We start from the raw sequence: 130,208 nt of genomic DNA on the forward strand, positions 1-130,208 counted from the left end.
TCCGGACATCTACACACTCCTCACTCTCCTGCAAAGATATCTCTGCTCCAGAACAACCAGAGCCTATACTAGCTCCTAAGGACTGACTAGAACGGAGGTCAGAACAGCGTGTTTTGGTGGCAGTGGGTAGTTCCCCTAAGGAATTGCTGGGGACATCCACCTTCACTTCGCTTCGCTACACTTTCTACCTTCTATGGTGCTCTAACAATATTGAAAGTTAGGGAAAGGCAGAGACCTAGACATGTAGATAGGAGGCACAGCCCCCCAAACACAGAGCCCTCAAACTCAAAGATCCTTACACTGATAAACACAAATGAACACTATAAACCTCAGTCTCCTTCTTCACACACAAACTGTGCAAAAGAAGCGTGTAAATATGTATACTCTTCTTTTAAAACGTGCACTCTCAGATTTAGACCCAGTCCTGCATAGCACAGCAACCCACCCATCACAGAGATCACCATCTCCATAATTGTTCTCATTTACAGATGTAAACAGTGTCCCACAATCACACTTCCACTTGTACACACAGTCATATTCAGGAGAGTCCCGGCTCCCACCGAGCTCCAGATCCCATGTAACCTCTTGTCTGTTATCTGACATTTCCTACTATGCTCTGCATTTTTACAGGTGGCGACCCAGGGAAACCAGGCACCAGGCTTAAGGGAAAGCAATGTACACTTTTGTGAAGAACATCATTCCCAGCTGTCAGTCTCCATTTGCACAAGTAGGCATTGCCAGAAACACACATCGAGAACCTTTTCTATACCCCACCACACACTAAGAACCCATCTGAAGCCTCAGAGACGCCTATCAGTCCCTTCCGGCCGAAGCAGCCCTAGCTATTGGCATCATAGCTAATGGCATCAGCCCTAGCTATTGGCAACAGCCCTAGCTAATGGCATTAGCCCTTGCATTGCAGTGATTTCTTGCTCTCAGGCACAGGCATTTAGAGAGAAGGGTTATGAACCACTCTTTTATACTAAAGAAAACAGATTACACTTTGGAAGTAAGTAAGGTGTGTACATGCACACATATGTACACGTACACACTACTATTCTTGGATGCTTTAGTCTGGAATAGGCATTAAAATGCTCTTATTTTCTGTGTGAGGCAGCATTCCCTATGGCACACATTTTACCCATTTTAAACTGAGGTTTGAAGAACTCATGACCATCATAATGCCACATGGCTATTAACTGCCTGAGCCAAGAACTCGAAACCAGATTCACCTACAGAGCTTATAACCTTGATTTCTATGCTATACCCATGACTATGACCACTCATGGTGAGCATGTGCACACACACACACACACACACGCTTTCCATATTTTGTCAAAAATATGAATATGACTTCTGGCTCATCAACAAAGACAGAAAAACAGCAGTACTGTCTTTGTATCTCTCCTCTCCTCTCCTTTCTCTCCTTCTCTCCTCTCTCTTCTCTCCTTCTACTCCCCTCCCCTCCCCCCCCCTCCCCTCCCCTCCCCTCTCCTCTCCTCTCCTCTCCTCTCCTCTCTCTGTGGCAGAGTCCAGAGGGCAACACCCAGTAGGGGGCATGCATAGAAACCCAAAAAGACAAGGCTTGAAGGCTGTGTTGATCCTCCACAGCTTCTTAGGCAAGGCAAGATCAACTGAAACAAAATGGCAATTGAGATTGACATAGTTTGAGAAACATAAGACCACTCCTGGGTAGAGAAACAGCAGCAAAGGTCTAGCGACAGTAAACAGGTATTGCCCCTGCTATGAGGAGTGAGAAGTACGTGCTCCCAGAGTGACAGCAATGACTACAACAAAGGCGTAATCACCATTTGTGTGACTTAGCTCTGTTCTGTCTGCACCATCCTCTTCAATCCTCTGGTGACTCTATGAAAATAATACAGTGCCCATGTTAACTGGAATCTAGATTTGAGTCTTGGCACTCTGAGCAGAAACTGCTCTCTTCACACAGCTCCACACCTGGATTCTGACCAGATCCCCAGAAAAATCAAAACTAGAACAAGAGAGAAGAGGAAACTCAGTACCCAAGTCAGAAGGCTGAGGGCTGATACTTCATTGCCAGCCTCCACAATGCCCCTTACTATTTGGGTTAGCAAGTAACTTCATTCACTCCCTCAGCCTCAGTTTCCTCCCCTGCTCGGTGGGGCTGTTAACAGAGTCCATCGCCTAAGCACAGCCCCACCCCACTGTGAAACAGATGCCGGTGACTCAGAATGTCTGTCACACAGTAACCATCCCTTGAATCTTAGGGGCCACCGTGGCATGGACCCACCAGATTTGGTAGTGTTTCTTCTACTGGATCCTACTTCAGATTCTTTCTGGGCTAGGCAGGGCATAATTCAAACTCTTAAAAGCTCTCCTGAATAACTCATCCAAGGAGCAGCAGACCCATTATTCTAGCCCAGAGCGTATCCAACTTCAAAGACAAAAATGAAATCTCTTCAGACAAGAAATCTTCCTTCCCACAAGCCCAGACTCCTGCAGCAGAATGAAGCCAGACCGACAAACTTAGAGCAAGTCATTTAGTCTGCTCAGACACTCATTTTCCTCTTGCAGGAGACTGTGGGCAGGTCACTTTCCTCTCAGAACTCTAGTTTTCCAGCTTGCACCGGGGCTAACCATTCTCACTCCTCAGGGATGGAGTGAAAACTAACCGCATATTAAATACTAATTAATACTTTTACAAATGTGGGCTCCATTCTAGAGCTAAGTAAGTACCAGGCATCTTTAATGTCATCATTTCAGCTCCCATTGGTCTCTAACAGGATATGGTCATCTGGTCCTCTGAGGTGGATTTGCCATCCTCCCCCCACCTGAGACTCTGTTGTCCTTGAAGGTTTGGGCTTGAAAAGGGGTTTCATTAGTAACCGGATAATTCTGTGGGAGGCCCCCAGCAGTGGTTCCACCCCGCCGGGAGTAATTCTAGGAAGGTAATGTGAGCTGGAGAGACTGGAGACCCAGCCTCACATTTATTTACTCTGACAGCTAAATTGGTGAGCAAGGGGGAAATCAGATGAAAGCCATTTCAGAGTAAATACTAAATACAAAATTTAAACATTCAGGTTGTGACACACAGGGAGAGAGTAAATGGGAAGAGACAGAGGCAGCATACGCTGGTCCTGTCCAGGACCCTCTTCTCGCCTTGTCACCTTGCTGGCCGAGACCCGCGGAGGAAAGGAGCGCAAACAGAATGACCCTCAGCCAGCACCTTATCTCTGTTACAGCGCCCTTGGTAACATGTGTAAGTTGTTTGAATCAGATGTGATCTGGGAAGTGAGGGAGAGAACTTTGGACTCAGAGAGACATGAGGTCAAATCCGAGCCTGAACACTTCCTGGCTGCGCGAACGTGAGAAAACTGAACCTCAGTTTCCTCATCTGTGGGAACATTATCATCAGCTTCAGAAGATGACATGAAATGATCGGTGTAGGTTCCTTAGATCTCAAAGTATATTGCAATGTCTATAGGTATAGCTACCTCAGCCTCCCAGTTTGGACATACACTGAGCAAATTCAGGTTGACAGGTAGTTATGAAGCTTTTACTCCATCCTAGATTCCAGCTAGGACGAGAAGAGACAAAGCTGATCTGGTCTCTGCCACAAAGGACCCATAGTCTTACTGAGAGAGATAAGTTAGGCCGCAGTGTGATGTGATAAGTGTTACAAGGGATGCCTTGGGAGCAAGGAGCGGGGTGCTTAGCATGGCCCCCCCGGGAAGCACCAGTGGAGCACTATGGGAGGTACTGAAGGATACATTGGTGTGACGCAGGCAAGGGCTGAGGCAGGGGTGGAGCAGGGTAAAGACTGGGCCCAAACAGTGTGTACCAGGCTGTGTTTAGAAGAGGTGCATGATGGCAGCTAAAGGGTGGGGTGACAAAACAGGAAGTCTGGGTCTATGAATGGGCAGCTCCACTGTCTCTGCAGATGTGCATAGCATGGAGTGGAGGGTTCTGGAAGTTTGAGATAATGCATAGTTCTGTTACACACTAGTTGTGGGCTCTACAGCAATGACAAACTCCATAAACCCGAGTTTCTTCATGGTAAAACAGGACTAACAGAAAACCCACTTAGGAGTGTTGGAATATTCCAGGAATTTATGATGCATCTTCAAGTTAAGCACTTGATTCTGGGCTGCAGAGATGACTCAGTGGGTTAAGGGACTTGTTGCCAAGCCTGATGCCTGACATTCACATGGTGGAAGGAGAAAACGAAAACATTCATGCTGTCCACTGATTGCCACACATGTGCCACGTCTCACATGTACCACCACAAATACACGTATGCAACATATAAATACATAGAGTAAATAAATGCAATAGTAATAATAATAACAATAATAATAAACCTGGCACCGGTCCAGTGTCTGGTAAGTACTTCCGCACCCAGAGCCATTATTCTCACTCAGAATGCATAGGTACAAAGACACTAGGTCAGTGGAGTCCTCCAGGACTACCGGGCACCTCCTAGAGAATTCTTCTCCCACCATACTCTCTTAGTCAACCTGTTCTGCTCCCTCATTTCAAACGTAAACATCACTCGCCTGGGATTGAGACCTGCGTAACATGTTAAGGAATATCAGCTTCAAAATATAAACTGTGAGTAGCTACCGAGGACCTTTAAGCATGTGGACGACGGTCAAACTGGGGTTGTAGAGATGGCAGGCAGTTGATGTGGGGACAGATTTGAGGATGGAGTACTGAGCTACTGCAAGGGGAGGTGATGAGGCAGCTGTGGGAACAAAAAGGATTGGTTTATTGTGTCTAGTCACATACTATGTGTTTATTACTACATACAACATGTCCATTTGTAAACTGGCTTTACATATTAAAGTTATGTACAGCATTAGATGATAGAATTAAGTATGTTGAATAATTGTGCAGAATCATATGTTGTATACTTGTATATTATGATTCTTTAGATTCATATATTAAATATTTATACATATATTTTTATATTATAAGTCTAGTGGCATCATATATAATTTTACTATATAGTGGAAAATGGCAAAGCTAACTCTGAGGTTTCTAATTTCTAAGGATTTTCTCTACAGGCTGGAGGACAGGCAAGGATGTTTAATAAGCTCAGTTTGGTCAGGGTATGGGGGCAGGGGTGTGTTCAGGAAGTAGTTCAGGAGGCTAGAGTTGGGAAGCTACTTCTGAGATGTCAGTATAGAGACAGACATGGAAGTCTTGGGAATCGCTGAGATATAAGAAGTGGTCTCGTCTGCTTTCCGGGAGGAACGTTCATTTTCCTTTTAATGGTGATCATTCCTAAATGACAAAGCAGATTGCATAGTGCTAAATGTTGAGATAGGACTTGTGTTTCAAAGGCATAAAGGTAGTAACTGCTTTGGGTCACCATTTAAGAATATATAGAAAGATCTGTTAGACATGGGTGGGGTGAGCGAGCACTACTTAATCAGTCAGAAGCTCTTGTGCAGCAATGCAGTCAGAGTGGCAGGTGGAATTGGTTCTCTAGTTTTTAATATAGAGTCTCTTGTGGCTTTGGGGACAGCACTTTGGAGCAGACTACAAAAGTTTCTTCTAGACATGTAGGTGCTTGGACAGAACTTCCTTCCACAGCAATTAAACGCCAAGGGCTCTCAGGCGTTACTTGTTCCCTCCATCCCCTGCCAACCCTCTTCTTAAATCCTTGGGTTAGCACGGGTGTTGGCTAAGAAATCTTGCCTCTCTCCCTGTATTAGGTCTCTCTTCTGCTCTTGCCTTTGCCAAGTATGTGATGAGGCACTGGGATTAGACTTTATCATCCTTACTCTCTCATGCGGCAGTCCAGGACTGTGGAATGTGTTTCCTTGCCTGGGAGGAGTGCAGGAAGAGCATCTCAAATAGTGGAGGTTTTAGAGAGAAAAGGGCTACTACCACTTTAATGTCATTTCTGCCTTAGAAAAGTCACAGGACACAGAAAAACCATGTCATTGTGTTTAATCAACAGGCCTAGTAAAAGTTGGACTGAAGGGGGTAGGAAAGACTGTAACCTGGGATAGATTCTCATAGGTCTGACTTTTATTTTTAAATCCAAGATTCAAATCTCTCTCCTCTCCAGAGACCAGTAGGGAGAGTTTGCCTGAGAATGGATCCAACCAAGAGGAAACAGAGTCCAGAGACAGACTTCTAAATGTTATCAACACTTGGACTTTTCAATTACATGAGCCAATACAATTCATACCACAAGGTGGTTGGAACATTGATTTTGTCACATGAGCTGGAAGAGTTCTCAATGGGACTGGAAAATTAACTCAGGCACATCTGATGCCAGTGCTCATACAGCTTGGTTTCCTCACACGGACTATGAGGTTACAACCTTTTGCAGTATAGAGATACCAGGATGGACACAGACAATTCCCTATTCCAGAGGCAAATAAGAAACTAGTAATAGGAGACTGGAGAGATGGTTGCTCTCCCAGAAGACCAGCACCATGGTTCCCAGTACCCACATGGCCGCTTACAGCTGTCTCTAACTCCAGTTCCGGGGGACTGGAACCCTCTTCTGGCTTCTGAGGACATTGCATGCACATGGTACACACACATGCAGGCAAAACATCCATACAGATAATACAGGGGGGAAGAGAAAACAGTGATACCCATTGCACATTGTTATACCATCTGCTTTCTGTATTTTCTGTAGTACGTGGATTCATGAGGACATCTGTGTCCTAACTAAAACTTCATGGGACCTGAAATTTGATTTTCATGCGCCACAAGAGTCTTTTGACTTTTCCCCTCAAGCTGCACAAAAAGAGGGAGCACATGTCATTCTGTTGCTGAAGCAGTGCCTACCTGGGTAGATGTTTGTAGGCCTGACCTTTGTGGATTCTACCTAAAGCTCTTCTATTGTGCTATGCATGCCTTACTATAACAAAGGGCATGAGGTAGGGTACTTTATAGCTAACTATGTTAATTTCAACTCACAGTTCTGAAGGTCAACCAGAGGTCAAGGGATTGCATCTAGTGGTGGCCTTATTGACAGGGTTTACATGCTAGATATAGAAGATGAGGAATTAGGAGTAAGCAAGTGTACATGCATCTATTGGCCTCTTCCCCTTCTTCATCTTCCTCTTCTCATTGGGACAGAGTCTCACTATGTAGCTCTGGCTGGCCTGGAACTCATTATGTAGACCAGGCTGGTCTTGAAGTCACAGCCTAAGCGCTGGGATCAAAGGTGTGCACCACCATACCTGGCTCCACTGTCCAAACTCTTAATACTTTTCAGTGGGGGTTCAGCTTCACCACATGAACCATTGACCATATCTATTAAATGTGTGATCCTACCTAAGCTACATCATCTCTCTGGGGTTCCCTGCTTTCCACAAGGACAACAAAGGAATGAGGTGGGATGGTCTTACAAGTCTCTTCAGCTCTCAAACAGGATCCCGGTATCTCGATCAGCAAATTCATTGAGTGTGTTGCACAACAGGCACTGTCTTAAAAGTCTGGTGACATAGCAGTGACAAAGTTCTTTCTTGCAGTCAACATTATGTTTAAATAAAGAGACGTCAATGGGGCACATGCTATCAATGGCTTTCTGGACTTCTGACTTTCAAGTAGTTGAGACTACAGATACATGCTACTGCATATAGCGTGAGAATGAAATTTCAAAAGAAATTTTAACAGAAGCTTCTTGGGTCCAGTATCAAGATCAGTTAGCTCAGCTGCTTAAGGCCTGAGACATAAGTTCAAGGACTGCCTGGGTTACAGAGTGAGACCCTTTTTCAAAATGAAAAAAACACTAAAAGGGCTGGGTATGTAGCTCAAAAAGAGAACACTTATCTAGCACATGCAAATTCCTGTGTTTAATACCTTTAGTACAAATCCTCTCTATGGGAGTAACTTTAGAAGCAGGAGATGGTTAGCGAGGCATTGCAATAGCTGTGACTTGACCAAGAACAGGAGGGCTGGGTGAGTAGTAGTCAGGTTCAAGATGTTTGGAAGATGGACCAAATAGGAGCAAGAAGAAGAAGAAGAAGAAAAAGAAATCAAAGATAAATTTGCTGTGCTCAATTATTTCAGGAACACAATGATTGCACACAGGAATGTTTAAGTCTTAATTTACAAGGCAAGAATATCTTGCTCTTTCAGACATTAGTATAAAAACCAGAGGTGAATGTCCAGATTTGGAAGTTAGCTGCTCATCTTCACAGAGACAGGGTTGTAGACTTCTTGGTTTTATCTATTTACAAGCTGCTCTGAGAAGCCTCTCCTCAGAGGATCCTTCCCCTAAGAACAGAGAGCCAATAGGTCAGGGTGATCTGTGTATCTGAGACAGGAGCTGAGGGGCCACGCTTCACACCTCCCACCTTGGTATTTCCATCAAACACACCAAAAACTACAAATGAGATGGTTTTGACAAAACAGCAAACCAGAGAATAATTTCAGACAACCTCTCCCCTCCTCCCCAAGTCAGGGTTTCTCTAGCACCAGCTGTCTTGGAACTCACTCTGTAGACCAGGCTGGCATCAAACTCAAAGCTCTGGCTGCATCTACCTTCTGAGTGCTGGGATTAAAGGTGTGCGCCTCAACACCACCACCATCACCTGGCCCAGATAACCTCTTCATAGTACTCAGGTTAACACTTGTATTAGAAGCCTCTCATTAGACCCCTTTCAGCATATTTACAATGTATACATTCATTCTTTTAAAACTTCTACTTAGAGAGGAGCATACACGCAGGGACTTCAACCTTTTTCCTTCCAGACAATCACCTGTGTCCTGAGACCACCTAGTCCCCTTCTTCATCTCTAATGGCAGAGCTAGGCAGGCAAAGGATGAAGTGACTGGGCCCGTGGAACCTTCTGGAGAGAAGGCATTTGAAAGTAGCACATCACCTGGATCTGCTGGCCAATGTGAGTGGATCCAGTCTACCAGAGAGCTGTGACCCAGTACACAGACAAAGGATGATACAACCACATGGATACCGTCTTGCGTTTATTCACACAGAGGGGTAAGAATTGGTACAAATTATAGACATTGCTTAAATACAAATAAATAGTTCTAGTTTCTAAAGAAACAACTCTAGATAATCCTAAGTATGTTCTAGGTTCCTATTAAAAATAGAAGGCTACTAGCATCAAGTTCTACTCCACCACAACCCTTTGAGAACTTACAGATGCTATGGTGAATTCTACACTCTAACAAGCAGCCGGACAAATGGGAGCCAGAGTTCCCACTTCCCTGAATGAGCTCCTAAGTGGAAGGAGAGTTTCTTGCATCATAGATACACATAACTAATAAGTTCAGGAAATATTCGATATCTAAGATAGCTAAAAAGACTGGCCTTGGGAAAAGCGGTAAGAATTCCTCTGAAGCAGTTCTGTGGACTCTGAAACCTTCGAGGTCAAGTCAAGTGTCTTAACCTCAGGGAGACTTGAGTTTCTACAATCCAAGTCATCCTGGTGGCACCTGCGGTGAGTGACAGTGATTTGCCCAGTGAAGAATGGTGCAGATAATGAAACGGTCTGTCAGGTCTGGCACCAAAACACCACTACCGAGCTGAAGAAACACGCACCCAAGGCTGTCCATTTATGTTTCTATACTACCAGATTCAGGATGTCCAAAGAGACAAAGATATCTGAGGAGAAGCATGCTGTCAGAATAAGGCTCATTTTAAAGCCATGCAGTCATCCAAAATGACAGAACACATGTGGTTGTTATGGTCTTGGTGCCCGAGCACTGGCTGCTCTGCCTAATGCTCACTGACCTGCCCTCCTTAGCTGCACAAGGTCACTCAGCCGCTTTCCACAGCCCCACCGGACTATTAGATAGTAATGTTGGAGAGTGACCAATATAGTAAACTTTAGGTTTTCAAAGAAATGTTTCTTTTCTACTTAGATTGGTTATGACATGATTCTTACTGGACAACCTCATGAAATAAAACAGTCTCATGTAGTGAGTGTATTAAAATCCTGGCTAGTAATAACATTTGGTATTATAGAAGGCAAGGTGATTCAGATTTAAAACCATGATTGCCAAAGAATAAAAGCTGAATTTCCAAATACTGTTGTGGTATAAAATGCTAAATTTGACTCTATATTGTGTTGACATAAACAATTTTAAGACATACACCACATTTTCCTAATTGAGATTTGGAAATAATAAGCATAATTCTTAAATAGATTGCTGTAACATTCACTCAAGGGATCAACTGCCTTTTTTTGCCAAGAATTCTCTTTTTAGTCCAACTGAAGGATTTCCACAGTAAGTTCTCAAATAGTTCTGAAAATGACTGAAAATACCTCTCACTTCCCACCCTCACCCTCATTTTTTGTTTATGTTGAACAGACCTTTATACATAAAAATGCCAAAAGTTTTTGGTGGATATTAATCAATTAGTTTCCTGATTTAAGTAACAACTTTGTATGCTTATTTTTCTCTCTGGCACACTGTGTTTCTGGAATTACAAATCCAAACAAAGCAGCCAACTGGAGCATCTCAGTGTTCAAATCAGTTTGGACACATTCCTATTTATTCTGGATGATGCTCAGTTCCACACAGTTCAGGGAAGACACATCCATATGAATACCGAACACACTATGTGAGCAGCTCTAACATGTGACTGTGCTGTTGGCAGTACCATTCACACCTACAAGTACAATGGAGGAGGACTTCAAATGTGGAGCCCATTTGCTTTTGCTGCTCTGCAAAGTCGCCATCATCTCCGAGACTTCCAGGCTGTTCTGCAGTAAGGAGTAGTCCTTTTCTTGTCTGGTGGTTTAAAGTACGAATAAACAGGTGCAGCTGGGTACTCTGCATCAGGATTCTCTGCCATCATTTTCAGCTTCGCTTCAATGGCTTTTATCTTTGCAGTGACACTGGAAAAAGGAAGAGAGATCAGAATACACCTGAGTACATTCAGAAAATCCTCTCATCTTCTCCTTATACTGATGTGTATTAGGAAGCCATACAACATTAAACTATGAACATGAACCAAGAAAAAGTGCTGTGGAATGTCTTTCTGTACACTGTGAATATGTGTTGCTCTCATTGGCTGATAAATAATTGCTTTAGCCTAATGCAAGGCAGGATAGATACAAGCAGGAAATCCAAGCAGAAGGGTGGAGTCTGGGAGATACTAGCCAGCCACCGAGGAAGGAAGACATGTAAAAAATGAGGTTAACAAGCCATGAACCATGTGGCAAAGCACAGATTAAACGATATGAGTTAATTTAAAAGTAAGAGCTAATTAATAATAAATCTAAGTTACCAGCCAAGCAGTTATAAGTAATATTGTATTAAGTCTCTGAACTGGCAGGCAGGAGATAAATCTCCGATTACAAAAAACAATAAAGCCTGAAAACCAATTTTTTTAAATTTTTTTTTAAATTTATTTATTATGTATACAACATTCTGTCTGTATGTCTGTTGGCCAGAAGAGGGCACTAGACCTCATTACAGATGGTTGTGAGCCACCATGTGGTTGCTGGGAATTGAACTCAGGACCTTTGGAAGAGCAGCCAATGCTCTTAACCTCTGAGCCATCTCTCCAGCCCAAAAAACTAATTTTTTTAAAAATAATATAAGCCTAGGTATAGTTTTGCATACTTAACATGGACTTTTACACGTAGTCCTCAGACACAGACACCAGGTGGCATCTCAGTACTTATCAGAAAGTAGACAAAGATAGAATCAACAATGATGTAAGAAGGTAGGTTATAGTTCTTATTTTGCTGATGCTACATGGCTAATGAGTGAGAGTTGAGATTTGTATACAAACTGACTCAGAACCCCATGTCACTAACTAACACACTAATTAACCTTTCCACCACCGAGTAGTAGCAGAAAGAAAAATTCTAGGAATATTATCAAATCTTTTGTCTGTCTGTCTGTCTGTCCCCCCCTCTTCTCTCTCTCTCTCTCTCTCTCTCTCTCTCTCTCTCTCTCTCTCTCTCTCTCTGTTTTGTCTGGCACCCCCAAAGTCTAGAAAATTCCATAGAATTGGAGTTACAGATGGCTGTGAGCCACCATGTTGGTGCTGGGACTTGAACCCAGGTCTTCTGGAAAGTACAGTCAGTGCTCTTATCCTCTGAGCCACGTCTACAGCCCCGAGTTTCTTTATATTAACAAACATGTTACAGCGAGCCAGATACCCACCATGCTCTGGACTTTACTGCTTCTAATCTTTGTAGAAACCCAAGAAAGGTTACACTCAGGACTTTATGGGATGAATTCAGAGGGACATAAACGTGCCCAGGAGTAACAAGGCTAACAAACTGCGGGGTTAGGACTCCACCTATTAAGCCTTTGCTTTTTCCTCTCCACCAAAGAGGGAGCTGCACAACTCTACAGACAAGAAAAGATGAAGTGAGGGGCACTGACGAGCTGTGAGGTGTTCAGTTCTGACTGGGGTCAAGTGCAAAGCACTCAGTAACGTGCTGCCTCATAGGTTCCCCATTTTCATTCTTGATTCTGTCAACGGTCTACAGCTAGTGAGAAAAATTTGTAAAGCATGTCCACACAGTCTTCTAGAGACCCTCAAACGGCATACAGTGGTTGAACATTCTCACACATTTTCAGGGGCACAAATTAAAAAGCTAAGTCAACAAGAAGAGAACAAATGTGTGAGGTAAACTCTTCTCTGTATGCAGTTGTTCAAACATCACGTGAACCCACTAATAACGTGGTCTTTGCATCAGTAGAATCAGCCATATATTGCAATAAAATCCTAATATGTTACTACACCAGGCTGGTAAACAAGCTGCAAGTGCAGAGGCTGAGACGTTAAAGCCATGTTCACTGTAACATGGAGACCACCAAGCATAAATTCAAGGATCAGTACAGCAGAGCTATAAACATTTCCATGGAGACCATAACTTAGGGGTAGATGGCATATGAGTATGCATTCTCAATGACAGTAAAGAAATCATGTTTATTTTCTATGTAATTAATTTCAATTCAAGTCCATCTTCTCCTCTTACAGTTTAGTGAGATGCTTTTAAGACTATATGGCTCAGGGTATATCACATATAAGGAGGGCACGTTTCCTTCCAGTCCAGAGTTTTGTCCAAACAGGTATCACGGATTTTATACTCTTACAATAGACTGAGGGTAACTGTTGATTTCTGATCCCTGGGTATTGCTTCAGATACCTTCTTCCTTTCTCCTCAACAGGTTTTAGGACATAGCTTCACAGTGTTAACCTGGGACCATTTTAAAGTAGTAAAGATGATCTGTTAATTAATTCTGATTCTGTCACTACCAGCATGGTTTCAGTCATGATATTTTGCTTTTCTAAGCTTTAGTTTTCTCATATGTAAAGTGTTTTTTATGGCATTAAAGGATATAATAAAGTACTTATAAGCTCCTGCTTACAGAAGCTCAATAGATCCTGGGTATTGTTACTGTTATTGTTAAAATTTTCCCCTAAGCTACAGCGCAAAAGAAAAAAAAAAAAAAAAACAAAACCAACAAAACCCCCAACCACCATTACCACCACCACACACACACATACACACACTGCTTCTGCTCAACCACCCACTTAATTTCCCTTTTTCTACTCAACTCTTAGTGTCTCTGTTTTGAATTAACTCCAAAGAAGCAACTGACAATTCATACAAACGGGACAAAACTATTAAAGTTGCTGTAAGGATACATAGAATCAAATGCTGCAAGCACAAGGGAAACCACAGACAGGGAGGAATTAGTATATGATGGAAACGCAGAGACTGAGGTCTGGTAAGAATGAGTGTCTTCAGGGTAAGCGCTGTGTCTGAGGGATCTCTGTAACCCCAGCACCATGTTCAAGGCGTGGTACATGACAATTAAACCTGTTCTTTTATGAGGGAATGAATTCTAATCATGGGGAGGGGGCGGGAAAAGAGGAAATATGTACCGAACACATCTCCCAACACAACACACCGCAATTCTATTCTAGAATAAGAGCCATCAGGCTGTAAATGACAGTATGGAAGAAGGAAATGGTTGACCTGCTGAGTGACAGTCCTACAGATGTCACCTTACCTGAGGTTAGACTGAGTGGGTTCAGTGCTTGAGGATGGCTCAAGGCTGATGGGAAGGATCTTATCATTCTTGTTATGATCATATCTCTGAAAATGAGAAAAAGGGTAAATGATTTCACCTGGGCAGAAAGCATTCCAGACTCTAGTGCACGGTTATAACATGCCAACCCTACTCAGTTTATCTCAGCATAGTTCCAGACAATTTTAGGCTTGTTTTATATTTAATTTTAATGCAAAAATCTTCATAGTGTTGGCCTAAAAGCAGTTTAGGAAAAGAAGTTGAGAAAAAGCTTTTGTCCTCTTTACTGGGAGAGGAAGAAGTTCCCAGCTAGGACTTCACTGTTTAAATTCACAGACGGCACAAATGCAAAGCAGGCCTACCCTCCTACACTCTGAAACTGCAAATATGCTGCCTCTTACAATATTTGTTTTATTCAAAACACTTTAAAATTCTGGTAGATTTTGTAAAGTATTAAGCATAATATTCAACTCTTAACAGGCCTGAGTGGAGAAGTAGTAACAGTGTTCAGTGGCGGATACAGAAAACATTCCATAGTGGAGGAGTTGAATTTGATGTCAGATAATTACATACTTGTTGTGAAAAGTAAGCGTGGTATTAAGGCGCAATCAGGAGCCTCTGGCCAAAAAGGAACCATGAGGTAGAGCTCTCACGTGAGAGACAGGACGAAGAGTGATTTTTCCTGCTTGCCTTTTCAATGAGATGCAGGGTGAGAACACACCAGCCAGTTTGGCAGACAAGACTTGATTTTATTCTGAGTAAAAGCACTGGTCATTCTGTCTTAGATACCAAGTGTGCCCCATCATGACCTGAGATGCTCGCAGGCCTCACAGATTTAGGATCTGCTTTTCAGCAGAGAATCTCCATTCAAATGCTGGTTTACTGAGTCCTTACGGGAAGAGTGCTGGGAAGGGCAGCATGCCTCACGTGCATCTAGCTAAGAGCAGAGGCTGCAGCTCTGACAGCTGCGAATCTGTCTGCTGGCAGGTCTGTCCAGATCTACTGCAGTGGAGTTGTCTTGGGACTGCTCTAGTCCACATACTTCACCACAACCTCTGAGCCAGCTGGAAGAGAGTACCCGCCTTTTAAAAAAGAAAACAAAAAGTGGACACAGCTTTTCTAGAACTTTCCCCCCAAAAGACAAACTACAAGATGGTCAGGGAAGTGTGCCATTTCACAAGGCCTAGAGACACCCTGCAGAGTCCCACAAACCCACACTACAGTAACTCTCCAGATCTCTGCAGCAGGGAGACTGCCATGCTATAGGCACAGAGAGAAACTACCCATTTCTCAAGCATTTAGACCAATAAACATATTCAAACTCTCCTTAGAGAGGTGAAGCTGGGAAGAGGCTATTAATGTCCACAGCAACTAATTTAAAAAAATAAACAATTTTCTTCCTGTCCATAGAACAATCCCCATTAAAAAAAAAAACAAACAAACAGGTTTGAGTGTACATATCAGCCACATGCAAAAATCAATCAAAAATCGGGATCTGTGGCCATGTGCAGACAATGAAGGAATCAGGAAGAAACCCTTCCTGAGGTTTTCCAAAGAAAATCGTACAAGACACCATAGCAGGAGAGCAAAGCATAGCTGCTCCAGATGACGTTTCTGATGCAAATGGAGAGGCGGGAGCTGTTCTTCAGAGACTTGGTTAGGATGCGGGAATGCTGTCTCCCTCCCTTAGACCTACCTTGACTTGAGCGTGGGCCCATCGTACCACCAGCTTCTTCGACAGTGCCAGCTTGCCATTAAGACACTGGATGGCTTGTTCTGCTTCCTGTCCAAGGTTAGGAACAATAGTCAGAAACTCAAATGTCTATTATCTTTCGTTATCTCTATTCTCACCAGGCTTTGGTAAGTTGTAGTGGCTGGGTTTCTAACCAAAATGCTTTTGGTACTTAGCAAATGGCTTAAAATTTTTAGTGGCAAAACAACAGCAGCATACGAATTTTTAAAAATTGAAACAATGGTTCAAATCCTCTGTCACGTGTTGGCATTTGTCAGCTGTAAGAAACGGTCACTACTTGTTCCACAGGGGTGGTGTGAGGACTCAGCCAGCATGAGTAGGGCACACAGAGCAGGAACCTTCGAGTGTTAGCTGACAGCACTGCCCAGCAGGTCAATCTTTCTACACACGTGCTTTAACTGGCATACAACAGACTACATTGCTGTAGAAATTAATTTTAAAGTTATGTTACTTTTGTTTATGCACTGGAACATTTGTTTAATGATGCAAAGATGTGTTTGATTAAATAAAATTCACCTGTGATCCAGAGGCTGCATTAGCAACTAGATGACAGGAAGTAGTAGGGAGGAGCCGGGTGGAGAAAGAAGGGGCAGGAAAGGGGTGAGGACTCTTGGGAGACGCCAGGAGGAGAGCAGGCTGAGCTGCTTGCTCTTCAGCTCTCTGGGAAGCAGGATTCTACCTCAACCTTTGAATCTGGAGTTCCTTAGCAGGGCAGAGATTTAGATAGGTTCTCTTAGTAGCTTTGAAAGAGTCAGTGCCTGAGGGAACAGAATTTCTTTAGGCTGCGGCTCTTGTAGCCTCGCTATTGCTGCTGCTGGCAGCAGAACTGCAGTTGTGAACTAGGATCGCTATAGTGTAAAAGGCAGACAATTATAAAAGAGGACAACAATTGGCGCCCCATGTTGGACACCAAAAGGTTGTGACATTTTATTCTTTTGGCTTTTTGGGAGCCAACCATCCAGCTTCCAAATAAATCACACACAGAGGCTTATTCTTATTTATGAATGCCCAGTCTTAGCTTGGCTTGTTTCTTGCCAGATTTTAACCCAAATTAACCCAACTACCTTTTGCCTCTGAGCTTTTATTTTTCTCTATTTCTGTATACTTTTCTTGGCTACTTTCTCTATGGCTTACTGTGTAGCTGGGTGTTTGGCCCCTGGTGTCCTCCTCCCCTTGTTCTCTTGTTGCTCCTCTTCGCTCTTGTCTCTCCTTCTATTTATACCCTCTGCCTGCAAGCCCCAGCCTGTCCTTGCTCCTGCTTTGCGACTGGCAGTTCATCTCTTTATTAGGACCACTAGGCGTTTTAAACAGGCACAGTAACACAGCTTCACATTAAACAAACGCACTGTAAATTAAAGTCACATGCCTGAAAATAATATATTTTTTAAAATATTTATTTATTATGAATACAATATTCTGTTTGTGTGTATGCTAGCAGACCAGAAGAGGGCACCAGGCCCCATTACAGATGGTTGTGAGCCACCATGTGGTTGCTGGGAATTGAACTCAGGACCTTTGGAAGAGCAGGCAATGGTCTTAACCTCTGAGCCATCTCTCCAGCCCTGAAAATAATATTTTTCAACACTACATCAAGGACCCGTGCTCCTTTCGGGAGCTCTGGAGCCATATCCTGGACTACAGCCTCACAGATATGGGTATGAGAAAAATCAGTGTGGAGAAAGCAGGGCCAGTCCAGAGAAACTGAGCAAGGTCCCTGTGGGAGACAATCCATACACCTAGTTTCCAGAGCACAAACTCCCCTGACCCTTTCCTGATCAGATACAGCTGTAACAAAGTTAAAATGAATTCCCAAAGCTGCAGAAAGTCATAAAGTCACTCTACATCACTTCCAGCAAACCTGCCACTTCCCCATCCTGATCAAACTTCTCTGCCCCTTGGGTATCCATCAGGCGTTCAACCAAGTAGGGGTGAAGAGGCCCTTAAGGAAGACCCCAACAGCAGGATGCACATACGTGAGCATGCCAAGCTGGCATCTCCAGGAAGTCTCTAGCACTCAGCAGCACACTATGGTGTTACTCGCTCCCCACTGTGTAACAGGCACTGGCTATTCACTGGCCATAGCAATGCTCCACTATAGCAGAGAGTGCTAGACAAGAAACATGTTCTTTTGTTTCACTTGGTGGCTTACAGTATCCACAGTACTTTATCAGTTCTGAAGTAGCAGCAGCAGTAGAGGCTAATAAGAGTTAAGTATTCTAAAGAACAATTGCCATCTCTGTACTTTGTTTCGATGTTTACAAATTTAATACTAAATGCCAATCGTACTGTCCTACGTATACTTAGATATGCTCACAGCCTCCCAACTTTGTAAGAGAACCTTTTTGTTTACCCCATATTTTTAGATGAAAATTGAGGTCAAAAGAGACATGCTCAAAGTTAATAATAAAAACTACAGGAATATAAAGTGTGCTTTGTGACTACTAGTCCAGGGCTTTAACATGAACACGTGTCCCTAATATGACTTCTGATTTTAATAGTCTGCAAGAATCCTCATCACTCTATCATTAAGGAAAAGCATTTAACAATGGTTATCATATGAGCATCTGTTAATTGCTTATAAAAGGGAGTGGATAATTAGACTAACAATGTATCATTTGTTGCCTCCAATACCTTCAAAACTTAGAGGACATAAATACTCAGCACTGGAGAGGACAGATGAAGCTCTTGTGCAGTCTTAGATCTATCTCCCGTGCGTCACTCTGGTAGGCATTCTGGCAACTGTGTTTTTTTTTTTTTTTTTTTACTATGTAGCTGCCTGTCAGCTCTCAATCTTCTCATTTCAGTCTCCCAACTGCTAGAATTACAGGCATGTACAACTAGGCCCAGTTGTGGCAAGTACGTTAAGAAAAATTAAGTTTTTTTTTTTTTTTGAGACAGAACTTCTCTGCGTAGCCTTAGCTGTCCTGGAACTCACTCTATAGACCAAACTGGCCTCCAAATCAGAGATTCCCCTGCCTGTGCCTGCTCCTAAGTGCTGGGACTAAGGTGCGCATCACCATGCCTTCTGATGACGCCATTCGTCGCATTTCCCTAAATGCAGTGAATGTACATAGTTACAGCTGTAAAGACACCCACACCATAATATTTACCTAGCCAGTCACTGGTGGTGACTCATAAACTAATAACTGGGGATCATGTATAAATCCATATAATACTATGTAATACCAGAAATTATGACTTTGTTTGTTCTAAGACAGAGTCTCTGGATACAGCCACGACTGGGCTGGAACTTACTATATAGACCAGGCTGGCTTCAAACTTAAGAGACTTGTGCCTGCCTCTCAGGTGTGCACCATCACACCCAGCATCTGATGATTACTTTTTAATTGCACTCTTAGTTACGTGTAAAATGTACTAATTTCATAGCCAGGCAGTGGTGGCGCACGCCTTTAATTCTAGCACTCAGGAGGCAGAGGCAGGTGGATATTGATGAGTTCAAGGCCAGCATGGTCTACAAAGTGAGTTCCAGGACAGGCAGAACTATACAGAGAAACCCTGCCTTGAAAAAGCAAATCAGGGCTGGAATAAATGGCTACTCTTCCAGAGGTCCTGAGTTCAGTTACCAGCACCCACATGGCAGCTCCCAGCTGTCAGTAATGAGATGCCAGCACACACGCAGGCAAGAGAACTGTGTGACAAATAAATAGATGTTTTAGAAAAAACAGAAAAAGAAAAACCAAACCAAGCAAACAACCAAACGAGTACAAGGTTTAGATACAGATCACTGCAGATCAATGTGTGCTATTGGCCAGTCACCTTACAGCTTAAGCCCAGAGAGAGGAAGCTTGTGCAAGCCGTACTACTTGAATTCACTGTGAGGCACAGAGAATAACCAGACAAGACTCCTGCCCATGAGGTCTGGTGGTCAAGAGATATAAATATGATTATGACAGAATGCAGACTGAGAAAGGGAGAGAGCTCAATTACCTGCTTAGTTTCAAAGTTAACAAAACAGTACCCTCGGGGCTGGCCCTCCAAAGCCCCCGACTTGTGGAAGAGGAAGTCAAATTGCTTCACCTTGCCAAACTTCTGGAGGAGCTTGAGGAGGTGGTATCTGTGGAGACAGAAGAGTCCATGAGTCAACTCCTGGAATGCTGCTGGCTGCTCAGCCTCAAATGTAGATAAAAGAGGGAGACAGTTCATCTCAGGCAAAAAAAAATTCTCTGGCCACTGCCCTTGCTTTCCTGCAAACTGCTACATTATTTTATTTGGGAAACAAAATTGTTTGCATCCACTTGGGAACTAGAATTGTCATGCCTATGCGTCTGTCCAACACAAAATGCCAAACGAAGAAAACCAAACCTAACAAAACAGCTGTCTGTCCACAAGAACTGTTTGTTTTTCTTTTGGAGAAAAGCTCAAAAATAGCGTCGACTTATTTATTTTTTAAATTTCTTGGCAATGAAATAGCATTTGTGAGTATCTGTAACTTCATCAGAAACACACATACAAACACAACACACACATAACTTAAATCTAGCCTGTATTAAAAATAAACAAAGTTGCAAAACCATCCAAATTCGCACAAACAAAACCCAGCCCTAAAGCACCTCTCTTAATAGACACTGTAGTGATTCTGCTAGGACTCAAACACAGTTAGTGGCACTTCCACAAGGTTTTAGATGTGACTGGAAATGAGGACAATGTGGAAGCCAAATATGACTGAGGCTGGTCTCACCATGCAAGGGACACTGGCCAACTCTATGAATCAGCAAACCTCAGTTTCCGTAACATGGTATCTACCTACTCTGGGGTATGGTCAAATAAAAAACAGAGTAAAGGAAGGAATTTATTCCTGGCAGAGGTTTACCAAACCATCACTCGCCATCCTGCATACCCCTTTCTTGTATTCCCTGTTTTTACAACTCACTTGGTTCCTATAAGACTTTTGAGTTGTTCAAACAGATGTTCAAACCTTAGCAGGTTGCTGTGGCCGACCTCCATTCTGACTTCCTGTCATCCAATATAAGGGTGAGACAAACCAACACTCTCCCATTTCCTTTTCCTCTGGCCTTCCTCCTGGCACCTTCTAAGCTATTCAAATAGAGTCAAGGCTTTCTCTAAACAATGCTGTCCCCTTGATACTAAAAAGGTATCAGTCCACATGCTAAATCTGTTACTACTCGGAATTCTACCCCACAGGGAGTCAGTAAAGTCCTTTTGGGCACGTTTATATTTATGCTGTTTGCTAGGAGAAAGTCACCAAGATTTGATTCTTGAGCAAGATCTCCTTTGGGAAGCAAAGACAGAAAATACTGCACTAAATCGGACACTACTGTGTATCAATAAGCCAATCCATTACAGTTAATCAGGAGTCTGTTACCACTGTAGAAAGATTCAATGCAGGTCTAGTACTGGGATAGGATGAAAGGCTACCAAGCCCCACTGAGGACAGTAATCTGGTCCTTGGACTGGTTTTTGAAAAAGAAAACAACCACAACCCTGTACTTCATTATGATCTCCCACTAGGAGACCTTAATCACCCAGTGAGAATGCAGGACTCCCTGGGCGGAACTGGGAGACACCTCTAGTACAAACCTTTGTTCTTGATTATTTGAACAGGCTACAACAAGGCTGAGTCTTCTCCAAAGGCTTTAATTCATAGCCACATCTGCTCTTACTATACCCATTCAAACCTTCACACCATGCCAATGCCAATGGTGGGTCAAACCCATTTAAAACAAAACAAAACTTGAGGCTACTATGGCATAGCTATCTTTTCTAAATAGCAGGAAGGTAACGCAATTGGCATTTCCTAGGAAATGGGTTTTAATTTACTCAGAAGAAAATGCCAACAGATTATACATTGTAAAGCTAACAAACACGTGCTGCCTGAGAAGTGTGACCTTAAGATTCCAGGAACATCTGCTGAGGTCTGTGTCTTTCAACTTCGCTAGGATTTCTTTTCTTGTTTGATAATTTCTTGAAATTATCGGAACACTGAAACAAAAGGACTGAAATGTTTACTATTTTGCTTCCTGGAGATGGGGACTGCAGGCTCTGATAGTGAAAAAAGCCTGAAGTCTCTTGCTTTCACATCTGCAAGCACTTTTATCTGTGGCTGGAGTACGGAGTTAAGCCCTCATCAGCGGCTCGCTTCCCTTAATGAAATGTACACCCTGCTGCCTTCAGGAGAGAAATAAGTATAGGCATCCCACACATTCTTCTGTCACCCAATCAGCGCTTTCTTCTCCTAGTGAGGCATTAAAATAGCCATCCTGCCTTGTGGCACAGAAGCAATCACCTATGCAAATGTTAAACAAATACCTACTGTGTGCCAGGGACTAATTAGGCATCGGGATCTCTAGATGAATAAAAGTGCCTTCCAGGTCCTCAATGCTGGTTATAGGAGAACAACGCATACACAACTGTAAGCAGTGCACATCTGCATAAAGAGCATGCATGTGGGCCTGCACCTGTGCGCGCGCATGGGCACACACACACACACACACACACACACACACACACACACGGAAGAGTAGGAAAGCTTGATAAAGGAGATATCCAAATGCAACTTCAGTGTGAGTGAAGACCATGCAAAAAGAAAGGTGACGTTTGATATACTGAATGAGAGTAGAGAGTAGGGATAGGCCATAATGGATGTGTATTCAGGGAACTTAGGAAGCAGAGAGCCAATGAAATGACCCTTAGGATTTTTTTTTTTTTAGTATATAAAGTTTTTAGAGAAAATTTTCTCTATGTTTATAAACATTACTCTGAAGAGAATCTTCTTCTCCTGTGCCATATATCTTACTAAATGCTTTATTGTCTCAGATTTAAGTAAGCAAACAATAAATGCCATTCACTCACGTCACAGACCATGAAGGAAGAGTATGAAGCGGGCTGAGAGAGACAAGGCAGACTTCCTGCTGTCACAGGCTCATGCTTCTACTCCCAGTGAGTTCTGGTTTACCCAGTCAGAGAAAGTCAGCATCTGAAGGACACATCCACCTGGCTGGCTCTCCACCTCTTGGCTTTTAAGTTTACTCAAACTACCCCATGGCCAGTGGGGACTTGTTTACACTCATTCCAGGCCAAGACCTCTGGGGCACAGACCATGGGTTTGAGCCCCAGTGTTACAAAACAAAACTAGAACACCCTTCAGAATCATCTCTATTTTTCACTCTTCTTCAGTTCTTGTTTTTCACATCTCAGACTCACCCAGAAGCTCCAAGTTCACTATCCCTAGACACGTGGCAGCGTTAACAGTGAGTATCTCCTGATGGGCCCACATCCTTAGTCTTGCCCCTTCCAAGTCACCTTGCACATGTACAGATGAGGCCCCACTAAAACATTCCCATCTTGGTATCATGTTCTTGTTAACACCCACAATGACATTCTTTTACAGGAAATTCCACTTGTCTGAACACAATGTGAAGAGCCCATCTTTACTTGACAGTATTCCACCTTTCTAAAGGCCCTCTTCATTACCAATTAGAACTCATGCTGGCCTTAAACCAAAGGTCCTTTTGGATCTGCTTATATGGAGCCATTTTTCTTACCCTGACTTGGGTCCTTTCAGTCATGATTCCCCTCTGCTTAGAAGGCACTATTATAATTTCTACTGATGGTCCAGTTCACACTTTCATATGATGCAGAGGTTATGACATATTTTACAGAGCTCACTTAATATCTGAATAAGAAAGCCAGTACTAAGTACAGCACGGCAAACCAACATGTGAAGACACTAACTTTTTGGCTTCCATGCTGAAAGGACTGGTAATATTTAGAGGTACTGTTCTAAGCTTACAGTCCGGGTCTCACAGCAATTTATAAGTTTCCACATGTTTGAATTCAAAACAGGATGCTCTAGGTCATGTTTATTCAGTGACTCTGACTGTGAGACTATCTGAGCAAAGGTGCACTGAGTTATGGAGGAGAAACTAGAGCTATCATAAACTACTTTGTCAACTGAGCGAACACATGTAACTTTCCTTTTCCTATAGAGAAGGACAAATTTGTTCCCCTCACCCAAGCTGTTATGAGGTGAAATAAGAGGAATTCACACAGTATTAATTTGGAAGAAATGTTTCTGTTATTTAGTTGAACATTCTCACTTTATGGAAACAGGAGGTACAATGAAGCTGAGGAACTAGAACGCAGTAGAGTAACATGTATTCAGGTCTGACCACCTCTCTAAGAACAAGTGCCCATCACCCCCTCAAGTCTCCAAGATCTACTTAGTCACAGGAATGCTTCTGGCATGCAGCACAGTCCTAAAACAGTTACATTTGACAACACTCTATATTCACAAAATACAGCAATATTTGGGAGTGACTGTATTTTAATTATTCATGTAGGAAAAAAAAATTATTCATGTAGGTTCATCATATCTACCTCCAGGTAGAGCAGGATCCAAGAGTTTATGTATCTGCAAAGCGTGAGCACCAGACTGTCACATTCTTGAAAGAGACTGATGGATGTCCTAGTACGGCTTAGTAATAATTCAGATTAATAACAAAAAAACACAGATTAAAAACAGAACAACTAGAACTAATCACAAAATAAATGTGGGTAAAATGAATGACAAAATGCATTATGCAAACAGTTTTTAAAAAACTACCATTGGGGCGGGAAAGATGGCCCAGTGGTTAAAAACATGGGATGCTCTTCCAGAGGACCAGGATGCTATGCCCAGCAACCACATGGTGGCTCACAAACATCTGTAACTCCAGTTCCTCCAGGAGTATCATGCTCTTCTGGTCTCTGCAGGTACTAGGCATCAGACATAAGTGCAGCTAAACACTGTATGTATAAAATAGTAAGAACGAAAAAGTAACCCTACCACTGTATAAGATAACCTGTAACTATTCCTGACAGTAAATACATGCTTTGTTTCCTAAAAAGAAGTAAGAGACCATTTAAGGAGAGACATTCAAATCATCTTCTGGAAGGGATTAGGAAAGAAGTGTTAAGGAGCTGGGATGCAGGCACAGAGAAGAGCATTAAGGGTCTGGTGTAGAGGAAACAGCAGGAAGTGGCAGCAGCCTTTGGTTGGGAAAGCTTAATTAGGAAAACCGGAAGACATCCTGCAAACTCCCTTGTGAGTCGTTAGAAGGTTAGAATTCAACTGACAACACAAGTACCACGTGTTCATATTCCTTCAAAGCCAGGGAGTGAATATACATTAATTATTTAGCTAGGTTCACTGTTTTCTACCCTTTGAGAAGCAGAACCTAAAAGTCCATGCATTTGAGCAACTTGAAGGAAATGTTTCCATGAGATCCATGAAATTTAGCAAAGCAACTCTAAGCTTTTGTGTGAACCATAAGCTTTGATGGACAGCTATGTTTTTAAAAATAAATTATATAACAAATCAGTTTGTTTAAGACAAATCATCAAGGTAAGGAAGTCATAGAAGGAAACAGAGAAAATGGTTTGGCAATACAGAAATGTGGATACTACAGGTAGAACACAACACTTCTAGCCATCAAGTGATCTACACTTGGCTTCTAATGTTCGCCTTTGAAGTATCAGTGGGAAGATCTTAATCCAGTTTTCCTCTTAAAGATGTAACTCAGGACTATATTCACACACTTACTATGCCACTGACCCAGGGGCAGGTGCCCTTGTGAACCCTCTGATGGGACAGTAGGACACAATCAGCACCAGAACCTCATCACCTGGAACTACAGCCAACACAACCAGCCCTGTTTCCACACTTTAGATTTCCATTCAGACACGGAGAGGTAGGAATGGTAACCACTCTGGAGGGCACCCCTCAGAGCCTGGGTTTTAGATGACGGAAAGATTTAGATGAACATTAAACAATGAACATTTAATTAATTAAAGACATTAATTGAGAACTTGTGCTGACTCACACATCCGTCCCCAATGTCATAAGAGAGGATGTTAAATACAACCAACATTCCAGGGTTCCCATGAGCACAAGAACATGACGTATCTTTAATATCTCTGTAACTTATATGGACACAATGATATTTGCACCTATATGATCCGAGTTTTCATAGGTTAGGAGCTAGCCTTGGTGTTGTGATATAAAATCACATCTCTCCCTCTTTCCTACTCCCCTCCTTAAACACACCTCATCTCACCCCAGACTCAATCAGTGGGTTCCCTCTCTTCGTACTCTGTTTAGTCCCACTCCCGGAGTCATTCCAGGACTGCTGATTTACTTCATGCTTGCTTCAAGTCAGCCTACTTAACCAACCAGCAAAACAAATGATGGAAAGAAAAACCTATTAGTTCCTGCCAAGATATTCCTTTTTACTATAATGGCTCTAATGGAAAGACTGGGAGTCAGGACTATTGTATTCAATTAGTAAGTGATCTTGGGCAAGGTAATTCTGCCTCTTAGACCCTCATCACCTTTATTGTAGGGAGAGGGATGTTATCAGAGGTCCCCAAGTGATCTCAACCCAGGGGATTGCCAAAAGAAGAGTGGAGGTTGTCAAAAGGCTTTGAGTGCCTCTTTTCCCTTCTTGGTGAAAACAGCTCTGGAGTCTTATTTTAGATTTTGTTTAAGCCGCTCAGCCCAGTGCTGTGCACACAACAGGCACTCCGTTCATTAAATGAATGAGTGAACTCCAAAGGGGTGAGGGTGATCTCTAAGATCCCTTCCCACTCTTGCTTTCTGTGGTTGCTTACAGCAGTCAGTCAAAGGGGGCCCAGATGCCTATTTGCAAAGATCCCCAAACTACTTCTTGTTCCTCCATTCTGGGAGACAAAATATGCCGCAGGTTGATCTAGAACAATTCCTCTTAACCACTGGGTACATAGTCAAACAGTTGGAAAAGAATCCTATTCTTTGCAGAGTTAAAAGGAAGAGGCTTACACGTGAAGAAAACCAAAGTTATGTCCTTACAGTTGTGGAGTGCAAATGTATGAAAAATGGGAACAGTCTAAAGATAACATAATGTCCCTATAAAGAAATCTAAAAGCGAATGAAGGACTCAAGATGCACAGCACTGCTCCGAAAAGTCTCCCGAGCATCAGCAGCAGCACTGCACCTCTGCACATCACCAACTAAGTGATCTGGACTTACTCTGTGATTTTGGGGTCCAGGTTGCCGATCCATAATCGGTGTCCTTCCTGTAGAGAGCCCTCTGAAAGGATGGACGCGTTCTCCAGGGGAAGGGTTTTGGTTTCTGCTTCCATCAATCTCTACGAAATACTAAAGGCATTGTGAGCACTCAGGGAGAAAAGTGGAATCATCCTGTGTGAACATCAGACATCACATGCAATTTCTCCAAGGATGGCGAACTCTCTGGGCAGTTCTCAAAGGCCTGCTGTTCCCAACTGAGGACTTGGACCAGCTCCCTTGGGACAGCCTTTCTGGCAGCCAGAACTGCCATGCAGAATAAAAAGGTATGGTTGTGTGGAGAGTCTTGAGGTTTCCTGAGGCTCTATCACTAGATGATACTCCAGAAGAGAAAAGAGGCAAGTACCAAGTAGACAGTCTTAATGGTGTTGAAGGGAACGGAGAGGGAAGAACAGCTTATGTTCCTGTTCCTCTTGGAGCAGTTTTGCCAAAGGAGGAGGAGGCACAGGAAATGCGAGCACAAGTACTGGACTTAGGACTGAATATGAAAGCAGGTTGTGTGACTTACTTAATTCTCTGAATTTTATAGGCCTCAATTTCCTCAAAAGTAAAATTAGAGGCAATAGTTTTCACTTTATAGGGTTGTTGTAAAGATTACATCATTAAAAAAAATCACCAAACAATGCGCTTAGCAATTGTAAGTAGTCAATATGTATTAGCTATTGATCACAAAGTTTACTGCTTTGGTAGAAACAAGAGACAATCTCTTTAGTTATTACAGATGACAGACAGTTCACTGCACTTCCAGCAAGTCACTTAAATACTCTTTGCCTTAGTCCCTTTGTGAGGACAGTAACTCATAAAGGAATGTAGCTCTGCCAAGTGATACTCCCAAGGATTTTAGAACCACAATTCCAAGAAGAATTCAAGACCAACAATTATTACTGTCTTAATTCCTGAAGTGTCCCATCTCACAGAGCAGGAGAATGACAGCTGTGACAGAGGCAGTGATGGAAAGAACAGAGAGCCTGGTGCCAGAAGACTCGACCTTAAATTGTTCCATTTCCACTGGAGTTATTTTTCTGGGTGCCTCAGTTTTCTCATTCTAATCATTTACTCTATTATCCTGGGTGGGGGTGGGGGTGGGCATGCACGTATCATTTAGCACAGGTAGAGGTCAGAAGACAACTTTCAAAAGTTGGTTCTCTCCTTCCCTCCGCTTTTGCTTGGGTCCTAGGGAAGGAACTCAGGTTGTCACGCACCAGCTAGGCCATCTTGCTGGCCCAGTTTCTTCATGTTTTAATATAAACTTTAAGAGGCTGGAGAAATGGCTCAGCAGTTAAGAGCACATATTGCTCTTGCAGAAGACCGAGGACTTCAGTTCCCAGCACCCACTTGGTGGCTCACAGTCATTTCTAATGTCACTTCCAGAAGATGAGATGCCTTCGTCTGACTTCTGCAGTCACTGTATACATGTGGTGCGCATACATAGATGCAAGCAAAAGACTCATGCACATACAGTAGATAAATCTACCAGACTTCAGACCTCTCTGCTAGAAAAAAGCCATGTGTCTTCTATATCTAGAAGTGCCTCAGCTCAGCCCTGTAGGAAATTGTCCCTGTCCTCAGAATGCTTATATTTAAAAGGGGAGCAGAACTAAATTTTTAACAAAGCAAAAGATTGAAGTAATTAACGACTGATACTGTAAACAGTGAGAAGGGTCAAGAGACTTAGGGTTGCACTACTTTAGAGTGAGTGGAGTTAGATTTAAAAGCTAGAACTTCTGAGTTCTCAGGTCTAAAAGCAACAGTAACACTAAAAGATCCTTAATGCCAAAGATGCCATGTTTCAATTGGAAGAATAAAAGACTCAGAACTAGAGAGATCTGGATTCAAAATTGACCTTCCCAATTACTGTGCCTTTAGTATGCAATAGTATCTCCCTCACTTCCTCTGTCTCTGCCACATATAATGTGAATACAATGTATTATTTACATTTTGCTTGTGTCTCTAAAATAAAAGCTCGTACAGCGCAGGGCCTTGCCTGCCTTGGTCATGGTTCTAGGACCAGCAGGTCGTGAGTGCACTGCTTGGCTTAGAGTCGGTACTGTTTTCTTAGAGAATGAAGGAAACATCGTCAGTTATCTTCCAAAATGGGGAAAGTTATTCCTATATCACGTAGCTATTTTAAATAAGAATATGCATGTGACAGCTCAGTCGTGGGTTTTTGAAATCCAGTGACGTCTAATGAGGTTGTATGAAACTATCAGATCTTTGGGGGTTTGCAATGGCGACAACTCCTTAGAGTAACAGTTCATAAAAAGCCTCTCCAGATCTCTCCCAGTTCAGTTGTATCAACACTAGAAGCCAGGAGGGGAAATGGGTCGTTTATTCCTAAACGCTAACTGCAGGGTCAGGCCAGGAACCAGGGTTTCCCGACTCTAAGCTGCGAAAGGTCACTAATGGGATTGTTATTTCCGGGCGAGGAACAGGACAATCCGGGGCGGGGCCTAAAAGCCGGCAGGTGAGGGCAATCTCCACCAACGTCCCTGTCGCCAGCTTGGCGTTGAGCTTCGGGTACTCACCTGCTATGCCCTCAGCTCATGCCCCGAGAGCAGCTTCCGACGCCGGGGTCCGAGCGAGGGACGCGAGGACACGGCAGCTGAAACCCCGATTGCCTCTCGGCCGCCCGTGACGCGCTACGTCTGCGCCGCCGCGCCTCCCCGTGACGTCACGACGTCCGCGCCGCCTCTGTCGCGCAAGGTTCTGTATAATCCAGGCTGTAGCTGGTGAGTGGCCTCGAAGGGGTCTTGAGGCGCAGGAGGGGTCAGATGCCAGTGACACCTTTTCAAGAACCTCGGAGGGACCTCGTGGGGCCAGGCCACCGCCCGTGACCGGTTCAGCAGAGTTCGGCTCGACCTTAAGGCCAGGGGCGGGACTTCTGGTCCCTCTACCCTCTCAAGGGTGGGGGCGGGGCGCGTGTCACTCATCCCTTCTTTAGAGCCTTGCAGGGGAATGTGGTAAATACTTCCTGATATTTAGGACGTCACCCGACAGGAATATTGCCTCTTCCGAACAGCCCTACGCGCAGAGATAATAATTATTCCCAATGATGTAGAAACGAAAACTCAGCCCTATCTTTACTAGGGTTTCGCGGCTCCCAAGTTTAAATGCCACCCAGGCCTGAGTCGAACGCCTGGGATTTTAAAAATCGTCACTCTGCTGGCCTGTGGGCAAACAGTTGTCATTTCAATGGTGCTTCAACATTTCCACTGCTCTGGCAAATTTACAGATGAGATTGAGAACACTTACTTAGAAAGTGCTAGAAGCAGGACTCTTGCCTAGGCCATCTGAGAGTTGGGTACTCTTTCTTCCCTCCTTTTTCTTTTTCTTTTTCTTTTTTTTTTCTCAGTTTCTGACTTTTTATTAACTCATACACGAGTACTTGTCTTCTGGTTTGGTGAGGCGGTAAGTCAGACACTTGACACAGTATTGTCTGTCAAAGTGGCTAGCCTTGAAAACCCCAGCACCACGTTCACCAGAAGGACACTTGACGAAGTTGACTTATTTTGCCATTTCCATCCACCTTACAGTATTACGCCACAGCCAACTCGACCTTCTTTCTCTATGCTTATTATTCTTGGGAGTGGTGTAAGAAAGTCTCCTTTGGAATGTTCTAGTCAGACAAAGTATGGCCATCTTCCAGCTGTTTACCAGCATAATCAACCTCTGTGGATCAGGGGGAATTCCCTCCTTATCCTGAATCTTGGCCTTTACATTTTCTATAGTGTGTGAGGGTTCAGCCTGGAGCACACAGTCTTCCCTGTAAGGGAAGGAAGTGCACATTCTGTTGTAGTTCTCCGAATTTTGGGGAACTTGTAGTTGGAAAGGCTGGAAGCCTCTGGTTCATTGGGGAATGGCTGAGGAAAGAAATCCAAGCTAGGAGAAATGATTTGCTACAGTGCACTCCTTGGTAGAGCTGTGATATATGCCTTTTGAACATGGCTGGTTGTGAATCCAGAAGATGCATGTGATGGGGATCGAGTGGGGATATTGAAGTCTGGTCATCTAGTCTTTAGGTTAAGCCTTTTGTCCACTTGGGAAAATTTTGTCATTCCTCCTTGGCTTGTGCCAAGGGCAGTCAGATGCTGTTCTGAGTCAAATATTCCTAATACCCTTCTTTACATGATACTGAATTTGAAAAAGAGCAACCCTATTCCAAACAGAGACCTGGAAAAACCATGGCTAATGGGGGCAGTGTTGAGAAGTAGATCCCAGGACCTGCCATCACAAGTGTAGATTCCAACTCTGATGCCGGCATTTTGATGTTGGGCAAGGATTTAATCTTTCTGGAAGTCTGTTACCATACTTACCACGTTTGTATGATGTTTGTGTTCCTGTACAACCCTAAGTAAAGGGTGCAGTAGTGAATGTTAGATTAGTAGATAGATTAGTCTGCTAGAATAGGCCACGTAGTGCCAACAGCCATATAGAGATACTTAGGCAAGGATCAAATAATTACATAATTATTTACTTTTATTGTTAAAAACTACGTGCTGTGATGGAGTATGGGTATGAAAACTGGATTTCAGGAAATAGGACCTAGTTGGAAGAGGTGGCCACTGACCCTGTGCTCTGACAGACTAATGGTTAAGGTGAAATCTAAGGAAAAGCAGACGGTAAAGAGATAAGGGGAGACCATACCGAGCTTATTTAATGACTTTTAAAAATGTTTTATTGAGTGGGGTGGGGGGGATGGAGGGTGGTGTAGTGGTGCACACCTTTAATCTCAGCACTTGGGAGGCAGAGTCTGGTGGATCTCTATGAATTCAAGGCCAGCCTGGTCTACAGAGACAGTTCCAGGACAGTCAGTGCTACACAAAGAAATCCTGTCTTGGAAAACTAAAAAAAAAGGAAAAAGAAAAAGAAAAAGAAAGAAAGAAATTATGTCTATGGGTATTTTGCTTACGTGTATATATGTGCCTAGTGCTTGTGGAGGCCAGAAGAGGGTGTTGACTCTCCTAGAACTGAAGTTATATAGATGGTTGTGAGCTACCATGTGGGTGCTAAGAATCGGATTCAGATCCTGTGTTAGAATAGCCAGTGTTCTTAGCCTTCAAGCCATCTCTCCAGCATCCTTAATGGCATATTTGAAAACTTAGGAACAGAAAAAAACTCATGAGGAAATGAAAGATCAGTTTATTTTGTAAAATGTATGTGATAACCAAATACAATAAGATGGGAAAAGTATTTCATATACAAGATCTTCCAGCTGCTTACCAGCACGATCAACGTGTTGAAACATTAGAAATATGTGTTGCATATCAATGCACAGTACACAGCTAGTTGGAAAGGGTTGCTAGGACAGTGGGCAAGCCAGGATGTAGGTTTGTAAGTGTGTGAAACTCTTAAAGAGTAAACAAAACATAATATTAAAATATTAGTTTATTAGTTATTTGGGGGACTGGAGAGATGGCTCAGTGGTCAAGAGCACTGATTGCTCTACCAGGACCTGTGTTCAGTTCCCAGCACCCACATGGCAGCTCACAACTGTTTGTAACTCCAGTTCCAGGGGATCTGACATCCTCAACAGAGACATACATGAAGGCAAAACACAATGCACATAAAAAATAAATTATTATTAAAAAATACTAGGTCTTTTTTTTTTTCTTTAGATGCTGTTTTATTGTATAACAGTCCTAGCTGGGATTAAAGGCGTGTGCCACAACTACCCAGCTAAAAGTATTAGTTATTTAAAGTGAAAAAGATGTGGTAGAAGATGTTGCTGAGAAAGATGGACTTATTCAAAGTCACACAGGTAGTGGGGAAACAGATTCTCTTGTGAGTGCATTAATGTATCTGGAACATACTTGAACTCTCTCATAGGAAGTTTCTTGTTTATAGTTTTAATGCTTCATATACTGACCTGAGTGTTCATGTTCCTAAGGTTAGAGACCCACCTGATTGCTTTATTGAACTTCCACTGTGAAATTCCCTGACTTCTATGCAATTGAAACGAATGCTTCAAGCATAAAGCAATGTGGTTTATTTATAGAATTGTCTTCCGGTTCACATGTATTGGGCCTGCTTCTTGATGCTGAATTTTCTGTCAAAGGTTGTTTATTTCTAACCCATTTTAGTTTCCTGTTGCTTTGTGGCTTGGTATTATGACCCACAACAGGAACTCCAGGAAACCTGTCATACACACTGTAGCCAGATTGAGACCCTGTCAGTTACAAAAACCTAAAGTGCACATTATTTTACAGCCATATTTGGATATAAATTTGAGTTGGGCATTGCTATATTAGGTAGAAACTGAGCTTTAGAAATGTCACTCAGAGCCAAACTTTTGTGAATGGTTCTTAAGTGGTATTGGACTATTATTAGTCCTACAGTCGTGGGCAGGGCCTTCATCTCTCTGAGCCTCAGTTTCAGCGTCTCCAAAGTGGGGACTATAATGTTTATCTGTGGCACTATTGACAGGAGGAGATGAACTAATATGAGTAAAACAAGCAAGCCAGGCCAGCATTTATGTAGACCTGGTACGCTGATTGCTGCTGTCCAGCAGCACTTGTTAAAAATCCCATCTGAAGGAATTGTTTGCCTTTGCTTTATTCATTTCATTTCTTCTTTGCATGTTTTTAAAGACAGGCTCTCATCTAGCTTGAGCTAGCCTCCAGTTTGCTGTTCGACTGAGGATGGACCTTGAACTCCTAACTGCAAGAATTGTAGGCATGCCTCACCACATGTGGCATTATGTGTTGCTCATTTTCTTTTCATTAGAAAAAGTAATGCTGGTAAAATAGTTAATAATAGTTGCACACCTTGAGCAGTTAGCGTGTGCCAGGTTCCGTGCTGGATGTTTTATGTGTATTCGGTGTTTCATTTTCAAGTGAGGCCTATCGTTCTCACTGATAGGGAAAGGATGAGTTACCCCAGAGAGAAATTTACATCCACATCTGACTGAAAGTTCTCACATGTACAAGTGTCCTCATCATATCTGACCCTAGCACAGACATTTTTGAAATGAAAACTGATAACAATAAGTATTTTTTTTATGTCCCTATTACCCAGTAGATACCATGCCAAGTGTTTTACCTGCCTAGCCTCATTATTCCCAACTGGAAGACATGAGTACCAGTCCCATTTTACAGAAGAGCAAGTGAAGACTCAGCAGTTCTTATTTAGTAAACGGTGGAGCTGGGATTGGGTTTTATGTCTTTGTGCTGCAGAGTGCCTGCTCTTGTGTATTGCGTTATGCTGTGCCAACACTTTAGCGGTTTTTTTTTTTAATGAGATGTGATTTCCAAAGATAGTGCTTCCAGACACTTGGTACTAATTGTTCTTAATCTTTAGCTAAGTAATAACCAGATTCTTGGCAGAAGCTCTTAGTGTGATATTTGTTGGCTAGGACCGTGTTCTGTCTCAGAAGAAGCAATAGCTTCTTTGTATGGTCAGAGACCTCAGATGTGTATAACTTGTGTTAACTCAGTGGATGTTGGCATTTCCTAGTTCTATACCGTGGAAGACCTCAAACCTCAATCATACTTCAGACTCAAATTAAAGTGGATTCTAATTGGTAATCAGTGCATAAGGAACCAAAGAAAATTTTAATTAAATGCTGCCATGTAAATTTTCCAGTCATTTTATGCCTATTAAAATGTTTTTCTTTCTTATAGTCCCTTCTAGTGCTCTGCCTTTCCTCTTTAAACTTTATCAAGAGTTTGTGCTTTTGCTCATATAAGGGCTTAATTAACATCATCATAGATTTGGGCTGCTGCACATTTGCTTAACAGACATTTAGATGCACAGAAAGAACTCCACAGACTGGGTGGGTCGCTCAAGTCTCTGAACTCCAGTTTCTTCCTCCTGTAAGATGAGGATAATAGTTCTTTTTGAGGCTATTGGGAGGCGGCTTACAGACAATGTATGCGTTTATGGCTCAGTTAGAGGACTTGCTTGGTAGTTGGCATGAACTGGTTTTGGAAGTTGCTATGGGTTTTCTTTTATTGAGATCTTTTGTCTCATTCCTTTTAGTGGCTGTTTCTGTGGATTCTCTTTCATCATGGCCTTGGGAATAAAGTGCCTCCGCCTGCTGCACCCTGCCTTTTGCACTTACCTTACTACTTTGACCAGACCTGCTTCAGAAATTTCCATGAAGCCTGTGCATGGAAGACAACATGACCAAAGGCAATACTTAGCCTACCCAGCCATGCCAGTTCGCCAGTTTGCAACCAAGAAAGCTAAAGGTGGGTGACCTCCCTCCTCTCTCAGCCCTTTCTTGCATTTAAGAGATCTCAGAGATTTGTTGAGCCCAGGGCTTGTTTTGTTACCATTATACCTCATTTATTTCTTGTAGGCTCATAAAATGCCTACTTTATTTCATTTAGATACAAAACTAGAGGTAAAAGTATCAAGCCCACTGGAGTGCTTGTGGCAGGGATCAGCATACACTCATTCTTTAGGAAGATTTGAATTGAGGGTATAATTAAAGCCAGAAGGGTTTTGGGTGACAGGGCATTAAAGCCATGGGTTTAGATGGATGATCTTAATGGCTTATGTCATCCAAGAATGAGATTTTGATGTTCCGCAGGTCTTAGCTTAAATGCCACTTCCTCCGGGATGCCTTCCTTGGCCTCAGCCTGGGTCAGGTCCCCTGTTACATGCAGTAATGTACACTATTATTTTACTCTTGACACACTTAGAACTGCAGTAATTAATTAATCAGTTGTAAAATTGATTATTGTTCGTTAGCTGCCTGCCATGATGATCACCTCTCTCTTTGTTGTTTAGCATTCTCCAGGGCTATATCGATGTAATTAGATTTTCAGAAACTTGGTTGGGGGAAATGGATGACAGAGGACAATGAGGCAAACCTGCTGTTTGGGGTGGGTCAGGAGTCCTGCTGCCCCTGGTGGTGCTAGAATGTGCTGCTGAGTGTTTCCACTGGGACTTTTCTGCTTTCACACAGATCTGCTTTTATTGAAAGAAAGATTAACACACTGCTGAAAGAAAATTAACCCTTAGAAGACTTATCTTGTTAATGTTGGATTTGTATGTTATTTTAAAAGTTTTGTAATCCAATCCTTAGCATTATCTATTGAAAACAATTATAATTTTCCAGTGAAGAAATCCTTACAATTACCTAATAAATATACATGTTAACAAGTTGAAAATATAGAAGTCAGGATATAGTTGTTTGGAAAAAAAAATTGCCCATGGCTGCCTCCAGATAGAGGAAGAAGAGGAAACCTGGGGATTCTGATGCTGTGATGTCATAGTCTTCTAGATGCTCAATATGGCCTGCAAGTAGGAGCTTCTTCTTTTTGGTTGCTCCTCAAAGAGTTGACTGTTTTCATTCTCTTAGATTCCTTGGAGTCATTCTACAATAGGATACTGTAGTGATATTTCATGTGTATTTTAATAAATAAAACTTGCTTGAAGATCAAAACACAAAACAGCCACACTAGTTATCCATACAGGTCAGACAGTGGAGCACACACCTTTAATCCCAACAGCCATACTAGTTAGCCATAGAGACTGGGCAGTGGTGCAGGCCTTTAATTCCAGCACTGGAGAGGAATATAAGGCGGGATGACACAGGAATTTGTTCTCTTTTCTATAACATGAAGGGGCCTGCTTGTTGGGTTTTCTGTCCCGCCGGTACCCCACTTCCTGTCTGGTTGACCCGCCTATACTTCCTGCCTGGCCAATCAGCGTTTATTTAAAACATGATTGACAGAATACAGACAATTCTCCCGCACCACTTTTCAGTTTGAAGATTTCATAGAGGTAAGAGCTCTCTAGTAACTTGGCTGCTTTGCTTTTCTGATCTTTAGGATGAACAGCAATATCTGTCTCTGGGTTTTTATTATTCGTACTATATTTGGTGCCCAATGTTTGGGGTACAGATTCACGAAAAAGCCGTTTGCCTATAACTTTTTAGCTGCCTGTGGGGCTCTAGCTCCACCCAAATGGGCTTTCTTTTCTTTTTTCCCCAACCCATGAGTAAGTTTGGGATTTTCCTGTTGTAGCCTCTCTGAAACAGTTTCCAGCTGCCACCCAAACTCCAGGAGCTCCTGGGCTCCAAAGGCCACAGGACACACCCACCCTAAACTGCCTAGTTCAGCCTTCGGGTGGCCCCCCACCACACGTGCTTTTTCTGAACAATCCTGTGTGTTTTTCAGACAGCCCCCTCCCTCTCTCTGCTGTGGGTTGCTGACTCTCCTTGAACCCCTTCTTGAGCTACTGCCAAACTAGGTAGCTGCTTTGAAATCCAGTCAGGCTTTTACTGCTGTACGCAGGAGCAGTCAGTCTCACATCTTCCCCAATATCATAGGTAGATAGTGTAAGACAATCAGGAATCTTTTCTTTTCTTTTCTTTTCTTTTCTTTTCTTTTCTTTCTTGTTTGTTGAGACAGAGTTTCTCTGGAGGGATTTGAAAGCATATCTAATTTAGATGGGATTTATGTAATGCCAATTGTAAACATTGTCAGCTTTATCATTTTTGTCATATCACTAAGAAAGTTGGTTAATCTAATACAGGCCCCAGAAAAACCTAATAAAACAGATCACAGATTTAAAACCAGACAGAATTTAATGAAGAACCAATTTTAGCATTGCATTATAAGAATAGAGAGGAACAGCCTGGTTTTCAAACAACCAACTTAAATATATCCAGTAACCTTACATGAATTACCAAATGGCAGAGGCTCTGTTACAGTTAAGTGGACTCCTCTGTCAATGTTAGATTTAAGGAGATTCAGGGAAGCAATAGTCATATGGCATGCATTCACCTTTTGTAAAGCAAATGTTAAATTTGTGGCTAGTTTGTAATAGAATTAATTATCCCTAAAGACTTAGAGCCTGGTCCACAAGTACAATGGAGTACCTGGTTCAGAGAACAGGCTAAGATTATTGAACAACAGAGTAAAGAAATCTCCCAAGATCAAATTCTTGGAGAAGGAGATTATGCTATTACAGAAAGGCAAGCTGTATGTGATGACCACACCCTGGATTTATGCCACACAGCAGATTTGAATGCTTGAGACAGAATTGGAGAAATAGGAACAAAAATTGAGTCATTTACTAAAGTTATACAGGGCCCAAAGGAAGCCTTTATATATTTCTTACAAAGATTGACATCAGCAGTAAATAGAAAGATGCCAAATTAAGAAGCTAGACCAATAATAATTGAATTTCTGTCTTTTAGAAATGCCAGTTCTTTATGTGAAAGGATAATTAGGCTACTAAAGGCAAGGCCAGCACCTTTGGAGCAATGGATTCGAGATGCAATTAATATTGAATCTCATAAACATGATGGTGCATAGATAGGAGAGGTGATTTCCAGAGGTTTGTGGAAAAATTGAAATGCCAAATGTTTTAATTGTGAAAAACAAGGTCCCCTTAAGAGGGGTTGTAGACATGGTGTTCCTAGAAACAATGCTTTTTCTAAGCATAATCCCTTCAGAATGCCCCTCCCTTCTGGATTATGCAGAGGGTGCAGAAAATGCAGGGATTGGACTAATAAATGTAGATCCATGAGGAATATTCAGGGTAATCCTTTGCTGTAGGGAAACTCTGTGAGGAGCGTCTTGCAGGCCTGTATAGCAAATCCGGTCCAGTTGTTTTCTGCCATCATAGAGGAAACTTCTTTTCAGAGCAATTAAAGAACCTAATGCCTGTTGTAAGAAACCATACTGCTCTGTATAATAGAACAACTATAGAAGAGAGAACAAAAAATTTAGGAAGAATCATAAAGTGAGTATTTTGGCAAACTTCTATAAATGAACAAAACCAAATTTAAAAATAGGAATAAGTGATGTTACCATTGAAGGTCTGGTAGACACAGGTGTGGATGTAACAATAATTTCATCAAATCTTAGCACCCAAATTAGCCTCCTCAGGATGTAAATGTTCAGTTTTTAGGGATCAGAATTTCATCTCAGATAAAGCAGAGTGCGAGATGGATCAAATGTATAGGGCTAGAAGGACAGATAGGATTTTAAAACCCATATGTGGCTAATATAGCAATGAATCTATGGGAATGTGATTTGTTACAGCAATGGAATACTCAGATTAACATTCCTCTAGTCTTATAAACAAACAAAAAATTAATGTATGCTTTTTGGGGAAAATATTACAAAATATTATAGAGAACAGTCACCAACCATTCAGGTTGTACAAGAACAGGACACAGCAGCTGCTAATATTTCAAAGGCACCTGTATGGGTTAAGCAATGGCTTTTAACACTAGAGAAACTGCAGGCTCTAGAACAGCGGATACAGGAGCAACCAGATGCTCAGCATATTGAGGAATCAACCAGCCCTTGGGATTCTCCTGTATTTATTGTTAAAAAGAAATCTGGAAAATGGAGAATGGAAACATCTAAGAACTGTTAATAATTAAAGGTGATTTAGCTAATAGGCTCTCTATAGTCTGGCATTCCTCTGCCTTCTCTATTGCCTAAAGAATGGCCTCTTATAATTATTGATTTAAAAGGTTATTTCTTCATTATACCTTTACAAGAAAAGGACAGAGAAGAATTTGCCTTCACAGTACCTGCTTATAATAATTCTCAGCCTGCTAAGAGATAACAATGGAAGGTTCTCTTACAGGGAATGCTAAATAGCCCCATCCTGTGCCAATATTTTGTAGGGCAGCCATTGGAAATGATATGTATGCAATTTCACTAGTCTATACTTTACCATTATTATATCAATGTCATTTTACTATCTGATTCAAATGTAGATATGTTAGAAAGAATATTTAAAGAACTAAAGAAAATTTTGTCTTGTTAGGGATTACAAATTGCTCCTGAAAAATGCAAAGAGGAGATTCTATTAATTATTTAGGCTATAAAATAGGCTTACAAAAAGTTAAGACACCAAAAGGTACAAATTAGGAGAGATCAATTGCAAACTCTTAATGACTTCCAAAGATTGCTAGGAGATATTTCCTATTGGGATAGGTCCTGATGACCTGATTAACTTAAACAAAACCTTAGGTTGTGAAAAGGACTTTAATAGTTCAGAAAATTATCAGCTGAAGCTGAGAGAGAATTGACTTTGGTGGAAAAGAAATAAGTGTATTGTGTGGATCTGAGTCTTAACTGCATTCTGGTCATATTACTTTCCAAGAATTCCCCTACAGGAATTTTAATGCAAAAGGAAGTTATTACCTTAGAGTTTATTTTTTTACCACATACTTGGAGTAAAAAATTAAAAGTGTATGTGGAAAAAGTCTCTGAGTTAATTCTAAAAGGAAAATTGAGACTTTATCAATTAGGAATAGACCCAGCAAAATTATAATTTATACCTTTTAATAATGATGGTATTAACCATTAATGGAAAGAAAGTGAACATTGGCAAAGAGCTTGTAGTAATTTTTTGGGGGGAGAGATTAACAACAACTATCCCCAAAGTGAGAGAATTTGACTTATAAAGAGAGCTAATTGGATCCTTCTCATCATTTTATGGGACACACCAATAACTGAATCCATATATTCTTTACTGATACAAATCAGGAAAGGCAGGTTAAAATCAGAAAATTTAAGTAAAGTGGATCAAAACTCTTATGATTCTGTCCAAAAGTCAGAATTATATGCTATTCTCATGCTACTAAGGGATTTCAAAGAACCCCTCAACATAGCTATAGATTTGCAATATGTAGGAAGAGTTGCTTTGCATATTGAAACTGCTGAACTTATATCAGATGAGACAGAATTGACTTTATTATTTATTCAGTTACAAGATAACAATTAGGAATAGGAATCATCCAATATACATAACACACATCTGATGCCATATGGTCTGCCAGTTCTTCTAGCACAAGATAATGTAGAAATTGGTTAGTTATTGATTGGAAATGTTCTGGAGGCCTCAGAATTTCATAAAAACATTGTGCCAATAGCAAAGGTTAAAAAAGACTTTTGTATCACATGGCAACAAGTCAAGGAGATTATAAGGAAATGTCTTCTTTGCTCCTTATACAGCCACACACCACTACATGCAGGAAATAACCCAAAGGGTACTCAAAGGAATAAAATCTTGTAGATGGATGTGCTCCATTTTGTAGAATTTGGAAAACTGAAGTATGTTCACCACACAATTGATACCCATTATGGTTTTCAGAGGGCAGCTGCTTTGAGTTTGGAAAACATTGTTTTGGTAATCACACATTTGCTACAAGTTATGGCCATCATGTGGTACACCTGTACAAATAAAGACAGACAGTGTCCCAGCATATGTCTCTGTGAAAATGAAACTGTTTTCCTTATAATATAAAGCATATTGCAGGCACACAACACAGTCCTACAGGCCAGGCAGTTATAGAAAGATAACATATCTAAAGGATATGTTAAATAAACAGAAAGGGATGGTAAATACCGTCAGAAATAGATTGCTTTACTAACTTTGAAGTTTCAAAATGCTAATGAGAAAGGAATAACAGCTGCAGAGAGACATTGGATAATAGACAAAATCTACAGAGTTAAATCAACTGCTATACTTTAAAGATATACTGACCTCACATTGGAAATCAGGACATGTGTCACGTTGGTGAAGGGGTTTTGCTTTTGTTTCCACAGGAGAAGAAAAGCCATGGATACCATCAAAAGTGATAAAGATTTGAGTTGAACAAGAGACACCTTAGAAGAGATGATAGTTCATCAAACTGCATGATCATTTAATCTAAACTAACCTATAAAACTAACAGATGCTTTTCATTTGATCAGATGTAACTTCCCAAAAGAGAATATCCCCAAAATTAGGAACTGTTCAGAACCATTTCAAGGTGGCTAGTTGAGATGAACCAGCCTCACAGACTACTCTAGCCAGGACTTGAGACAAGCCCTGAACTTTCCCAGCATGCAGAGACTAGAGACAACAAATGATGTAGCTGCCTCACCCAGAACTTGACAATTAACCCAAATTTTTCCTTTCAGGATCCCCTAATGATGCCATGTGCCCCAACAACAAGAAGTAAATTTGAGAATAAAACAGCCATATTCCCAAGAGGTGGGGTGGGTGGTTTTTTGGTAATTCAGTGGGTTATAGCTATTTTTCATTGTTTAGAGGGATTGGGTACAAGTTGTTATTGGTTACAACCAGGAGGCACATTGGGCAACAGAGACTAGATTCAGAGTTCTTGTTTTGAAAAGAAAAAAGGGGTATATAGATATGAGAGAATTAAAGGGTAGATTATTGAATCTACTCTTAAAAGAAAAAAAAGAGCACATATAGATATGATAAGATAAAAGATAGATTATTGAGTCTACTTTTTAAAAGCCACTACTAGTTTTAGATGTTTTATATTGGATTGGCCTTTTGTATATTGTATAACAAATTTTGTATATTGATATAAATTTGAGGTTAATTTTGTTAGAACATACTGTACCTATATTTCTACTCCCGTTCAAGGTATTGTACCTGTACAACTTATTTAACAATATAATGCAAATTTCTAGTCCTTGTTGTTACCAATTGTTTAGGATAAGGTAATGTGATTAGTACTTAATCACTTATTTATAACTGAACTCGTAGTCACTTTAGAAATGTTTTCAAGGTCAAACAAAGGTATATTTTAGATAAGCAGGTCATCTTCAAAGACTTTAGAGGTCTACAGAATATGGCATTTAAGATGTTTTAATAAGGATCTGGAGAGATGGCTCAGAGGTTAAGAGCATTGCCTGCTCTTCCAGAGGTCCTGAGTTCAATTCCCAGCAACCACATGGTGGCTCACAACCATCTGTAATGAGGTCTGGTGCCCTCTTCTGGCCTGCAGTCATACACACAGACAGAATAATGTATACGTAATAAATAAATAAATATTTCTAAAAAAAGATGGTTTAATAACATAGGTACTTTTTTTTTTTTTATGACAATGAGATATTGTCTGCTCTTGGCTGCACCAGTCTACTTCAGGGAAGAAACTTTTCTTTGTGGCATATGTCTGCACATTCATCCCATTACCCCAGTACTCTCCTTCCCTGCACTCTAGTCTAATCTGAGTAAGTATGATTGGTGATAATGGGCATTCCTTTTTATTCTTGACTTTAGAGGGAATTATTTTTTTTAAAGATTTATTTATATATACAGTGTTCTGCCTGCTGTATGCTTGCAGGCCAGAAGAGGGCACCAGATCTCATTATAGATAGTTGTGAGCCACCATGTGGTTGCTGGGAATTGAACTCAGGACTTCTAGAAGAGCAGTCAGTGCTCTCTCTTAACCTCTGAGCCATCTCTCCAGCCCGTAGAGAACACTTCTTATATGTTGATGTAAAGAATGTTTCCTTTCTATTTTTCATCGTCCCTTTTAAATAAATATATCTAAGCCTTGAGTTTTTTAAAAAGGCATTAGCAACTTCTTTTTTGTTGTTGTTGTTACTAGGCAAAGAATTTTATTAACCTTTTCCCGAACCTTAGTCCTAGGCTTCTTCAGCTTAATTTACTGCAAAGAATGAATTGTGTTTAAGCAAAAACTGAAAAGAGCTGCAGTGTCCAAGGGACTTGGGCCTAAAAATATTAGCACTCTTGATTTGATCAGATCCATAAGTAAAAGACCTTTAAAAAGCAGCCATGATATAAAACAGTAGCGCACTTCTTCACAAGGTGCCTCCACTCAGTTTCCCCCATTCCTAGAATCAGATCTGGGACTTCATCATCATCCTCTCCAGTAGCAAGTGGTGTTCTTCTACCACAGATTGTCTGGGCAAAGCTTCAGCCTCCTTAAACTAGTCAGACTGTCTGCCCCAAGCTGGTTTAGAATGCTGGGAAGCATTTCTGTCATTTGTTTGGTCTCAGTGTGGCCTGTAACGGTGAAGGTGTTTGCTACCAGAGACGCCTGAACTTTGTGGTTGTTAAAATGGATCACTGTTCCTTGGTTTGTAAACATGTTCACCTCTTCAGTACCAGAGATATTGTTCACCCCTAACTTCTTTATGGAGAACTGCAGTTTTATCATCTGCTGTGGCCGTTCTGTGAACCCCTTCTTTCTGCGCACTTGTGCCTGCAGTTTACAGTTTTTCCTGGTTCGTGATCGTCTTCTTTTTTCTGCAAGCAGTTCCTTTCCCACCAGTGCACACTTGTGTCTGAGGTTTGCTGTTTTCCTGGTTCATGATTGTCTCTTTCATCTTGTCGGAGTGGGGGACTAGGGTTCGTGCTCAGGGGGTCTCGAGCCAACCAGCTGAGATAGGGCGCACACACTTGGGAACGTAAGATGGCCAAAAGGCACTAACTTCTAATCAGATGATAAACTGTGTTTATTGAGTTGATTCTACCTTCTCCTTTAATTTTTGCAGTACTGGGAATTGAACTCAGGGCCTGGTGTGTGCTGAGCATGTCCTACACTCTGCCAGATCTCCAGTACTCCCCTGCCTTTAGTCTGTTAATGGAGGAAATCAACAGCCATAGCTTTTCTGATGTTAAATCACTCTCTGCAGTTTTGATAAGAGCCCTGCTTGGTTTTGATAATTTAAATATATATTGTGGGATACATAATCTGTGCATTCATTATTGGATTTATCAAGTTTGTATATAGGATATATATTAGACTCTTTAGTCTGTGCTTGCATATGTAAATTTAGGCTGAATGTAACCCCACATAATGAAGGGCTTAACTCTTTCCCTGCCCTTGTTAGGTCTTGTTGCTTACATTAGCCTGCTTGTGTGAGATGAGTACATTATCTCTTGTAATTGGATGTAATAGGACAGTTAAAGTTCCTTACCTCCTTGGTAGAACCTGCCTGTGAGTTCATCTGGATCTGGAATACATAAATAAACTTGAAATCATAGATTTAGTCTCTTTAATAGTTACGAGACTGCTTATATTTTATATTTTTTTTTCTGTTTTCAAAGCTGTTGGTCTAAATTATCCTAATGGCCTCTTAAGATTAAAAATTTTTAGCACTCGGGAGTCAGAGGCAGGGGGACCAGGCCAGTCTGGTCTACAGAGCAGGTTCTAGTATACCCAGGGCTACACAGAGAAACCTTGTCTCAAAAAACAAAACAAAAGATTAAAACTTTTACTGTTTTGATAACTCTTTTATGTTCTCTTTTTTCTTAGCATCTTTTGTATCATCATCATTTTGCCAAAGTTTATCAGTATTACAAGCTTTTTAAAAAGAATCTCTTTTTTGTTTTTTGTTTGGTTTGTTTTTCGAGACAGGGTTTATCTGTGTAGTCCTGGCTGTCCTGGAACTCGCTCTGTAGACCAGGCTGATTTAGAACTCACAGAGATCTGCCTGCCTCTGTCTCCTGAGTGCTGGGATTAAAGGCGTGTACCACCACCACCTGATGCACAATTAATAAAAGCTCAGAGTCACATATTGAGGTTCAACCTGAAGATATGAAAAGCAAAGCAGCCGGCCACTGGTTCTTAACTCTACCTCAGTCTGAAATGGCGATCCTGCCTCCAGGAATCTCAGAATGACACTGTGACTGTCTCCTCCCATCTTACAATCCTCTCTAGTTTTGGGATTAAAGGTGTACACTGCCAGGTTTCTATGGCAACTAGTGTGGCTACTGGGATTAAAGGTGTGTCTGTAAGGCTGACCAGTGGGACTGTTTTATTCTCTGATCTTCAGGCGGGCTTTATTTACTAAAACACAAATGAAAAGCTACTACAAACGCCAGGCTAAAAGTCTTTTAATTTGCTTTTTATTTTGTTGACAATAATATTTATTGTGTTTTCTACTTATTCCTTCTTGAGACAAGGTCTGTTGTAACGTGTAGCTCTAGCTGGCCTGGAACTCACTGTGTAGGTCAAGCTGGCCTTGAATTTACAGATACCATAGCTTTAATCCTGGTGAGATTAAAGGCAACCTGTACTTAGAATCACATTTTCTATTTATTTAACTTTTTATTTGCTTTGCTTACCAGTTACTGAGAAAGGTGTGTTAAAATCTCGCGGTATAATTGTAGATTGAACAGTTTCCCCTTTTTAATTTTGAGATTGCCTTAAGGATATATATATATATATATATGCCCAGAATTGTTATAAATCTTCCGATATTATTTTGAAGTAGCCCTCATTTCTAATAATGCATTTTCTTAATGCATTGTTTTACTTACTATTATAAAACTCACTTTGTTTTCATTAATGTTTTTCAGGTTTATAAAATTTCCCTATCAATTAAACCCGTCTTTTCACATATTTATAAAGTTTCTTGAATATTCTATATGATTAAGTTAAAGTCTTACTGAGAACCTTGAACTTTTAGCTAGTCATTTTGATTCATCTCTGTTTATCTTATTTGTTGAGTATTTACATTTTAATTTTGTTTTGTCCTTTTTTGTGGCTTTCTAACTTTTTCTTCCTTTCTATTAAGTTCAGGGTTCTTTATTCCCTTTTCATCTCTGCGATTTGCAAGCTTTATGTGTATAATCTGTCTTTACTTGGATAGTTAGTTACCCTTTGGGTTTTTTTTTTTTAACCTTTTTACAGAAATAAACTACAACTTGCTAACCTTTCCAAACTGAAATCACCAGTGTAACCAAGACTCCCCTTACTCCTCAATCAAGAATTGTTGTTGGGGGGACCCATGCCTGTAATCTTAGCGCTCAGGAGGCTGAAGCAGACATACATACATGCATGCATACATACATACATACATACATACATAGCAAGACATTGTCTCAGAAACTAGAAACTGGGGATTATAGCACAGTGGTAGAACAATTAGGTCTTGGGGTTGACTATTCTCAGCACATGAGAAGTCCCTTTTCACCCACATCTAGTGAGTGCCACCCTCTCCTGGTGCCCTTTGCAGGTAATTACTATCCAGACGTCTGGTGGCGTGAGTTGGTTTTGTCTGTTTTACTGTTCTTATATGTGGCTCTTTAGCTGTAGTATATATCTTTGTGTCTTTCCTCTTTGTTCAATATGTAATTTTGATTCCTTGTAGATAAATCTGTCTTTTCTCTCCAGGTTTTAAAATTATCTGTATGTCTTAGATTTTCTTTATTTACAATCTGTCCAGATACAGATTTGCTTCTATTGTCCTTGCTCGTAATGCATTTTTCTGAATTGACATCTTTTATTAGTTCCAAAAATTCTAAGCCCTTAGCTTGTTTACTCAAAAGTGGTGGGGCTTCAAGGAGGATGGTGACTTGAACAAACCTCTGGAAAAGTTATCTTGCTTCTTGTTTGCTGGTTACTTTGGACAAAATATTTCAATGGCCTGTACCTCAAGTTCTCATTTTCCTACCTCAGATCTATCTTGAATACAAACAGAAGAGCATGTTTGAAATTGCATTGCAAATTAGGATGTCAAGCACAGACAACACAGAGTTAAGCTGGCCACAGACATTGAAAATTGCTGAGTGGATTTCAATAATGCTTTGTTAAATGTTTAGTGAGTGAGCATCACAGTCTTTGTTACTCAGATTCTGTCCATTTCCAGCTTTCCTCTCCTTCCCACACCCGTGTAGAAACACAAGAGTGAAAACCCCCGATGGTTTATGTGTGAAGTCAGAATCCATCTATCTCCAGCATTGTGCAAGCCAGTGTGCTCTGATGGGTAGGAGTTAATGTCTCTGCAGTCCATTTTGTCTAGATCAGCCTACAGTGCTGAGCATAACCTTGTCTTAGTATGCATTTGAAACTGAATTAATATGTTTCCTTTCTCTCCATTAGATTTGTGGAGATTGTCTTATGAAAAGTTCATGGGCTTAAAATTAGACAGCTCTGGGACCAAATCTTGACTTGACCATTTCCTGACCTGTGACATTAGGCAAGTCACTTTACCTTTCTGATGTTCCATTCTTCTGAAAAATAAGCTATTAATTTATTTCTGGATTCCATGGATATGTAGAGTACTCTTTTGGCTATGTAAGTGGCTTCATTTTATTCCTGTAACAGCCTTATAATACAGATTAGTCCTCTTAAAAGTGGAGAATCCAATACTCAAAAACAGAATAACTTGCCCAAGGTCATACAGCCCACACGCACTGCAGCATGTGTAGCCCCGAGTGGCCTTCGTAGTAGCTAAGGCTTTTAGCAGAGACCTGGAGCTAGCTGACACTCAGTAGATGTGAGCGTTTGTAGAGGGCAGAGATGCTCTTATAAACTTCTGGCACTTGATAGTGCCCTGTACACAAAGGCACTTAAGAAAAAGCCAATGCTTGTTGTTTCTGTGTATGCGTCTATTCTTCTGCTCACTGTGTGTTCGCTTTTTAGCTAAAGGGAAAGGACAGCCCCAGGCCAGGGTGAATATTAACACAGCCTTGGTGGAGGATATAATCAACTTGGAGGAGGTGGATGAAGAAATGAAATCTGTGACAGAAGCACTCCAGGATAATTTCAATAAGACTCTCAACATAAGGACTGCACCAGGTTAGTGGTTAAACCCGTGTTTCAGGGAGTGTTACAGTGGGAAAGAGCATGGAGTGTCACCGTGCCGCCCCAGCTTTGGCACCACTAACTGGTGTTTAGGAGCAGTTACTTTTCTGTAACTGAGGAGTTTCCTTGTCCAGTTCCTGTAGAACATAAGTGAGTTAACTGTATCATGGTTCTGGAATCGTTCTGCTTGTGTCCATTAAGTGACTGTCTCCCGTGGAGTAGCATTGTGCTTGGCCAGCGGAGAACCAGCATAACAGTAAGCAAAACCTGTCATGATCAGTGCTTGTGGAATTACACTCTCACAAAGTAGTTTTTTTGTGGATACTATAAGCATATGTGGGTATCTAGCCTCATAGTTCTGTCCTTAGTCTGCTTTTTCTAGTTTGCCCTATTTGGCAGTTCTTACCCAGCACTGAAAACCAAATTCTGCAGACTTGCCCACCTGAGGCCTTTCTCTGCCCATGAGCTTACCAGGAAGATTCCGTTTAGGTTAATAGCTTCCTAAAAGTGGCCTTTCTAAGTGGGAAACGTCAGAACTGTCTAGGAGAACTGTTTGCAGATGTGATAGAGAAGTGGGCTGTCAGCTAATGGTGCAAGTGGGCAGGAAAAATCCAATTGCTGTTAAATTGGCCTTTTGCGAGTTGTCATCATCCTATAGTTAAGTCTGAGACCCCCTCTGAAGGTGTCTTTGGGAACTTCAGCTTCTCCCACTCATGTTTTGATTGGGGAGGTTTGTAAGGAAAATAGAAGATATTTTATGAACTTGTTTCTGAAAAGTACTCAATTCATTATAAAAATGATCAGAACCACGTTGAGTTCAAAGATGCGATCTGGTGTGAGACTAGAAGGCAGTTCCTGGCATTTGTTAACCTTTGTGCTGGAGTGTTTCTGCCTTTGCTGACAGTAAAGCGTGCCATTCAATCTTTCCCAACTGTTTATTTTAAGCTTGCTTATTATTTTAGGTATGAAACTGATAAAGTGCTCCGTCTCCCCTGTGCTTTCTGCCTGTTAACATTCTGCAGCCGAAACCAGAGAGCAGCTTGAGAGAAGCCCAGGGAGAAATGTGATACTTAAAATGAGCCGGCCAGTTCCACTCTTGTTGAACTTATGAAGATGATGGGCTCGGAAAGAGGGTGGGAGTGTAATTTGTTAACTGTTAACCTCTGAGAAAATGAGGGACAGGAGTGAGCTAGAGGGAGATTCCCACTGGGGACAGATTGAGGGGAAGGGTTTGATGCATTATGTTGATAAAGATTGAGGGATAGGCACCATTACAACTGCACACTGCCCATGTGGGGCCTTTGTGGCAAAGGCTCTTAACAGCCAGTCAGGGAGGCGGAACTAAGATCTATCTTCAGCAGACCTCCCTTCTTTTCCTTGGGCTAAGATTGTGTAATGTTCTGTGTAGATTTTGAGGCTGTGAAGAAGCTGGGTAAAACAAGCTACACATAGCCCATGCTCTCTGCTAGACTGGCTCTTCTATATCATTTCTAGCTGTTACCTGGACCAGCAGCACTTTCTTCTTCACTGCCTTCCATCCTGTGTCTGTCTTAGAGACAGCAGATGTCTGTCAACACTTGTCTGAGATGCAGGTTTGATCTCTTCTTTCTTGCTGCTTCCCCTTTGTCCTTCATTCATCTGTGTGTTTGCCACAGTAGTACTGAGCATTACTGTAATAGATATGGACATGGAGAGGGAAGATCTGGTTCCTAATGTCCAGGAATTTAGAACTTCAGATCAAAGGGCAGACAAGTAAACCGATGCGTATAAAAATGACCTAACAGCAAAACAGTGGAGGCCTGGCTTTGGAGGTGGTCTTGCCTAGACTTGGATTTAAGTTCTGTAATTAAGAGCTGTTGTGATATTGGCAAGTCATTCTGTTTACCTCAGTTTCCTCATCTGTAAAATGGTGGCAGCAATAATCATCTTATAAGATGATGAAAGCAAGTAATATTAAAAAGCATTAATTAGCACTGGAGCTTTGCTTATAGGACATATTCAGTCACTTAAGCCTACGCTTAGAATACGTGGGGGCTTAGAAGAAGGGTCTGCAATACAACTGAGGACTCAGACAGGTTCTTTTTTTTAAAAAAGTATTTATTTATTATGTATACAATATTCTGTCTGTGTGTATGCTCGAAGGCCAGAAGAGGGCATGAGACCCCATTACAGATGATTGTGAGCCACCATATGGTTGCCGGGAATTGAACTCAGGACCTTTGGAAGAACAGGCAATGCTCTTAACCTCTGAGCCATCTCTTCAGCCCCCTCAGACAGGTTCTTGAGATTAGATACCACCACAGTGAGACTTTAGAGAAGGAGCAAGAATTACCGCAATAAAGTAGACTGGGATGTTTACTCTCCCACATAGTAGACTACATAGTGAGCTCCAGGCCAGCCAAAGCTACATAGTAAAACCTGTTTTTTAAAAAAAATATCAGAAATTGGGGTCTGAAAAAAAATAAAAGTATTGCGGAAAAAAATCACATTCTAGAATTTTATAGCAGCCATGCTCACTCAGCTTACCGAATACTAGGGTCACGAGAGTGAGTCAGCAGACCCAGCTTCAGATATGATTTGTTCAAAGGCTGCTGAGGAAATGATTAATGAATCTAAAATTCAATGAATTGAGCGATTCAGTGTTATTAAGATAACAGTTCTCTTCAGCTTGATTTATTGATATATGGAAACCTGGAACTAAAATTGCTAAGTGATTATAGTTACTTTGTTGTTGTTATTGTTTGTTCATGTTTTGTTTTCCGAGACAGGGTTTTGCTTTGTAGCCTTGGCTGTTCTGGAACTCGCTCTGTAGATCAGGCTGGCCTCAAACTCAGAGATCCGCCTGCTCTTCTGCCTCTCTGACTGCTGTGATTACAGGCATATGCCACCACTGCACAGTGATTATAGTTAATTTTAAAAGATGAGAAAACATTAAAAAAATTATAAAGTGATTTAGTCAACTAATTTATGTCAATCAATGGCTGATTCTGTAGATCACTTTTGGTGATGTGGTCAGTTAAAAATGTTAACTAGTCAATGAACGTGGTAGATATTTCCAATCTTGTGAGTCTTTCAATTCCTTTAACCATTGCTTTTTAATTTTTTTGTTTGTTTTTGTTTTTCAAGATAGGGTTTCTTTGTGTAATTCTGACTGTCCTAGAACTCCCTCTGTAGAACAGACTGGCCTCTAACTAACAGAGCTGCCCTACCTCTGCCTTCCAAGTGCTGGGATTAAAGGCGTGTACCACCACCACTAGGATGTCTTTTAATACTTAAAGTAGACATCTATACTTAGTTAAGTTTATTCTTGTTTTTAAGTTATGGTGAATTAAATAGCTTTTACAATTTCAAAAAAAAGGAGAAGTATATTCCTAATAGAAGGAAAATTACATGCAAGGATATTAGTTTGATTAAAATACAAAACTTCTCAAAAAATAATAGCAGCATTATTGGGTCTTAGTTATAATGTTTTTCAATATAGTTTTAAGTCTAATCCTCATTAAAGCCCTTGAAGTACAGTTTTTGTCTTATTTAAAGATCAGGAAATGGAGGCCCAAAAGGTGCTTAGAATCTGGAAGCAGTGAGCTGGTATTTGAATTTAGGTATTTGGATTTTAGAATCATGGTGACTTTTTATTTTTATACTCCGATACTTTTTCAGGTTAAAGCCAGTGGTGTCAACCCCTGTCTGTCATGATGACACCGAATCTGGTTGCTTACTCCTAATCAGGTCATTGGGTCATAGTGTGGTATTTACTGCATTAATTCTACACTGTGTTCGAGAATAGCTTTATTATAGTTTATTATAGTTTATTTGAAGGATACCCCACCCACCTCCACAACCCTACTCTCTTTGTGTCTCAGAAAGAGCCATCCACGAGTGGTTCTTACTGTGAGTGGTAAGGGTTTCATTTGCATAGGAAACAGGGACTTTGAAGACTTTCCTATCTAGAGCTGTGGGTTTATTTATCCTTTTTGACTTGAAAAAATTTGCCCAGGACTTTACAGAAATCAGGTGTGGAAAAAGATAAGCTTTTATATATATATATATAGTGTGTGTGTGTGTGTGTGTGTGCGCGCGCGCGCGCGCGCGCGCGTGTGTGCATGGTACTTGTTTCTGAAGGGGGTCTCAGGACCAAAGGCAAGGGTGGCAAGAGGAACTTGTTCTAAACTGGCTATGTGCTAGAATTGTGTGGTGAATTAAAACATTACAACAGAATCAGGATATCTGGGGGTGCAAGAATACGGGCAAAAGCCCTGATGATTCTGTGCTCAGAACTGTGTAGAGAAGGGAAGGACTTCCTGAAATCAGACTGGAGCACACTTGAGCTTGACTCTTGGCTCTTGATTGTTTTTCACTTGATAACTCTGATCTTGGTCCATTTATCTTCCTCAAGTTTCATTTTCTCATCTATAAAGTGGTGGTAATAATAATAGCATTATTATTAATAATACCGAGGGGCAGGAGGAGTTAACTTTCCAGTGCTTGTTCTTTGGTATGTCATGTAGTTGGCCATTTCTCCAGTGACTGCTGGAGTCGTCACTAATTCTGTAAGCAGCAGCTATTTTTATGCTGAGTTGGAAACCGAGAGAGAGGGTAAGTGATTTATTCCTTAGTGGTCTTGTAGCTGGTAAGTGGCAGAGTTACTGACAGGAGGATCAGTACTTTTCAGTTTCAGCTTTGTGCTAGATAGTTTACTATATCAACTCCACACAACTAAAATCATCCGAGAGGCGGGAACCTCATGTGAGAAAATGCCTCTCTAAGATGAGGATGTAGGCAAGCCTGTGGGCATTTTCTTAATTAGTAATTGATGGGGGAGGGCTCAGCCATTGTGGGCAGTAGTTTTCCTGTGCTGGTGGTCCTGGGTTCTCTAAGCCAGTAATCAGCACCCCTCCATGACCTCTGCATCAGCTCTTGCTTCCAAGTTCCTGCCCTGCTTGAGTTCCTGTCCTGGCTTAGTTCAGTGATGATCTGTCCCGTGTCACAGGAAAGGCTTCAAGTCCAGGCAAACCAGAATGGTTACTTACCTTCTAGTAAGGAATTCCAACGTGGTTCATTGCATACTCTATCCACTGCCTGAAAATGCTCCTGTGAACAGCCTTGTCACATTGGGAAGGGATTCCTGTGTGTTTGCTGAATTTTAGATAAAGATATCTAACTTAGATGAATTAGATAAAGAGATATGGGCTTCTAAAGTATTTTAGAATTCTAAAACCTTCTTGCTTTTTCCGTAGGATCCCTTGATCATATTACTGTGGTAACTGCTGATGGGAAGCTTGCTTTAAATCACATTGGCCAGATCTCCATGAAGTCACCACAGTTGATTCTGGTGAATATGGCCAGTTTCCCAGAGGTAAGATGCCTTATTGAAAGGTATCTGTCTTCAGTCTTTTGAATAGTGGAGGTTTGATCAGGTCAGAAGGAAATGTTCCCTTAGTTTGGGAAGGAATTTATTAAAGAAAATGTAGGACAAGATAAGTCTCTTATCTATAAAGTTTTAAAAAGTGATTATCTTTATTTCATGTACATTGGTGTTCTGCCTGCCTGTATGTCTGTATGATGGTGTCAGATCTCCTGGAACTTCTGAAAAAATTGTCCAGGATTTTATAGAATTCAGGTGTGGAAAAGAATTCAGATCCAGGAAAACAATGATATATTTGTATCACTGTATATAGTTGTGAGCTGCCATGTAGGTACTGGGAATTGAACCTGAGTCCCATGGAAGAGCAACCAGTGCTCTCAACCACTATTTCTCCAGCCCCATCTCTTAAGTTTTTACCTGTTAAATGCAAATGTTATAGCGACCAAGTAAGTAATTCGAAAAGCAATAATGGAGAGGTTGTGATTGGCTCTTTGGGGCAGTGTAAGTAAGGCTTTGGTAACCTGTTATCTTAGTTACTTTTCTATTGCCATGACAAAACACTATTAGCAGGGCAGTTTATAATAAAAAAAGCATTTAACTTGAGGCTCACAGTTCTAGAGCGTTAGTCTATGACCATGATGGAGGGGGACATGGCAGCAGGTAGGCGTGGAGCTAAAGCATAGGTAAGAACTTCTGAAACCTCAAAACTGACCCCCAGTGACTCACCTTCTAGAAGACCAAACAGTTCCAACAACTAGAGACCACACATTCAAATATGTGAGCCATAGAGGAGGATTCTCAGTCAAATCGGCATGCCTGGGAACCATGTGGCCTATCTGTGGGGCACCTCTGTCCAGGCAGGAATGTAGGCCTGGGAATTAGTATTAACCGATGCTCCAGTTTTTATTTCCAGGAGACATCAGTAACCCCAAATTTTGTACAAAGTCTTTTTGTTCTCTAAATGTTTTGGACTGGTTTACTTTTCTCTTTTTAAAATATGGACATCCAGGAGGGCTGGCACGTGTTTGTTATCTTAGGTCTTGGGAGGTGGAGGCGGGATAATCAGGAGTTCAAGGATAACTTAGGCTACACAAAACAAACAAAAAACGTTGAGCCGAATAAAACATTTTAATGGGCCAGATATGGCCCGAGAGCTGCCATTTTGTTACTTCTGTATTAGAATTTGGAGAAGACCCTCCAGGACTTCACCTTCTTTCAGACTAGACAGAATAATATAAGCAATGCCTGGCATTAGAGACTGGAAGATGAGTTGCGTTTAACCTTGGAGCTCTATGGTTTTAACTGTAGTTGAGAAACCTAGAAAACATGAAATCCAGTCCTTTCTCTGCCTTTCCCTTTGGCAAGTTACTTCCTCCCCTGCCACCATCGCCTGACCATCCTCTGGTCTCTGTGTCAGGAGTTGTGTTCATGTCAGGCTGTGCATTGGATTTGACAGACCAGTTTAACAGTAGGAGCAGAACAAAGCGTTTCCAGTCAGAAGGGTCCTGCGACTGATGCAGCAGGTGCACTTTTAGATTTGTTGAACCACTGCCCTTCTCCGTTCTCCATCCTGCAGCCACAGTGAACTTTAACGTTTCAAGGTATATGTTGGATTGTATCATTCTCACAATTCAAATGATCTTTAAGAAGTGAAAATTCAAAATGTTTACTGTGGACAAAAAGGCTTTGGTGATCTGGCCTCAGCCTGCATCCAGTCTGCAGTTCTGTTGCTTTGTCTTCCTGGTACTCCGTTGTACTCAGACTGGCCTTAAAATACATCATGACTATTACACCCTCAGGGTGTTTGTAGGTACTGTTCTTGTGACTTGGAACATTTTCTGCTGGCTGTTTGCCACTCATGTTTTGAATTTCAGTGTAGATGTCACTTTTTCACTAGATTGTAAGCTTGCAGTAGAAGAGTCATATATAACTTTTTCATTGTGTTCACATCAAACAGTGCTGGGCACATGGAGTTGCTCCATACGTTGTCTTTACATTGGTGGATATGTGTTATTAGGTATATGGAAAGGAAGCACTCATTCCTGGCGTTACTGAGGAGCATAGAAACAGATGAAAAGGAACTGTCAACTTGTTCCCTGTTGTCCCCCTCTGAACCCCTGAGGCGTCTCTGCCCTGTTCATCTAATCCCATAGGCACTGTAGGCCAATTTAGGGACTAGCCTCCTAATTACACAGCTTGAAGACCTCATCAGGCAGATTGCTTTTCAGAGCCAACCACTTCTGTTATTAAATGATTAAATGGCAAATGTTATTCACAGAAGTAGCACCTGATTGGCCACCAGAGCATCTCTTATGAGGCAGGAGGAGGTATTTTCTTAATTTTTTCTTAGGAAGTTGGAGTATATTTTCGTCTTTCAACTAAAGTATCTTTGCCATTTCTCTAGTGTGCCATCCCCTGAGTTCTGGAAAAAGCTTACCCAGCATCTCAGTAGAGGGCGCAGGCATAGGTACAGTGAGGAAGTGTGAGTTTCTTTATCTCATCTGGTGGGTGCATAAACCAACAGCTCTAACTAAACACTTCCTTCCCCCGGCTTTAGAATCTGCCCACAGAGTACTGAGGTTCATGGCTTCAAAATGCTCAGCTAATCCTCCTTGTGTCTATAGAATTTCTTTCTGTTTCATGTGCAGTTGACTTTCTTTCCAAGCCTGGACATTTCTGTGTCATGCTGTTGTGACACAGTGCAGATTTACATGTAAACCTGTGTTTCATTTGTTTAGCGTATATTCTGCTTGATAAATTATGCACACAGCTGTCCTCTTCCCTAAACATGCCTGAAGCTACAGTTAATGATGGGAAAGAAGAGAAGTGAATGAAAGCAGCGTCATCTGAGCAAAAGCAAATAACAGTGACAACGGTAACACCATCAGTAGGCTCCATTATTTGTAGATGAGGCAACAGGCTCAGAGAAGGGAAATGCCTCCCTAGCTTCACACCGTTAGGCACATAGTTCTGCTTGACTCTTTTCACCATCCTGCATCAACTCGCTGATGTCTTTGCATCCTCCAAGTGAGTAGGTTTTATGTGGAGGGCTGGAAACTATTGGTGGTTAGAGATACGAGAGGTCTGTTTTCAGTACCTTCTATTCTAGGGATTCACTGAGGTATAAAGAAATGGAAGGCCAGTAATTGATATGGCACTAACAGAGTTGACTCTGAATTCTCAAGACCTTGTTTACCTGTATACAGACATTTTGCTATTTTTGCTATTTTTTGTCCATTATTGTGAGTTGGCAAGGACAGGCATTGCTAATTGATAGTGGAACTCTTCTCTGCCAGTCCCCAGATTGGGTCAGTGATCTTCTCAATATACAGTATGCCAGTATCCACTGCCAGTTGGTTAGTATGGAGAACAAAGCAACCAGTCTGCCTTGTGATACCAGGGAGTGTTCCCCTCCAGTGACAGGAATTAAAAGCTAAAGATAAGGAATGGAAATGGTATATGCATATATGCCTTTTTTGTTTGACCTATGAATAGTTTAAACATACTGTTAGGGAAATGACTATAGTTTCCTAAGGCCTAAGTCCTACGGTGGCAAACCAAAATATACATACCTAGATAAACTTTCAGTAAGTTTCTTTATGAGAAATCTCAGTTAACATTTTTCCCTAAATATGAAGACATAAAAAACGAAAATGTAAAGTAAGGTTTTGAAGTAAAGCCAGGAGATGCATTTTCCAGTTGACTTAAATGGAATTACTAAGAGTATTCCTTCAGCAAGCTTTTGTGCTTCACTGGCACTGCAGCTTCCACTGTGCAGCTTCCATTGTGCAGGTGGCCAGCTTGATGTCTGAGTGAGTACTCGTTCATCTACAGGGGAAGGTTGCTTGGACTGAAAAGGATCTTGGTGGTAGTAGAGTATGGTGGTTTGAATGGGAATGGCCCCCATAGACTCATGTGTTTGGATGCTTGGTGTATAGGGAGTGGAACTATTAGGTGTGGCCTTGTTGGAGGAAGTGTGTCACTATGGAGGCTAGTCTCCTTCTGCTGCCTATGGATCAGGATGTAGAACTCTCAGCTCCTTCTCACGTCTGTCTGCATGCTCTCATGCTTCTTGCCATGACGATAATGGGCTAACCTCTGAAACTGTAAGCCAGCCCCAAATAATTGTTTTCCTTTAAAGAGTTACTGTGGTCGTGGTGTCTCTTCACAACAATGAAAACCCTACCTAAGATATAAGGGTGTGATAGCAGTGTTTTCTGGGTTATGTGGTGAGAAGCTATAGAAGGTTAGGAGGTGGGAGCTAGAGCTTCCTCTTCAAAGTGGGGACTCTTCCTTTACTCTTAACTGTGACTGTTCTCTGCAAGGAGATATTTCTTTATTTTTGCCCAGTTAACGTGTTTATTTTTACATATATGAGTGCTTATGTGTGTGCACTGTGGGCATGCATTATTCACAGGGGCCAGGAGATGGTGTTGGGTCTCCTGGAATTGGGGTTACAGATGGTTGTAAGCTGCTGTGAACCAAACCTGGGTGCCCTCTAAAAGCAGCAAGCATTCTTAACTGCTGAGCTGTCTCTTTTATATATATTGTTCATAGTTGTTTCCTTATGTAATAATTACTGAATACATTGAGCTTGAGGATCTGTAAAAAGAATAAAGACAAAGTAACAACATTAGACCAAATGCAGCTCAGCCTCTCCCTACCCCTGAAAATAACTGAAGTTTGATAGGTTGTCTCTTTTATTGCATCTTTCTTGGGCTGTCAAGGGATGCTGTCTATTCTAAAGGATGTGACTTTGTAGGCTCCTTGTTCATAATAAACAGGTGGTGCTTGGTTATAGCAGAGATCCTTTTCCAACACCGAAGGCCTATGATTTGAGGCAACATTAAAAAAAATTTACTGTAGATACTTATATTTTGCCCACTCTTAGGTTCTACACATATGTGTATGGATGATCTGGTTTGTTGTCGTGATGTCATGCAGATGTAGAATTAAAGTGATTTAAAGATGGAGTGGGTGAGTTTTTAGACACCTCCTCTAAAACAGGAACAGTGAAATGCTTGGAAAAGTAACATAGGTGTGTACCACCTTCCATGCCTTTCAAACGTAAAGCTGGAGGAGCTCAAGGACAGGACTGGCCTTTGAGTTCAAGTGGCATGAATCAGCTCTGGAACATGTCAGGAGCCTTGTTCTTGTGAGTTCATTGTCTTCCACCCACTTCCTGTTGTTTTTGGGATTGATAGAAGGTGCAGTGAGCATATTGTTCAAGTGTGAGGTTGGACGTTAGGCAGTCTGTGTATCAGTGAGTGAGTCTGCAAGAGAAGTTCCTAAAGGATGTTAGGAGGACTTTACACACTTTCAATACATGGATATGGTTTGTTCATATAATAACTGCTCTTGACTGGATATTAACTCTGTGCCAGGCACTGAGTTAGGTATGTTGCTTGCATCATCTCATTGCTTTTGTGATACGTAGGTACCATATCATCTCAGATTATGAATGGTCAAATTTATTGCTCAGGGTATGTGGTCCCAAAGCTGGATTTAAAGTGAAGTTTTTCTGATTCCAAGACCCATGCTTTTCTTCTGTCACTCTGCTTTTTCTGTGGTGCACAGCAGTGGAGGTTTACTGCTCATTGCAAAAGCGTGAGTTTGGTATGAGTGTAGATGTGAATGAGTTAAATTTATTTACTCATTCCAAACCGGCACTGGTATATTTTGAGTGTAAAATGTCAACTGGAATTTTTAACGTATGAAATCTTTCATCTGTCTTTACACCAATCTTTGCACAGACCAGCCCTCCTCCCTTGAGGATTTATTGTGGTTTTGATCTGTGTTGCCTCAAACCATTGAAATCTTTTCAAAGAAGCAGAGCTGTTTTCTTTTTCTTTTTTCTTCTTTCTTTTTTTCCTTCCGCAATACACTGGTACCAGGAGTGGACATGGCTTGCTATTCAGCTTGATCAAAGCACTCTACACCAGTGTAACTTCCTGATCTTACTGGTAACAGAACTAAATGTTTCCATGTTCTGCCAAGATGGGTTGCCAGTTATCGACAGAGGGCTTGCATCTGGTAATAATTATTTACTAATTCTGTTTACCTTTTGATCTGGTTTTCAGTGTACAGCTGCAGCTATCAAGGCTATAAGAGAAAGTGGAATGAATCTGAACCCAGAAGTGGAAGGGACACTAATTCGGGTACCTATCCCCAAGTAAGTTTGGCTGAAATCCACGTTTTTCAGTGACTCGGAGTAGTTGTCTTTGGATGGAAACTAGTACCTTGAGACATTTGGGCCAATGGCATGACCTATTATCCACATCCTTCATCCTGGCTAAGCTGTGAGGTCAGTTTGCTGGTGCAGGTTTGCTTATCGCATGTCTGTGTGCGCTACAGCAGTAAGCTTGCGAACACCTTCTCCCTACACTTTCTGACTGGGACGTTAGGACAAGTTAGCACACCAAGTCATTAAGATTAAATGAAATAAATTCCAGGGGGAAAGGAAAGCTTCTAGTATCCAGGAGGGAGTGATTGACAGGTGTGATAGTGGGAAGGGCAGTTTTAGCATGGGAGGGTCGTTTAAGGAGTTATCATTTCTGCTGAGAGCAGATGATGAGGGGGAGTCTTCAGCCCAGAGGAAGCACAAAGGCCTCAGCTCAGAAAGCAACTTGACACTTGTCAACTCTAACCCCGTGTTCCTTGTCGGATTATTTTTACATTACTCTTTGGTAATTGAAGAATTAAAGGCATAAGTCCAGAGTAGTGGGGTTTTTTGTTTGTTTGTTTTGCTTCTTCATGGATTTTTTAAGTGAATAAGAATAGATCTTCCTTCTTGAATTTGAAAAGAGAAGACAAGGCTGGTGAGATGGCTTAGTGGATAAAACCCTTGCCAGAGAAGCCTGGCAGTGAGTTCCATCCCTGAAGCCCTCATACAGGCAGAAAGAACTGACTCTATATAGTTTTTCTCTGGCCTCCACATGTGGGCTGTCACAACAACTCCCAATATGCAGCAGACTCACTTCCTGCTTCCACAGCAATAAATGAAAGCTTTAAAAAGAAAAGATAATACTTGGGAAGTGGGGTCAGGAGGATCACAAGTTCAGGGCCAGCCTGGTCTACACAACAAAATCCGTCCTTGAAAGAACAGACAAGATGGTGGCATGTTTGAGTAACAGAAAAGCTGGTGTGTCTGAAGCACAAGAAGAGGGTAGTGAGAACAAGGGTTGGGTTAGTACTGACGGTGGAGACTTCACAGGCCATGGGAGGAACTGGGATTTCTCCTAATGGTACTGAGAAGCCATTGATGGGTGCAAGCAAAGGATTGATCTGACAGGGACTTTGCAAGTCTCTCTCTCATTGCTTATTAACGTGGAATATTGGGGACAAAGTGGACATACAAAGAACAGTAAAATTACGGCAGCCTAGGTGAGACATGAGCCATGATTATACAGCAGAAGAACCCCCGTTCCTACACAGTGCCTCACACTGACCAGTTGTGCCAGGCCCTTTCCTGGTTATTGGGGTATAGCAGTAAGCCAAACCACAAAGCTCCTTGTTCCTTCGGAGCTCACCTGCTAGTTGAGCAGATATAATGAACTCCATACTGTCTGGTAAGATCTATGAAGAGTCAGCATGCAAAGAGATGGAAGAGGGCTGCTGAGATGGCTCCGTGAGTAAGAGCACTCGCTGCTCTTGCAGAGGGTCAGGCTTCAGTTCCTGGCAGCTTACAACTGTATCTCCAGTTCTAAAAGATTTCATATGCCCTTTGGCATTGTCTTAGTTACTGTTGGTGTGATAAAACGCCTTGACCAGGGCAGCCTATGCATGGGAGAGTTTATTTGGGGCTAGTAGTTCCAGAGAGATAGGACTCTATCACCATTGTGGCAGGAGCATGGTGGCAGGCAAGCAGGCATGACGCTGGAACAGCAGCTGAGACCTCACAAACAGAAGACAGAGTGTACAGTGGGAGTGACAAGATTCTTTTTTGAAACTTCAAAGCCAACCCCACACTTCCTCTAACAAGGCCATACCTCTAAATCCTTCCATGGTCCCAGCAACCAGGATTGAGTGTTATGCACTGAATGAGGGCCATTCCCATCCACACCACTCAGACTCTGAGGACTTGCACATGTGTGGTGCACATGAACTCATGTAGACATGCCCACACACACATAATTTTTTTAAAAATTATTTTTAAGAAAGAGAAATTTGGGGGCTCTAGAGAAGCAAGATTCAGGAAGAAAGGGATATTTAAATGATTAAAGTGGTGACATCGTCCAAACAGCAAAAGGGAAATAGAATGACTAGGGTTCCTTTTGTGTCACCTGTCATCCTGTATTTCTTTGTAGAAATTGCTTCATTTGTTATATGATCCTTTTAAAGTAATTTTTCCAATTAGGAAAGTTTAGTCTCCAAGAGGTAATCTAGTGCTGCCCAGGTTTCCTTGGCTACAAAGAGTCACAATGACGTCTTGCTAGGTGGCCAGGTGTGTGAGACCATCCTGCCTCCGCCTTGAGAGTGCTGTGAGTACAGATGTGTACCACCACGCTCAGCTGTGAGAACAGCCATAACCCTGGAGGAACTGACAGCTTCCTTGACTATACTTTTTCCTGCCGTATGGCCATATGTTCTTGATACTATATAAAACGGAATTAACACTCTGCTCTAAAATCTTGTGAACTGGCTAGTACAACTTGTGTTTAACAGCCGTAAAATCTTGGGTTCAGTGCCTGTTTGCTTGGGAAGTGTCTTCTCAGCATGTGTGTATTCCAGTCTCTGCTGAGGGCACAGAGACCTTATGCTTGCTCATAGACCATTTGTCAGGCTCTTTGTATTACCTCCACTGTGACCCACAACACAGTTTATATACAAAAAGCCCTAAAGCTTCGAGAAATAGAGATTGCTATGATCATATGACCTGTATTGGCAGACAAGATTTGAGAATCGTGAGATTTTCTGTTACTCTCTATTCCAATGAATAATTCTGGAAAGTACTGAAAGTAATTATGAATATCAGAAGCAAGATTTACAAGTGGAGGGGCTGGAGAGATAGCTCGACAGTTGGGAGTGCTCTGTTCTTAGCACCTTCTTAGCATCTTACAACTGCCGACACCTTCTTCTCGCCACATTGAATACCCACACATATTTGGCATATGACCACAGAGACATACACACACGTGTAGCTAAAAATAAAAGAAACCTTTAAAAATTACTTTTAAATATTACAAGAGAAATAGATTGTCGGCAGCATCTTCATCCTCTGGTTGTTAAACTTCTGTCTGTAGTCTTGTAGGCCACTTCACTTTTCTGAGCTTTGTCTTTCTCACGGACCAGATGAAAGGGCTATGCTCGGGTCTGTAGGTCCCTCGATGGTCCTCAAATTCTGCAATGATACCAACTTGTGTTGCTAATGTATACTCTTGGCTTGGGTTCTTTTCAAAGCAGCCCAAACACTTTTCACATTTTTATTTGAAAGGTCAGATTGACATAACACGCATCTCTGCAACCACACTGGAGTTAACAGTTGCCCTTGGTGTGTTGAACATAAGTTTGAAGTATCAGTGTGTTTAACTTGTATTTTCAAAGATGTAGGATTTGTTACATCGGTTTTTTACATTATTTTATCTTGGCTAATGGATGTAATCCAAGAGAAAGTTGACAGACCAAAACCCTCTGCTCCTGCAAACCTCATTTTTTATAGACTTTCTTCTCCTTGACAAGGTGGTAGGGTCATAAGGCCCCTTACTGAATTATGTGTTTGGTAGTTTTCCAGATAAAAAATGAACGGTCTGTTTTTTATTATGGAAGCTGTGTCATGTGAGGGGATAAAAGTTGATTTTAAAGTAAAAGTCCCAAAGTTTTCATTAGTTTTTGGCAGTAACTTCCATATGACTCTAGCAGATTGCTGTGTTTACAGTTGATTATTTGTAAAGTAGGTGAAAAAATACACAATGATAGGCAGAGATTTCATGTGATTAAGAGAGATAATAACGAATATGATTTCTTTAAAGAAATAATGTACACTTCTGTAAGCAGTGAATGGTAAGGAGTGAGGAAGGGGTATTGCACTGGACACCACTCTGCCGGGAGCTTTCGAGTGCCTGTTACTCTGGGGAAGCAGGGGAGCACAGTGCTTAGATTAAACCTGCCCCCATGTGTACTGAATTAGGATCCAGCTCTTCTTTTTGGCTGTATGACAATAGGGGCTCCCAATTTACTCAGGAGATCTTGTCTTTTTCTATTTTCTACTTCCCATGTATGTAACTCTCTCTTAGTGTCCATATTGTTGTCTAAGTTCTCTGGGATTGTGGTTTGTAGGCTGGCCTTCTTTGCTTTATGTTTAAAAACCACCTATGAGTGAGTACATGTGATAATTGTCTTTCTGTGGCTGGGTTACCTCACTCAAAATAATGTTTTCTAGCTCCATCCATTTTCCTGCAAAAATCAAGCTGTCATTATTTTTTTTTCTGCTGTGTAGTACTCCATTGTGTAAATGTACCACATTTTTCATATCCATTCTTCAGGCATTTAGGTTGTTTCCAGGTTTTGGCTATGACAAACAAGGCTGCTATGAACATAGTTGAGCACATGTCCTTGTGGCACAATTGAGCATCCTTTGGATATATACCCAAAAGTGGTATTACTGGGACTTGAGTAAGGTTGTTTCCTAATTTTCTGAGAAATGGCAACACTGACATCCAATGGGGCGGTACCAGCTTGCATTCCCACCAGCAATGCAGAAGTGTTCCCTTTTCCCTACAGCCTCTCCAGCATAAGTTGTCATCAGTGTTTTTGATCTTGGCCATTCTTTCATATGTAAGGTGGAATCTCAGAGTTGTTTTGATTTGCATTTCCCTGATGACTAAGGATGTTGAACATTTCCTTAAGTGTCTTTCAGCCATTTTAGATTCCTCTGTTAAGAGTTCTCTGTTTAGGTCTGGACTTCATTTTTTTTTTTTATTGGGTTATGTGTTCTTTTGGTGTCCAATTTCTTGAGTTCATTATATATTTTAGAGATCAGCCCTCTGTCTGATGTGGGGTTAGTGAAGATCTTTTCCCATTCTGTAGGCTGTCGTTTTGTCTTGTTGACCATGTCCTTTGATTTACAGAAGCTTTTCAGTTTCAGGAGGTCCCATTTATTAATTGTTTCTCTCAGTGTCTGTGCTGCTGGGGTTATATTTAGGAAGTGGTTCCCTGTGCCAATGTGTTCAAGTGTACTTCCCACTTTTTCTTCTATAAGGTTCTGTGTGGCTGGCTTTATGTTGAGGTCTTTGATCCATTTGGACTTGAGTTTTGTGCATGTTGATAGATATGGGTCTATTTTCACTCTTCTACATATTGATATCCAGCTATGCCAGCACCACTTGTTAAATATACTTTCTTTTTTGCATTTGACATTTTTTGCTTCTTTATCAAAGATCAGGTGTTCGAAGATGTGTGAATTGATATCCGGGTCTTCTATTCAGTTCCCTTGGTCCTCCTGTCTATTCTTAGGCCAGTACCCGGCTGTTTTCAGTACTGTAGCTCTGGAGTAGAGTTTGAAGTCAGGGATTGTGATGACTCCAGAAGTTCCTTTATTGTACAGGATTGTTTTGGCTATCCTGGTTTTTTTGTTGTTCTTTTGAGGTCTGTAAAGAATTGTTGGGATTTTGATGGGCATTGCATTGAATCTGTAGATTGCTCTTGGTAGGATTGCCATAATTACTATGTTGATCTAAGAGCACGGGAGATCCTTCTATTTTCTGATATCTTCTTCACTTTCTTTTTTTTTTTAAAAAAAATACTGAAGTTCTTTTCGTACAGGTCTTTCACTTGTTTGGTTAGTGTTACCCCAAAATATTTTATGTAATTTGTGGCTATTGTGAATGGTGATGGTTCTCTGATTTCTTTCTCAGCTTCTTTATCATCTGTATATAGGAGGGCTACTGATTTTTTTGAGTTGATCTTGTATCCTGCCACATTATTGAAGGTGTTTATCAGCTGTAGAAGTTCCTTGTTAGAATTTTTGGGGTTACTTATGTATAGTGTCATATCATCTGAGAATAGTGAAAGTTTAACTTCTTCCTACCCAATTTGTATCCCATTGATCCTCTTTTGTTGTCTTACTGCTCTTGCTAGAACTTCAAGCACTATGTTGAATAGGTATGGAGAGAGTGGGCAGTCCTGCCTTGTTCCTGAGTTTAGTGCAATCGCTTTGAGCTTCTCTCCATTTAATTTGAAGTTGACTGTCAACTTGCTGTATATTGCTTTTATTATGTTTAGATATGAGCCTTGTATCCCTAATCTTTCCAAGATCTTTATCATGAAGGAATGTCAGATTTTTGTTGAATGCCTTTTCAGCATCTAATGAGATGATCATATGGTTTTTTTCTTTCAGTTTACTTATGTAGTGAATTACATCAATAGATTAATAGATTTTCTTTCTTTCTTTTCTTTTTTTTCTTTTTTTGGTTTTTCAAGACAGGGTTTCTCTGTGGCTTTGGAGCCTGTCCTGGAGCTAGCTCTTTTTTTTTTTTTTTTTTTTTTTAGTTGAAAACATCTTAGAGTGTATTATACAGATGATAAGCATTGTCTTTGTAGGTTGCAATGTAAAATTTCTTTCTTTCTTTCTTTCTTTCTTTCTTTCTTTCTTTCTTTCTTTCTTTCCTTCTTTCTATTTATTTATTTATTTAAGATTTCTGTCTCTTCCCCCGCCACCGCCTCCCATATCCCTCCCCCTCTCCCAATCAACTTCCCCTCTCTCATCAGCCCTAAAAGCATGAGATAAAACCGGACTCACTGAACATAGCCGACAATGAGGACTGCTGAGAAGTCAAAAACAATGGCACTGGGTTTTGATCCTACTGCACGTACTGGCTTTGTGGGAGCCTAGGCTGTTTGTTCACCTTACTAGACCTGGAAGGAGGTGGGAGGTCCTTGGACTCCCCACAGGGCAGGGAACTCAGTCTGGAACTAGCTCTTGTAGACCAGGCTGGTCTCGAACTCACAGAGATCCACCTCCTCTGCCTCCCGAGTGCTGGGATTAAAGGCATGCGCCACCACTGCCTGGCAATCAATAGATTTTCATATGTTGAACCATCCCTGCATGTCTGGGATGAAGCTGACTTGCTCGTGATAAATGTTTTTTTTAATGTGTTCTTAGATTCGATTTGTCAATATTTTATTGAGTATTTTTGCATCAATGTTCATGAGGGAGATTGGTCTGTAGTTCTCTTTCTTGGTTGAGTCTTTATGTGGTTTTGGTATCAGGGTAACTATAGCCTCACAGAAAGAGTTTGGCAATGTTCCTTCTATTTCTATTAGGTGGAACAATTTGAGGAGTATAGATATTAGCTCTTCTTTGAAGTTCTGGTAGAATTCTGTGCTAAAACTATCTGGCACTGGGCTTTTTTTGGTTTGGAGGCTTTTGATGACAGCTTCTATTTCTTTGTAGGTTATAGGTCTATTTAAATTGTTTACCTGGTCTTGATTTAATTCTGGCTTGTGGTACCTATCAAGAAAATTATCAATTTCTTTTACATTTACCAATATTGTGGAGTACAAGTTTTTGTAGTATGATCTAATGAGTCTCTGGATTTCCTCAGTGTCTGTTGTTATATCCCCCTTACACTTTCTGATTTTGTTAATTTGGATGTTTTCTCGCTGCCTTTTGATTAGTTTGTATAAGGGTTTGTCTGTCTTGTTGATATTTCTCAAAGAACCAACTCTTTGTTTCATTGATTCTTTGTATTGTTTTTTTTTGTTTCTATTTTATTGATTTCGGCCCTCAATTTGATTATTTCCTGTCCTCTATTCCTCCTGGGTGAGTTTACTTCTTTTTCTTCTAGAGCTTTCAGGTGTGCTGTTAAGTCACTGATGTGAGCGTTCTCCATTTTCTTTATGTGGGCACTTAGTGCTATGAACTTTCCTCTTAGCACTGCTTTCATAGTGTCCCATAGGTTTGGGTACGTTGGGCTTTCATTTCCATTTAATTCTAGGAAGTCTTCAATATCTTTCTTTATTTCTTCCTTGACTCAGGAGTGATTCAATTCCCATGAGTTTATAGGCTTTCTGCAATTAATCTTGTTGTTGAATTCTAAGTTTAAACATGGTGATCCAATAAGATACAGGGTGTTATTCCATTTTTTAAAAATCTGTTGATGTTTGCTTTGTTACCAAGAATGTGGTCAATTTTAGATAAGATTCCATGAGGTGCTGAGAAGAAGGTATATTCTTTTGTGTATGGATGGTATGTTCTGTAGATGTCTGAAAAGTCCATTTGAATCATAACATCTCTTAGTTCTCTTATTTCTCTGTTAAGTTTCTGTCTGGTTGACCTGTCCATTGGTGAGAGTGGGGTGTTGAAGTCTCCTAATATTAATGTGTGGGGTTTAGTAATGTTTCTTTTACATATGTGGATGCTCTTGTATTTAGGGCATAAATGTTCATAATTGAGACTTCATCTTGATGATTTTTTCCTGTGATGAGTATGAAGTGTCCATTTCTTCTGATTGATTTTAGTTTGAGGTTTGTTTTGTTAGATATTAGAATAGCTATACCTGCTTGTTTCTTGGGTTCATTTTGGGATTGGAAAATCTTTAACCAACCCTTTACTCTGAGAAGATGTCTGTTTTTGAGGTTGAGGTGGTTTCTTGTATACAGCAGAAGGATGGATCCTGCTTTCACATCTGTTCTGTTAGCCTGTGGGTTTTTTTTTATAGGGGAATTGAATCCATTGATATTAAGAGATATCAATGACTAGTGGTTGTTAATTCCTGTTATTTTTTGGTGGTAGTGTTTGTGTGTTTTTCCTTCTTGGGAGTTTGCTGGTGCAAAGTTATCTATTGCCTGCAGTTATTTTGGGGGGGGTGTAGTTAGGTTTCTTGGGTTGGAGTTTTCCTTCTAGTACTTTCTGCAATGCTGGATTTGTGGATAGGTATTATTTGAATCTCATTTTGTCATGGAATATCTTGTTTTCTCCACCGATGGTGATTGAAAGCTTTGCTGGGTATAGTAGTCTGGGCTTGTATCCATGGTCTCTTAGTGTCTACAGCATGTCTGTCCAGGACCTTCTGCTTTCTTGGTTTTCATTGAGAAGTCAGGTATAATTCTGATAGGTCTGCCTTTATATGTTACTTGGCCTTTTTTCTTCACAGCTCTTAGTAGTCTTTCTTTCTTTATATTTTGTGTTTTGATTATTACATAGCAAGGGGATTTTTTTTTTTTTGTTCAATCTATTTGGTGTTCTATAAGCTTCTTGTACCTTCATGGCTATATCCTTCTTTAGGTTGGGAAAGTTTTCTTCTATGATTTTGTTGAATATATTTTCTGTGCCTTTCAGCTGGAATTCTTCTGACCCCCTTCTACCCCTATTATTCTTAGGTTTGGTCTTTTCATGGTGTCCCAGATTTCCTGAATATTTTGTGTTAAAAATTTGTTGGATTTAACGTTTTCTTTGACTGACAAATCTGTTTCCTCTATAGTATCTTCAATGTCTGAAATTCTCTCTTCCATCTCTTGTATTCTGTTGGTTATGCATACATCGTAGTTCCTGTTATTTTACCCAGACTTCCTGAATTCCCTGTTTTTGTTTTCTTTATTGCCTCTATTTCAGTTTTCAAATCTTGATCTGTTTCCTTTACCCATTTGCTTTTTCTTGGTTTTCTTGAGTTTCTTTAAGAGATTTATTGATTTCTTCAAATTTTTTGTCTTTTCATCCATTTCTTTTTTCTTTTTTTAAAGAACAATTCAGCAAAATAAAATTCTGGTTTATTGTTGGACATTGTTTTACACATATATCAAAGAGGCCGAAAGATAAACAAACAGCAACTTCATAGACAAAACAAGGAAGAAAAAGAAGAAACCTCTTATCTTTGGCCTTTTTAACCATCTCATACAAAGCAACTACTTACAGTAGAGCCAGGTACATACACAAAAGAAGTTATTGGAATAAGGTTGGGTTTTTCTGTTGTTGTTTTTCTCCTTTGAGATGATAATGAACATGGTACCACCACAAGTAAGGTCAGAAGTAGGACAGAGAACGCTCTGAAGGCTGGTCTGGTCACCCGTTATCATTAGAAATGGCTGACCCCTAACAATATGTACAAAAATATAAAATGTAAATAAAAAATAAAATTTCTTTTAAAGTATTTTTAAGGAAAAAAAGCAGGGCCTTGGAAGTTTTGGGGGTTTTCCTCCCCTCTTGCAAATTCATGGTGTGGTTTTGGTGGGTTGATGAAGAGCTCATGTCATCTGGGGGTGGCACCGCCCACTGTGGGTGAGCGAAGCCTGCTCCTCTACTCGAAGTGGAGGGGAACGGTTCAGCTTTTCCTTTGCTGTCCAGTCATCTTCAGCAGTTGTCTGCTTCTTGCTGTCAGTATCATCTTCCTCATCCTCTTCAGCTACCCGCTGCCCGTAGGAGCCTCAGCGTCCTCCTCTTTATCTCCATCCTCTTCCTCTTCTTCATCTACCTCATTGTTGGCCTCCTGCTCCCCACTTTCTCTTTGGCAGGTGTGTCTCTTTCATTGTCTACCTTCTCCACAACCTCCTTCTCTCCTTCACGTCCTTGGTGGTGATCTCAGAGCTGGTGTCCATGGCGGCATCTGACATGGGGTTGGGGGTGCACGCTGGTGATCCAGTGTGCGAGTGAGAAAGGAATCGAATTCGATGACTCTGGCGAGAAAGCTGCTGGAGTCGGAAGAGGAGGATGAGGATGGGTAGGGGTGGGGGTGGCGAATGTGGAGCAGGACCCAGAAGCAATGCAAAGATGACTTTACAGAGCAGCCAGTCTCCTCCATTTGTTTAAGGGTTTTTTTTATTTCCTCTTTAAGAGTCTCTATCATCTTCATAAAGTTATATTTAAGATCATCTTTCTCTGCTTTTTCTGGATTAGGATGATCAGGTCTTCCTGTTGTATGATCACTTGGTTCTGACATTACCATGTTGCTTTTTAGGTTGTTGAACGAATTTTTTCATTGGTGCCTGTCCATCTCTTCCTCCAATTGGTGCTGGCACTGTCTTTGCCTCTTGGTCCAATCCTTGCAGTCGCTGTCTGTGTCTCAGGGAGCTGCTGATCTCTTGGTCCACTGTGTGCAGTTGCAGCTTCTTAGCCCTCTGTGTGCAGTTGCAGCCTATGGTTCAGAGTTCCTCTAAGGTAGCAGGGGATGGGTGGGTTTGGGGACAGAGTGGTCCTTATAGCTTATAGAGTCAGATTGATTGGGGGGGGGTGTTGAAGCAGCCTACCTGCACTCTGGCTGGGTAGAGAACATGTTGCAGGTGGGGGAGGGGCCCAGGGTTTTGCCTAGAGAGTGGGTTGTTCAGCTGGCTAGCTGATCACTTACTCTTGGTCTGCTAGGTACTGTTGCAGCCTGTGGTTCGGAGTTCCTTGAGGTCGCAGGAGATGGGTGGTGGAATGGGCCTTGTAATTTATAAAGGTCAGATCGATGAGGGGGGCCATGTGTTGGAATAGCCTACCTGCAAGGAAGCTTGCCTGATGGCTGGCTAGTGCCTTATTATTCTTAACCAGGAATGAATCCACAGCCTCTCATTTCCTGTGGAAACAAAAGCAAAACCTCTTCTCCAAAGTAACATACCTTTTTACTTAAATTTTGAAGTCATTTGACTTAAATTTTGAAGTCAAGGCATTTTCAAAATTTTAATTCAGTAGGTTGGATTAATCCAGCAGCAACTGTTGCTCCTTCCTCAGCAGTCAAACAATTCAGACAGCACAGTAATATAAGGTATCCAGACTCTTTGTATATTTTCCATCTTTATGTGTTTTTTCCCTTATTCTATTTCTTTTATTTTTATTTTTCACTTTTGGTTTTTTGAGATAGGGTTTCTCTGTAGCTTTGGAACCTGGAACCTGTAGACCAGGCCTTGAACTCACAGGGATCGCTTGCCTCTGCCTCTCGAGTGCTGGGATTAAAGGTGTGCGTCACCACTATCTGGCCCTCTTTTTCTTTTTCTTTTTTTTAATATAATTTTTTATTGAAAAAAAAATTTCCGCCTCCTCCCCGCCTCCCATTTCCCTCCCCGCCTCCCTTTCCCCTCCCCCTCCTCCCCCCCCTCTCTCCCTCCCCCCACTCCTCTCCCCCTCCCTCTCCAGTCTGAAGGGCAGTCAGGGTTCCCTGCCCTGTTGAAAGTCCAAAGTCCTCCCCTCTCCATCTTAGTCTAAGAAGGTGAACATCCAAACTGGCTAGGCTCCCACAAAGCCAGAACATGAAGTAGGATCAAAACCCAGTGCCATTGTCCTTGGCTTCTCAGCAGCCCTCATTGTCCGCCATATTCAGAGAGTCCGGTTTTATCCCATGCTTTTTCAGTCACAGTCCAGCTGGCCTTGGTGAGCTCACAATAGATCAGCCCCACTGTCTCCGTGGGTGGGTGCACCCCTCATGGTCCTGACTTCTTTGCTCATATTTTCCCTCCTTCTGCTCCTCCTTGGGACATTGGGAGCTCAGTCCGGTGCTCCAGTGTGGGTCTCTGTCTGTATCTCCATCCATCTCCAGATGAAGGTTCTATGGTGATATGCAAGATATTCATCAGTATGGCTATAGGATAGGGTCATTTCAGGTTCTCTGTCCTCAGCTGCCCCAGGAACTAACTGGGGACATCGCCCTGGGCACCTGGGAGCCCCTCTAGCACCAAGTCTCTTGCCAACCCTAAGATGACTCCCTTAATTAAGATATGTGCTTCCCTGCTCCCCTATCCAATCTTCCTTTATCCCAAACATCCTGCTTCCCAAGTTCCCCCCAACCTCCCCTTCTCACTTTTCTCTCTCCATCTCCCCTTACCCGCCTCCCACCCCACCCCCAAGATCCCATTTTTTGCCCGGCAATCTTGTCTACTTCCCATAATCAGGAGGATAGCTATATGTTTTTCTTTGGGATCACCTTCTTATTTAGCTTCTTTAGGAGATCAAATTATAGACTCACTGACCTTTATTTATCTCTAGAAACCAATTATGAGTGAGTACATCCCATGTTCATCTTTTTGGGTCTGGGTTACCTCACTCAGGATAGTGTTTTCTATTTCCATCCATTTGCATGCAAAATTCGAGAAGTCATTGTTTTTTACCGCTGAGTAGTATTCTAATGTATATATATTCCACACTTTCTTTATCCATTCTTCCATTGAAGGACATCTAGGTTGTTTCCAGGTTCTGGCTATTACAAACAATGCTGCTATGAACATAGTTGAACAAATGCTTTTGTCATATGATAGGGCATCTCTTGGGTATATTCCCAAGAGTGGCATTGCTGGGTCCAGGGGTAGGTTGATCCCGAATTTCCTGAGAAACCACCATACTGCTTTCCAAAGTGGTTGCACAAGATTGCATTCCCACCAGCAATGGATGAGGGTACCCCTTTCTCCACAACCTCTCCAGCAAAGGCTATCATTGGTGTTTTTGATTTTAGCCATTCTGACAGGTGTAAGATGATATCTCAAAGTTGTTTTGATTTGCATTTCCCTGATCGCTAAGGAGGTTGAGCATAACCTTAAGTGCCTTTTGGCCATTTGAACTTCTTCTGTTGAGAATTCTCTGTTCAGATCAGTGCCCCATTTTTTAATTGGGTTAATTAGCATTTTAAAGTCTAGTTTCTTTAGTTCTTTATATATTTTGGAGATCAGACCTTTGTCTGTTGTGGGGTGGTGAAGATCTTCTCCCAGTCAGTAGGTTGCATTTTTGTCTTAGTGACAGTGTCCTTTGCTTTGCAGAAGCTTCTCAGTTTCAGGAGGTCCCATTTATTCAATGTTGCCCTTAATGTCTGTGCTGCTGGGGTTATACATAGGAAGCGATCGCCTGTGCCCATCTGTTGTAGGGTACTTCCCACTTTCTCTTCTATCAGATTCAGTGTGTTCAGATTGATATTGAAGTCTTTGATCCATTTGGACTTGAGTTTTGTGCATGGTGATAGATATGGGTCTATTTTCATTCTTCTACAGGTTGACATCCAGTTGTGCCAGCACCATTTGTTGAAGATGCTTTCTTTCTTCCATTGTATACTTTTAGCTCCTTTATCGAAAATGAGGTGTTCATAGGTTTGTGGGTTAAAATCTGGGTCTTCTATACGATTCCATTGGTCGACTTCTCTGTTTTTATGCCAATACCAAGCTGTTTTCAATACTGAAGCTCTGTAATAGAGTTTGAAGTCAGGGATGGTAATGCCTCCCGAAGTTCCTTTATTATATAAGATTGTTTTGGCAATCCTGGGTTTTTTGTTTTTCCATATAAAGTTGATTATTGTCCTCTCAAGATCTGTGAAGAATTTTGATGGGACCTTGATGGGGATTGCATTGAATCTATAAATTGCCTTTGGTAGAATTGCCATTTTTACTATGTTGATCCTCCCAATCCAAGAGCAAGGGAGATCCTTCCATTTTCTGGTATCCTCTTCAATTTCTTTCTTCAATGCCTTAAAGTTCTTGTCAAATAGATCTTTCACTTCCTTGGTTAGAGTTACTCCAAGATATTTTATGCTGTTTGTGGCTATCGTGAAAGGTGATGTTTCTCTGATTTCCCTCTCTGCTTCCATATCGTTTGTGTATAGGAGGGCGACTGATTTTTTGGAGTTTTTCTTTTTTTTTTTTTTTTTTTTTTTAAGACGTTTACTGCGCTTTTTCTTTTTCCTCCCAAGTCTATCTATATTTTTAAACACACTGTAAACTGTTTAGAGGTTTTTTTGTTTTCCATCTCAGTCTGTCTTTACTGTATATCTCTATTTTTTTTTTTTTGAGCGCATGAGTCTTAAATCTGCTAAACCAAATGGCTAGGATTAAAGATATGGCTTTGGTAGTTGACTCCACCCTGTTCCTTAGTTTTCTGATAGTCTAGCTTCATGGTGGAGGTACTGGCAGGAGCCATGCTCATTGCCACAACTCTGCCACCACCAAGAAGCATGCTGCTGACACTGACCGCTCATAAACACCATTTAAGTGTTTGGTGGCAGAACCTCTTAAAAGAGCTGTGAGGTTTTTGCAGCTAAACCTGGGTCAGGAAGCCTCTCTTAAAAGGAGCCATGCCTCTGCTTGGCTCTAGCAAACAAAGTCTACCGGAAAAAAGATGGTTACCAGGAAGCTGTGCTTGACTCTGTTCTTATCTCTCTAGAATCCTTTTTTTTTTTTTTTGTTAAGCTTTCTCAGGCTTTATGTGGACATTCTTGCCCCATGGTGGGCACAATTTCTAGATGGAGTTTCTGTCTCCCACCCAGACCCACAGCCATTCAGTCCCAAAGAAACACACAGAGGCTCATATTAATAATGAAACTGTTTGGCCTATTAGCTCAGGCTTATTAACTAGCTCTCACAACTTAAATTAACCCATAATTGTCTGTGTTTAGCCATGTGGCTTTGTACCTTTTATCAGTGAGGCATTCTTATCCTGCTTCCTTGCATCTGGCTGTATCTTTGACTGCTCTATGTCTTTCCTCTTCTCAAAATTTTTCTAGTCTGGTTGCCCCACCTATACTTCATGCCTGACTGATGTGGGATTCCCCTCTGTATGCTGTGATTACCATTAATGAATAAAGAAACTGCTTTGAACCTATAGCAGTGCAAAACTTAGTTAGGCAGGGGAAACTAAATTGAATGATGGGAGAAAGAAGGACAGAGTCGAGAGAAGCCATGTAGCCCCACTGGAGCCAGATGAAACTTTACCCAGGTAAGCCACAGCAACATGGAGATACACAGATTAATAGAAATGGGTTAAATTAATATGTAAAAGCTAGCCGATAACAAGTTAGAGCTAATAGGCCAAGCAGTGATTTAATTAATAATAGTTTCTGAGTGGTTATTTTGGGGCTGAGCTGCTGAGCAGCTGGGAAGGAAACAAGTGGCCCTTCTTGTAACACCTGGCTACTGGCCAATCAGCATTTTATTGAACCAATACAAGTGACAAACCTTTACAGTGTACAAAAACATTATCCCACAGCAAGCGGATCCAAGAAAAAGAAATGGACAAAGGTTGGAAAAGACACTTCCTGTAGTACACCCAGATTTCTGGGTGTTTCTGGGCAGGGCTCACCCCTGGAGGAGGCCTGTGTTAGTCAGTCCTGTTCCAGAAATGGTTGGTTATTGCCTGGGAATAACCAGGGAGTCTGTTTGGGAATGATCTCAGCTGAATGTCCTGGAGGGTTGGCAGTTTGAGAACTGGAAGCTGTGGAAATCTGTACCCCTCAAAGCCAATCTAGGGAGGGTAGTTATACTGGTGTGAGTACCTCCCACAGTGGAGACCCCCGGTAAATGTTTAACTTTTTGAATTTGGCCTCCTTATCTATAAAATGAGATTGTGTCAATGATTTTTAAAGAGTTATCAGATATTAAATCTGTGACTTCTTCCTTGAGACCTGTCACAGGCCTTTTAAATTCCTTGTCTTGCAGTGTTTGAATTAATTCTCCTGGCTAAATAATTCTTAGACACAGCCTTTTTAAAAATCCTACTTATTTGGTAGTAAAATCAAGGCTACTTTTTTGTTGTTGTTGTTGTTGGTCGTGGATTCTCTTCTAGTCCTTATCACTTTCTTTCCTCCTCCAAACTAACCTGTCTCCCAGCCACATGGTCATGACTTTTTTTTCTGCTCCACTTTTAGGGATGGGAGGAGTTGAGTCATTATGCTGTAATTATCTTGAAATTTAAGTTGTTCTGGAGCACTGTAGTTTGATTGTTAATAAGCACTTGGTTTATTCTTTGAATATGAATTACAGTCTGGTATAGACTGACTTTATGTTTCTGGTAAAGACAGAGATCCTGGCTATCCTTGACACTCCTCAGCCAGTGGCCTGTTTCTACCAAGGCTCATTGTTCCATGTTTACCATCTCTCTTCTGTACATGGTGGAGCTGATGTCTTGCTGTCTTCTTCCCCCAGACCAAAATTCTGAGGTAATCAAAAGAGAATTTCCTATAGAATCAGACCAGAGAACTCCCAAGATCACAAGAAGTCTCAGCTATCATTCCCTCAGGCTGACCTCAACATTTCCCCATACATGGATACACAATTTCTCCAGGAAATTTTTCCACAATAATAGGTTGATTAGGATGGTCCCCAGTTGAGTTTTGTGGGGAGGGAAATTGCTTTGTATAGAGAAAGCTATGACAGCTGGATTACAACCCTAAGAAAACCAATAAAAACATGCTGCATCCTTGGGCAAGATATACCAACTCTCTGAGCCCCACATTCTTTGTGTACAAGATGGAATAATCACAGCATTTACTCTTGTGAAGAATGACTGGGAGGATCCTGTGAAGGATGAAGGGGAGAGGAGGGCAGGAGTCACTGGGACTGCTCGATTGCAGTGTAGATCTGACAGCAGGGGAAAGGGAAAGAATGTAATAAATGAGAAGTGGACAGCAGCTTTACAGTGCTCCCACCCTGTGGGGATAGTGAGCCCCTGCCCGCTGCCTGATGGCCTGGAGGACGAGGTGTGTGAAGTAGTATGCTTCATTAGGTTATTTTTAGTTTATAATGAGCTCATCAGGACATGTCCCATCATAAACCAAGGAACATTTGTCCTTAGTTTATGGAAATAGGATGAAATGTCTTTAGTACCACAGGCTGCTTTATTTTTTTTTTTTGCACATATCTTTTCATAGTTGTCTCATTTTTCTTCAGCTGCCTAGAAATATCCTTTTGAAGTGACTGTAGTATAAACGAGGAAACTGGGCTTGGGAAGTTTAAATAACTTGCCCAAGGTCACAGATTAGTAAGTGGAAGAGCCGCATTTTAGACTTGAACCCATCTGCTTCCGGAGCCCGTGTTCTAACTATATTATCTATTGTTCCATTTGGTTCTGGCCTTGCTTTATAGATCTTGTTATGGGGTAGTGTGCATGATTGGCACATTCCAAGAAGTATTGGTAAAGCCATTTCATTACACAACCCACATGTATATAGATTGCTGGTAATCTTGAAAGGGGGTTAGTGGCTTCAAACTGTACTTTAGCAATGGCTGGTTCTCTTCCTGCCCTTGTGCCATTGTCCTCTATCTACCATTCCTTGTAGGACCATTTATTGTTCAGGCAAATTCAGCAAACCGTCTCTTCTTGTTACATATGTAAGCATATCATAGTGTAGAGTGCACTTGTAAGTCCAGCTGCTGGATTTGACTAACCAACAATGAGGCTGTAGCAGAAGGTGTGAAATTCAGGACTGAGGCCACATTGGCCTCAGATTCCAGGTCTAGCAGGCCTGCTGCTTCATTTGTCTGAGTCTCTGCTTTATAATCTATAAAACCCAGGTAATAACACTAAGGCCACTGGAGTGTTGTGACATTCACCAAGTTAATGCACAACAGCATGCATCAGCTTAGAGCCTGGCACTCGGAAGGAGCTCTGAAGCTGTTATTATTTCTGAAGCAGAAAAGATGTTAGCATCAGATGATAAGGTAGATACAGTTGAGCAGCATATCACTATACCATGGATAACAAGGTCCTCCATATATCTTTGTCTTGCTTTATTTTCTTCATACACTTATGCGATCTTGTACATTTATTTACTGTCTGTTTTCCCTTTGCTAGAATGTGAGTGCTTTGGGAAGATAGAGGAAGAGCTTTGTCTATTTTATTCATCTATGTATCCCTAGCCCCAGGAACAGGGCTTAGCATGTAGTAAGTATGTAATATAGGACCAGTGTTTGCAGTATAAATGAGTATGAGCATCTGCTATATGCACCCTGCTCTTCCTGGTGCTATTGCGTATCATCTAATATGTTCATATAATCCTTTGGGGTCCTAGGTTATCATCCCTGTTTTGTCATAGAGCAAGGACATTCTTTGGTTCTCTGTGCCTAGTGTCGCACAGTCAGTAAGTGAAGGTCACTTTTCCCTAGAGCCTAAGCTTGTAGCTGATGTGCTATCTTCCTCAGTAGATGATGGCCCCTTTTAGTTTCTTGCCCCTTTTTGGTGCTGGGTGTGGAAACGAACTTTGCACGTGCTTGACAAGTGCTTACCACTGATTTATACCCTAGACCTCCATTATTTATTTTCTGTGTTATTGACAACTTAAAATAGTTTAGTACCTACATATTCTTTTCCTTAACCAGCGTCTACCATTTGTTCTTTGTGGAAGACAGTATTTTAAGAACACTTACTTTTCATTGCTTGTGGTGTATATGCTACAGCACATGTGTGGAGGAGTTGGTCCTCTCCTGCTGTCATGTGGTTCTAGGAATCACACTCAGGTTGTCAGGCTTGGTAGTAAGTGCATTTACCAGCTGAGCCATCTTAATGGACCAAGAGGCGACATTTTAAACCTAACCCACTCCTAGTTCTGTGTTCAATAGATGAGAAAGTAGTAGTAATAATGTTTATGAACCGTCACTGTGTACCATCACGGTTACTGACTTATTTAATTCTCTCAAGTACAATTAGACATGTTTGACAGACAGGGAAACCAAGACAAACTTAGACATGGAAGATCTGGTCCTCAAATCCCGCCAGTGTCTTCAGACCTTCCTCAAGTACTTCTCCAGATGACAGCTGCAGTTCAGAGAGCAAAAGCCAGTGTCCATGGTCACTCTGACTAATGGTGGCAGAGCAGAGGTTAGAGGTCAGCTGTCACTTGTCCACTAAACCTGTACTCATTCATGTTTGTGGGAGCCTCAGCAAGGGTTCTGTCCACTTAGTCCAGGGATTGGGTTCTGGTCCTTCTAGCTGAGTGAGAAGAAAATAGGTGATGTAATGGAGACCGTGCAGCAGGCAGCTGGAGTTAGGACTCATTCTTTTTCTTTCTGTTATGCTTACCTGGACTTTAGTCAGTGTACAGTCCTTTGAATGCATGTGGCCAGTTGTGTCCCTAAGGAAGACTAAAAATTAGCTTAGGTGGTAGAAAGCCTTCTCAAATGTATGATTCTCTTTAGTCTGTTGTCTTTATAAGACATTAATGTATGCAAGATAGGTTAATGGGGGGATACTTAGAAACAGGAAATCCGGCTGGGCTGCATAAACAAAAACATTTCCTTCAGGTCTCATAGCCCCAAAGCATTGAGCAGCTCCTTCCAGCAAACAATGAAGCAGGGCATGTGTCTACTGCTGACTGTGGGGGAGGCTCCTAGCTGCCCAGTGACGGGGTGGCAAGCTTTCTCTCTGGAATTATCAGAGACGTGTTTTGATGTGCTGTTCCGTGGAATGCAGCTGCCTTCTTCGCTTTCTGCCCCTTGCTATTGGAAAGAAGTCCAGGCCTCTGTGGCCCGTTGCCTGCTGCTGCCCTCTCTTTCTGTTCATTTCCTTTCTTGGTAGTACCTGAGTCCTGAACCTAGGACTTCCCTCCATTGAGCCCTTAGTTTTTGCTTTGAGGCGGGCTCTCACAAAGTTGCCCAGACGAGCCTTGAACTTACTCTGTATAGTCCAGGAAGATCTTAAACATGGCAGCCCTCTCCTGTTAGCCTCCCAAGTAATCAAGATTATAGGCTATGCCACCAGGCTTGGCCTCTGTCCTTCTACCTACCTTCACTGCTTTCTGTTGATTCTGTGAACAAAAGCTTCAAGGAACCAAATCCTTTTCAAGTGTTTTTTCCCTCACCCCTCACATCCTATTGTCCCTAGGTCTTGGAGATTCTGTGGTTAGAATAATTAGTGTAGCCACCCTGTGTAGCGCTCCTGCAGCGCATATGTGCTGGCAGTGTGCCAGGGCCTTGCCACCCATCATTTCATTTCATCCTTGCATCCTCCTCTTACTAGTAGCCATACTCACGCTGAACATGAAGAAACCGAGTTTGGAAAGGTTGAGTCTACTATGCAGAGTTCTAGAGCCAACAAGTGGCAGAGCTCTAGGATGAGCTCATTTTTCTGTGTGTGTGTGTGTGTGTGTGTGTGTGTGTGTTTTGGTTTTTTGAGACAGGGTTTCTCTGTGGTTTTTGAGCCTGTCCTGGAACTAGCTCTGTAGACCAGGCTGGTCTCAAATCATTTTTCTGTGTTTAATGCCACCTTTTAAGTAACCAAAGACATCATAGTGGGGTTTTGCTGTAATGACCCAACTTAGCAGGGATTTCCCTGGCTGGTGTATAGCATTGTACATATGTCCTGTTTGGTAGAAACAATGAGAAGTATCATTTCAGCCAGTGGGTTTTTCTGTGTGTTGGTTACCAGCAGGGCATGCCCTCTGCTTATTGTTCATGGGAACATGCTCAAGGAATTCTGAAGGAAGGCCCCCATCCAGGATGTTACTGGAAGACCTGCTTGGCGGAATTTGTACAAACAAAGTATGACCCTGCCAGCTCAGCCAAAACTCCTGCATCATGCTGGGAGGGCTGTTTGACCCTAGTGGAAAAAACTGCTGTCTTCATCACCCAGCCAAGAAGCTGCTATGGGGTGGGTCTCCAGCTTCCCTCTCTCTGCCCAGGGGTTTCCACATAGTTTCCCTCTGCTTAGATATGGTGTGCACATTGCTGTCTATACAAAATACAGGCCCAGTCAGATCTCCTTTAGCTTTTGAGCTCTTTTGTGGTGTTTCACATTGTTTGTAAAAGAATTTGCTAAAATTCCTCCCTTAAAAATAGTTATGAGCCAAGCAGTGGTGGTGGCACACACCTTTAATCCCAGAGGAATGGAGACTGGTGGATCTCTGAGTTCGAGGCCAGCATGGTCTACAGAGCAAGTTCCAGGACAGCCAGGGCTGTACAAAGAAACCCTGTCTCAAAAAACAAACAAATTGATAAAATACGCATTAAAAATTGTCAGTTTGTGTCAATGCTTTTCATCTTATAAAGCTGAAACTGTGTATATAAAAGAGTTACACACACACACACACACACACACACACACACACACACACACACACACGAGATCCCTGGAAACCATTCTGCTTTCAGCCTCTGACTACTTTAGGAATCTTATAGAGATGGAGTCATGCAGTGTGTGTCTGTCTGAGCTGATTTTATTTCACTTGGGTTTATCAATGTATGCATGTATCAGAATTACGTTCCTCTTGAAGGCTGGCTAACAGTCCATTGCATATGATTTAGTATGACACTGTGTGGTTTTGAACCTGTCAGCCCTGCCAGCCTCCTCACTTTGGGTGTCCTTACCTCCTGCTCTCTCCACTCTAGTCATAATACCTTTTTTCAGTGTCTGGGGAACGACTAGGCATGCCTCTCTGTAGTGTGTGTCAGCTAGCACAGGACCTGGTGGCATGCAGTGGAAGGGCCTCAGCCGTTGCTTGAGAAGCAAATGGGCACAATGTAGAGTGGACAGTCAGGCGCCTGGAACACAACCGTGAGTCCACTCCCAGAGCCCCATGAATGTGAGCTGCAGATGATCTGATGTATTAATCACTGGACTGGAAAGGGATTAAGATATTTCCATAATATAATGTGGTATGTTTCTTTTCTAAAACAGATGTGCTCTTGTTGCTTCATGAGGAAGCAATTAAATGTGTTTGATTAAGACATCCATAAACACTCTCATGTATTTGAGGCTACTATGCTGCCGTCTCTCTCGGTACTTTCTCCTTGTTGTATCTGCTTCTCTGAACTAGTCTCTGCGATGTCATTTTCTGTCCTCTTTGATTAAGTAGCTTTCTCATGGATGACTGTCTTCAGGGTACTGTTGCCCTAGGTGTCTGCTCTTGTAATTACTGTGCAGTACAAGCTCAGTATCCAGCAGTGCAGCTGCCCTTCTTCCTTTTGACCCTTCCTGTGCCCAATATCCAGCTTTCTCACCTTTCCCCATTCTGACTGCATCTCCCTCTTCTTTTCCCAATATAGTTTTTGACAGTTGGCTGTGACTGTCAATCCTAAAGCATGTTTTTATTTGAAAATGTCAGTAATAGTTATACACTGTTACACTTAGAAACTGCTGTTAGTTTGTGGTAATAACATTTATGTAAAATAATACATTGTATTAAGGCTACCTTACATGTAATGATAACATTTTTTATATAACCTTTTATTCTTGAGGCTTTTCGAGTCCCAATTTATGCTTCTATAAAATGTGTGGGATTTTTCCATTTGAAATATAAACAAAGCAGTGAGAAGCTGGTTAACTTTCTTTATTAAAGGTTTTTCAATGTGGGATACCTATTGCAGATTCTGTATGAAACACAAGATTGAAGTACTTTAAGAAGATCTTTTTGGAGAGGTTTAAAAGGTTTCTTCCAGCCTTAGCTTCGTTTCTTTTCTGCTCCTCCTAGTATTTCAGCAGGATTAGGTTTTTTGAATCAGTGGATCAAGTTTTAATTTCCTGCTCCTTCTTTATACTGACATATGCTTTGGCAAAACAAAAAAGGGACCTAAACATGTCAGCATGATTTTCATTCAGTGAATTAAAAACCATAAAAGTAACAAGATCAGATCCAAATCCCTAAACTCCTGACATGGTGGTTTTGTCCTTTTCAGTCCCAAGCTTCGTATTACGACTTTGAAAGCTTTCTGCCTGGAAGCAAAAGTTCATGATTTATTTGAAATAGATTACAAGGATACAGGCCAGAAAGATCTAGGTTTGAATCCCAGTCTTGTCACTCAAACCTGTGGGCCGGTCACTTAACATCACTGAGACTCAGTTTTTTGCTTAGGAAAAATGGGACTCTTAATTTGAGGAGGGGTTTGGAGGTGCTTAGTGATCACATAATTTGACTGTCTGCTTTGTCTTTAGAGACTGCCTTTATTTAAATTCTTTTGGTCATGGAAGAAAACAATATGTAGATGCCACGAAATATTTACCATGTGTCCTCCCTCGCCGGCACACTGAGCATGTACCCAGAACTTGGGAGAGTTCTGCCATTGAATCACTACTACCATGCCTTGAACTTGGTACTGTGCTTGCTCAGCTCATCCAGGATTGTTGATCTCAGGGGCAGAGGAGTTTGTTATAAAATCAGTCAATGACTTTTGAGACAGGCCATTCTGGGTTTGACTTCAAATAATATTCCAAATTTAGGCTGGGCCTGGCAGCATATGTCTGTAATCGTAGCACTTGGGAGATTGTGGGTGACATAGTGAGACCCTGTCTCAAAGATCTCCAAATAGCAACAAAGATACCACATTTGGTTGGACCTGATTTTCTTCACCTATAAAAATGGGGTTTTGGTGGCTAGTGTTATTTGAATTGACACAGAATCATCAGAGAGGAGAGAGCCTCAACTGAAAAAATGCCTCCGGAAGATCAGACTATAGTCAAGCCTGGGACATTGATAGAGGAGGGCCCAGCCCATTGGGAATGGCTCTATCCTTGAACTTGTGGTCCTGGGTTCCATAAGAAGGCAGGCTGAGGAAGCCAGTAAGCAGCACCCCTCCATAGTGTCTTTATTAGCTCCTGCCTACAGGTTCCTATGGTTTGAGTTCCTATCCTGACTTCCTTCAGTGATGAATAGTGATGATGAAGTATAAGCCAAATAAGCCCTTTCCTCCCAAGTTACTTTTGGTTGTGGTATTTCATCACAGCAATAGTAACCTCACTAGGACAGGTTCATGATCTAGTAAGACCATCCAGGATATAGCTTTCAAGCCTTCATCTCTTGTTACTCCTTTTATTGTTATCTGCTCTTCTGGTTCCTCAAATGAAACACCTCAAAGCTTTTACACATGCTTTTTCTTGGAAATCCTGTTTGCCCTGCCAGCACTAGAAACTTGAACTTACTCTTCAGATCTAGTTAGGATAGTGTAAATTATGCTGCAGTGACAAGCAGTCTCCTATCTCTATGGTTTAGAACACTTCACCATGGATGATAACAATAGACATGTATTTCTCAAACTACACATTAGGTACTCTTCTTTATAATCATCTTGGGCTGATGGACACTCTATCTCAGCTTGTACAGAGAAACAAATGTGACCTGGAAGCTTCTGCCCTGAGCTGATGCCCAACATTTTTACACACATTTTCTTAAATCATGCAAGTTGTGTAGTGTAATTTTAGGGTCGGAACATGCATTCCTCCTTGTGCCTATGAGCAAGACACCCAAAGCAGTGGTGAGTTGACCTAGTGACCTGACACATTTAGATGTCATTTCTCTAGGACAGGTCTGTTGAGCTGCTCCTCTGTGCCCCCCTTTCTTTTTTACTTTGATCACGACAGCACTTATCACACTCTGATGAATGTCTTCTTGCCTTTCTCCTTAGCTAAATTCTGTAGGAGCGGGATGAAGAGAATAGCTTCATCCAAATCCATTATCTCAGTTCTTAGCACTCAGTGTTTACAAGATGGAGAAAGGAAGGCAGGACATTAATGCTGGACTGTGTTGCTAGGTTGTTATAATGATTAAATGTGAAATAGTAATGACTGTGTGTGGTAAAATGCCTTTCTTAATGGTTCACGCTCATTGTTGTGATGATGAAGATGCTGACAATAAAAACTGACATTTATCTGAATGATGCACGCCTTTAATCCCAGCGCTCAGGACGCAGTGGCAGCCAGAGCCACGCATGCAAGCACACGCAAGCAAAACAAAACCAGACTGATAGCATTCACCAAGCCCTGATAGGTTGCTGAATACTTTCAAAGGTGCTTCCTGAGTCAACTGGTGCTGTGGTTGTTATGTGTTTCAGGAGACTCATGCTCTATCTTGGGTTTGAGGTGATTCCTAACTATTTAGTCATAGTAATTGGGATGGTGAAGGTTAGTTTTGAGGTGATTCCTCAGTGTTATAATAATCAGGAGCTGAAAGTTGAGTGATGTAGAGGTTTAGCAATAACATTATTTCTTTAGTGTCCCTCATTTGCATTGCTGTGGAATGGAAAAGAACATTTTAGAGGAAGGGAAAGCTAATTGTGGCTAATTGGTTCCTTTTATTGAACATTTCAAATGTGTCAGGGTCAATGGTAAATGTTCATTTAATCCGTCCCACCTGTTGGGTTCCTGGTAGACAGCTGAGGTTTTGAGAAGATATGTCTGCATCTTGTAAGTAGCTTGGCTGAGTGTTGATTCTGGGTCCACCTCGCCTGTCTGGTTCCGTAATGTCTCTTACTTGGATTTACCAGATAACTCAAAGGGAACTAAGCATGTATATTGGCATCTGTCAGGAGTGTGAAGATTGTCAGCTAACAGATCAAAGCTGTAGACTGTTGAGCTAGTGAACAGAATGGTGTTAAATTCTTGACTGGTAGTCATCATCTTACAGAAAAAATAGTTTGGTTCAATTTTTGTGTGTGTGTGTGCTTTTTTTCAGAGTAACCAGAGAACACAGAGAAATGCTGGTAAAACTGGCCAAACAGAGCACCAACAAGGCCAAAGAAAGTTTACGGAAGGTTCGCACTAATGCAATGAACAAGCTGAAGAAATCAAAGGACAAAGCCTCGGAGGACACCATCAGGCTCATAGAGAAACAGGTACTGTTGCCAACAGATGTAGTGTTTCTGTGTCTGACCCAGGGAATCTGTGTACTCCTATCTGTTGAAATAGGAGTGGCGGCGGGGCTGCGTCCCCAACACCCCGGCTGCTTGGCTAGCTCATGCCCGAAATAACAACACACAAACTGTATTCATTTAAGAACTGCTTGGCCCATGAACCCTAGCCCTTATAGGCTAATTCTCGCACCTGGACTAGCTCATTTCAAATGATGTGTGTAAGCACCCCAAGGTGCACTTACCCGGAAGATTCTAACCTACGTCCATCCTGGCCTCAGAGCACAGAGCTATCGTGTCTATCCGGCAGAGCTGAGCATGGCGTCTCTCTAGGAGCAGAGCAGAGTCTGACCTCACTTCCTCTTCCGCCCGGAATTCTATTCTGTTTACTCCTCCCATCTATGTTCTAACCTATCAGGGCCAGCCAAGCAGTTTCTTTTATTGCTCAGCCAATGAAATCAACAGATTGATATGACACTCCCACATCACCTATCTGAGGCAGGGACAACAAAACAGAATGCCTCTGGTCATTTCATTTACACGATCAACACTAAGTCCCTGTTCTAAGTCTAGCCTTGTAGACCCCGGAAGGATCCACAGGAGAGGAGAAGAGGCTGTTGATCCTAGGTTGTGTGCTAGGCTCTGTGCTGGACACTTTACTTCATTTCCCCCATCACTACAAAACCGAATTAGAGACTGGAAGAACAGCCAAGTGCCTAGCATCCACAAGGCCTTGCATTCAGTCCCCACCGCTGAAACAGCAGCAGGATTGTAAGAGGAGAGTGAGGAGACCTGGTTGGGGAAATTTGGGAACTTGTTCAAGCTCTTGCTGATAGTGGTAGAGATGGGATCCAGACCTAGGGCTGCCTGCCTTGCTGTCTAGCTTTCTGAGTGTGGAGGAGTGAGTTGCTGTGTCCTCTTTGTGCCCTGGAGTGCAGTAGTAAAAGGTCAGGGCCATGTAGACCAGCAAGAGCAGAGTGTGGTGATGGAAAGAACATTTTCCACTTGGACCAGCAGGGCTTAATCCTAGTCAAGGCAATGAGTAAGAAAACAGAGTGACCACATCCTAAAAGGTCTTATATACCAGGTGGGGAATTTGAATGTGAACAATGTCAAGAGCATTTCCACATTGGCTATGCATCTGTGTCAGTAACCAGGAGCCACAATAATGATGCATAACCAGCTGCCTAAAACTGGATGATTTCATTTCTTAGTCTCCTTTCTGTGGGCCAGCTTGGGCCAGATAGTTCTAGGTTGGACTTGTGAGCTCAGCTTCAGACCACAGATCGGGCTCAAGTTTGCTTTATATATCACAATCTTCCAGTGTCAACAAGTGCCCAGAACATCCTTTCTTGGCAACAGTAGGTGCCAGGACTATAAATCCAACCACCTAAGTTCATTTCAGGGACCTGATCAAGTCCCTTCTCATTGGCTAAGCCAGATAGTATTGCTGCTGAGAAGTATCTACTTACTTCATAGAGTGTGAAGGGTGTATATGAACATTTGATGAATAATATTTTATCCTTAGGAAAAATGAAGAGGTCTAGGAATTAGGGAGATGACTCAGCCGGTGACACGTTTGCTGTGCAAGAACAAGGACTTGAGTTAGATCCCTCTGAACCCACATGCAGAACTGGTCATGGAAGTGCTTGCCTGTACTCCCAGCAGAGGGTGGGAGTGTGGAGATGGAACTCTGGGGCTCACTGGCCAGACATCGTAGCTGAAGGTGAGCTCTAGGTTTAGTGAGAGACCCTGAACCAAAACCCAAGGTAGGGAGTGACTGATGAAAACATGGTTTTTACACTTGAGCACATACATGTGCACTTGTCCCCACCCCCAGGCAAGTATCTGAGGCCTGCTCCCAGATACTAAGTTGGTGAATCTGGAGTGGTGCCGGGAATTTTTTAGTGCTTCCCAGGCAGCTCTTATCCAGTAACTTTCTTGAAAGGTCTCATTTTTCAAACAATGAGATCACATGTGTGCCTAGGAAAAGTAACCATGGTGGCCAGGTAGAGAATACTGCAAGAGGCAATATCAGAGGCAAGACGGGGAATTTATCAGGACTTAGGAAAGGAAATGAGTAATGCCATACAAAGTGTTTGATAGGCCTCAGCTGCAGTGTTCACAGTGCATCATTTTAGGAAAGCTGGAAAAAGATGGGGTATGACTGGTGCATAAAGAAGACGCAAACAGAGCAGGAGCACTGTTAGGGGGCCGGTGGGGGGGGCATGGAGTGAATCACTGTCCTCATTTTGAACCAGCAGTTAGCATTCTGGTTGTAGGTCAGCCAGCAATCACCTAGGGGAATTTTGGTTCCTGGGCATCGTTCTTACATCTTCTGATTTAGTGTATTTCCTAGAAATGGTGTTTTTAAAAGATTTTTTTATATTATGTATATGTGTGTGTTTTTGTGGGGGATATACAAGTGAATGCAAGTGCCTACGAAATCCAGAAGATATAGATTCCCTGGAGTGGAGTTACAAGTAGCTAAAGCAACTTATGTGGGTGCTGGGAATTGAGCTTGAATCCTCTGAAAGAGCAGTAAGTGCTCTTAACTACTAAGTCACCTCTCCAGCTTTGAAACATGTATTTTAAAGTGTTTCTCTACTAATTCTACAACAGCATACTGGGAAGAACCAGAAGCTTGCAATCCAAAAGGAAAAGTCATTCTGCAGCAAATGTCTGTGACCTTGGAGAAATTACTTGACCCTTGGGGTCTGTTTTTTTCTGTGAAAAGAATTTGGTAAATTTCTCCCTCGAAAGGGCTCCTACAATGCTAAAGGTGTCATTAGGATGCCTCACATTTTAATCCCCAATATCCCCTCTTGCTGTCTTCCTGCCCTCCTGTGTTGGCTCAGAGGGACAGTCACTGATCAAGCTGTCCTCTGAGCACCGACCAGGACTCAGAGCCTGATCCTCCTCGGTATCCTAGGGGATTCCATCTCTGCAGTGGACATTGGCCCTTGTGCTGCTTCCTGGCTGTGAACTTGTCAAGCTATCAGACTCCTCATTCAGTGCAGAGACCTTGCTCCTTGAAGAGGAAGAACAATCAGAGAATCAGCGCTCTTGTTCAACCACACTTGACGGAGAACTTGACAGAAGTCTTCCCTCAACCACTGGCTTCCCACCCTCTTCAGATTCTACTTTTTTACCACTGCTTCCTACTCTGTTATTCTTTCTAACTGAAATTCTTTGTTCTTTGATACTGAACTGATGTCTGATTACCGTGGCACAGAATGGAGACATTCACTGACAATACAGTAGAGGTGACCAGTGTCTCCGTGGGCTCCTCAGGCTGTGCACTGTACTGCCGCCTCTCCAGTGTCAGGGTCTGGCTGAAGAGATATCATTTCCGTGTTACTCTTACCCTCTTGTTACCTTCCCTTACAGTTGTGTGGTTGAAGTTTGGGTGGGGAAGCAATGGAGGCGGCCCTGTGCACTCTGCAGTGTGTTCCTGTCTCTATTTGGATGGCACCAAAGGAGTTTCCGCTATTAGTTTTGCTTTTGCTTTGCTTTATATAATAAAGCTGCTGGCTGATTGTTGCTTCACAGTTTAAGTTTTTTCTTAGTTCCTAATTATCAAAGTAATAGCTGCTCATTAGAAAGAATGTAAAATGTGAAGACTGTTTAGCAGTGTGGAAGAGAATCATCCATGAACTCAGAGGTGTCACTTAGCATTTTGAAATAGTCCTTTACTTTTCTCAACACATAGTTTTAAGCAATATTGAGTATGTAATATATATGTGTATGTGTATACACACACACACACACACACACTTGAGTCCAGTTTTAATTTTAACTTGTTAATAAAGACACTGTTTACGTGTATGAAAATATTTTTCAAATAACGTAATGATTGCTAAATAGTTCATCTTGTGTCCATATATCTTAGAAGTTCTGCTTGTAGATATTTTTATTTTAAAAAACTTATTTTAAAGAATTATGTGAGTGAGGTTACAGAAGTTACAGTGAATATCTTCCTTATAAATCTTTGTGTTTTCTTGGGGTGAGACATGCCAAGTGTAGATCAATGACTAGAGAAATGCATTGGTTTGCTTGTGTGTTTGTCCTCTGTGCTAGGGACTGACTCAGAGCCCACATACACTTTGTAAGTGCTCTACCACTAAGCTCCACTCCAGCCCAGAAATGCCTTGTTTGTAAGGTTCTTCATCTATGTCTCTAAAGCCACTTCAGGTTTAGAGTATGTGTGTGGTTGTTTGTCTCTCTTCTTGGTCACAGTTGCATGGTTGCCTTTCTGTATCTGAGGCAGGACTCACACTCCTGATCCTCCTCCCGCAGCCTTGTGCATGCTGGGGTAGCTGGTAGGCACCACCACACCAGATTATTCTCCTTCTAGATGCTAACATTTAGACTGGGTTTTTGTTTTTATGAGACAGTACCTTGCTGTGTAGCCCTAGTTGGCCTGGTACTCATAATGTAGCCCAGGCTGGCCTCAGATTCATTGTGGTCCTTCTGTCTTAGTCTCTGGGACACAAGGATTGGAGGCATGTCCACCACACCTCATGTAGTCTCTGGGACACAAGGATTTCTGACGTGTCTACTGTCTAAACTAAAAGTTTGCTGAACTAAAATTTGAATTCGAGCTCACAATTTTTTGTTCGTCTTCAAATAATCTTTACACTCTAGAGGAATGGTTTTTAAAATGTGTTTACTTTTAAATAAACTTTAGTATAAAAAAGTCACACACTAAAATTAACCAAACTGAAAGTCATTCTGGGAACTGGAGAGGTGGCTCAACAATTAACCTCACTGGCTGCTCTTCCAGAGACCCTGTTCCCAGCAGCCACAACCACCTGTAACTCAAGCCCCAGGGGATCTGACACCCTCTTCTGGCCTCTCTGGGTACCGAGCACACACGTGTGCACAAACATACAGACAAAACACCTGCAGTTGTTTTTGTTTTGTTTTTTTCCTAAGGCCATCCACACCTTTATGTTGTATTTTACATTTTTACTGTTGAATTTATTTTTATGCATTTATTGACCGCCATGAGAGATTATAACTAGAAAAACCATTAGCTTTATATCCTCTTTCATAGTTTGTTTGTTCTTATAAATCTTTATAGCCTTCCTAAAGGATAGTATGACAGATGCCCAAACCATTTATTTCTGATTTATAACTTAGGAACATATCTAAGAGAAATTGTCAGCCTTAATCTACGGGGCTGTATGTGTCATTGGTGTGTTATGTATAATGATAGAAAACTAGGAACCAAGTTTCTGAAAATCATTGTTTGTGTCCATTGGAATTCCAGTTATTGGAATCTATATTGGAGTTATGAAAAGATTTCATTGACATGAAAATTTTTTTAGAATTAATTTACTTTTTTTAAAATGGGGTTTCTCTGTAGTCCTGACTGTTCTGGAACTCACTCTGTAGACCAAGAACTCAGATCCACCTGCTTCTGCTTCTGCTTCCCACATTCTGGGATTAAAGGTGTGTGCCACTACACTGGTAAATGTATTATTTTTTAAAATAGTATACTATACAGCAGTATTACAGTTACATTTTTATAAAGACTAGCTGTAGCTGGAGAGATGGCTCAGTGGTTAAGATACTGATTGATCTTACAGAGGACCCAGATTCATTTCCTAGCACTCATATGGTGGCTCCCAACCATCTGTAACTCCAGTTCCAGGGGTCCTGACCTCTGTGGGCACCAAGCATATATGTGGTCTACATACATACATGCATATAAACACATACACATGCTGAGCAGTGGTGGTGCATGCCTTTAATCCCAGCACTTGGGACGATGAGTTTGGGCAAGCCTGATCTACATAGTGATTTCCAGGACAACTGAAGCTATTGCATAAAGAAACCTTGTCTGAAAAAAAAAAAACGAACAACAGAAAACCATGCACACATAAAATGAGTAAGTCTAATAAAGAAGTTTTGAAGATACACAGGCATACAAAGATGGGTAGCTTGTAGTTATCAAAATATCAGAAGTTATTTCAGTGATAGGATTGTGAACAGCCTTTTAATTGTATGGAATTAACCTTTTCTTATAAAATCATTTTCAAAATTCTTTGGTGGTCAGAATCTTTTGAAATATTTTTATAACAATATTTCTTTCATCTTTGATATGTAAGACTGAAATGATTGAGCTATAGGTTCTGTCCTCAGTCATTGCATCTGATCCCTGACTCCCTCAGCCCCTAACCCAGGCCAGCTCTGATGCAGGACCAGGGATGTTCCTGCTCAGGACTCCTGACATCTGCCAGCCTGCTGTGGTACCTTCATTTTAGTTTGCCATAAATGGGCGTGCTGAACATTAAAGCGTTTGGCAGAAGCTGCCAGTGGCTCTGGCCAAGATCCTTTCACTGCCGTCTTTCTCTGAGAAGCAGCTCTCTCTGGAATGAGTGAAGCAGGGTGCCTTGAAGCTCAAGGAGGGGAGGGCTCCTTCAGGCGGGCGGCAGGCTGGGGGCTACACTGGCTGAGTTGGTCTTCATGAGGATGACTTGTGTGCAGGTGTGCTCCTGTCACCCCATGCTGCGTCCTTCAAGTCTTCCATGCTCTTTAACTGGTAACCAGGAGACACAGTGGTGGCAGTGGTCCTGGTGTTTAATTTTATAAGGCGCAGTGTGAGTGTGGAAATGCTTCTTGCTTTGGAGTCAGGCATTCCCACCCAGCTGTGAAAGTGAGCACAGGCTTCACCCGCCTGTGAGTCTCTTTGCTCATCTGTGAAGTGGAATGGTCTGTGCCCATCTCACAAGAGTGATCGGAGGATCAGAAGACACATGTGCTTAAACGTGAACAATGTTGATGGTCCTTGATAACCTTCACTCTGTTTGTGCACTGTGGTGCCTGGCCTTGTGACTGTAAAGGAAATGGAACTAACCCTCTCAGTGACCCTAGCACAACATGGCTAGGGTGAGGAAGGAAGAGGCCAGGTGCTGTGGAGTAGGACTCTCAGCCAGGAGACCACATCACATAAGAAGTTAGTAAGTTAGTGGGTAGAGCAGACTGGGCTGAGAAATCTTGCCCAAGATTACCTTGGTTTAGTTTTCTGTAGAATGGGTACAATAACTGTCCACTTTATAGGGGTTTTGTGGGATGGTCGAATTTTAATAATGAGTTAACAGAAACAGAAAGATTTTATACAGTAGAAATTCCTGTGTAGCTGCTAGGTGAAAACATGCTAAAGGAGACAGCAGCATTTCATGTGCCATGTGGATCGTTAACCAGTGTCTGTATGTGGTGAGTACTCAGCAGCAGGAGTTGCTGCTGCTGCTGGTGATACCATTAATCATCAGTGTTCTAGAGCCTGATAAAGATGAAAATGGTGAGCCTGTAGGTGACCTGTGCCGGGGCCTTTTGTACTCACCAGCTGCTAGAACGCTAGTAAATACTTTTGTTGATGGATTAGCTTGAAGTCAGAAAGTGGTGATAAAAGCCACAGTAACACAGCCAGCATTTGCATAAAATAATATGCTTATGGCAAGCTTGTATAGCCCTATATTTACTTAACTGTTAGCTGAGGAAGGGACCAGCACCTCTCTAGCACCTTGATGGGTGAGGAAACAGACTTAGAGATGAAATGTCCCTTGCTCATATTCTCCCGTGTTAACAGATTGTTAGCCTGGGTATTCCCCTCCATTTCTCAATCCTTCTACCCTGATAACCTTCACCCTTGGCTGTGCTGGTGTTTGCTGACCACTAACCCTGGCCACAGCTCCAGGGACCAGAAGCGTCTCAGACATTTGTGACTGACTACAGAAGAGGGAGCAACTGCCATTCTTCTAGAACATCCAGCAGTCCCAGGAGTTGTGCTTTTCCAGCTTAAAAAATGTGTAGTTTTTGCTATGGTGAGAGCTTTCCTGCCTGGGACCAATTGCTGCAAGCCCTGTTTAGTTCCTGCTCTTTCAAGCCATGTATTTAGTTCCTAATTCCTGGCCAAGGCCTGTGGTCGGCAAATAAAGATGTCCAGCAGCTGCTGTGATGCTGAGCACACAGATCTGCACACTGCCTCAGAGCCTCCTGCCAGTGCTGCCTGCCTCCATCTCAACCCCATTTAGACTTAGAAGGGAGACTGCAGCACCTACTAAAACATCTTTTTATTCTTAGGAAGGCATGCATACTTGCTACCGAAAAATTCAAAGACCTTTAATAATTTTTCTGTTAATAAATACTTCCTGACAACTTGATATGTGCTGTGTCTTAGGTGGGATATGACCAGTACAAACCTAAATAACCTTTTATCTTCCTATCACTAAAAGAATGTTAAGATTTTCATATATATATATATATATATACATATATATATATGAAAGAAATTTAAATGAAATCGCTGTATAATGAGGGAGACAGTGCTCCAACTAGACATCATATGCCACCAAGTAAAAGACATTTTATGCCAGTCAGGAGTGGGTTACATCTTGTTGAGTCATTGGCGAAAAAGGTCCCATAGACCAGTCCCCCATCCCCACCCCCAAAAAATTCACAGGTTATTGTTCAGACTGTTGATTACTCTCTATACCCTGATGGTAGGGCCCTATTGCTGAAGACAACTTATGTCATCAAACGTGTAAATCGAGGTGGTGCCCAGCTAGAAGCTTCACCCCTGCCACTAGTCTCATGGTGCAGGAAAGTACTTTGCATTGTCCCTGAAGAGAAAAAGTATCACTTTCATCAAACTACAAACCCTGTGACCTACAGCAGAGGCTGCCTGCAAGAATTACTCATGCCGTAGTGACCACACTGTAGGAGTAACTAAACTATTCCCCTTGTTTTGTTTTTGTTTGCTTTTGATTCAAGGCCCATTTCATGTGATGAAAACCCGGAAACTGAGACTAGATAGGCCATGGGCCTAGGGTGAAACCTACTGTTACTATTCTGCTAAAGGATAAAATTGCTCCTAATGACATATTTGCCTGCAATACCCATAGAACAGAGCATTGCTCAGCCCCCATCTAAGAAGCGTCTTGCAGTAGATGGTAGTTACCGCAGAGAGCCACACTGGTTAGTGCAGAGAGTGGGGCGCTCAGTCCTTGGAGGGTTGTCTTTATCAGACGAGGAGGGCAGAAAGACTAAGAGACAGAGGTGGTGAGTGACTCCAAGGAGCACAGCAGGCATGTGAGTCACAGAGACTGACAGCAGGCATGAGACCTGCACAGGGCCAAACCACAGAGTCCAGTGCCAAGAAGAGGGAGTGAGCACAGAGCCCCCCCCCCCCAACCAGGAAGCAGTTGATACTTCTGGAAAAGGGAAAATTGTTTTCTCCAATGGAGTGTCACTGGGTATATCAGCCACACTGTAGGGGTGTCCCATGTCCAGGAGTGACTGGCCAGGCAGCACTAAATTGGAGTGGAGGGGTGCACTTTTTGTTTTTTGTCTTATTGGTTTTCTTTTCTTTTTATTCTTCTCTGCTTTTTTTAGTTTGTTTTGATTTTTTTTTGTTTTTTCCTTTTTGAGAGAGTGGTAAAGGGAGAGAGAAAGAACATGAAGTTTGGTGGGAAGGGGAAGGAAGATATTATGAAAAATGTTTAATAAAAGTTAATAAAATGGCAAGTGTCTTAGTTTCTTGGTAGTGGCATTTTTGTTTGCTTGTTTTGTTTTGAGACAGGGTTTCTTTGTATATCCCTGGCTGTCCTGGAACTCTCTTTGTAGATAGACCAGGCTGGCGTTGAACTCACAGAGATCCACCTGCCTCTGGCTCCCAAGTGATGAGATTAAAGGCATGTGCCACCATGCCCAGCTTAGTTTTTTAAAGTCTGTAATTTTTGTTTAGATATTTTATAGATTAGTTCATATATATATATATATGAAGTTTCTATATTGAATTGTTTTTTTAATTGAAAGATAGCATGAACATGTCTCTAAGATGTAAGAATATCTTGAAGCATTATTCAAGCATGCTTTTTAGCCCGGCGGTGGTGGCACACGCCTTTAATCCCAGCACTCGGGAGGCCGAGGCAGGTGGATCTCTGTGAGTTCAAGACCAGCCTGGTCTAAAAGAGCTAGTTCCAGGACAGGCTCCAAAACCACAGAGAAACCCTGTCTCGAAAAACCAAAAAGAAAAAAAAAAACATGCTTTTTATTATTACAAATGTAACCCATGCTAGGGTCTTAATCAAATGTGTTTTCTCTTCCTAGAATTTGACAACCATTGTGATGCCTGTATGTGTTCATTTGCTCCCCCATACTGTAACTTTAGATTTTCTACTTGTTTTCATTATTCAAAATTAAGTTGGCATGGAGGGGGCCCTGGAGAGTTTGTCCCACAATTCAGAGTGCTTTCTGCTCTTACAGAGGACCCAGGTTCAGTTCCCATCACCCACTTCAGGCAGCTCGTCACCTCTGTAACTCCAGTTCCTAACAATCTGACCAGCTTTATCACCTCCTCAGTACCTACACTTACGATGCAGTGCACATAAACTCATGCAGGCATACACATATACACATAAATTATAAAAAAATGTTTAAGCCCATATAGACATCTTTATACCTAGAACTTAAGAATTTGGAGGCTAGGAGCTGGAAAGTTGTCCATTGATGAAGAGCTCTCACTGTTCTCCCCAGGTCTGGTTCCTAGCTCCCACATGGTGGTTCGTGTTCATGGCGGTTCCTACTCTAGTTTCAGGGAATCTGACACCCAGGTATCAGGCACATACATGTTAGACAGACATTCATATAAATAAAATAAAATAAAAACTTAAAAAACAACAACTTGGGACTAAAGAAATGGCTATGTGGTTAAGAATATTGACTGTTCTTGCAGAGGACCCAGGTTAGATTCCCAGCCCTCACATGGTGGGCCACAGCCATCCGTAACTCTAGTTCAGAGGATTTTACATGCTCTTCTGGCCTCTCAGGCACCAGTTACACACATGGTGCACAAACATACACGTAGCCAGAGCACCCATAATTAGAATAAGAGAAGAATTTTATGTTTGGGTCATGTTCGCTGAGTATTTTCCCAGTTGAGATATTTGGGGGTTACATAGTATGAGCATTTGCATCAATTTGAATTCTCCCTGTGATAGGGAGCTCATTCATTCACTGTGGCGTGCAGTCTCTGAATGTTGTAATTAGCAGCTAGAGCAGCAAGTTTAGTTAACAATGACAGCTGAAGGTGTAGCTTGTCATTTGCATTTTTGTGTCTATTGGGTTTTCTAGCTCTGGGTCTTCCATTCTTCCTGTCAGGTCATCTAAGCCTCTCTGAAAGGGAGTCGCTGAAGTGTAAGGCATTCCAGAGCAGAGGTTCTCAGCCTTTGGGCTGTGGCACACAGGGACTTCAGCACCTCTCTCATGGGGTCCATAGCAGATACATCACAACTCCTACCATAGCAAAGTTACAGTTACGACTTAGCAACGAAATAACTTTACGGTTGGGGGTCACAGTCACATGAGGAGCAGCGCTGGGAAGTGTCAGAACCACTGCCCTAGGGGTTTATTAGGCCACAGCTTGGCTGACTTTTCTGTATTGTATAACAGTTCTAAATGTTGGCTTATAGAATCAGGTTACTGTGTATTAAAGTTTGATATTACGGCTTTCTGACTGTGCACCCTGAATAAATGGTCTGCCTTGTTTTTCTTATCTGAAAAGGGAATAGTCTCATCTCCCTTGCCTGACTGTTGTTGAGAACACATTTCTTAGTGCCCGGGTGGCACTCAGTTCATAGGAACTTTGTCTCCGTCATTATTTCTCAGTGAAGTTTGCATGTTTCAGTCACCAGACTTCGCTTTTGTTCTAGCAGATCAGCCAGATGGCCGACGACACAGTCGCAGAGCTGGACAGGCACCTGGCAGCAAAGACCAAAGAACTCCTTGGATGAATCTGGTCACCGCTTAGGTGACAAGCTGACACCTGCCACTCCCCTGCTCATCCACAGGAGGCTGTCACTGCTGTTCCACCACAGGGGCTCAGACTCACCAATCTCTTGTTTCCTTGGAATCTGGTGTGGCAATGACTTTGGCTTTGAGGTCACCACAGGACTGCTTCCTTCCAGAGGTGAATCAGACCCTGCCCTCATTTCCAACTCCTTTGGACTATGTGGGCCTCACTCTGACTGCTAATGAGCAAACCTAAATAAATTGGGAAAATAACAGCCACAGAGGAAAGAGCAGTGTGTTTGCCTCTGGGTTGTCATCCCACTGCCGTTCCACGAGGACTGAGTTCAGTGTGGCATCTCCCTGCCCCTACTCTCGGCCCCATTTTGAGCTCACGGGCTCCTCACATATAAGCCATCTGTAATGACAAATTTACTGAAGAGAATGACACAGAATAACGCTTGAAGTCGTCCGTGTATTTATGTTGTGAGTAAATTGGTAGCTGCCCACCTAATGCTTTGCTTTTCTTTCTGTCGTTCCACCCCCTCTGTCAACATTTCTTTGGTAAATGAGCCTGTCTTCCTGAGGTGCTTTGCTGTGCCCCACCTCTTTTTTGTGTTTCTGTACACATACACGTGCATACATGCACATATGTGCACACATAAAGGCACATGCCATAGTGCTCATATAGAGGTCAGACAACTCCCACGAGTCAGTTCTCCTTTCACCTTGTGGGACCTAAGACTAGAACTCAGACTCTCAGGCTTGGCACCAAATGACTTTTCTGCTAAGCTAGCTCACCTTAGCATGGCTTTGAATGTAAAGTTAGTCTTTTTCTCCTCTCCTACAACCATTTTTTATTTATTCAGTTATAATAAGACCACAATGAGCTAAACTATTTTAAGGCATTCTTCCAAAGAAACTAAACATATATGTACTACCTACACTTACAGATATAGAAGCAAACATGCCTGTGTTAAGGTAAGGAATCCCCCCCCCCCAGACAGTGGCATAGGAAGTAGTGGGGCTTTTTTCTTTTTCTCTCCTCTCCTCTCCCCTCCCGTCCCTTCCCCTCCCCTTTCCTCCCTCCCTTCCCCTCCTCTCCTTTTTATTCCCAACTCACAGAGATCCTCCTGCCTTTGCCTTCCAAGTGCTTGGATTAAAGACACAGGCCTCTACATTTGGCTAAGGAGCTTTTTCATTTTCATTATCAGCCTCATTCCACAAGTTGTAAAGTTTCTCAAGCAGTGTCACACAGCTAGCAAGCAACAAAGCACGGAAAAAGGTTTTTTCTCTGATTCCAAAGTCTATTCCTACCAGCGATGTCAGGTAAAACCTTACCATTTTCCTGCTGTCCTCACATGCTCGTCATGAACACTCCTGTAACACGCGTGCAGCATTCCCCACATACCAACCAGTGCTGAGATGTGAATACTGTAGACAGGTTCTGCACTCAGCCCAGAAAAAGCCCCATTCCTGATGATAGTCACAAGTTGGGACCACAGGAACCTAGCTCCCAGCCCCTTCTGTGACCCAGGATGTTGTGGTTTACTGTCTTCTTTGAAAGCATGCTATGAAGGGTACAGGTGAGTAGGATGGGGCAAGATGCTGCCAAGTGTGACTCCACTGCCACCAGCCATCTTGTAAGGATCTAGTGGGCACCAGCAGTTTGTTGGGTGCAGCTGTGCTGAGCTGGTTGCTCTCACAGTGCCTCAAGCAGGAAGGTTTGTTTCAGTTGTAGGTGGTTGTGACCTGGCCAGACTGGCCTGTGTTATGATTGTTTGTCACTTTGGGAGACAAGCCACGCCCACTCCCTCCCCCATGTGCTGAGGCAGGCTGATCTTCAGCTTCCGGCCTGAGTTTGCTCTCTTTTCCATCTTCCTCTCGGAGAGGCAGCTTCGCTTCTGCCTCTCTCCCCACTTCTCTGCTTCCCCCCTTCTCTGTCTCTCTGCCCTCTTCTTCTTCTCCCTCTCTCTGTCCTCTTTTCTCCTCTTTCTCTCTCCTCTCTTCCCCCGCCTTCTCCCCCTTTTCCTTCCCATTCCATAATCAACTAATAAATATCAAATTCTATTCTGTACAATGTATCTGTGCCTCCTACCCACTGCCTGCTCACATGGCTGGGCCCTGCCCGGGGCTGGCAGCTTTCGGGACCCACTGCTCGAGACCCGCAGCAAAAATCATAACAGCCTATGCTAGTAATGAGCTTCCTGCTGCTGCCTCTGCCCACATTGGTGGGGCCTGCTGTGAAACAGCCGGTGAAAATTTAAGGTTAGGATTGGACCAAGGATGGCAGGAGCTAACGTGGCCTCCTACCTGGCCTCCCTACTCAAAGCCAGAGATGAGTGGGAAGTTAGCCAGGGGAGCAGGGCAGGCCATGCAGAGGCTGCAGCTTGCAGAGCTCTAGCTCCGTGAATGGCAGAGTTCTCACTGCAAATGTGCTGCTCAAAGATGCAGGATTTTTTAATAAACAGAGGAAATGATAAATTATGTTGTAACTCCACTCCAAAGGCATTTGGTTCTTAACAGCCAAATCCTCTGTAGTCTTTAAATAAACAAAACTTATTTGGTGAACAGACGGGGGTAGGGGGGATGAAAGATTTTCAGTACTTGGGTTCCACATGTCAACAATTTCTCTCCTGTGTGTATGTTGGCCAAAGCCATATATCATGATAAATGAATAAAGGAAAGCCTGAGCCCAGGGCGGTGAGACAGCTCAGCAAATGGCTTTCAGCTGATTGCTCTATTTCAGTTGACATTTATCAAAGAAGCTCTGCTGTCCTGTGTGTTAGGGATGTGTTGGTGGCAGGGACCTGATTGGGTATGCTGAGATACCAGCATGCAGGAGCTGGTAACTTGTCCCCTTCTCCTGTGACAGTCTACCTCAAGAGCCAACTGGGCATGGAAATTCTCATGCTAGCAGAATTAACCACCTTCTATGTTCAATTTGGTGACTCCCAAAGTCCCATGAAAGGCTTGGTTTTAATCTGCTTAAAAATCTCCCATTTGGGGGCTGGAGAGATGGCTCAGCGGTTAAGAGCATTGCCTGCTCTTTCAAAGGTCCTGAGTTCAATTCCCAGCAACCACATGGTGGCTTACAACCATCTATAATGAGGCCTGCAGGAAGAATACTGTATACATAATAAACAAATAAATAAATATTTTTAAAAAATCTCCCGTTTGGTGTATGTGTGTGCACACAAGTGTGCAGATCTCATAAAAGAAGCATAAAAATTTGCAAATGGCATTTCTTAGGACTGGGGAGATGGTTTGGCGGTAAGAGAGCTTTGCTCTGACTCCTCAGCACCCACAGAAAAAGCCAGTTATGGAAGTCTGTGCATTGGGTGGACATGCAGGTGGACCCCAGAGAGATAGGTGGCTCCAGGCACTCACTCCAGCCCCACTAAAGCCAAAATAGTGAGACAACCTGTCCCGGGAGAATCAGACAAGAGATGGGGTGACTCTGGACACCCTGTTCTGCCTTGTGCGTGTGCACAGTTGTCTGCGTGCCCCCACCACCACATATACAGAAATTTTAAAAATAATTTCTCACAACTCTCCAGTCTTAGCTCCACTTGAAGGGAAGTGTGAAAAGAGCTGTTGTGTTCATTTTCTGCAGTTCACTTTTCTTAACCCTAAAACTGCCGCAGGCATCTGTCAGCGTGGGCATACCGACAGCCCCTTCCCCCCTGCACTACTGATATTTATTTGGCTATTAACCCATGATTTTTTTCAATAATCCAGTACATTGGAGGTTTTTTTTTTCCTTTTTGTTTATTAAAGATCACTATTCACGGGGCTGGAGAGATAGCTCAGCAGTTAAGAAAACTGGTTGTTCTTCCTGAGTTCAATTTCCAGCAACCACATGGTAGCTCACAACCATCTGTAATGAGATTGGGTGCCCTCTTCTGGCCTGCATTGTATGCATAATAAATAAATAAATCTTAAAAAAAAATCACTATTCACCAGATTTGAAGGCTTATGAGTGTAACCTGACTCTTGAGAGGCTGAGACAAGATCACCTTGAATTTGAGGCCAGCCTGGTCTACAGTCCCATCTTTTAGAAAGAGTGGGTGCAATGGCTCAGCAAGTAAAAGCCCCGAGTTTGATCCTAGGAACCTACACAGTGGAAGGAGAGAACGGACTCCCTCAGCTTGTCCTCTGACCTCCGTATGTATGCCTTGGTGCACTCAGTAAAGAAGTATTAAACTTTTGTTTTAAAAAAGGACCCCTATCCTCAGATGATCTGGTAATTTTGTTCCTCATCTTGTAGCTACTGATATGTTTTTGTTTTGTTTTGTTTTGTTTTGTTTTTTTATTTTTTCGAGACAGGGTTTCTCTGTGGCTTTGGAGCCTGTCCTGGAACTAGCTCTGTAGACCAGGCTGGCCTCGAACTCACAGAGATCCACCTGCCTCTGCCTCCCGAGTGCTGGGATTAAAGGCGTGTGCCACCACCACCCGGCGTACTGATATGTTTGTTGAATGTCCACTTTGAACTAGGCAACATGGTAGACCTTAGCCTGCATCACTCCACTGACCCTTGTTGATGTAGGCTCTGCTGTTCTGTGTGTGTGTGTGTGTGTGTGTGTGTGTGTGTGTGTGTGNAGAGAGAGAGAGAGAGAGAGAGAGAGAGAGAGAGACCCATGGTCATATAGCCCAGCAAGGGCTGGAGTGAAGTGTCAGTCCCAGATAAAACTCTGAAGCAGGTCTTTAATCCATGTGCCTCATGGACAGTTATTCCCAATGTGTGTGGCACTACCATTGGCATAGACTGATGGGAAGAAGCACCTTGCTGAATAAAGCAGCTAGTCAACCCTGATGAAAGACCATCTAAGATAGCATCTGTAGGCAACACCCAAGAAATGGTAGAATCTCAAATCTACACCCCATATGTTGGCATCTTCTCTAGAACATTTGGAGAACCTGGGTGAGCAAGATGACAAGCATATAGTCAATAGCAGTATAGTAGTAGTGGCGGCAGCAGGTGCCAGGCTCGCAGGGAGCCATCTGGTTTGCAGACTGTATCTGCATTCATCTTTACCCTCTGTGAGCCATGAAGCCCCGCTCTGCTGTTAGGAAAGAGACTTGCCGTGAAGGGTCATGCTCCTGAAGCCCCATCTAATGCTCTCTCTGCTCTATTGGAGCTCAGCTTCCATGGTGCACAGCTTAGGAGCAGACTCCACATTGAAGACAACATTGATTTGTCTTGCAGGAAATGGAGTTTAGAAATGGTGTTTTTAAGATGAGTGTGGTGGCACACACCTTTAATCCCATCACTCAGGAGGCAAAGGCAGGCAGATCTCTCTGAGTTTGAGACCAGCCTAGTCTGCAGAGCAGACTACACAGAGAAACTGTCTTGGCAAAAAGAGAAGAAGAAATGGTGTTTCTTTCTGGAGTCTGAATTTTTGGCCTTTTAGTGAGTCTTAGACCGGAGTGGTCTGCCAGCCTTGTCAACAGCATTTCTTCGTCTTCATGCAGCTGCTCTGTCTGGTGCTGAGGCTGAGCTGGCGTCCAGGCCAACATCACTTCATGTTTTGGGTCACCCCCGTGGAGTATGTGCTTTGGTTTGTTTCTTTGTTTTGCTGTACTTTGTGGTGTTTTCACTCTCAGTTTTTCCATTTTTAGAAAGCATTTCAGAGTCCCAGTTTGCAATGTGCTTCCTTTTAGCGCTGGGCTTTCCTTATCCTGAGCCATCCTGAAACTTGCACCTTCCTCTTTCTTTTGAACTGTGACGAGAAGCTCACAGTGTTAGCCTCTCAGCTGTTTCTAAGTGCACAGTGGTGTTGAGTATATTTGCATTATTTTCTAACTGATCTCTGGGACTCCTCACCTCAAAAAACCAAAACCCTACACCCACCAAATAAACACTCCTGTTCCCCCTTCCCCAGCCCCTGGGGCCACTACTGACCCTTCTCTGAGTTGGAGCTCTCTGGGCTCCTCCTACAGAGACTGACACAGAACCTGTGACTGGTTTACTTCACTTGGGTTAGGGTCCTTAATATCCATATTACATCATGTGTCAGAATTTTTCATTTTCAAGAATAAAGAATATTCTTCTGCAGGGCAGTAGTGGTACACACCTCTAATCCCAGCACTTGGGAAGCAGAGGCACTTGTGAGTTCTAGGCCAGCCTGGTCTACAAGAACTAGTTCCAGGACAGCAAGGGCTGTTACACAGAGAAACCCTGTCTCAAAAAAACAAAATAAAAAAGTATTCTTCCATTTCTTCCATTTATAAGTTATACTCCAGTATTTACAAAACTCTTTACAATTATTTTGCTTTGATTGGTAACCCTGATGTGTTCAGAGAACCCGTTTGCTCTGTAATATTAACACTGAGTGTTAAGTCTTCTGCTCTGAAAAAGGTGAGCGCTGAATGACTGAGCAAAAAGTCATGGCCATTGTCTCTGGGCCACTTAGGTCCTCCTGTGCTGTTAAGTAAAATCAACCCGAGGAAAGGGCCCAAATTTCCCCAGACCCTTTTAATGTCCCCACCCCACCACGCAGCAAGTTCTACAATCTTCTGCCTTGTGCCTATTGGCTTCTGGCTGTGGGCCTCTCTAGGGTGAGACTTTCACAACTACTCTGGTACAGCCGCTGCTCACGTGACCTTGTTAGCCTGGCCTTCAGCTGCTCACGTGACCTCCCAGCCTGGCCTTCAGCTGTTTTCTCTGCCTAGTACCTAAATACCTGCCCCAGCTAACGGGCAAGCCTTACCTAGACCTCGTGACCCTCTTTGGCCCACATTCCTTCCAGCACAGTGCGTCCATTCATTCATCTTGTTCCTCTGCTTTCCGGACTTGGAGCTGCCTCTTTAGCATCTTACACCTCACACTCAGCAGACCCCACCTTCTGTGTATCCTCACCTAACGAAAGGCACCACCCTCACCCAGGTGCCAAACCCTCCATTTCGAACCATTTTTAACACCCTCTATTCTCTATCCAGTAAGTCGCCTCCTGTCGCTTCTCTCTTCAAAGTGATTCTCCATTCAGGGCACATCCTTGGGAGGTTCTTACCAGGGCAAGGTCTGTCAGAAGTCCCAAGCAGGCCTCCACAGGGGCTCTGAGCTCTTGGCTCCACCTGTGAGGCAGTTGTGCCTAACCCTGAGGGAGTCTCATGCAAGTGTCTTACAAGAAATCTCTGTGTTTCTTTTAGGGTTTGCATAGCTGCCCAGTACTGTGTTTGGTGCAGAGCAGGTCTGGAGGAAACATCTGTCTGCTTCCAAGAATCTGCTAGGCCTTGGAGACAAATAAGTCCCATTTTCTTCAATCACCTAGTCTCTAATAAGCCTTTGAACTTGTTCATCCAAGGCCTTAGGTCTCCTTGGCTAAGCCTGCCACAAGGATTTCTGGGCTACTCTGAAAGGCACTGTGTGGTGAACCACTGTGTGGATCCCAATGCTGGCATCTACCATAGTGCTCCCTGTGCCGGCTCCGGTGTCTGGCCACTGTCACTGCAATGCCCATTGGCAGGCTTCACTTTGCTCCCCCTGGGAGTGCCCTCGTCCCTGACAAGAGTACTAGTTCCTAGGCTTGGGGTACAATGTGCTAGAGATATCTTTGCCCCAATCCTGTGCCTGCCTCTTGACCTCTGCATTTCAAGGCATCCCGGGTGGGATCCCAAGCCCCAGTCTAAGTTTTCCAGTGTACTAGCACCTTTCCAAACTGACTCATTCTCTGTTGTGGAGCTCCCTGATTGCCCACGGGCAGTGCTGGTCACGGGTGTCTTCTTTCCAGACTCTGGTCTTAATGAAAATAGCTCCCCACCTCTCCTTCCTTCCAGATAAGAGTGGCTTGGCTGTCCACCTGGCTACCTGGTTAGTATGTGAATGAGGCTAGAAGCCCTTTCTAGCACAATGCACAGGGCTCAATGCACATGGCCGAGGATACGGGGCACGAGGACCCCAGGCAGTCTGGTGCCTGACTCTCAGCTGGGCACCTGCCCCCCGAGTTAACTGAGAGACCAGTGCAACTGGAAATGGTCCTGTGAGGTGCTGAGTGGCCAGCCAGAGCTTCTAGGACCTGGTCCAGTTTGCACTTTCTACTATTAATAAAGATCACTGCTTTTCTGTGGGTGCCAGGGAAGGACCTGTCAGGGATCCTGACTAAGGTAAAATAAGTAAAGTAAAGGCAATCCAGCAAACAATCCCATAAAATGGACTTGGTCTAAATTTAGTTTAATTTAATTAATTAATTAATGATGATTGTATATTCCTGATTCTTCTCCACTTGTTTTTGATAGTAAGCATTCTATTGTGCAATAAGTTGATGCTTCCTTATTATTTATGTTAAATTGCATTGTTTTATGTGTGCACGCATGGCACACATGTGAAGGTTGGAGGACAACTTTTAGGAGTCCATCTCTCCTCTGCCTTGTGGGATCTGGGGACTGAACCCACCAAGCTGCGGGTGCCTTTGCCTGCTGAGCCATCTCTCTGGCCTTTATTTATTTCTTTTTAACTTCTGCTGGTTCCCATTTGTTTGTCTATTTTTAACTCTGCAGATGCCCGAATCTCAGAGTCTGGGCACTATAGGACCTCACACCCACTCCTGGTGCTAATGTCTCTGAGGCTGACATCCAAGGGGCGCTGGAGCTGGAACTAGGGAGAAAAGGCGCAGATGGAGGCGGGCTGACCATGTGGTGTGTCAGGGACCCCGTGGGTGAATGCGCAGCAGTAGTGAGGCTGGGGTTGGAAACAGGATAATAGTCAATCAGGAGGTTTAGCTGGGGCAAGCGAGGAACGGGAGGAGGGTGGGTGAGGGAGGTGAGTCAGGAGCGGGGATAGAAAGGAGTGCTGCACACAGGAAGGGGGCAGAGGCAGTCATGGAGATGTGCAGGCACAGGCTTGCACACATGCCAGCTCTGATGTTTCCAGGTAGAGACAGGCAGCAAGATGGGAGACGTGCGGAGTGTGACATGGAGTCAGACATCGTGTGTTACCATGGGACACTTACATAGCCACAGATGGAGACACATGGAGATAGAGCAAGAGGTGACAGAAGCCCGAAGACAGAGGGAGGAGTCAGCTTCTTAAATAGAAAAGTGGGGGAGAAGGTGGGTGGAGGCCTTGGGACCTTGTGCAGCAGCCGGCTCAGGAGGGATGTGGGTGGAGGAAGCTGCCTCAGCTGGGGCTGGCAGGCTGCAGGACTAGATAAGGCTGCCTGCCAAAGGAAGGCAGGGAAGGAAAGCCTGGGAGGCTGCCCCTGTCCAAAGAACAATGGGTACTTGACTTCAGCAGGTCATTAAAGAGACAATGAATACAAAGAGCAGCAGAGGCGTCCCCAGGGAGAGCAAAGAAGCGGGATTATTGAGGGCCTGTCCCCACACTCCCACCGGCCCAATGTACCACAAGAATGTTCCTGGTCTGGGGTTCAAGTCCCCCAGTTTTTCTGTGGTCCTCCCTCTACCCGGAGGGTCGGTAGTGATTACCCTTTGTAGGAATGAATAAATATGGTGTATCGCCAGGGTGGTGGGTTTTAGCTACAGTGGAGCTTCTAAACAGGAGAGGCAGTAGAGAAAGCAAACCCTTGTCATAAACACAGCATCACACGCGAACCAGTCTCACATAGCAACTCCTCCTGAAATGACTGCTGATTTTTTTTACATTAGAAAATTTAAAAGGAGAGTGGGTTGTGAAGGATACTTACTAAATTATAATGGTGATTGTCACTGAGGTAGTGGCACCCTGACATCGCATATTCATGTGTACATAGTTGTGTGTTGTCTGAGGTTTCTGTCCTGCCTGGTCCTACAGTCATTCAGTCCCAAAGAACTAAACCGATTGGCCCAGTATCTCAGGCTCTTCTTAGTAACTAATTCTTTAAACTTATATTAGCCCATAATTCTTGTCTATGTTGGCCACATGGCTAACATAGACAAGAATAATGGGCCAATTTACGATGTAAGAATTAATTAATAAGACGCCTGAGATACTAAGCCAATCAGCTTATAACTAATGTAGACCTCTGTGTGATTCCTTTGGGACTGAACCACTGAAGGACAGGGTGGGACAGAAACCTCTGTCAACATTTGTGTGTGCATATACATGCTGCAAAAACAGGAATGGTTGTTACTATATATCCTGGGCTTTGTTTTCTCGTGTTACTTTACTTATTTGTTTATCGATTTATTGTTTAGTGGGCATTTTGGCTGCATATATGCTGGTGTACTGTGTATGAGCAGTGTCCATGGAGGCCAGCAGAGGGCATCAGATCCCATTGGACTAGATTTACAGAGGACAAAAGCCTCTTTGTAGGTGCTGGGAATCTAACCTAGGTCTCCAGGCAGAGCATCCAGTACTCTTAATGACTGAGCCATGTCTCTCCTCAGCTGCAGTTTTGGCTTTTCTTGTCTTATTTTTGAGTCAGGGTCTCACTTATTTTTCGAGACAGGGTTTCTCTGTGTAATCCTGGCTACCCTGGGACTTACTATATAGACACGTTAACCTTGAACTCACAGAGATCTGTCTGCCTTTGCTTCCTGAGTGGTGGGATAAGAGGTGTATGCCACCATGCCTGGTCCCAAGGGATTTTGTTTTGAGATAGACCCCCTCTGTAGTCCAGGCAGCATCAGTTCCAGTTTTATTTTTTTCCCATCTAACTTTTTTAATGTTTTGTTTATTTGTTCATTTGTTTATTGTGTGAGTGTGTGCACACGTCTTATGCATGTGTGGAAGCCATGAAACAACCTCTGCAGGTTCATTCTCTCCTCCCACCACGTGGGTCTTGGGCAGTGAGCTCAGGGTGTCAGGCTTGGCTACAGTCATGTGCTGAGCCATTGCTCTTTTTGTCAAGCTAGACTTCGAATTTTTTTTCTCAGAAAAGAAAAAGGAGGGAGGAAAGGAGAGAGAGAGAGAGAGATCACCTCACTCTCCTTTAGGTCCAACCTAAATGGCTCCACATGCAGGAAATCCTCATTCCCATGATTCCCTGTGGTCTCCCCTTTGCAGCTCTGAGGACTTTAAGAACTTTCCCCCTGTGTGTCCCCCTAAGGCAGCCTCTTCCTCCTGTGACATTACCAGCAAGGCTCTCAACATATCTCAGGTCCAACACACAATCAGCTGGGGGTGGGGAGGTGGGGGTGTAGACTCCTGAAGTCCCAAACAGCGTTTCTAGAATGGGAGTGGGGTCAGGGGCAGCTGCTGTAATGATGTTGGGAGGAATAAGAAAGCACTGGACACAATGTCCAGGGTACTGTACCATTGTATTTTCGCTTGTTGGTTGTAGCAATATTGCTAACAAGACCTACAGCTTTGGGGCATATTGAAAGGGCTTAGTGAGTAAAAGCATGTACCACCAGGCTTGGAGACTGAGTTCCACCCCCTGGATCCATATGGTGGAAGGAGAGAACTGATCTCTGCATGTGCTGTGCTGTGCATGCATTCACACATGTACACACACACTTAAAATGTTTCTTAAGACCTTCATTCTTGTCAGCTGGTGGTGACACATGCACCCAGCACTTAGGAGGCAGAAGCAGGCAAATCTCTATGAGTTTGAGGACAGCCTGGTCCTCAAGCAGAGTGAGTTCCAGGACAGCCAGGGCTACACAGAGAAACCTTGTCTTGAAAAAAGCCAAATCAAACCAAACCAAACCACACAACCAAAGATCTGTGGTCTTCAACCTCCAGACTCTACCAATTCCCAGAGCTGCTGATTGAGGCATCTGTGGAGGTGGGGGAAGAAATAATGAGTCCTGCCTCCCCTCCACTCCCCACCTCAGCCAGAGCAAGCTGGCCAAAAGCTAGCCCAGGTGAGACAGAAAGGCTGGCTGGCTGCCTCATATAAAGCCGTAGCTGACAGTAACTCATGGGACTTGTGTGAGGGTAGGTTTGGGAACTGAGCACTTACCTCTCACCACTTCTAGGACCTCCCCTCATGTACCAAAGGTGACGGTGAGGCATAGGGGTGTGTGTGTGTGTGCGTGTATGTGCACGTGTGTGTGTGTGTGTGTGTGTGTGTGTGTACACATGGGTGAGTTGCCCATCAAAAGCAAAAGTGAGTGGCAGAACTGAGACTTGAGCCCACATTTTGAGACTGCTCCCTGTCCCCACACCCTGGTAGTCTCATCCTCAGTCTGTCAGACGCCACATGGGGACTTTTAAGGCCCTGAGTTCAGAGATGTCCCTTATGTCTTTGTCAGGCATTAAAATCACAGGGGATGGGAAACAGGGAATGTTCCCAAAGTCATCCTTAAACTCCCTGTTTTTAGTGAATTTAAGGCTTGAAATATGCAAGTGACTCGCAAAGACCCTTTGATTTGGGGTTCCCTGCTTGGGGTTAATAAAAAATTGGGGTTCCCTGCTTGGGGTTAATAAAAAAAGGTAGTTTCATCATAATTTCTCTTGCATTCTCAGAACCAATAGATTCCAACTTATAACAAGCAACTTGGTGTCTTGGGCATACGGCAGCTTCCCACGGGGGATGCAATACTGAACTGAGGGTGGCTGCAGCGGCCCTGCCTCTGACCTGCTTTCTTTCCTTCCTCTCCCTTACCATCTATCTGGTCAACCCTCCTCGGATAGCCTTTGAGGTGGGGTGGCCCTCCTCAAAGTCTCCAGTGACTCTGCCCATTTCCATTCCAGCAGAACCTAAGCACCCCTAGTTGGTCTTTCTCTATTTGACCAATTCTTCAAAATGCAAACCATGTCCTCCCTGACAGAAATTCTACGACTCTCCGAGAATAAGAAATTCGGCCCCAGGGACTGAGCAGGAAGGACAGGTAAACTGGGCTCTCCTTCCAGCTGGGTCCCCCTTGCTCTGCCCTCCCCGCCATAGAGAGACTGCACATTCTGTTCCTTCTGCCCAGAAAGCGGCAGGCTTAAGCGACCACATCTGCTTGGAGTAACATCAGTGATTCCCCTAGAAGAGTTAGTGGGGCAGGAAGATAGAGAATAAAGGAGAAAATTCCAGAGATGGGCACACAAAGGCGCGTGGGGTCGACTGGGAGCCGGAAGTTACCTGAGCACCATCAGCCCAGAGCAGACCCTGGAAAGCCCAGGTCGCCTGATCGGGAGAGGCGGGTCCTACGTGAATGACTCATATCTGAGGACCTGCTTCACTGCTCTCCTTTCTTGCCTCCTTGGAGTCAGACCACCGGGGAGGAAAGGTCCAGCGACAACTCCTCCGAGTCTCCCCTCTGATCCCCATCCCCTCCATTTCCGCTCCTGTCATCCGCGTGTCTCCTTTACAGTTCATTGTAAGGAGGCGCGGAACCTGGGAACCCCGGTGCCTCATCTACAGACTCAGGTCCCAGCCTGACACCTCAGTGCCCATTGACAGCTCTGTTCTACTGCTCCCCAACCCCCATGACTGATCTGATTGTGTGTAGTCTTTAACCCTTCTGCCCCGACTATGAGCGCTGAGAGGGCAGGAACCTTTTTAACCTGCCCAGCCTGCACTGTGCCAGGAACCAAGCCTCATGCACACTGTCCATTCGTCAAGGATCAATGAATGAACAAACGGATTGAACACATTTGGCTGCTGGATGGGATCAGCTTATCCATTCAGCAGACGCTTCAGCGTCTTGTCCGTGCTTGGTGAGGATCTTCGGAGGCGGCTTCCACAGGTTCCAGAGTTTGAACCAGTCACCACAAGGTTGCTGACCTCCCAGTCTGATGGAGGAGACCGACATTCACTAAGTAGTCATAAGACAATACCAGGGACAGGAAGACAAAGCCTGAAGCTGGAAAATAGAGAGATTTTGTCAGGGAACATCTTTCTGAGGTGGCATCTCAGCGGGATGAGTCCGGGTTTCTGAGAGACAGTGCTCTCCCCTGCTCGGGGATGGCTGGACCAAGGGGCAGCCAGGTGTAGCAGACCCAGATTCTCCAGCCCTTCCCGCTGGAGCAAAGACTCAGGAGGGGGCCTCTGTGCCGTGGGTGCAGCTTAAGCTGCTCTTCGCGACAGCTGTGATTGGGTTCTTTCTGCGTGGCGAGAGTCGGTTGCTTTGTGCACAGAGGCCTCAGCTGATTGTGGCCGGCGCTTGGCACCCACAGACCACGACCGCCAGGGTTTACCACGCACCCCCAGCACCCGGGCGGGCCGTGCGCAGCGCGCCAGCCCAATCTCGCCTCCTATATTCAGAGTTGATTAGACGCTATTTCTGCCTGGATTTTTCAGAAGGCTCAAGAGCTTTTTTAATCACTACAGTGGCTCATTACGCTTTTGCAGTGACACTCATGTCCTTCAGTTCTCTGCTCAGATTAGATTCTATAGTCAGATGAATATTGGATGATTTCATTACATACAAATGCAATCAACAGTTTTGCATAAATTTCTTCTCTTTTCTTGAGTTTCAATTGACCCCAGCACCCGTGGTGGCAGGCGCGATCCACATGCAAATGAGCTGGGTTTGCAGCCGAGGGGAGGGGCTGAGAGGAGGCGGGCACTAGCTCTAGCCCACAAGGCAGCAGTCTTGATTGCTCAGGCTTTGGGAAAGGGGCTTCGCGGAGCAGGAGGGTGGAGGGAGGCTTGTAGCTAGCCTTACGCTGGGACAGGACTCCCAGTCTGCACGAAGTTCTCCAAGTGACCTGAGGCACAGGCATGCTCAGAGTGGAGATTCTCTGCCTGGGCCCAAAATGGACAGTGGAGCGCCTGACCTCCGCACCTGGGCGCGATGCTAGAGGTGACTCGGTGGAGGCTCTTTAACAACACGTGTTTTAGTGTCCTAACTAGCTGATGGGTTGCCCGGTACATTCCTGCTACATGGTGGCTCTGACCAGATAAGAGCCCACGGTACTGATGTTATTATAGCATCATTTCTGTGGGCAGCTTATGCTGTGCTTCTGAAAGCAATCAGCAAATGGAAAAAGCCAGCCTAAGGCATAGGCAGAGTTTGGAAGCTGTCTCATAGTTGTTCTCAGAGACTCTTTCTGGATTTCTTCAGTCCTTTTGTGATGGAGGAAGAGTCTGAGACCCAAAAAGAGCCATGTGGACATTCAAACTGTCCTATATTCATCGGCGACATGATCACGAAGGAACACGCTAGGGCACATAAAGAGGCCAGAACCATGACTGACTGCTCTCTTGTCCGAAGGGTGGGGCTAGGAGAGCTCAAGGCCCTCACCACTCAGCACTCGGATTAGGGTGATGGTGTCTCTCCACCTTCAGGTCTGAGCAGCTTTGCCAACTTCTGATACACATGCACTCCAACTCCAGCGCAGAGGGGCTGCACCCTCCCCCAACCTTGAACTGTGCAGCGCTGCACCTCCTCCCTCCCCCACCCGCTGCACACTCCCCCCACCTTGAACTCTGCACACACCCCCACCTGAACTGTGCTACTGCGCTGCACTCTCCCCCACCCCTTGAACTGTGGTATACGCGAGTACCTTTACAACTAACCCTGGGACAGCCTGACAAGGACAGCTGGCGGTCTCCCACAGGCCAGCCACTTCTCTGAGCCCATCTCTTCCTCTGTAAGATGCAGGCAGCAGTTCTTCCTTGCCGTTGTCATCCGATTAGCTGTGACGGTACCTGGTCCCGACCTGAGCACAGAGTAGGCATTCAATGAAGCACTTGCTAGGAATAAGTGGCCCACTCAGTAGTGAGTTGTGGACCTGGGCATGGAGAGGGGTGAACGTCAGGAGTGGCATGAGAGACAGTATGTGGACGAAGGAAGCCCTGAAACAGGGGCATAAATGCCCAGAGCAGCTGCAGCCAGGGATCCCAAGGAAGTCAGATAGCAGATGGCACAGGCTGCATCTTGCAGTATGGGGAGCAGGCTGGAGGGCTGGGCTTGATGGCCAAGGACCTTACTGGGTGTCAATAGTACTCCAGGCAGTGCCCACAGCAGACCAGCTGCCGCAGGTAGAGACTTTACCTGTCGCTCACACTGGCCCATTAGCTCTGCTTTCAGAAGGGCAAACTGAGGCCCAGAAAGGGAGGACCTGTCACGGGCCACACAGCTGGGCAGTGTCGTATGTGGGATCCAAACCCTAGTTTAGCTGGCTTCAGAACTGGGTACTCTTATGACACTGTCCTCCGAAGATAGGGCCCTGCATCTCTGCGGAGGAGAAGCTGTAGGCACGGAGTGAGGGGAGTAAAGAGGGCCTCACCGGAAGCTCTGGATGAATAGACCGGAGGGATCCTGGCTTGAAGGAATCTGGTAGGGTGATGGGTGGACCATCACCAGGGCCTGAGGAGAGTGGCTATGCTGGCTCTGGGGCTTCTGACCCTGACCTGTGTTTAAGGAGGTCCATTTTCCCTCCCCATTTGGTGTAGTTAATGCCTCTGTCTTGGTCACCCAGAAAAGTCCCAGTGACATCACACTGCCTACTCAGTGCTTCTGCCCTTTACTGTAGGACGTTGACCAAGTAGACTGTAGCATGGTCTGGCCCCTCTGTGCTTCCGCTGTGAGGTGGGGCACAGAGCAGGCGCTGGGCAGAGGAGCCGCACCCCTGGACCAGGCCCAGAGTCCATATCAGAATATTGAAAGGAAAAACTGTTGTCTCTGTTACGTGTCCCCTCACTGAACCTAGCCTGTGATGGCTCCTCAGCTCTAGACTAGGATTGCCCATTTACAATGCCTCCCTAATCAGAGAAGCTTTGACTCCTTTAGCGGGTAGTCTAGGAGAGGCCTGGAATGGCTCACTTGGGAGAGTGCTTACACAGCACATAGGAGGCCCTGGGTTTATTCCCAGCACTAATAAAACTGGGCACAATGGCCCACATCTGTAATCCCCAGCACTTGGGAGGTGGAAGGAGAAAACCAGAGGTCCAAGGTCATTCCTGGCTACACAGCAAGTTCAGGGCCAGTCTGTGCTATCTGAGATCCTGTTTTTCAGTCAGCCATTCAGCCAGCCGGTAAGTCAAATAGACCAGCTCCCAAACCCTCTGGGGCTTGGGCGGCTCTCTGAGCAAGCTCACACTAAACACAAACACGTGCACCAGGTGGCGAGAGAAAATATCCAAACAGCCCCCTCCCGCTGGTCAGTTTTGACAGATGTGTGAAGACCACTGAGGCTTCTGAGTGTCAGCACTGTGGAGAAGATGGGCTTGTGGGGCTGATGTGAGGGACAGCTGAGTCACTATAGCAGGGTGTTTGGACCCAGGCCTGGCACACAGTGGGTGGGTCCTTCGCTTGTTTAAGACTCTCCAGTGGCTCCAGTGTCCTCAGGATAAAGCACTGCCAGGGCCTGGGCCCTCTCTTAGGTGTCACTTTGTCCTGGCACCCCAAACTCTATCTTCAATCATCTTATTGTCCCTCCTACACATGGGATCTTTTTTCTGCAGACGGCTACAATGGTTGTGTCTTCCATCTGGAGTGGACCTCCCCACCCCATCCCTCCTAACTCTATGTGACCCTGTAGGTTGAATGGCTCTACCCTAACACATAGCAAGGGCCGTGAGAGCCTGGAGGTCTCCCCTTCAGATGGGTCTCCCAGAGGGCAGTGGTCCCGTGTGTAGTCTCTCCTGACACGCAGCTGGTGTGCAAGGGACAGATTCCCTTATCTAGCAACGATATTTAAATGCAGGAACTGAGTATGTGTTTCTTGAATGAATAACTGAAACACAGCTTTGGGAGGAGGATCTCCTTTAGAGACCCCCTGTGTACCCCGAGATTCCTGACGTGCTTTTTTTCCCTCCCGGAATTCTTTAAGTGCATTTTATAAAGGAGACCATATCTGTGCAGAGCCTGCAGGATCGGTGCCGTAGTATCGGTATGTCAAGCAGAATCCACTGGTCCGGGTTTGGTTGAGGCCTCTAGGGCCTGGGGGGCTGCAGTGGGGCGAAGGAGGCCTCAGGGCTCTAGGGCAATTGCTATAAAGTAAACTCCATAATCAGGTAAATGCATGCCTGCAAAGGATGGTTCCCCGCAGCTGTGGGCGTCCTCTGGCCAGCCGGAGGGGACCTGCCTAATCTCAGTGTAATGAAAACGTGGGTCTAATTACATCAGCAGGCCAGGGCCAGGCTGAGACTGGAGGGGGGAGTCCGTCCTGGCAGCGGAATTAGAACATTTAAACTGTCAGGCTGAATCTGGGAGAGGCCTGATTACCTGGACTGTGAAGACGCTGCTTTGGTTTTGTGTCGACTATAATTTCCTGGTCATCAGGCGTGAAGCCAGTGGCCACCTTCTTTCCCCTGCAATGGGGGTCTGCTTTGCTGAGCCCCGTTTCCATGCCAGACCCACCCAGAAGAACCGGTCTGAGCATCAATAAGGACAGGGAAACTGGCACACAAGTCAGCCGTGCCGGCTATGTGTATTGTCAGCCCTTGGTTTATAGATCCACTAGTGTCCACGATGACACAGGGGAAGATCTGTGTATGGTTTCGTGGGGCACATGGAACGCAGGTGTGAGATAGCTGTAAGTGACACAGACGTTTTCTGTGTTGAACTGTGTGTAGCTAATCCATCCATTTGGCCCATGCGGAGGGGGTCACAAACTTGTGCACAATATTCATGTTGTCTGGATATCAGATATAGTACATATATGAGCCATGTGCACATAGGTTATACGAGGTGTGTGTTCACAGTGCAATGTGCTGGGCTTTAAATGCCGTGAAACATGGGTCAAATACCTCTGCTCCAGTGGGGTGCCTGGAGGTGGAAGGTATAGCTGCTGGATGAGTTTATATAAAAGGCACCTGAGAGCTGTGTGATGCATGTCAAAGCTGTGAGCATAGACTACCTGGAGTGTGTGTATATGAAAGTGTGTGCGTGTGTGTGCATGTATGAGTGTGGTGGTGCGAGTGTGTGAGAGAGAGAGCATGTGCGTGTGAGAGTGTGTGTGTGAGTGTGTGTGTGAGAGAGCATGTGTGTGTGAGTGTGTGTGTGTGTGAGTGTGTGTGTGAGAGAGAGCATGTGTGTGTGAGAGTGTGTGTGTGTGTGAGTGTGTGAGAGAGTGGGTGCATGTGAGAAAGTGTGTGTGCATGTATGAGTGTGGTGGTGCGAGTGTGTATGCATGTATGTGTGCACGCGTGTGTGAGTGTGTGCTCTCCTACCGTGTCATCAGGATCATGAACTGTGCATCAGTACCTGGAGTACTTCAGAAGCTGCCCTGTCACGTGATGCATATTTGGGATCACCACTGACTGGTTGTGGAGCACGGGTGTATTTTTTACTTTCACTGTTTCTGACTAAGACGCTTATAAGTTATAGAAGTAACTTAGCAGAAGGGTTGTGACCAGTGAGGTGGCTCCGTGCTGACTTGGATCTGATCCCTGGAACCAGCATGGTAGGTAGATAGAGCAGAGCCCATGAGCTGGCCTCTGATCCCCATGGACATATTGTATGCTCCCCATTACATAAACAGATAAATGTAAAAATACCCCTTTCCTCTTCTTTTGCTTGTTATTGTTTTATATTATTTTATCTCACAGTTTGGAGGAACAGTCAACCATGGTCAACAGGCGTGGTCTCCAGTCAGGAGGCAGGGAGTGATGCTGTTGCTGCTTTTCCACAGTCCTTCCCAACTAACCCACCTCAGTTAACCCCACCCACCAGCTCCTCACAGACAAGCCCAGAGACTGGTCTCCACGGTAATTCTAGACAGCATCAAATCAACAACATCAGACAGCAGGGTAGGTGTGCCACTCCACCACTCCGAGCTAGAATCTCTCAGTTACGTGCCCAACACATAGATGTCTGGTGCTGTACAGTGTGCTCATTACATGTCACAGGTGGGGAGACAGAAGCCCTGGGCTGCCTAGGTAACAGTGAAGCAGGCAAACCCAGCGGTCCGACTGCAGGCAGAGCAGTGTTGCACCGCCAGGCTCCACGTTGCACCTACGATGCAGATGCATCCTAAGTTCCCAGTTCACTACACCGCCAGGACCCAGTAAAAGTCATGGGCACGTGATATGTGCACGTGGGTGGACCAAACAGCTTTGAGAATGTGTGAAAAACAGGCAGAAAGCTCATCTTTGCTCAACACAGAAATGTGTGTTGATTATGTTTTTAAAGCGCTTATGATCCATAATATATGCACATACATTTCACAGGAAGATCACAAGATGTGCAAATTCATGGAGAATGATGTCCTGAGATGTCTGTCATGGACAAACACATATTCAACATCTATGACACAGATGAACCTTCGCAGGTCACCCAAGGAGCAGGCATGGTCCTGGCTGCTGTAGTCAGAGTTGGCACACATGTACATGTGTAGTGCTTACATGTATGTGCCTGTATGCATACATACAATGGCACAGTGACTGGATATGTTGGCATGTTGTATCTACTTTTGAGATGCATCTGTTTATTAGTGATTCATGCTCTGTTCCTCGCAGGTAAATTGTTAACAACCTCTGTATCTAAGACAGCCTCATCTCCATGCCAATCCCCTCCTTATCGGGTTCTATAAAATATAACATAATTTAATGTGAGAACATTCATTCTGAGTGTATTGTATATGTTTTTATGGTGCAGTGGTGTGTGACCACGCAGCTGTGCAGAGGTCAGAGGGGAACACGTTTGGTGAACTTCTAGGAGCTGCCTGTCTCTGTGTTCCAACACAAGTTGCAGAGGCCCAGGCACCTAGATGACACTATGTAGATGCTGGGGATTCGAACTAAGGCCCTCGCCATTGCACAGCGGCTTACTTTCTTCCTCACTAGCCTCGGTTCCCAGTGTCTTGCAAAGGGCCTGGGCTTGCTGCAGAGGCCCGAACTGCGTTTGCTGAAGCAGCAGCCAGGGCTTCGGGTGCTGCACAGCAGACCTCTTCCCGCGCCAGGCATAGGGCGGGTGCGGCAAGCTCACGTCAGGCGCAGCGTAGCAGCGGGGGGAGGGGGGTCACTCCTGCGCGCTGCCTGGCGGTCAGTGGAGCCTCCTCCCCCGCGGTCTCCAAGGACGCGACCTCGTGTACCCGCGCGGGGGACCCGGGTCCTGCGCGTTTCCCGGCGGCCGCGGGGCAGGCAGGAAGCGGTGCATTGTTCCCTGGCCGAGGCCAGAGGGGAGTTCCCGGCCGCACACAGAAGGGGTGAAAGCTGTGCCCGCTGCGACCTGCATCCCGCTGACCCTGGCTTACTTTCTGCCCCGAAACCCGGGGATCTAGGTTCGAATCCCTGTCTGAAGTCTCCCTTAATTTCCCCTGAGATGCCCTTAACTCCAGCGGCCGTTTGCAAGCTCCCTCCAGCCTACTTGCTCCTCAGCCCACTCGCTAAGTGGAATTTTAGCAGTCGGAGAGAAACTAGCAGTAACACAGCTCTATTGAGCCTAAAAGACCCTCGTCTGGGCAGGATTTTGCTTGTGAGCACTGTGGTGGATGGGGAAACTGAGGCCTGGGGAAGACAATACTGGCTTTAAGTCGCCTACCACAAAGTCTTATTAGCTGCAAAGTTTGACAACCCTAGGGACCTTCTCTCTTGGTATGTGTGCCCTGGACAGGCACCTTTGTCGTTGCAGGTTGTAGTGGATCGAATTAACACTAGCCCCGTGAGAGTGAGCCTGCTACACACCGCAACTCCCTGAATACCTTCCGCTGTGAGTCCCGGAGAGTCCGAGGCCCAGAGAGGTCAAGTGAATCACAGCCAAAAGGTTGTGAAGTAAGGCCCTGACCTCCACCCGCGCCTTTGTACCTGGAAGTCCTTTCTGGATACATCCTTCCTCCTGCCTATTGAGATGTTGGGGACCTGCCCTGAAGCTCCTTGGCTGGCTGGGCCTGGAGATTCTGATTATGGAGGAACTGCCTCCTTTCTTCCCCTGCCCCCACCCGGCAACCCTACACCGGGGGTAATTGAGATCAGATGTGGTTGTGACCCGAGGAATGCTCCCGGGAACCTGGAAGCATTTATTGTCTGCAAGGGAATCCAGGTCTCTCTCCCTGCTGCCTTCTCCCTCCCTCCCTCTTTCTACCCCCCCCCTCCCCAGGCGAAGCCTCGGGTACTGCCTGGGGTTAGAGCTGGGCCCTGATGAATAGGGTTGCTGAAAGCGCCGGTCCAGGCTTCCTGCTTCCTGGGGATACTGTTACAGGGGGCCAGACTTCCTGCCCCTCTGGCAGCCTCTCTTTCCAGAGTGGATCTGCAAGCTTTCGGGGTAGGAGCTGAGCAGCTGGCCCAAGTTCAGTCAGACAGGCTCAAATGTCACCTCCACAGGGAGGCCCTCCCTGACCACCCCCTAGGAACCAGCCCACCTACGGGCAGTCCTTTATTCAGCTATGTGGGCTGTGTTTACCTTAAGGGTGGGCAGGGGCTTTGCTTTGCTCATCACAATCAGGGGTCCTAGTGCTGTGCCCACACATAGTGGGTGCCCAGCAAATACCAACTAATGATGGGGACTCTGCACGAGTGACTCTGACCTCTGACAGATGAACATGACCTTGAAGCTCCATTTCTGACCTCCGAACCCCAGCTCAGCACAACTTCACCCTTTTTTGGTTCTAAACTCCAGTCTCTGTGGCTTCCTGCTCTACCAGCTGTCCACTGTCACTGGAGCTCCCAATCATGTGTATGATTGTCACCTGCCTTGTCCCCTCCTGCTGCCCCCAGGACACCCTTGCAGATCCCTAGCTTTGAAGGACATAGCTTGAAAACCCAATTCCTTGTTTTTTTTTTTTCCAAAATAATTTACCCCCACCCGTGTGTGTATGAGAGAGAGAGAGAGAGAGAGAGAGAGAGAGAGAGAGAGAGAGAGAGAGAGAGAGAACAGTTTGCAGGAGTAGCTTTTCTCCCTCCACTATGTGGGTCTGGAGGATTGAACTCAAGTGTCAGGCTTGGCAGCAAACACCTCTGCCGGCCGATCCACCTCACCGGCCCTAGTCTTTCTCACTGTTGTTTTGGGCAATGTTGCTGCAAGGCCTTTTCTGAGTATGTGGGCTGGTCTTGGTGCTAATCCCTGGCCTCTAGCTTCTCCTCTCCATCTGCTAGAGCCTGGCACAGCTGCAGGGGCACAGGCAGGGTGCCTGGCAGCAGAGCACGACATTGCCTGTGTCCCCCTGTGAGAGCACAGAGCTCCTGTGAAGAGAAAGGGCCCTCCACTTAAAAAGGGACGTCTTTCTGGCCGCTAAAGCCTAGTTCCTGGATGCGTGTTGTCTGGAATTCGGCCCCCACCCCCACGTCTTCCTCACTGCTGATCCCAGGCCCTGGAACTGTGTCCTGTGGCTAGTAACTGCTCAGTGACAGTCAGGGCAGTTGCCTGCATCTGCCCTGTGATGAGTTTACCAGTCCTCGGCCACCACGTCGGACAGTGATCCCTGCACAGAAAGCGTACATTCCGTTTGCTCAGGTCTCTGTGAGCGCCCCTCCTACCTTCCACGTGGGGGAGGCCGGGCATGCTGCTACCAGGCAGGCAAGCATAATCCCTCACCCTAGACACGCTCGGGATCTGCTTGCTCCAAGTGCTTGGCATCTGTTGGAGGGCCAAGGTGTGAGTGACAGACAATGTGGGAAGGGGTGCCACTTTCCTCAGAGGCTTTGGGGGAAGCCTTCCCGAGGAAGCTGCTGCTTCTGATGGGGTTTCCCACGGTAACACTAAGGCTGTACACAGATGGCCCGGTGGTGATGGAGTGAGTGGGCCCGAGCTACGGTCTCAATGGCAGGTGAGGGGTTTTCAAGCTTCTCAAGAGGATTCCGTTCCAACAATAGTAGGTCAGCGTAAATCTGGTCTCAGCTTTACACTGTGGTGATGTGGTAGTGATTTCTTATTAATAAAGAAACTGCCTAGGCCCCTTGATAAGGCCCACCCTTAGGTGGGTGGAGAAAACAGGAGAATTCTGGGAGAAGGAGTCTTGGTGGAGAGTCGCCATGGTTCTCCCGCTCCAGACAGACGCAGGTTAAGATCCTCCCTGGTAAGCCAGCTCGTGGGCTACACAGAATATTAGAAATGGGTTAGAACAATATGTAAGAGCTAGCCATAAGGAACTGGAACTATCCGGGCCAGGCAGTGTTTGAAAGAATACAGTTTCCGTGTAATTATTTCTGGGCATAAGCTAGCCATGCNTGGTCACTCCCGAGCAATGTTCTGTGCAGGGGGTTTTGCGGAGTCCTGCCCTTAGCGACTCTGGAGACCTTTACTGCGGAAGGATCCTGTCACTTGGTTTGCTTTCTGCATTTCCTAAGCCTGGGTACTGGGCACCCTGTCTATGCAGCAGCCTAGAGAGATTCCTCCCTCTCTCTGCATCACAAATCCAGGCTGTCCCCGTGGGAAATGTAAAAGAAACACAGTATCTTTTCTATCCAAGGGTTAAACAAGACGAATTTCATTTTAAAAAAATGTAAAGAAGCTGCTAGGCAGAAACTCAAATTCCTTCAAGGTCAGCATTTCTTTTCTCGATTTGAATTTGTGTGTGTGTGTGTGTGTGTGTGTGTGTTGTCTGTAGAGCAGTGCTCCCAGTGCCCAGACAGGCCAAAAGAGAGCGTCGGATTCCTTAGAACTGGAGGTGGTTGTGCCTCACTGTGTGGGTTCTGGAAGTCAAATCTGGGTCCTATCAAAGTGCACCGGTGCTCTTAACCACGAAGCTTTCTCTACAGCCCCAGGGCCAGCACTTTCTGAAATTAAAAAAAAAATGTGTACTAGATGCTCACAGTTGCTTTCTGATTATCAATGGTGGCACTTTAAATTAGCCAGTCACGGAAGAATATGAGGCGGAGCTCATATTCTCCACCCACTGTACTGGGAATGAAAACCCAGCCCAAACCACATAACAGGTGGTCTCCGCTTGATTAGATGAGGCTGCGCAGTCTCTGCAGAGTCGGTTAGATGAGGCTGCGCAAACTCTGCAGAGTTGGTTAGGTGAGGCTGCGCACCCTCTGCAGAGTCGGTTAGATGAGGCTGTGTACCCTCTGCAGAGTCGAACTTGCTTACTCTGGACTGTGTGGCTGTTTTCTTGGTACCCCAGACCCACTAGGCAGATACAGAATGTGTCCCTTGCAGTCCATCTCAAGGCCAGCTCAGCTCCACCCCCTCCTCTCCCTGCTCCTTGCAGCCAGCCCTGGCTGGGCAGTGCCCCACAATGGCTCATGCTGTATTCCACTGCTTGGTTCCCACTTTCAGAGCTTACTTTAGTCTTTGGACACCCTTGTGACCTCAGTCAGGTTGCTTAACAGTGTCCCAAACTGGAAAGCAAGCTGGAAATGAAAATTGTGCCTTCTTCAGGGGGCTATTTTTAGGGTGCCATATAAAAAAATTAAAGATGCTATATTAGAAGTTGTGCTGAGTTGGGGCCGTCTACAAGATTGGAGGCACTGTGCTAGGCAAGACCACCTTCACATGACACCCCAGCTGTAAGCTGGGAGGCTCCTCCAGCCATTCTCAGGTTTGAGACTTTTCTAGAAAGACTCACAGAACTCCCCTTGGAGCTAATGTACTCAGGTTATGGTTGGCTCCAGGGAGTATGCATGTGAAGTTGGCCATAGGAAAAGACGGAGCTCAGGGAGGGGAGCCGTCTGTCTGGATGTGGTATTTCTCAGCATGGCTTTGGCATTGTTCACGGAGTGTGGCCAGGACGTCAGGTTCAGTTGTGCCTCCATGTTCAAGCTGACATAATATGGCACAGCCGGCCCTCATTCAGTCTGTCTGGTTTCATGGCCAGCCCCACCCCAAGACAATGCAAGTATGGCCATCCCACCCTCAGCACACCTGTGAGAATATCCAGTTTGCCCCAGGGTGAGGTCAGCTTCATAAGTACACAGGTGTGTCTGCTTTCCCTTTGTTACACAGTTACCCTCTGCTTCTCATAGGTCCCCCTGCCTCTGGGCCTCTGTACGTGCTGGCTGTGCTGGTCTCTCAGGAAATAGCTTTAGGGTTGAGGTAGGTGCCCTGGGTGTACATGTTTTTGTTTTGTTTTTGCTTCTTGTGCCATTGCAGTTGTCTGTGCCCATCTCCCCTGGGGCAAGAGGGCATTTGTCCTGGTCTTTCCTATCCCAGGTACTCTGCACAGAGTAAGCGTTAGGCAGCCAGTTATTACATTAATTTTTATATTTTTTTGGTTTTTCGAGACAGGGTTTCTCTGTGGTTTTGGAGCCTGTCCTGGAACTAGCTCTTGTAGACCAGGCTGGCCTCGAACTCACAGAGATCCGCCTGCCTCTGCCTCCCAAGTGCTGGGATTAAAGGCGTGCGCCACCACCGCCCGGCCTATTACATTAATTTTTAAATTCTCCACCATTCTTAAAAATCAGATTAGACCTGGAGAAAGGATCTGAATGCAGGAGGCATGAGTCTAATACAGAGCCTGTTACTTAGAAAAGTACAGAAACTCGGCGAGTGCAGGGTTGGGGGGTGTCAAGGCTGCCTGTACCAGCTTGGTTCTCGTTTAAATTCTTGTGTGCTTACCTGTGTGTGAGTTTCCCAAGGACAGGAGGAGCCAGTTCTGGTTAGGGTCCCTCAAGGTCTTTTTTATTTGTTTGTTTTTCGAGACTGTTTTCTCTGTTTAGCCCTGGCCACACCACAACTTGCTTTGTAGACCAGGCTGGCCTTGAACTCACAGAGGTCCTTCTGCCTCTCTCATACTAGGGTTAAAGACTTGTACCACCACACCGACTCATGGCCTCTTGAAAGGAACTTGGTGGCAGCCTGCCTGTCTCTAACGGGCTGTGGGGCAGAGGAAGTGATGGTCTGTGGGTTCTGGAGATTAGAAAATTAGACTCCAGTTTCATGTGCCCCATGGCCTTCCTAAGATAGACGCTTGTGCTGAGAGGTTACCAAAGAGTAACCCCACCCATCTGCCCGGGGTAGGGACCTAGGGTGTTTTCAGGTTCAGGCTTTGCAGTTAGGGAGGCTGGAGCTGGGACCCAGCGTTGCGTGGGAAGAGAGGGCCTGGAAAAGGGGAAGGAAGATCACCCTGGGTAGAGGTCATCTTGAGAGCAGAGGGAGGAGGGAGAGAGCCCCAGGGAAGGAGCCATGGTTCAGGGTTACCAGGCACAGGCTGATCTCTGGCTCTGAGATAAAAGGCTCTTCAGGGTCGGGGGTGGGCCCTGAATTTGGTCCCCAGGACAGGTGGAGCAGAAATCAAGGCCTCAAACAGACTCCATTCTGAGAGCCTGCAGGAAAAGTTCTGGGGACTAGAAATTCTGGGCTTAGCTCTGCAATTGTCCTGGCTAACTCCTCGTGTGTGTGTGTGTGTGTGTGTGTGTGTGTGTGTGTGTACGCATGCTTGCACACTCAGTCTCCTAATATGTTGACTAGAAGTGTAGGTGGGTAACTGGAGGCTGTTTCTGCACACTCAGGGGGTGCAGAGCAGGTGGGGAGGAGCCTGGAGGTCAAGTTGAATGGGTCCCTCCAGCCTCTGTCCACAGACTTGGGCCTTGCTCACCCCACCCCCACCCAACTTCCTCTCTGCCCACTACACAGACCATATCTTTGTCTTCTCCTTTTCTATTTTCAGATATCCTAGAGTTCTGAGGAAGGCGCAGGCTGGTGGGGAACCCAGAACTCAGTTGCCGTGGAGGCTTCTCCAGAGCAGTGGTGTGGTGCCTTGTGCGGAGTGGCCTGGGCTCAGGAAGACAACAGGGAGGCTAGGCCCAAACGCCTCTGGAGGGGGAAGCACAAAGGGTCATTTCTCTGTCCTGGCCCTGTCCTTGTCCTTGTCCTGGGGAATAAAGTTTCTTGTGGGAACCTGGCTGGCAAGAGAGGCTGGCGGTGGGTGGGGCAGAAGGAATGCAGCTCTGGCCCTCAGCCAGAAGCTTGCTCTGCCTGGAACGGCCTTGTACCTGGCTGGACTGGACAGGAGCCTTGACTAAGGACTCTGAAATTCACCACACTAAACTCTGCCCTAGCCTGGGGAAAGTCCTCAGCTTGACTTTCTTCACTGCCTCAGGGTACAGGTCTTTTTTCCCACTCTCCGGAGAAGGCATTAGAGAGAGTAGAGCGGAATTGCTCTGAAAGCCACAGCGGGACTCACAATCTCTGTACGCTCTGCCGTGGCTTTTGGGGTGAGCACTATGCTTCTTCTCATAGTTCCCTGCTCCCACGTCTCCTTCCTCAGGTCTGGGGTCTTCATCACCAATGCTTCCTTCCCATTGCACTGACTGCGGAAGGCAGCGGGCAGCCCCACCTAGTCTCTCCCAGCGCTGTGTGTGCTGGTCACCTGGCCAGGGGCGAAGCTTTAGCTCCAGGGTTCAGTACACTTCAGGCGTAGGGCAGCAGCCTCTGAGGACTTCTCAAACTGGTTCCCTGGCAGGGGAATGCTGAAGAGGAGGAGGTGGAGAGGTGGAGTGGGGAGGGGATTGAAGGAAGGAGGCATCTCTGATTAGAATACTTCCCAGGGAAGTGGGCAACATGGAACAGCTCCTGCCATAGACAGACAGACACAGGCAGGAGCGGAAGACACAGAACACGAGAGAACACGGAGGAAGCAAGGAGGAATGGTCCAGGGCAGAGGTGCAGAGGTAGGCCTACCCACAGGCAGAGGGAGGGAAGGAGAGAGGGAGAGCACAGAGTGGAGAGAGAATGGCAAGAAAAGGGGGAAGAGGGACGGGATGGGGAACAAGGTGCATGAGTGTGGCCAACCAGACAGGGACAAAGCAGGTGACTCCGGCGGTTGGAGGCAGACTATGCCTTGCAAGGATCCAGGACTGGGCTGTTTACCTCTGCTCTCCAGGAGGCCTCCTTGGGGAGGAATGACCCCATCTTCTCTGGCCTTTGCTGTCACTCTCCCTTCATTCCGCTTAAAAAATCAAACTCTCCCTAGCCAGTGATTTGCCCCAATAGAATTCCTCTGTGGAGCAGTGAAGATTCCAGACCTGAATCCTTAGGTGGAGTATGCCATACTATGGGAAGAACTGAAAACACTCCTGCAAGTATTTGTTCAGCTCACATATATACATGCATACACTCACATGTGTACACATGGGTAGACTCATGTTTGCACACACAGGTGTTGTTGGAGGCTGCTCTTTCGTTCCCGGCCACACAGATCCGAAATAATTACACAGAAACTATATTATTTGCAATACTGTTTGACCAATAGCTTAAGTGTATTGCTAACTAGCTCTTAGATCTTAAATTAATCCATTTCTATTAATCTGTGTATTGCCACATTGTTGTGGCCTACCGGTAAGGTTCTGTCCTGAGTTCAGCCTCTATCTCCTGCTGTGGCTACATGGCTTCTCTCTGGCTCTACCTACTCTCTCCTCCTCTATCTGCTTGGAATTCCTGCCTTGCCTTAGGGCTGCAATAGGCCCAATGTAGCTTCATTCATTAACCAACGATATTCACAGCATACAGAGGGGAGTCCCACATCACACATGCACATGCACACAGATAGAATAACACATGTGCACACAGGTAAAGTCACATGGACACACATATAAGTACCTAAAAACACGCATGAGCACACAAACACACAGGCACACAGATAAATTCATGTGTGCTTACAAATGCAAATGCATAAACACACATCTAGGCTCACACACTTGTGGGTGTGTGGAAATACGCATGTGCACACATTTGTGAATACATGCTCACCTACATACACATGGGGACATGCTACATGTAAATAGACATGAGCACATACCCAGCATATATACACACAGAGACATACAAATACACACGAATACATACATGTAAGCAGATACGTACATAAACATGTATGGAACTGCACATGTTTGGACACACTTATGCATGTTCACACACAAACATAAAACATACATGCAACACATTGTGCAGACATAAACATACATATGCACACACAGATCACACACAAAGATATAAATATATATTTGTGTTCATGTGTATACATTCACCTACACATGTGCAAAAACCACAAATGTATGTACACATAATTGGGTACATATACACAAGCATAAATTCACACAGTAACATGCATATAGGCAAGCATATACATATATATGCACAAATACGCATACACACATGTATATATAATCACACATATACGTATATATGCAAAACCCCCCACATACACACATATACACTGGGAAATGTTGACACGCATGTTTTGTGTATGGGCCTATTCACATATGTACCTTCAAAAGCTTGTGTATATACTTGCATACACATAAAAGTACACATTCACATACACATGTGTACACAGAAACAGCCACATATGCAAACACATGGGCATATATAGATTCATACATCCATTCATATCTACCCATTCACATATACATAAATGTTGGCGGTGTAGGGTAAAAGGGACAACTGGAGCAGAAAACCAACAATCACTGAGCACCCTGTCTCTGAACCCAGAGCCAGTGAAAGAAACACACCCTGTATTTGAGACCTGGGTCAGGAAAGAAACATCTTTATCCCTGAACCCAGGACTAAAGACATGTGCCCTGGCTCAGAAACTAGTGTCAAAGAAACACACTTTGCCCCTAGAATCAGAATCAGTGGAAGAAATGTGCCCTGGTCCTGAGATTAGAGTCTAAAAGCTAAAAAGAACCAGTAAAAGACACACAATTTGACAATGAGGTCAGAGTCATCTCTGCCCCTGACCAGCTAAACTGATCAATTCCTGAGCAGGCAAAAACTAACCAATCCCCCTTCTCCCTGGGAAAACTCTGCCCCCAGGAAGCCGTATATAAGCCTCTCCACCCCTTCAGAGGAGATTGTTACATTTCTCCAGGAGCTTCCCCTAGCAGAGTGTTAGCAGAAGAAACATCTTGGACTGGAGAAGAAGCAGATAGCTCTGCTAGGACGTTGGGAACAGAGCAGAAATCAGCTGTAGCGGCTCTCCAGGAGGGGAGCAGGATCCCTATATCCTGCAGGGACACCAACCCCCACTGCACCCCAGCTTCAGGTAGCCTGGGTTCCTGATAGTCAGGACACCTTTCCTCCAGGGCTGAGCTGTCCCCTCCCAGCTCCAGCCCCAGAGCTGTCCTATTGTGGCTCTACTCCCGGCCCCCAGCTGTCCTATTGCGCTCTAAGTATATCCTGGCTTCCCATCAGTCCGGATATCCCAACACCATTACTGTACCATAATATCCCCTACAGTCAGAGGCCACTTGTTCGTTTCCCAGACTCCCAGACCCAAAGTAACCACACAGAAACTATATCAATTAAAACACTGCTTGTCTTATTAGCTCACGCACACTTCTAGCTAACTCTTACATCTTAAATGAACCCATTTCTATTAATCTGTTTATCTACATGTGGTTGTGTCCTCCCAGCAAGTTTCCATCCAGCGTCTGTCTCCTGAGTCAGCTCATGGCTTCTCATCCACTCTGCCTAGTCTCTCCTCCTACACCTGCTTGGAACTCCCTTCTTGCCCCATTCTGCCTTGCAATAGGCCCAAAGCAGCTTCTTTATTAGCCAATGGTATTCATAGCATGCAGAGGGGGATTCCACATCACATATGCACATGGATAAAAAGTAAGGAGACCCAAACATACACCTAACTCACACATGCACACACCTATACTCACATACATTGGTATATATACATATGTACAATACATATACTGTGCACTTACTGGCATATATACAACAAACATGTATATAAACAGACACATGTGTACGCACTTCAGAGATGCACACGCACACTCAGGCACACACCTGTTCATGCACATATATGTGTATACAAGAATGTACACACATGTATATGTATGCATACATGCACAAACTTTTATACCCTCACACATGTACCAATACATACTTGTGCCCATGTGTGCACACACTTATAAGCACATGTATACACACTCTTGTACATACTTGCACACACATGTATACCACATACATCCTTACACCTATGCTCACAACAAATATAGGCACATTCAGTGACATGCAAGAACACTGACATAAGCACATATACCTGAACATGCATGTGCACATACATGAATACTCACACACGTGCATACTCACATGCATGAAACATGAGATTCAGGTGCCCTGCAGTCCATGGTAAGGCACAGATCCCACTGTGAGCTCCATCACTAGTGGGAGCATTGAGTGTCAACAATGGAGAAGCACTGAGGCAGATGGTTTATATGCCAGCCACTCTGATATACAGAGAAATAGCTCTGGCAGCAAAGTGGGCCCTCCCAGGCATGAGGCTGCATGGCCTTGGGGCTCTGTTTAAGAGCTGGAGTAAATGTTAAGGCCAGGGCTGGATGTACACATTTATTACGTGAGGATGTAGTCAGGGTTGGGGAAAGAGCAAATCCATGAATATTTCAAAGGAACAATTCCCAATCTTTGTTTAACTCTACATTTCTGTAAGTAAGAGGTTGGGGAAGCTGGTAGCAGGGGTGGAGTGGGAGCAGAGCCCTGTGGAGTGGAAATGGCCCCTTAGGCTCAGATGTTTGACTTCTTGGTCCTTAGCAGTGGAACTGTTTGAAAAGAATTAGGAGGTATGACCTTGTTGGAAAAGAATGTCACTGGGGGCAGGCTTTCAGGTTTCAAAAGACTCATGCTATCCCAGTTCTGTCTGTCTGTCTGTCTGTCTGTCTGTCTGTCTGCCTGTATGTCTCTCTCTTCTCGTGTGTGTGTGTCCTCCATATGAGCTCTCCCTGTCACCATGCCTTTGTTTTGCTGTCATGGACTCCAACCCTCTAGGACTGTGAGCTCGACTATCCTGGATCTTTGTTTTATAGGTGGCCTTGGCCACTGTTCTGCCACAGCAACTGTGTAGCGTGCACAGGTGCAGAGAGTGCAGTGCACTGAGCAGTGTGGGTCTGGTTGAGTTGGGTGATGGGCACTGAGTGTAGCTGCCTTGGTTGAAACAGAGCTGTGCTATGTCATGTCGGGGTGGGTTGGATTAACTTTCATTTAGTTGAATGACTAGAGTTGGGTTTTGGTTTGACTGATGGATGAATTTTTTATGATGTTGAGAAGATAGCTGAGCAAAACAATGCATGAGCAGTTAAGAGCACCGGCTGCCCTCCCAGAGGACAGGGCTTGATTTCCAGCACCC

General features: G+C 43.8%; 2 protein-coding genes and 2 pseudogenes across 5 annotated transcripts; 1 reads left to right on the top strand and 3 right to left on the bottom strand.

Moving 5' to 3' along the window:
* Positions 1-8,927: 8,927 nt before the first annotated feature.
* On the bottom strand, positions 8,928-29,488 carry Rbm18 (RNA binding motif protein 18). Of its 2 annotated transcripts, none has more exons than XM_050126804.1 (6): positions 29,348-29,488; positions 26,766-26,894; positions 19,688-19,814; positions 15,683-15,769; positions 13,969-14,054; positions 8,928-10,823 (listed from the first exon to the last, which is right to left on the bottom strand). In XM_050126804.1, the coding sequence occupies exons 2-6, from the start codon at positions 26,876-26,878 to the stop codon at positions 10,664-10,666; spliced, it is 573 nt and encodes a 190-aa protein (XP_049982761.1). In that variant the 5' UTR covers positions 26,879-26,894; positions 29,348-29,488; the 3' UTR covers positions 8,928-10,663. The 2 variants fall into 2 exon arrangements, with proteins under 2 accessions (XP_049982761.1, XP_049982762.1); XM_050126805.1 differs by having other exon boundaries at positions 26,766-26,884; positions 29,348-29,464.
* Positions 29,397-97,750, top strand: Mrrf (mitochondrial ribosome recycling factor). Of its 3 annotated transcripts, none has more exons than XM_050126802.1 (7): positions 29,397-29,551; positions 34,800-35,011; positions 47,941-48,096; positions 53,340-53,458; positions 59,548-59,639; positions 85,498-85,657; positions 97,396-97,750. In XM_050126802.1, exons 2-7 carry the CDS (start codon positions 34,828-34,830, stop codon positions 97,471-97,473), a joined length of 789 nt encoding a protein of 262 aa, XP_049982759.1. In that variant the 5' UTR covers positions 29,397-29,551; positions 34,800-34,827; the 3' UTR covers positions 97,474-97,750. The 3 variants fall into 3 exon arrangements, with proteins under 3 accessions (XP_049982759.1, XP_049982757.1, XP_049982758.1); XM_050126801.1 differs by lacking the exon at positions 29,397-29,551 and adding an exon at positions 47,398-47,494 and having other exon boundaries at positions 34,885-35,011; XM_050126800.1 differs by lacking the exons at positions 29,397-29,551; positions 47,941-48,096 and adding an exon at positions 29,763-29,782.
* LOC126491251 (ubiquitin-40S ribosomal protein S27a-like) lies at positions 29,795-31,083 on the bottom strand (annotated as a pseudogene).
* LOC126491249 (transcription factor BTF3-like) lies at positions 43,034-45,716 on the bottom strand (annotated as a pseudogene).
* Positions 97,751-130,208: the final 32,458 nt, after the last annotated feature.

This window comes from Alexandromys fortis, unplaced genomic scaffold, assembly GCF_014885135.2.
Source record: "Alexandromys fortis isolate MF-2015 unplaced genomic scaffold, M_Fortis_MF-2015_v1.1 scaffold_268, whole genome shotgun sequence".
In the NCBI taxonomy this organism is placed as follows: domain Eukaryota; kingdom Metazoa; phylum Chordata; class Mammalia; order Rodentia; family Cricetidae; genus Alexandromys; species Alexandromys fortis.

Bases quoted from the DNA above. Each gene is read 5' to 3' on its own strand.
- Rbm18 (XM_050126804.1), bottom strand. From the start codon at position 26,878: ATGGAAGCAGAAACCAAAACCCTTCCCCTGGAGAACGCGTCCATCCTT. The intron at 19,815-26,765 runs GTAAGTCCAGAT...CTGTCTCCACAG, and splicing joins CTGGACCCCAAAATCACAGA to ATACCACCTCCTCAAGCTCC. The intron at 15,770-19,687 runs GTAATTGAGCTC...AACCTTGGACAG, and splicing joins TTAACTTTGAAACTAAGCAG to GAAGCAGAACAAGCCATCCA.
- Mrrf (XM_050126802.1), top strand. From the start codon at position 34,828: ATGGCCTTGGGAATAAAGTGCCTCCGCCTGCTGCACCCTGCCTTTTGC. The intron at 48,097-53,339 runs GTTAGTGGTTAA...CTTTTTCCGTAG, and splicing joins CAACATAAGGACTGCACCAG to GATCCCTTGATCATATTACT. The intron at 59,640-85,497 runs GTAAGTTTGGCT...GCTTTTTTTCAG, and splicing joins ATTCGGGTACCTATCCCCAA to AGTAACCAGAGAACACAGAG.